At 38.6% G+C, this 144,179-nt stretch overlaps 4 protein-coding genes and 1 long non-coding RNA gene across 11 annotated transcripts; 2 read left to right on the top strand and 3 right to left on the bottom strand.

Annotated features, from left to right (window-relative positions):
* Positions 1-52,604: 52,604 nt before the first annotated feature.
* LOC107800398 (uncharacterized) lies at positions 52,605-58,906 on the top strand. Of its 2 annotated transcripts, none has more exons than XM_075223296.1 (4): positions 52,605-52,821; positions 52,941-53,018; positions 56,548-58,440; positions 58,564-58,906. In XM_075223296.1, exons 3-4 carry the CDS (start codon positions 56,563-56,565, stop codon positions 58,600-58,602), a joined length of 1,917 nt encoding a protein of 638 aa, XP_075079397.1. In that variant the 5' UTR covers positions 52,605-52,821; positions 52,941-53,018; positions 56,548-56,562; the 3' UTR covers positions 58,603-58,906. The 2 variants fall into 2 exon arrangements, with proteins under 2 accessions (XP_075079397.1, XP_075079396.1); XM_075223295.1 differs by having other exon boundaries at positions 52,608-52,812.
* A 379-nt stretch (positions 58,907-59,285) lies between these two features.
* Positions 59,286-65,412, bottom strand: LOC107800408 (uncharacterized). 2 transcript variants are annotated; one of them, XM_016623588.2, is made up of 4 exons: positions 64,832-65,412; positions 60,197-60,607; positions 59,997-60,109; positions 59,286-59,851 (listed from the first exon to the last, which is right to left on the bottom strand). In XM_016623588.2, exons 2-4 carry the CDS (start codon positions 60,605-60,607, stop codon positions 59,434-59,436), a joined length of 942 nt encoding a protein of 313 aa, XP_016479074.1. In that variant the 5' UTR covers positions 64,832-65,412; the 3' UTR covers positions 59,286-59,433. The 2 variants fall into 2 exon arrangements, with proteins under 2 accessions (XP_016479074.1, XP_016479059.1); XM_016623573.2 differs by lacking the exon at positions 64,832-65,412 and adding an exon at positions 62,679-63,727.
* A 13,656-nt stretch (positions 65,413-79,068) lies between these two features.
* Positions 79,069-81,893, top strand: LOC142164906 (uncharacterized). Its single transcript, XR_012695992.1, has 3 exons — positions 79,069-79,121; positions 81,578-81,643; positions 81,763-81,893. It is a non-coding gene; the product is annotated as an uncharacterized LOC142164906 (long non-coding RNA).
* A 1,675-nt stretch (positions 81,894-83,568) lies between these two features.
* Positions 83,569-99,306, bottom strand: LOC107826998 (uncharacterized). 5 transcript variants are annotated; one of them, XM_075223298.1, is made up of 9 exons: positions 94,922-99,306; positions 94,708-94,839; positions 93,885-94,621; positions 86,942-93,810; positions 86,654-86,853; positions 85,421-86,568; positions 84,382-84,792; positions 84,207-84,296; positions 83,569-84,128 (listed from the first exon to the last, which is right to left on the bottom strand). In XM_075223298.1, the coding sequence occupies exons 1-4, from the start codon at positions 95,082-95,084 to the stop codon at positions 92,878-92,880; spliced, it is 1,965 nt and encodes a 654-aa protein (XP_075079399.1). In that variant the 5' UTR covers positions 95,085-99,306; the 3' UTR covers positions 83,569-84,128; positions 84,207-84,296; positions 84,382-84,792; positions 85,421-86,568; positions 86,654-86,853; positions 86,942-92,877. The 5 variants fall into 5 exon arrangements, with proteins under 5 accessions (XP_075079399.1, XP_075079402.1, XP_075079400.1 ...); XM_075223301.1 differs by having other exon boundaries at positions 84,207-84,275; positions 84,382-84,480; positions 84,663-84,792; positions 86,654-93,810; XM_075223299.1 differs by having other exon boundaries at positions 84,382-84,480; positions 84,663-84,792; positions 86,654-93,810.
* A 193-nt stretch (positions 99,307-99,499) lies between these two features.
* Positions 99,500-102,269, bottom strand: LOC142164764 (uncharacterized). The gene is made up of 2 exons (XM_075223302.1): positions 101,435-102,269; positions 99,500-101,362 (listed from the first exon to the last, which is right to left on the bottom strand). The coding sequence occupies exons 1-2, from the start codon at positions 101,544-101,546 to the stop codon at positions 100,923-100,925; spliced, it is 552 nt and encodes a 183-aa protein (XP_075079403.1). The 5' UTR covers positions 101,547-102,269; the 3' UTR covers positions 99,500-100,922.
* Positions 102,270-144,179: the final 41,910 nt, after the last annotated feature.

Consider the following 144,179-nt stretch of genomic DNA (forward strand, 5'->3'; position numbering starts at 1 on the left):
ATTAGGAAGAAGTATTAGCCATATTGTCTCTCTTGATCGAAGTAAACAAGAACGGTGAGGGAAAAGAGATATGGGTCACCTCAAGTTCTGTCGAAAGCAAAAGTATGAAAGGCAAGAGGAAGGGGAAATTTGCAAAGTTTCTTTCTCAGGTAAATTGAAAAACACAACAGTCAAATAAGGGATTCCCCCTATTTATAGGAACATAAATGTCCTGAGCGGGAAACCCAAGAGCCGCCAATCAAAAAACTGAAAGGGCACAGGAAACGGTATGGCGCCTAGGAAACACGCGCTATAATGATGCATAATGAGTATTCATGATACCCCGAATCGATGAAACAATCCAGTTCTGAATTGACGTGACGGTCCGATGATACCACTGAAGCGTCACATCGCCACCTCGCCTTAAGGACCTCGTCCAATGCATAATGTTCAGATTTCTCCTAACTTTTGAATTAACAGAATCCGCCCATAGAGCTTGCTAAGAGGCAACCCCGACGGACGGAGGGACTAACTGTATGGGTTAAAATCTGAACATAAGATGGTTGTTCCTAAAAGGAATGATAAGGGGTCGACCGAGCCGTAGTCGTACCCACGGGGCATGATAGCAAGGAGCACCTCGGCCACTGCCGAGATCTAGCCATCAGAAAGCTTGCATCGCAGAAGAAATGTATTGTTTGGGCAAGTAATGAAGGGGTACAGTCATGAGAAAGTATTTCGGTTAAAGACCATTGGATAAAAGGGAAAATTGTTAAAATATATATATGGGTTCCTCCCATCCAAAAAGGGAGGGGGGGAGTCAAAGAGAAGAACAAGAGAAGATCTCCAGCAATGGACCAACGACCCAGCTGCTGGTTAACACCCCTCATAGTAGTTGTTAGCTAACACCCATCATGGCCACCCTCGTTGAGTCTATGAAGATAGATCTCATAGTTATCCACAACTTTCTCTCCTTTCCTTCCCGGCTCTCACAAGTGCAAAACAATGAACCAAAGATGTAAGCTTATTATTTATATTCGATGTTTGTTAATCTTTTTAAGGAATGTTATACAAGCTTGGTCTCCTTCGATTTCTTTATCTAATATGTTCAGATCTAGAATTAATTATATTTGGCTAAGATTTATCTTCCTTTTTCTCTATTAATTGGTTTAGATAAAAGGTTCAATACTTTTTTTGGTAAAACAACTACCTTACATGTTAAATATTACTACAAAATAATAAGGACACTTTTAGAATGTTTATATCTTAACATTATAAATAAAAGTTCAAGGTCAATTAACCGTGATTATATAATAAAATCGATGGAATAATTATCTATTAATAAAATATTTGGCCTAATCCTAAGCATATAAAAAGTTGTGAGAATAAAACTATTTGTCTTTTTCAAAAATTGCAATGATACAAAACTAAACATTGAATATTAAGTGGTTATTAATCTTGTGATATAAAACTAACAGTTGATATACGAAGTCCACCCATCTAACTAATGCGATTTATGTTGATTCACTATGGGAAGTAAAACTCTCCCTATCAGGAATTTCTCCATTTTTGAGACTCGAATATGAAATTTCTCATTAAGTATACTAGACTATTAGGATCGTATTAGTATGATGATAATATGAGTTGAGCTTAAATGAAAAAGTAAGACTTATTAAAAGTAATATATATATATATATATATATATATATATATATATATATATATATATATATATATATATGTTTACCTTAAAAATTAGATAACAATTAAACTTATAATGTGGTTTTAAGGATACGTGATTTCACCTAATACCAATCGATAGACGTAAAAATAAGTGATGGAAATTGATAATAATATAAAGCAAACAGTGTTTGGATAGAGCCCTCGAACTTGAATACTCTCGAGCTAGTTATGCGACAACAGTTAAAATGCAACAAGCTGATAAACAAGAGAATGTGAGTTAAAGAGAGAATATTATATTGCTTTAATCTGAATGAATGTAAGGTGTCTACAAGATGATTAGGACCCCTTTTATATAGTAGAGGAATCCTATTTAAGATATAATTCTAACTATAGAAGTAAATCCCATGATTAACTAGATAACCGTCCTTGATTTGATCTGTTCCGAGATTTACGCCATGATCTCTGGCTAATCACGGATATCTCGCCTTTTCGTTACTACGCCTTGCTCGAAGTCTGTCACATTTGGTCTTGGTCGTTGTTGGCCTCGATCTCGGTAGGCATCTCAATCCTCAGACTCGATGCCTCGTCTTCGTGCTCTAGTCTGATTCATTACGAGGCTACCTCTCGATGCAGTTCCCTTGTCTCGATCAAATAGCATAATCGGGCAGGCCCGGGTTTTAACGTATACAGATAGTCCCCTCGTTTCTTGGAATATAATAAGAAGAAACAAATTGAGCCTTCGATTTTGTACCTCAATCCATCATGACATCATCCTTGTGATGTAAGCGATCAAAATATCCCGTTGGTACAGTTCCCGAATCATTAATGAGTGTCAATTGGCGGTCGGCCACTATTTGAACCATCACCGTGAATCCTTAAATAGGTCTTATTCTCACTTCCTCAAACTTTACTTTGGATTTTTCTAGTACTAATCTTCAAAATCTCTTTGTTTTTTTCATGTTTGTCTGCAAATCTTCAAAACTTTCCACATCTTCTAAGCCTTCCCGTTCTGTTCCATTACTAAACCTTCCTCAAAATACTAAACCTTATCCTCTTCTCTTTTCTTTACACAAAAATGGTGAAGACATCAAAAATTGTTCCTTAAAAAGAAAAAACCTCTTCGTCGCGGCCGGCCGGCGATAAAACGCCGGTGGACCACCAATGTCGAGATACATATGCTCGATAACTAAAAGTGACCTCGAGTAAGTTAAGAAAGGCTGCAATTGGGACAAGAAAGAAGTGGTGGTCCCGACCCCTGAGGAAGATATCACTACCCACGTGAATGGGTTCCTAAGTCTTTACACTTACCCTTTCACGTTGGGCCCTGTCGACCTCGTCATCCTCGACTTCTGCCGCCAGTACCAAATAACCCTAGGTCAGATCCACCCTTCCTTATGGCGGATCGTTCTTCTGTTCTGATTTTTTGCGAATAAAAAGGAAGGGATGTCTTTCACCCTTGATCATCTCATTAGACTATACAGGCCTCGTCTTTTCCGAGGTAGACTAATAAAGCTCTAGCGTCAAGCTACCAAGGTGTTGTTCTCGAGCATAGATGAGGACAAAGAGAGGGTGAATGGGTCGATTTGTCAAAGTGAATACTTCCGACCTAATTCTACCCGAGAAGATACCATTTCCCGAGAAGTAGAACACGAATCATAAGTTCAATCTTTCCTCTAGCTTTTTATTTACTATTTTGTTTCCTTTACTTCCTTTTACTGAAGTCATTTTCTGTGATATAGTGGTTGCTTAGATGCCTGGCGCGATTCCTAACCTCGAGAGCTAGGTTCGGACCCTAGCTTGGACCTCATCGTATGCCAAACGCTCATGGCGCGATTTAGAAAGGGGTCGATGGGAGGCCAAAAACCATGGTAAGCCCTTTCCTTTATATATTAGATGGCCTTAAAAAGTTTCCCTCTTAAACTTACCTAGCTTCCTTTCATGCATGCCTCGGTAAAGATGCTGCCATGAGGCCCCCATCTGGGAGGAGGAGGTTTCACCCCCGGTTCCAAAGCCGTCAAAGGAAAAGAAAATGAAAAGGGTCTCGCCTTCCGATACTCCGAAGCCTAAGAAGAGCAAGGCTCGAAAGTCGAAAAAAGACACCACCGCCCTGCCTGCTGATGTAGCTCAGCAATTAAGGGAGGAAGAAGAAGAGAAAGAAGACGCCAACTTCGAGCTAGTAGCTCAAAAAATGGGAGAGCCGAAGCTCCAAAGGTAGCTGAGCCAGTGATGGTCGAGGAGGCTCGGCTTTGGACTGAGGAGATCTTAGAAGATGGTCCGAGCAAAGTCCCCGAGATATCGGAGGCTGGTGATGCCTCCCGCCGTGATGGACAATCGACAGATGTGCCTTAAGGGACCGGTTCTGAGGCCCTCTGAAAAGGAGAGAACGCCCCAAATGTCTTGCTTGGGGCAATTTATATTGGTGATTTGCTGCCCCTCCCCACATTTTCTAAGGGGTAAATTCATGAGGCCTAGGCTATGGAGACCCCCGATATGGGAACGACCCATGAAGGGGAGAACCTTTTCCGTGGCTGCTTCACCAGGGTCGAAGATGTTACCGACCTGGGCGACGTATCGAATATCTTCGATGAGGCTCAACAACTTTTGAGTCAGGTAAGCTTTAGTTTCCCTCATTAATATTGCGCTTGTGTTTATTTTTTCTTGCATAACTTCTTTTCTTTCTTCGTATGCCTTGACACTTCATCAAGAAGCATTTTCCAAATCTCGGGTAGAGCTGAGCCGGTGCGAGGCCGATATCAAAAATCTCACGGAGGATAGAGATGCCCTCAAACTTCTCAGTGGGAAAAAATAATAGGAGATCAAGGACCTTCGAGCTGAATTGGCAACATCTCATAAAGAGCAGACAGACCTGACCGAGCAGGTAATGTAAATCTTTGGAAGCTTGACATATCAATTCGGTATAGGCGACTAACACTTTGTTCCTGTAGTTTCAACAAAAGGCCGAGAAGATCGAGCAACTTCGCGAGGAGGCCAAAATGAAAGAGGCAGAGACTTTAGAGTGGAAGCAAAACATGGACCACCTTGCCTTGGAAAAAGATACTGCTCAAGCCCAGCTGTCTTCGACGGAGCGTCAACTTCAAAGCATGAAGGAGGAAAGCTTGTCCCGAGCGAAGAAAATTGAGGAGCTCGAGGCTCTGTTGGCTGCTGAGCTTGCAAAGGCCACATCTGAGGCAGAAAGAGTAAAGGTTGAAGTTGAGGCGATTGTGGTTGTCTATCGAGTTGATGCTGAAGCTGCTCAAGTTCGAGCAAAGGAGGTGGCTGACACCGCCCTGAGTCAATCATATTGGGTTGTTGAACATGCCAAATACCAGTCTCAAAGAGAGACTCTCGAGGAGATTCATGCTCGTGGCTTCGACCTTATTATCGATATCGAGAACACGAAAGTACTCGAGGCCGAAGCTAAAGCGTTGCTCTCCTCTGATGATGATGATTCGGGGAGCTCGAGTGGATCCGAGAGTGAAGGGGATGAAGATGAGGCTCCCGAGGAAGATTAGGCATTTAGGATTTTTTCTTTTTCGGATTTTTTATGTAAGACCTAGAGTGGTGTTTATAAATATCTTTGCATATATGAAACATTTCCTTTCTTATCTCGACTTTTGCCCTGTGAAAACTTTGATACACTTTGTACTTTGCGAGCATTTTGACTCACTTAGTGCCTTACGAAAATTTGTTTGTGGATCTGAAACTTAGGCAACTTGATCAAAGTCAGACTAATATAGTCTTTATTATTGAGCGAGTGCTTGCTCAAACTCGAAGTAGAAAACCCCTTAGGTTTTAGTTGAGTGAGGGTGGATTTTCGAACGTAAAAATATAATGGACCTTAGGCTCTTGAGTTGGGCCGATATGGCCTCAAAAGAGTGGCTTTTTTCCCTTTTCGGCTTAAAAATTTTATAAACATTTGTTATTCCTTAGCATAAGCTTGCTCGAGAGTTTGAGAAATTTTGTACCTCTTAAGGTTTTTGAGGGTTGATGTTATCGAAACCCTTTGTAATTTTGCCGAGGGTAGCCCTTTTAACCGGTTTTGTGAAAAATATTAGAAGGCCTATTTTTGTTACGGAATTCGGACGTCTCCAAACCGTGTTAGTTTGGGCGTAGCCTTTAACTTTGAGATTTGCCCTTTGGGTTTGTTTCTCATTTATACTTCGAACTTTGTTTGAAGCGTTAGTCCCCGAGTGGGGTGGCCTTGGCCTAAAAAATTGAGGATTGCCTTTTTATGGTCTTATAATTTCGAAGTTTAATAATTCGAGTATGTCGATTTTCGGACGGCAGTCCCGGAGTACGGGGTTGATTGCTCGAGCTTTAGTTGCGAATGGTGCTTGAGCCGCAATAGATCATAAGTATGAAATTGTAAAGTAGATCATTAGGGCTCGGGCATTCTGCTTGGACATGGTTCGTCTGACCGTTTGGCCCTTTATAAAATTTAGCTATCGAGACCCCGTTGACACGAAGCATTTTCTTTGAAGGCATAACATCCGAGGGTGATGCCCCCCATTATTCGAGGTTGATTGTAAAGGAGCCCCGAATACTGTTGAATTGCTCTAAGTTAGCATGAACAATGGTTGCCTTGTTAAAAATCTTGCCGAAAAAATCCATCTAGGATAAAAACTGGCCGAAGGGAAAAAGAGTGCAACGCGTGCTTTCAGACCTAAGGACTTCAATTTTGGAAAGAACTTCGACGTCTTCGACCAAACACCTGCAAATAAATTAGTATAAAATACAAATGAAAAAGGAGAAGATCATACCTTAGTAATAATATCGTTTGAGGAGTGATATGTTCCAATTATTTGGCAATTGTTCGTCGTTCATCGTGCCAAGTTTGTAAGACCCTTTTTCCGATGATGGAAAGGACCTGATACGGTCCCTCCAATTTGGACCGAGGTTTTTCTCATTTAGGTCTCGAGTATTAATGGTAACTTTTCTCAGAACTAAGTCACCAATTTTGAAGTGTCGAAGATTGGCTCTTCGATTGTAATATCTTTCGAATTGCTATTTCTGGGCGGCCATTTAAACGAGGGAGGCCTCCCATTTTTCATCTAACAATTTAAGGCTTGTATTCATAGCCTCATCATTTGATTCTTTTGTTGTGTATGGAAACCAGACACTTGGCTCCCCGATTTCGACCGGGGTCAAAGCTTCGGCGTCATATACTAAGGAGAATGGCATTGCCCCCGCACTGGATTTTGTCGTTGTCCGATATGCCCAAAGGACTTCGGGCAAAATTTCTCTCCATCTCCCTTTAGCGTCATTCAACATTTTTTTTAGATTCTTAATGATGGTCTTGTTTGTTGATTCGGCCTGTCCGTTCCCACTAAGATAATATAGCATCGACAAGATCCTTTTTATCTTGTGATCTTCAAAGAATTTTGTTATTTCGCTGCCGACGAATTGTTTTCCATTATTGCATACGATCTCGGCGGGTATCCCGAATCGGCATATGATGTGATCTAGATGAAGTCTATGACTTCTTTTTCTCTGACCTTCTCGAAGGCATGTGCTTCAACCCATTTATAGAAATAGTCAGTCATAAATAAAATGAATTTAGCTTTACCTGGGGCTGATGGCAGAGGGCCGACGATATCCATTCCCTATTTCATGAACGGATATAGGGATATGATTAAATGAAGTTGTTCCCTGGGCTGGTGGATCATCGGTGCATGTCTTTGGTATTTGTCGCATTTTCGAACGAACTCCTTAGTATCTTTTTCGATATTTACCCAATCGTACCCTACTCGGATGACTTTGTGAACTAGTGATTCGGCACTGGAATGGTTCCCACAAGTACCCTCGTGAATTTAAGACATAGTCGGTGTCTCCCGGACCCAAACATACTGCCAATGGCCCATTGAACATCCTTGTATACAACGTTCCATCTTCGACCAATGTGAGTCGTGCAACTTTCGTTCGCAAAGTCCTCGATTCCTTAGGGTCGGATGGAAGCTTCCCGTTCTTTAGATACTCGATGTATTTGTTCCTCCAATCCCAAGTTAGGCTTGTGGAGTTTATTTCGGCGTGGCCTTCTTTGACCACTGACTTTGAAAGTTGTACGACAGTCCCCGAGCTAATTTCATCGTCTTCGACTGATGACCCTAAATTTGCAAGGGCATCGGCCTCACTATTCTGCTCTCGAGGTACATGTTGTAGGGTCCATTATTTGAATCGGTGTAGGGTTATCTGCAGTTTGTCCAAGTACCTCTGCATTCGATCCTCTCGAACCTCGAAGGTCTTGTTGACTTGGTTAACTACAAGTAGGGAATCACACTTGGCCTCGATGACCTCTGCTCCGAGGCTTTTAGCCAGCTCAAGACCTGCAATCATGGCCTCATACTCGGTCTCATTGTTAGTCAACTTAGGGGTTTTGATAGATTGTCTAATTATATTGCATGTGGGCGGCTTCAAAATGATGCCTAGACCGAACCCCTTCACATTTGAGGCACATTTACAAAAAGGGTCCACACCCGAATACGTACCCGCTTTTATCAAAAGTTCCCTTTCGACCTCGGGTACGAGGTTTGGCGTGAAGTCGGCCACGAAGTTTGCTAAGATTTGAGACTTGATTATCGTTCGGGGTTGATACTCGATATCATACCCACTAATTTTGACAGCCCATTTAGCCAATCGGCTCGAGAGTTCAGGCTTGTGCAGAACATTATGAAGAGGATAAGTGGTCACCACACAAATAGGGTGGCACTGAAAATATGGTTTTAATTTCCTAGAGGCGCTTATTAGAGCAAACACTCATTTTTCTAAGTGTGGGTGTGAGCACGTGATTTTTGCCCTATAAGAATTACTCCCATAAATTCAAAACAAAATAAGTTTTTCATTGTTTGCAATTTTGTGGATTTTTGGGGCATTTTCTATCAATTGTTTGTACTTATTTGTGCGTGTTTATTTTTATTTAAATTAATGAAAAATACAAAAATATAGGTTGCATTTGCATTTAGGATTTGACTTTGCATTTTTTAGTAATTAATGGTTTCATAGAAATGGGACAAATCACAAAAAATAGTTTAATTTGCTTTTTAATTTTAATTTTGATTTTTGAGAAGTTTTTCTTTTAATTTTGCTTATTTAATTAATTATGATAATTAGTATTTAGGTTTAATTAGTGCTTGTGATAGGTTAATTAGGTTTTAGGATTTAATTTAGATTTTAATTTAATTTTGGAAAAAAAGGAAGAAGAAAAGAATTTTTGGAAAATTGATTTGAAATAAGAAAAAGGAAAGAATGAAGAATTTTGGGCTAAGTAATTGATCCTTCCCCAGGCCCAATGCAAAACCCGTCCAAACCTGCCCCAATCCGGCCCAAACCCACCCCATTACCCGGTCCCCCACCTCTCAACCCAAAACGACACCGTTCATGTTAGCTTCAATCCAAGCCATCGATGTTCTTCGATCCAACGGACCCCAACGCGCCCACTCTCCGTATATAACTGTCCGAAATGGACCCTACCCCCTCAGTCTCTTCGTCTACAACCAAATCCTAGAGACACCGCCCTAGTTTCCACCGCTGGTTGCCGGCGGCGCCGTTCCCAAACCACCCCATCTTTACACCACATAACCACCATGACCCCCTTGTTCCAAATCCCTACTCCGTTTCCCTCGAATCTTGCTAGAACATCTCGAATTTTAAATCCGAGTTTGAGCCCTAAAAGTTCAAAACCAATTCCTGTCGAATCTGGTGGCATGCATCGACTCAAGCCTTTGTTTTTCATGACTAAAAGGTTAATTCACTACAAAACTGATGATGTTCGTTTGTTCTTAACAGAGAACAAGTGATTAGCATCAGTTTCGTGTGAATCTGGCATCAAGTGTAACTTCGAGTTCGATTAGTGAGTTTCTATCTATCTTTGTGTCCATTCGTGGTTTTTATTCACTTTTCATCCCTCTTCTTTTCTTCTCCTTTTCTATGCTTGAAAACTTATTAATGTTTTCTTGTCGAGGTTTTATCAATGTTATAGTTAAGTTTCTGAGTATCTCCCTTTTTATGTTAGCCTCATTAGTATAATTAGGTTATTCTGATTTAATAATTTAGCTGATTCCTTGCATGTTTGTGTTAGTTAATCAGTTAGTTGGTTTATGTTTTGGAAATCGTTTGTGTTTTCTTTTGTTACTGATTTGGTTGAGTTTATTTAGCTATTTGGGCTCTAGGTCTGACCCATTTGCAAAAGAAGGCCATCCCGTTAACCTAGTTAAACCGTTGGGTCAACTTGACCCATAACCCATTTGAGTTCCTGGGGGGAGAGTAATTAACATAGTTTCGAGGGTCAAATTAGGATATCTAGATGAGGGAATCTGTAGTAGCTGAATAGGAAGCTTCCAGGAAAGGGGGGTTTGAGACTATTTTGAAATTCTGAATTTTACATTAGGGGTATGTGAGCTAAAATCAAAATTGAAAAAGGGGCAAAATGCAAAGACTGATATCTTTAAGCTGCCCTAATGCCTTGCCTATAAAGGCACCAAGACTTGTTATTCAAGGCGGAGAGGAAGAGATAAAAAAATCCTGCAAAAACTGAAACGGCTGGAAGACTTGAAAAACTCTGAATTAACATTCAAATTCTTGACATTTCTCTGTTTAAAATAGCTCAAATCCTGCCTAGTCTAGGGTTCCTGATCATCTATGTTAGCTAGAGTTCTTGAAGAATTTCAAATCCCTACACCTAGCTGAAAAAGGTTTGATTCTGGGGATTTAAGAGCCTGGTTTGAAGCTGTTTGGTTTTCTGGGTTACTGTTCCATTGGATCTAGTTGTTGATCTGCTACTGCTGTTTTACTAAATCCTCATTTCTCCTTGTCTCCTTTTGTTTCCTAGGTATTTCATTTGAACCATGAATGGAATTGATGTCTGTTTTGGGCTATTGTATGAAGATGTGAATTCCAGTTGACGAAAGGGATTTTTCTGTGGCTCTATCAGTTTCTCTCCTTTAAGTTTGTTGCATTGTGTTTCCTGCCTCCTTCTAAACAAGTTTTCTTATGTGTAGCTAATCATGTAATCAGTAATACACTTGTATCTTAAGATTAAATGTGGGTTCTATCTTGAATGTATCCAATTCAGCAATGTATTACATGTTAGGTATGTGCATTAACCGAAGGCTTTGGTGCTTTAGCTTGATTGTAAGTTGGTTGGGATTTGAGTATGGCCATGAGTTGTATGTTTGTTAGTTCAGATCATTTATGTTTGGGATTGTTGAAATCTGGGCTGGGTATAGTTTTCCATACATCATGTGTTTAAATTCACTTAAGCATAGCTTGAAACTTGGTCTATTGATTTCAGGGAGCTCATAACTTAGTGATGTCCATATTCATGCATAGGCTCCTTAACGTTTGAAAGGTTGTAAACAAAATTTGAGTTTAAAATCGGATTTGAGAACCTTTGAGTTTGGTTTTAATGTTTGCACTTGGTTTTCTTAGAAAGTTCAAGGCCATGTAGTCTTGTCAAAATGATGGGCAACTTGTACAAAGGCTTTATTAACGTAATTGGGAATTTTAATGCATGTTTTGACCTCCGAACGTGATTCGTATATGCGCCATGAGTGTCAATATTTGTTTCAAAGCCAGAAATTGTATGGATGAGGAACTGTTACCTCAAATGTAATAGCATTAAAGTGGCTATCAACATGGAGCCATATGCACCAAGCTTTTTCTTTTGCGTTAAGCTCTCAATTTGGGCTTCATGGAAAGCCCAACCATGCCCCCCCACGCTTGTCTTGGCAGTTGGTTATTGGGCCTTGAGCCAGGCCTAAGCTTTGAAAAAAAATTGAAAAATAAATTGGGCCTCGCTTAATGCTAGCCCTGTGATTAATAATTTGAGTTTGAGCATTAACTTAGGACTAATTATAATTTCTTTAAGTCTTATTTAGTTATTTTAATTATTGGAGGTGTGCCATGTTAAACAGAAATAGTTTATGGCCCTCTTGTTTTAATTTAGAAACCTTTGGGTTATTCAAGGTGTGCCATGCCGAACAAAATCTCAATTGCATGACCCTCATTTAATTAATCTTGTGTTGATCCTTAGAATTCGAGGCGAACCATTTAGCAAATTTCTATGGCCTTCGCAAAGTTGCAAACGCATAGTTGCTTTAGGTGTGTTACTTTAATAAATTACCTTCCTAAACTCGGGTGTGCATTTCATGTGACCCAAATCCAAATCTTAATAACGTTAAACAAAATGTGTCTCGGACTGCAGGTGCATTCATGTGGCGAGGTCCAAAGACGCGTTTTAGATGACGTTGAAATCTTCCTTAAAATAATAAAAAGCGATTTTAAAGTTAAAATGCACATAGGTTCAAAATGTATTAAAATCAGATAATAGGCCAGTGATAACAGTTAAGCGACCATGCTAGAACCACGGAATCCGGGGATGCCTAACACCTTCCCCCTGGTTAACAGAATTCCTTACCCAGATTTTTGTGTTCGCGGATTGTAATATAGAGTCAATATTTTCCTCGGTTCGGGATTTGAACTGGTGACTTGAGACACAAAAAATTTATCCCAAGTGACGACTCTGAATTTTTGATAAATAATCCCGTTTTGATTGTCACTTTAATTGGAAAAACTCAATTATATACACCCTTCCCGGGGTGTTAGGAAAGAGGAGGTGTGACAGCTCGGCGACTCTGCTGGGGAACAAAACCCAGAATCTCTGGTTCAGGGTTCAGAATTAAAGCTTAGATGAATTGTTATAGTTGGCTTCATTTATTATCTGATTTTGTTACATGTTTGGGCCTAATGTGCTAAATGTTGCTTTACCGCTTTGATATTCTGTGAACTGTATATAAACTGCTACGAAACTCTTCCTCTCTCTGAGTCTTCTAAATCATGGAGAAGTGTGCACTTCGTGTGACTTCTCTTCTGTTAGAGTCATATCCCAAATTTTAGAACGAGGTTTGGACAAGTTGCAAGCCGGTGAAGCTTCTGTATTCTCGGTACGCTGCCCCTCGGCTCGAGTTGTCCGCTCGGGTAAGCCAGGTCTAGAACAATAAACCCAGGTTTCAAACCTAGTATAACAAGACCTCATGTCGGATCCCTAGTAGGAACGTTTGCTTGCATCACGTGCATTTGACTTTGGGGACTCAATACAGGGGTTGGGTCTGTCTAGGACAGGTGTACCAAAAAAATAAAAAGACCATCCTGATGCATCTTACTTGCTACTTGTGCATTTATTTGATTTGGATTTGCATGCTGACCGGCTTTTGAATAATGGGAGAAAGTTGGAAAAAAAAGAATAGCAATGTGAGGGTTAAGTGAGTTAAATCACGTGTTTTGGAAAAACCAATGTCCAAATGGTACTGAAACTCTGCCGAAATGTTTGAGAAAAATGAAAAAAAAGGGTTTTGTTTTGAAAAATAGTTGGTTTTATTTTATTTTATTTGCCCGAACTACGCCAGTTTGATTCTCACAGGGTGTGAGATACGTATGCAACCCCCATCGGGTCCAACTTCCCTTTTGCAAAAATAGCCCAAAAGAACAAAAATTTTAATTTTATTGCAAATAAGTAAGGTGATGTCATTCTTGTCTAAAATAGCCGAATGTCCCCAAAAGGGCGCCAGAAGGCCGTTTTTGCAAGAAAAGCCACCTTTGGTCATTTTTCAAGGTTTTTGCCAGTTAGCGAACACAACCTTAAAATCTTTATTTTCGGAGTGTTGAAATGCCGTATTGGTAAAGCCGGATATTTTTGTGAAAATTTTGAAAAAAAATGGTCATTTTTCTTGAGTCAAAATGAGTCATAATTTTTTTTAAATTAAAATCACCTTAATAAATGTGCAGGATGAGCACAATTCAAAATGAACCTTTCTCAGTGTAAGCACGTGACTTTTTCCCTATATGAGAATTACTCCCCAAAAATTCAAAATAAAATGATTTTCCTTGGTGTGCAATTTTGAGAATTTTTGTGACATTTTTGTATAATTATTTGTATTTGTCTGTGCATGTTTATTTGTTAAATTAATAAAAATACAAAAATATGTCGCATTTTGCATGTAGGATTTAATTCTACAATTTTTGGTAACTAAGTTTGTTTTACAAAAATTGAAAATTACAAAAATAGGCATCTTTTGCATTTTTAGCATTTAATGTCCAAATATACAATTTTATGCTTAAGTATTACTTAATTGTGCGTTAATTATTATTGGGAGTTAATTTGCGCTTTTATAACTTAATTTAGTTCTTAATAATAATTTAAGGATTTTTAGAATTTAGTTTTAGAAAAATAAAAGAAGAAAAGAGAGCAAAAATACAAAAAAAATTGGAATTGGGCCCCTTCTTCAATTTCAAACCACAGGCCCAAAAAATTGTCCAACCTTCCCCATGACCCGATCCATTTCAACCCGGGTTGACCCAGTCCATAACCCAACACCCCTATTATCTTACATTTCAAAAAAAAAAAGAAAAAAAAAACCTAAAACTAACCTACACTACCCGCCCCCCTCTCTTTCTCTTCTTCTCCAAGACCACAAACTTTCCAAGCTTAGCAGCCATGGCTGCTGCCCGTTTCCCTCCCCCATCGTCCCCTTCATCCTCCGTCGACCACAACACACTCACACGCGCATAGCTTCCCCCGACATCTACTTCATCCCATCATCGTCCCCATCTAGGCAGCCATGAACGACCCCCTCCAGCTTCATTTTCTTCGCGACGCACCCAGCAGCTCTCAACCTCCATCATCGTCGTCGTCGAACCCCAGCCAGCGCGACCATAGTCGCAAGCTCCGACCACAGTCGCGAGAACCAGCGGCGACCAAACGGATGCCATCGCCCCTGCTGCGTCGTCCAGCTGCTCCAGCTTCTGCCTCGTCGACTCAGCATGGACATGGCTGCCTCGTCCAGCTTCTGCCTCATCGACACAGGCAGCCATAACTGCCATTACGTCGCCTCAACATCGAGCTTCTACTGTATCCACTACGTCGACACAGCCATGAACGACCACTGTCGTCATTTGTTCAAGCTTTGGTCCGTCGAGTCTTTTGTACGTCAACTCGAGTTGGTCGTTCAACGAAAGGTTCCGTTTCTCCATTGTTAATGCCTGTTGTTAATTTGTAAATGCTTTACATTGAAATGACAGCCTTGTTGCACCCCCGATTTGTTTGGATTTGTTGATAAATTCATGAAGGTGACAGATTCATGTTTATTATGTTTGAAGTTTGTTAGTTCTTCATCAAGTAATTTAATCTCGAGTGTTTATTTTAGTGTGAATCGTTCATTTTTGTTATGATGTTTGTTTGATTTAAGTTGAAGTTAAATTGTTTATCAAGTTTAGGATTTAAATCTGTTTATTTGTGATATTTAAGTTTAATTCGAATTTGAATAAACTTGTTTCTTATTGTCGTAGGATATGAAAGTATGATTGTTGTTCAAAAATATTGTTCATCATATGATTTCAATTCGCATGTTTTTCGATTCAGTTAATTGTATGTTCGTATTGGTGCCAATTTGTTCTTTATTGTTCATTGCTTAGCTTAAATTTATTAATTGAATTTTGATTAAGAATTTGGTTAGTTGCTTGATTGTGTTTAATTGATTTAGGGTTTGGATATAGCTGATGGGCGTTATGGTAATTTCAAATTGTTTCGGGGGTAAAATGGTAATTGCAATAAGGTCGGAGGGGTAGTTTGGTAATTGAACATTTTGATATAATTGTTTATGTTAAGCATGGGGGACAAAATGTAATGGGGTGTGGGTGATATAATTGTTTATGTTAGGCATAGGGGACAAGATGTAATAAGGTGGGGTTGATATATTTGTTTAATGTAGTGGGGGTTGAGTGGGAAGATAATGGGTTTGGTAGGAGAAAGTGGTTGATTTATTAATTGATTAAAGGGTTTTGGGATGGGATATAATAAGAGAACTTGATCAGATTTGAGAGGACACAGAAAGAGGACGGACAGATAGAGAGAGAGAGAGAAAAAAAAAAGCTGAATATTTAAGAGAAAGAAAATTCCGAAAAATATTAAAACTTTCAAGAAAAAGAAAAGAAAAGAAAAAATACAAATAAAAAGGAGCTGGAAATTAGAAGAGAGAGTAGTACACACCTGAATAATATTCTGATATACGAGTTTAGAAATTAAGGGTTAAACATTAATTAGCCTTTCAAATTTGAAAATTCCCTTGGTTTCTGTCCGTTGTTTGTTGTCGGTGTTTCTGGATTTTATTTTGATTTTCAAATCTGTTCCCGGGTTGTTGTTGCTGGGCTGTTGTTGCTGTGTTGTATTGTTATTACTGCTGCTGATTCTCATCTTCATCTTCTTTTGCTTCCAATATCAGGTACACAACTGACACGCTGGTTATTGTAAACCGAAATATGAAGCATGAATACGAAAATGAAGAGTTGAAATTCTAAATTTAATTTAATTATATTCTGAATTTTATTTGTATGTATAAATTATTTAGCTTGCAAAAAAATCAGAATCATGTAGCTATTTAATATATATAGTGGAACATCCGACGATAGCTTAACAGATGAACTATCTATATATTACCTAAAAATAAATAAATGGTGTAGTAACTCCGCCTAGTCAAAAAATCAAATGAATAGGCCATTTAGGAACTTGGTAGGAATATTGTTTAGTTAAATGATATTGGTTAATTTCAGCATGTAAATGGTTTAGGATTAAAATTAGATTGCTAAGTTTTTTTTTTAATTTGACAAACTGAGAACATGCCTAGTATAATGTAACTAAGTAGTAACATGTGAATAAGACGGCTCAGGTCTAGTTTTATGTCATACACATTGGGCCTGGGCCCGCAGTGGCAACGGACTATCCTGTTTGCATTATTTTCAGATTTTATGAATCATATTCGAAACCCATCTATAACAACTCAAGCATGTAAATAAATTAAGACATTTTCTCTTTTATTTTGTAGAGACAAATTTAATAAGAGAAAAATGTAGGCATTTTAGGACTGTCCTTTAAAAATAAAATGAGATGAGATGAGCCCAATAAAATGCACCAATTGCGGGGCCCTCAATAAATGTTTAATTGAATATTTAGAATTCGGGATGGACTGTTTAGTGAATTCCACGCTCTTACCCAGAAATAATAATACGCTAATCGCTTTAGGCACGATTTTAATAATAATACATTCCTAAACACGGGTGCGCATTTATGCGACCCAAATCCAAATCCCAAAACATTGAATAAAAATACGTTCCGGATCGCGGGTGCATTTTATGTGACGCAATCCAAAGACATGTTTTTAAACGATGTTCACATTCTTTTAAAAAATATAATAATAAAAGCGGTAAAGAGTTAAAAATTTGCACATGAGCTCATAATTATATAAAAATCAGATATTTAAGCCAAATATGACAGTTGAGCGACCGTGCTAGAACCACGGAACTCGGGAATGCCTAACACCTTCTCCCGGGTTAACAGAATTCCTTATCCGGATTTCTGGTGCGCAGACTGTAATATGGAGTCATTCTTTTCCTCGATTCGGGATTAAATTGGTGACTTGGGACACCCTAAATCTCCTAAGTGGCGACTCTGAAATAAACAAACAAATCCCGTTTCGATTGTCCTTTAATTGAAAAAAACTCCTTGTACCCTCGCGGGGGCGGAAAAAGGAGGTGTGACACTCAGTCCGTGAAGAGATCCCGTTGGAGCTACATATGTGGTGGCATGATTTGGGGGACAATAGCAGAAAAGTTGTGACAAAAACGTTAGGTGGTCTTGTTGGGCTCTTGAAGGTTAAGCCGAGAAAGGACATAATTGAGGCCTTGATACCATTTTGGGACCTAGTACATAACGTATTCCAGTTTTTCGATTTCGAGTTAACTCCTACACTGGAAGAGATAACAGGCTACGCTGATTTTGAGGGGAATCTTAGAAATCAATACCCGGTAGTACCGAGAACAGTAACCCCTCACAAATTTTTGGACTTGTTAAGCATTAGTCGGGACATCCGAGATGGAAATTTGGCCAAAGTATTTTGTACCTTCTACTTTTTGTACCGACGTTACGGGAATCCCTGTGGCTTCGAGACGCCAAATACCGGTCTTACTCACGTGGGAAACCAAGACAAGTGGGAAGCTCGGAGAGGATTAGCTTTTATAATGGCGTTCCTGGGTACTTTGATTTGCCCTAGAAAATACGAGAACATAGAGGTGGGACTCGTGGGGATAGCCGACTTTATGATGAAAAAGGCAAATGGGACCATAGTGCCGATGATTTTGGCAGTAATTTACCGAGATCTGACCCTTTGTCGAGAAGGGGGAAAGTTCTTCGAAGGGTGCAATATGCTGTTACAATTATGGATGGAGGAACACCTTTGCCATCGTCCTGGATACTTGAATTGTGGTATGACTGGCCTCGAGTGCATTGAAAAACATGAAAAGTGGGTAGAGAGTTATGAGTTCCCGGATGGTACGGAAGCATGGCATGCTCATTTGAGATCTTTGACTGCAAATAAGATCGAATGGACATTCAGGTGACTCTCGGTCAGTGAAGCAATTTATATGTCGGCTGAGGTATGTTTTCTGTTGTTGATGGGTCTTCGGAGTATCCAGCCTTATGCTCCGCACCGAGTTCTACGTCAGTTAGGCCGATACCATACCATCCCACACGATGAGGATTTGAGTCGGCAGGTTATTGAGTTGGAACAAAAGTCGCTTTTCCAGAAGAAAAAGTGCATCGGATTTGGCATCAGTGCAGATTCTTAGAGCCTAGAACTCAATTACGAGATTTATCCAGAGGCGAGGTGGAGCCTAGTTACACTGCTTGGTATGTTAAAAGATCCCGAGTTCATCATGAGCCCAAAAGGCCCGCAAAGAAACCCATGTCCAACAATTTACCGACGAAGCACAGGTGCAATGGGACTGGTTGACCAAAGAAAATGAGTACCGAGCCACCATAAGCAGGCTGGAAAGGCAAGTCATGGACCTTCAGTTTGAAAATGGTTTGCAAGCCGTGGTAGATGAGGGGGAAAAGAAAAAACTAACTCAAGAAAATGAAGCCCTCAAAGCTCAAATCCGGAAGATGAAAATAGCTGCTAGAAGCCCGGAAAGAAGTCGAGCGAATGAAAGGCTTATAAGCAGTCTGAAAAAGAAAGCCCTTGAGTGTCAAGATGACCTGGAAAAGTCTGAGGCCAGTCTGGCAAAAGTCCGGGCACGATGGGCAAAGAAGGTGGAAGAGCGGGCACAGTTTGTGCAACAAATGAAATGAAAGTATGAAGGGACAATCACCAGCCTGAAGAGAAAAATGACTACCCTCGAGAATGAGGCAGCCAAGCAGGCCAAGGACTTTAAAGCTGATAGGGAACACTGTTATGATTTGATGGCTCGGATGGAGGAAGAAATGCAGCAGTTGCAAAATCAACATCTCCATGACACTCAGGTGTTAGAAGCCCGGAATCAATAGGTCGGGCGTCTGCTTCAGGAAAAGGGTAGAATCGGAGAGTGTGTCAGAGCCATTGCCGACTACATTGTTGTGAAATGCCAAGCATGTGAGGATATGACTCGCACCACTTTCTTCGCGGCATTGATAACGTTTGTCCGACAGATAATGAGTGATTTGGAGAGGCTTCAAAGGGATCTTGCATATAGGCCGGTGGCGAGACCGAATGATGTCCCGCGAGCCCCAGGAGCATTTGAGGCATTAATGTATTCATGATTTTCATTGGAGTCTGTTAGTCTGTTTGCGAGTCTGTAGTTTCTTTTATTGGAGTCTGTTAGTTGGTTCTCGAGTCTGTTGTTTTCACCTTTCAGTCAGAGTCTGTTGGTCTTGTTTTGAGTCAGACTCTGTTAATTTCCCTTTTCGAGTTTGTTAATTTTATAATTTGGTAGAATGAGTGTTTGTAATCAAAACTGTTTTATTTTATGGAAAAGATTTGAAAATCCCAAAATATTTCATTACTTATGTTTACACTTATCTCCAAGAACTACGCTCGGTCTGATTCATGCGGGGTCATGATACGTAGGCAATCTCCATAGGATTCGACCATAACCAAAAGAAAAAAAAAAGAGGAAAAACAAGAAAAGAAAAGAGAGAAAAATAAGAAACCATGGGGAGGGAACAATGGCAGAACAAGAAAAAGACATGAAAGAATAAAAACAAAGAGAGACCAAGCAAGGAAAGGCAAGAATGAAAAACAGAAAAAAAAAGAGAAAAGAGAAGTTGCAAATGGAAATAAGGAAAAGACGGGATGACGCAAGCAGCCGATCAAATGCATAATAGAAATGGTTAACTACTTAGGTGCATTCATTCCTCAAATGTGCGGTTGCTTATCTGTTAAAGCCCTAATCGCTAACAAGTTTGTAATTGATGAAATTATAGTTCAGGCAGGTGGTTAGTTTGATTGGCATTCTGGCAACTCACTCCTACAACACCCGGTCCAAAAGCAAGCTGAACATGGCTAACCAGGAACTTGAGGCAAGTATTGTCGATCCATCAAAAGAGGTGGAAGAATCGGAGGTTAATTTGAAAGATGAGTCGTATAAGCTGAAGCAACAGATGGCTGAAATATACCAAGCAAGGGCAAAAGTGCACCCACCGCCAGTTTACCCCGCCAACCCTGCTTTTATCCCGCCATTGGCTTAGACCCAAGAACCTCCCATAGTGAACTCATCTCCGGCCTTTCCCCTCTACTAACAATGCTACGGCACCACTTCTCATACATCACAAGCTCCACCACCCAAACAAGTCACATACCCTCCTCCACCAGTCACTCCTATTTTTGTGGCACCCCCACCTACTGCATTACACCGATCCTCCAGTGAGCCTCTGTTCTAGACTCACGACAACCAGTATTACCCCCTAGAGCCCACTTTCAAGGTTCCCGAACCCTATTCCTACACTCCTCATTTTGACCTCCCTGCAGAAACCGAAAATCCATCTAAAAATTCCAAACAAGAGGAGATGTTCAGGAAAGTTAAAAGCCTGGAATAGTCATTCAGAGACATGCGGGGGTTAGGAGGTCAAGTAAGTGTGGCTTACAAAGATCTATGTCTATTTCCAGACGTGCAATTGCCGGCAGGGTTTAAGATGCCCAAGTTTGATTTGTGTGATGGGCACGATGATCCAATGGCACATTTGAGAGGTTTCTGTAGCAAAATGAGGGGAGCTGGCAGGAAAGATGAGTTGCTAATGGCATATTTCAGTCAAAGTCTGAGTGGTTCGGCGCTGGAGTGGTACACTCGGCAGGATCACGGACGATGGTACACATGGGATGATCTAGCCCAGGCATTTGCTTGCCACTTCCAGTACAATCTCGAGATTATTTCGGATCTTCTATCTTTGACAAAACTTGAGAAAAAGCACAATGAGAGTTTCAGGTGGAGAGAGCAGGCAGCAAGGGTTGACCCTTCAATGAAAGAAAGTGAAATGGTGAATTATTTTTTGCAGACCTTAGAACCTACTTATTACGGTCATCTGGTATCAGCTATAGGCAAGTCTTTCAATGAAGTGGTAAAGATGGGCGATATGGTAGAATAAAGACTCAAGACAAACAAAATCATGAGCTATTCGGCTATTAAGGCAACCACCCAGGCCATTCAAAGCGGAACTGGGGTAATTGGAAAGAAGAAGAAAAAGGATGTAGGACCGATTGATTCAGGAGCTTGGTTCGGACCTAGGGGTTCAGCTCACCTCTATCATCAGCCTCGTCCCCACTACCAAACCTACCCCCATACCCCGTATAATCCACCCCATCACTACTACCCACTACCAGACCCCCATTTTTCTATCCACCATACCCAAACATACAGCCAACCTCTGGCCCACGCACAATGGCGTGCGCCAGTCCCACAAAATACATACCCAGCTCCACAAAATGCCTATCCTCCCCTAAGAGCCTACCGGAACCCTCCTGAATCAGGTTTCCGGCTCAACCAAGCATTTAAGAATGAGAGGTTGCAAAAGAAGAAAACATTAACTCCATTAGGAGAATCCTATAGTAGTTTGTTCCACAGGTTGAGACAATTGGGTATGCTGAGTCCAATCGAGCCAAAACTGCCAAACCATTCCCAGAGGAATCTTGATCACTCTATGAGTTGCGAATATTGTTCTTGTGCTCCGGGGCACGACACAGAGAAGTGTTGGCAATTGAAAACAGCTATTCAAGAGCTCATTGATACTAATCGGATTGAGGTCCAAGCTCCGGAGGCGCCCAATATCAACCAGAACCCGTTGCCGGCCCATCCTGAGACAAATATGATCAAGATAGTTCATAGGGTAGGGGAGCCCAAGAAGCCTTAACAGACCGTCATGATGATTTGGTCCAGTGAAGTCAGGCCGGTTGAAAAGCCAACAAGTGAGAAATCAGTGATCCGGTTGAGCGGGGCAAACAGTGAACCACCTGCAGTAGCCAAGAAGAGGACCCCAAGTGATGTGGCAATAAAACAAGAAAGAGCAAAAGTGGTGGTGCCAGGGGTGGCGAACAAGCCTATCATAATAGTGAAGGGTGCTCGCACAGATCCTGTAATTATCAAACCTGTCACCCAATTACCAATAGTCAACAACAAGGCTATCCCGTGGAATTATGAACGAGTGACAGTGACTTACAAAGGGAAGGAGGTTAAAGAAGAAGTTTGTGAGACCCATGGTTTGACTCGATCGGGGAGATGCTTTGCCCCCGAAGAGTTGAGAAAAGCTAAGATTTCCAAAGATAACCAAGTGCTGGTGAAGAAAGCTGTGATCGAGGAAGAGCAGAGGAATTTTTGAGAAAGATGAAAGTGCAGGACTATTCCATTGTGGAGCAGTTGAGGAAGACACCGGCTTAGATTTCACTATTGTCATTATTGATCCATTCAAACGAGCACCGTTGGGCTTTGATGAAGATCCTGAATGAGGCCCACGTTCCTGACAAAATCTCAGTAAACCACTTTGAAAAGATAGCTAACCAGATATTTAAGGTAAATGGAGTCACTTTTTCTGATGATGAGTTGCCCGTAGAGGGAACTGAGCACAATAGGGCCCTTTATCTTATGGTAAAGTGCGAAGATTCCGTGGTTACTCGAGTGTTGATCGACAATGGTTCAAGTGCCAACATTTGACCTCTCTCCACCTTAAACAAGTTGAAAGTGGAGGATGAGAGAATTCACAAGAACAATATCTGCGTTCGGGGATTTGATGGCATAGGCAAAGATTCAGTCGGGGACATAATGCTTGAGCTTACAATAGGGCCAGTTGAATTTACCATGAAATTCCAGGTGCTCGATGTGGCTGTTTCTTACAATCTGCTATTAGGTCGACCCTGGATTCATGCTGCCAAAGCGATCCCGTCTACTCTGCATCAAATGGTCAAGTTTGAATGGGATAGACAGGAAATTGTTGTGCACGGCGAAGACAATTTGTGTATTCTCAGTGATGCCATTATTTCGTTCATAGAGTTTGAAGATGACAAGGGGCCATGGGTTTATCAGGTTTTTGACACGGTATCGGTATAGAAAATTCCAGAAGGGAAGTGCGTTCCAACTCCGAGGGTAGCTGCTGCATCAGTCATGGTAGCTGTTGAAATGTTGAAAAACGGTTTTGTACCTGGCAAAGGATTGGGTGAATCTCTACAAGGTATCGTACAGCCGGTGTCCCTCCCTAAAAACTTGGATACATTTGGTTTGGGGTTCAAGCCCACAGTTGCAGACATAAAAAGAGCCAGAAAGTTGAAACAAAGGGCATGGGTCCTCCCAAAGCCCATCCCACGGCTCTCCAGATCATTTGTCAGGCCTGGCACCAAGAAACGCCCAGTAACAACAGTTCTCAGTTCTATGGTTGGTCCTGATAAAGAGTTGATTGAAAGGTTCGAGAAGTTATTCGATGATGTGAACATGGTGGAAGCTGAGAGGGTTCTAGCAAGGCGGATGTGCAATTTGTTGGGTCCAGTGCAAAGACTAACAATTGGAAAGCTACTCCTCTCCCCACCAGGAAAGAGTTTTGGTAGTTTGCTTTGATTTTCTTTCAGTTTATCTGGATTATTCCAGGGTTGTAATTCAGATTCTATATTCCGTCTGTTTGGATGTATAAACCTTGTTATCTTTTAATTTCAATGAAATGCAATTTCCTTTTTTCCTCATTCCTGACTTTTTTATTTTTGTTTTCTTTTCTTCCTTGTACAGTTCTTTTTATGCTGGTTTCAATAACATGTCATGCGTGAGGAATCTTCGGCCCAGTGTTAAAAGCCAATCTAATTCTAAAATAGTAATTCAAGAAATAGAGTGTGATGATGAATCGGAATATGATGAGGATGAGGCCTTTGAAGAGATTAGTAAAGAATTAAGCCATTTTGAAGAAAAACCCAAGCCTAACCTAAGTGATACAGAAGCAATAAATTTGGGGGACTCAGATAATATTAGAGAAACTAAGATAAGTTTCCATCTTGAACCTCAACTCACGGAGGAGATAATTAAAGTGTTACTTGAGTACAAAGACATCTTTGCATGGTGATATGACGACATGCCGGGTTTAAGCACTGACTTGGTGGTTCACAAATTGCCCACTGACCCGACATTCCCTCTTGTCAAGCAGAAGCTGATGAAATTTAAAACTGATATGAGTGTGAAGATCAAAGAAGAGGTCACCAAGCGGTTCAATGCAAAGGTCATTCGGGTCACTCGGTATCCCACTTGGTTAGCTAACGTAGTACCTGTGCCAAAGAAGGATGGCAAGACCAGGGTGTGTGTTGATTATCGTGATCTCAACAAGGCAAGTCCCAAAGACAACTTCCCACTGCCAAATATCCATATTCTGAGTAACAATTATGCCAAGCATGAGCTGTCTTTTGTGGACTGTTATATGGGCTATCATTAGATCTTAATGGATGAGGAAGATGCGGAGAAGACGCTATTCATCACACCATGGGGAACATACTGCTACAGAGTTATGCCTTTCGGTTTGAAAAATGCTGGGGCAACTTACATGAGGGCAATGACAACCATATTCCACGACATGATACACAAGGAGATCGAGATTTATGTGGATGATGTAATCATAAAGTTTAGAAAGCAGTCTGATCATGTCAGAGATTTGAGAAAATTCTTCCAAAGGCTTTGCAGGTACATTCTTAAGCTCAATCCTGCAAAATGCACATTCGGTGTGCCATCTGGAAAATTGTTGGGATTCATAGTCAGCCACCGAGGTATTGAATTGGACCCGTCAAAGATTAAAGCTATACAAGAATTTCCACCTCCAAGGAACAAGACTGAAGTGATGAGTCTATTAGGGAGGTTGAATTACATCAGCAAGTTTATTGCTCAGCTTACGACAACTTGTGAGCCTATCTTCAAACTGTTGAAGACAGATGTTGCGGTCAAGTGGATAGATGAGTGTCAAGAAACATTTGATAAGATAAAGGGATATTTGTCAAACCCACCTGTGTTGGTGCTACCAGAACCGGGGAGACCTTTGATTCTGTATTTGATGGTTTTGGATAATTCGTTTGGTCGCGTGTTAGGTCAGCATGATATCACCAGCAGGAAAGAGCAGGCCATCTATTATCTCAGCAAGAAGTTCACATCTTACGAGGTTAAGTACACTCACCTGGAAAGGACATGTTGCGCCCTAACTTGGGTGGCACAGAAGCTGAAGTATTATTTGTCATCTTACACTACTTACCTCATCTCTTATTTGGATCCATTAAAGTATATCTTTCAGAAGTCTATGCCCACAGGGAGGCTCGCAAAGTGGCAGATTCTGCTCACAGAATTTGACATCGTTTATGTGACCCGAACTGCGATGAAAGCCTAGGCATTGGCCGACCATTTGGCTGAGAACCCGGTGGATGAAGAATATGAGCCTTTGAAGACTTACTTCCCTGATGAAGAGGTAATGCACATTGACGAGTTGGAACAAGTTAGAGAGCCAGGTTGGAAACTTTTCTTTGATGGAGCTGCTAACATGAAAGGCGTTGGGATAAGAGCTGTATTGATTTCTGAAACAGGACATCACTACCCTGTTACGGCTCAGCTTCTTTTCTACTGTACTAACAACATGGCTGAGTACAAGGCATGCATTTTGGGCTTCAGGTTAGCTGCAAACATGGGTGTCCAGGAAGTTTTGGTCTTGGAGGACTCGGAACTTCTGGTGCACCAGATTCAAGGGGAATGAGAAACACGAGATTTGAAACTCATATCGTACCGGCAATGTTTACATGATATTTGTCAACGATTTCGATCAGTAGAGTTCAAACATATTCCAAGGATCCATAACGAAGTTGCCGATGCTTTGGCTACCTTGGCGTCAATGTTACATCATCCGGATAAGGCTTATGTTGACCCGTTGCATATTTAGGTCCATGATCAGGATGCTTACTTTAATGTGGTAGAAGAAGAACTTGATGGAGAGCCTTGGTTTCATGATATCAAGGAATATATCAGGATGGGGGTGTATCCGGTACAAGCCACAGACGATCAAAAGAGAACAATTCAGCGGTTGGCGAGCGGATTTTTCTTCAGCGGAGGGGTTTTGTACAAAAGGACTCCGGATCTTGGATTGTTGAGATGCATAGATGCTAGGCAGGCCACAACTATCATGATCGAAGTACATTCTGGAGTTTGTGGACCGCATATGAGTGGGTACATGCTGGCAAAGAAGATTCTCCGAGCAGGTTATTATTGGCTCACTATGGAGCGAGATTGTATTAGTTTCGTGCGCAAATGTCATCAGTGCCAAGTGCATGGAGATTTGATTCATTCTCCACCATCTGAATTGCACACAATGTCTGCACCATGGCCTTTTGTTGAGTGGGGCATTGATGTCATTGGGCCAATTGAGCCATCAACATCAAATGGGCACAGGTTCATTCTAGTGGTCATCGACTATTTCACCAAGCGGGTAGAGGCTAAAATGTTCAAGTTTGTAACCAAGAAAGCGGTGGTTGATTTTGTGCACTCAAATATCATTTGTCGGTTTGGGATACCAAAGGTGATCATTACAGACAATGGGGATAATCTCAATAGTCATATGATGAATGAGGTATGTCAGCAATTCAAGATTACACATCGCAATTCCACCCCTTACCGCCCCAAGGAAAACGGAGCAGTTGAGGCGGCCAACAAGAATATAAAGAAGATACTTCGGAAAATGGTGGAAGGTTCCAGGCAATGGCATGAGAAGCTACCTTTTGCATTGTTGGGTTATCGCACTACTGTTCGTACTTCAGTAGGGGCAACTCCTTATTTATTAGTATATGGTATTGAAGCAGTAATACCCGCGGAAGTTGAAATCCCATCCCTTTGGATTATCGCTGAGGCTAGAATTGATGATGATGAATGGGTCAAAACCCGCCTGAAGAAATTGAGCTTGATTGATGAGAAAAGATTGGCGGCAGTGTGTCATGGCCAGTTGTACCAACAGAGAATGGCTAGAGCATATAACAAGAAGGTGCGTCCACGGAAGTTTGAAGTGGGTCAGCAAGTATTGAAACGTATCCTTCCATATCAGGCTGAAGCAAAAGGTAAGTTTGCCCCAAATTGGTAGGGGTCGTTCATCGTGACGAGAGTGTTGTCTAATGGTACTTTGTATTTAACAGATGTAGAAGGCAAATGTGTAGAAATGGCCATCAATTCTTATGCGGTCAAAAGATATTATGTATGATTTCTTTGGTTAAATTGTGTTTGTTTGTACTTGGCATGTTTTGAAGATTGGAATGACGAAGACATTTTGTTCTGCTATCTAAATACTTTATCCTTTGTTACCCCTTTGAGCCTTATTTATTTTCTTTCATACCCCTCTTTTGGAATCAGTGACAAAATTCAGAAATGCGTGGGCAAAAGATAAGTAAAAGAAAAGAATGAAAAAAGAAAGAAAAGAATGAAAAAGAAAAAGGAAAAAAAAGTGAAGAGAAAAGAATAAAAAAAACAACAGAAAGAGAAAAGAAAGGAAGAAAAGGAAGAGAAAAGAGAAAATCATAACAACAAAGCAATTTCTATGTCATGAACTACGTTCGACCTGATTCCTTTTAAGGATACGTAGGCAGCCTCACGGTTCGGTCCCATCAAAACAAAAATCCAAAAGTCCCCAAGCAAAGAAACTGGGGCAAAATTTGTGATTGTTGTGAGAAAATCTGATTCCCAAAAGTTGTAATTTTGAACACATATGAATTGTTTTGAGCCTTTGATATCCTATCTTTTTAACCCTATCCAAAAGCCCACGTTACGGTTCAAAGAAAGACCTTCCGATCAGTCTTAGAGAGAAGCCAAGTCGAGCAAGTGGAGGTGATTCATATCAGAGGCAACACTCTGGTCCAACCAAGAAAATGAAAAAATGAGAGAGTCTTATTGGTGAAAACCCTCACGGGCACCGTAAGGCGACTGGAGCTGAGAGAAATAATAATGAAAGAGTCTTATTGGTAAAAACCTTCACGGGCACCTTGAGGCGAAAGTGAGTTGAGAGATGAACAAATGAGAGAGGTCTGTCAGTGAAAACCCTTCAAGGCACCGCAGGTCAAACAAGGTCAGGGTTTTGGCAAAGAAATTGGGTTTTGAAGATCTCAGAACAAAGTATGGAAACTAAAAGTTGATTGGTGGAACAGATTGGGCCGATTAATCCGAAATGTATGTCATAATCATTGGTACCAGCCGTTCCACTCAGATAAGTCTCTTTCCTTTTTTTTTTCTTTTCTATCTTGGATTTTTCTTTATCCTTAACTCTCAGGGTCATTGCATTTCATTTCTTTTGGGTATATTTCTCTAAAATGTTCCCAATGTCAGTTCTGTTTAAGCAAATAAGAAGGAATTTCAAAGCTTACTCCCGACTTCCAAAGTTGCACAAGGCACAAGGTGGCCAAGGCATTGCTGGAGATAGTATGATATGAAATGGGGTATAAAGGTCAGAGGGAGTTCCATCGGTGAAATAGTTTGGCAATTTCGTGGGAAATGTAGAGGTTCAAACATATGGGGCAGAGATGTAACACAACGGTTTGGGTATAGAACACTCGGGTCATCCAATGTCATGGGGTTTGAAAGTTAGTCGGGAAATCAAGCGGTTCTTGGCCAGTTCAGGAGAAGTCAGTAAAAACAAAGCATGACAGCGGGGAGGTCATTTTCAGCAAGAATGCCACAAACTAACTACCACATTTTAAACTGACAAGATTTTTCTTTAATCGAAATAGGGGCAGGAAATTTCGATTGTTTCGGAGAAACCTACCATAAGGAAAGGCAAGCATCAGATAGGTTTGACTGTAAAATTTCCAAGACTCTCTTGGAAAATGGGACCTAGTTTAAAATTCAAAAAAATCATGAGTAGCAAAATCTAGCATAAATATACCCCAAAGAGTATAAGATGGTTTTAAAGTTCGCATGTTGGAGATAGGATTCAATTAAGAGTTTTCAGGACCCTCTTGAATAATGCGACCTAGATTTAAGATTTCCATTAGATAACAAGATTTGACGTAAGTTTTGTTGTAGGGTGGTATAATTCAGTCGTAAAAATTGTCACGCTTAAGATAAGACTTGATTTTGATTTTCAGGACCCTCCTGGATAATGGGATGTGGTTTTAAAGTTTCCTCTAAATAACAAGATTTAACGTAAGTTTTGTTGTAAGGAAGTATAATTCAGCCTTAAAAATTGTCACTCTTAGGATAAAACTTGATTTTTGATTTTCAGGACCCTCCTGGAGAATGAGATGCAACTTTAATACTTTCTTAGATAACAAGATGTAGCGGAAGTAATACCTCAAGAAGATATAACTTAGATTTAAAATTGTCGTTTAATTAAGAGTTTTCAGGGCCCTCCTGGATAATGGGATGTAATTTTAAAACTTGCTTGGATAACAAGACTTAGAATAAGATATACCTTCAGAAGACATAATTTAGCTTTAAAATTGTCGTTTAAATAGGAGTTGTCAGGACCCTCCTGGATAACGGGATCTAACTTTCAAATTCTTGATAATGTTTGGTAACATGATTCAGTTTAACACTCAAATATGTGCCCAGCTACCAAACTGGGGCAGGAAATTTTCTTTGTTTTGTCTATTTTTGCTGAAATCAGGTACCCACTTGGAGAACAGGGAGAATACAATTCAAGTGCAGCAGTCAGGCGCCTACTTGGAGAGCATAGGAATACAGTTCAAATTCAGCAGTCAGGTCGCCCACCTGGAGAGCACGGGAATACAATTCAAGTTCAGCAATCAGGCGCCCACTTGGAGAGCACGGGAATACAATTCAAGTTCAGCAATCAGGCGCCCACCTTGTGAGCACGGGAATACAATTCAAGTTCAGCAGTCAGGCACCCACCTGGAGAGCACCGGAATACAATTCAAGTTCAGCAGTCAGGCACCCACCTGGAGAGCACCGGAATACAATTCAAGTTCAGCAATCAGGCGCCCACCTGGAGAGCACGAGAATACAATTCAAGTTCAGCAATTAGGCGCCCACCTGGAGAGCACGGGAATACAGTTCAAAGTTTAGCAATCAGGCGTCCACCTGGAGAAAAGGGAAAACATCTCAGATTACAATTCAAATCGGTAACAAAGGGACTTCACTGGGAGAATACAAGTCAGCAAGGCTACAAGAATCACAAGATCACGTTTGAAGATATAGATAGGATTTTTGTAATTCATAGATCATAGTTTAGTCTAGCTTCCTTTTATTTTGTCATGGTGTAATAAGGGGTTCAGAAGTAGCAGCAGCAACAACAACAACAGTGAAATCACAGCTTCATGGTAGTCCCAGCTACCAAAACTTCCTGAACTATACTGACCTGATTCATTTATAGCCAGGGATATGTAGGCAACCTCAGAAGCAAAGTGCGGTCAAATCTTTCAAAAAATGCTTCACACGGAGTATTCAAACTGGCAAAAGTCACTCGTATTCGCTCACTTTATCTTTGCACGAAAACTCTTCGTGTTTTCGAGCAAAGAGGGGCAGCTGTGAGCACGTGATTTTTGCCCTATAAGAATTACTCCCATAAATTCCAAAAAAAAATAATTTTTCCATTATTTGCAATTTTGTGGATTTTTTGGGGCATTTTCTGTCAATTGTTTGCATTGGTTTGTGCATGTTTATTTTTATTCAAATTAATAAAAAATACAAAAATATAGGTTGCATTTGCATTTAAGATTTAGCTTTGCATTTTTTAGTAATTAATGGTTTCATAGAAATGGGAAAAATCACAAAAAATAGTTTAATTTGCTTTTTAATTTTAATTTTGATTTTTGAGTAGTTTTTCTTTTAATTTTGCTTATTTAATTAATTGTGATAATTAGTATTTAGGTTTAATTAGTGTTTGTGATAGGTTAATTAGGTTTTAGGATTTAATTTAGATTTTAATTTAATTTTGGAAAAAAAGAAGAAGAAAAGAATTTTTGGAAAATTGATTTGAAATAAGAAAAAGGAAAGAATGAAGAATTTTGGGCTAAGTAATTGATCCTTCCCCAGGCCCAATGCAAAACCCGTCCAAACCTGCCCCAATCCGGCCCAAACCCACCCCATTACCCGGTCCCCCACCTCTCAACCCAAAACGACACCGTTCATGTTAGCTTCAATCCAAGCCATCGATGTTTTTCGATCCAACGGACCCCAACACGCCCACTCTCCGTATAAAACTGTCTGAAACGGACCCTACCCCCTCAGAACCCCCTTAGTCTCTTCGTCTACAACCAAACCCTAGAGATACCGCCCTAGTTTCCACCGCTGGTTGCCGGCGGCGCCATTCCCAAACCACCCCATCTTTACACCACATAACTACCATGACCCCCTTGTTCCAAATCTCCACTTTGTTTCCCTCGAATCTTAACGTCTCGAATTTTAAATCCTAGTTTGAGCCCTAAAAGTTCAAAACCAATTCCTATCGAATCTGGTGGCATGCATCGACTCAAGCCTTTATTTTTCATGACTAAAAGGTTGATTCACTACAAAACTGATGTTGTTCGTTTGTTCTTAATAGAGAACAAGTGATTAGCATCAGTTTCGTGTGAATCAGGGCATCAAGTGTAACTTCGAGTTCGATTGGTGAGTTTCTATCTATCTTTGTGTTCATTCGTGGTTTTTATTCACTTTTCATCCCTCTTCTTTTCTTCTCCTTTTCTCTGGTTGAAAACTTATTAATGTTTTCTTATCGAGTTTTTATCAATGTTATAGTTAAGTTTCTGAGTATCTCCCTTTTTATGTTAGCCTCATTAGTATTAGGTTATTTTGATTTAATAATTTAGCTGATTCCTTGATTGTTTGTGTTAGTTAATCAGTCAGTTAGTTTAGGTTTTGGTAATCGTTTGTGTTTTCTTTTGTTACTGATTGGGTTGAGTTTATTTAGTTGTTTGGGCTCTGGGTTTGACCTATTTGCAAAAGAAGAGCAGCCCGTTAACCTAGTTAAACCGTTGGGCCAACTTGACCCATAACCCATTTGAGTTCCTGGGGGGAGGGGGTAATTAACAGAGTTTCGAGGGTCAAATTAGGATATCTAGGTGAGGGAATCTGTAGAAGCTGAATAAGAAGCTTTCAGGAAAGGGGGTTTGGGACTATTTTGAAATTCTGAATTTTACATTAGGGGTATGTGAGATAAAACCAAAATTGAAAAAGAGGCAAAATGCAAAGACTGATATCTTTAAGCTGCCCTAATGCCTTGCCTATAAAGGCACCAAGACTTGTTATTCAAGGCAGAGAGGAAGAGATAAAAAAATCATGTAAAAACTGAAACGGCTGGAAGACTTGAAAAACTCTGAATTAACATTCAGATTCTTGACATTTCTCTATTTAAAATAGCTCAAATCCTGCCTAGTCTAGAGTTCCTAATCATCTCTGTTAGCTAGAGTTCTTGAAGCATTTCAAATCCCTACACCTAGCTGAAAAAGGTTTGATTCTGGGGATTTAAGAGCCTGGTTTGAAGCTGTTTGGTTTTCTGGGTTACTGTTTCATTGGATCTGGTTGTTGATCTGCTACTGCTGTTTTACTAAATCCTCATTTCTCCTTGTCTCCTTTTGTTTCCTAGGTATTTCATTTGAACCATGAATGGAATTGATGTCTGTTTTGGGCTATTGTATGAAGATGTGAATTCCAGTTGACGAAAGAGATTTTTCTGTGGCTCTATCAGTTTCTCTCCTTTAAGTTTGTTGCATTGTGTTTCCTGCCTCCTTCTAGCCAAATTTTCTTATGTGTAGCTAATCATGTAATCAGTAATACACTTGTATCTTAAGATTAAATGTGGGTTCTATCTTGAATGTATCCAATTCAGCAATGTATTACATGTTAGGTATGTGCATTAACCGAAGGCTTTGGTGCTTTAGCTTGATTGTAAGTTGGTTGGGATTTGAGTGTGGCCATGAGTTGTATTTCTGTTAGTTTAGATCATTTATGTTTGGGATTGTTGAAATCTGGGCTGGGTCTAGTTTTTCATACATTATGTGTTTAAATTCACTTAAGCATAGCTTGAAACTTGGTCTATTAATTTCAGGGAGCTCATAACTTAGTGCTGTCCATATTCATGCATAGGCTCCTTAACGTTTGAAAGGTTGTAAACAAAACTTGAGTTTAAAATCAGATTTGAGAACCTTTGAGTTTGGTTTTAATATTTGCACTTGGTTTTCTTAGAAAGTTCAGGGCCATGTAGTCTTGTCAAAATGATGGGCAACTTGTACAAAGGCTTTATTAACGTAATTGGGAATTTTAATGCATGTTTTGACCTCCGAACGTGATTCACATATGCGCCATGAGTGTCAATATTTGTTTAAAAGCCGAAAATTATATGGATGAGGAACTGTTACCTCAAATGTAATAGCATTAAGGTGGCTATCAGCATGGAGCCATATGCACCAAGCTTCTTCTTTTGCGTTAAGCTCTCAATTTGGGCTTCATGGAAAGCCCAACCATGCCCCCCCACGCTTGTCTTGGCAGTTGGTTATTGGGCCTTGAGCCAGGCCCAAGCTTTGAAAAAAAATTGAAAAATAAATTGGGCCTCGCTTAATGCTAGCCCTGTGATTAATAATTTGAGTTTGAGCATTAACTTAGGACTAATTACAATTTCTTTAAGTCTTATTTAGTTAGTTTAATTATTGGAGGTGTGCCATGTTAAACAGAAATAGTTTATGGCCCTCTTTTTTTAATTTAGAAACCTTTGGGTTATTCGAGATGTGCCATGCCGAACAAAATCTCGATTGCATGGCCCTCATTTAATTAATCTTGTGTTGATCCTTAGAATTCGAGGCGTCATTTAGCAAATTTCCATGGCCTTCGCAAAGTTGCAAATGCGTAGTTGCTTTAGGTGTGTTACTTTAATAACTTACCTTCCTAAACTCGGGTGTGCATTTCATGTGACCCAAATCCAAATCTTAATAACGTTGAACAAAATATGTCTCAGACTGCAGGTGCATTTCATGTGGCGAGGTCCAAAGACGCATTTTAGATGACGTTGAAATCTTTCTTAAAATAATTAAAAGCAGTTTTAAAGTTAAAATGCACATAGGTTCAAAATGTATTAAAATCAGATAATAGGCCAATGATAATAGTTAAGCGACCATGCTAGAACCACGGAATCCGGGGATGCCTAACACCTTCCCCGGGGTTAACAGAATTCCTTACCCGGATATCTGTGTTCGCGGACTGTAATACAGATTCAATCTTTTCCTCGGTTTAGGATTTGAACTGGTGACTTGGGACACTATAAAATTATCCAAAAGTGGCGACTCTGAATTTTTGATGAATAATCCCGTTTCGATTGTCACTTTAATTGGAAAAACTACCTTATATACACCCTTCCCGGGGTGTTAGGAAAAAGGAGGTGTGACAGTGGGTACTGCGTCTCCGCTTTACCTAGAGTTCGACTAACATAGTAAACAGAAAATTGCGTACCTTGCTCTTCTCGAACTAGGATACCACTTACCGCAACCTCCGAGACTACTAGATATAAGTAGAGTCGCTCGTCCGCTTTCGGAGTATGAAGCAGTGGTAGGGTCGAAAGATACCGCTTTAATTCTTCCAATGCCTATTGGCATTCTGGGGTCCAAGCTAAACTGTTCTTCTTTTTGAGCAGTGAGAAAAACTTGTGACTTCAATTTGAAGACCTCGAGATGAACCGGCCTAAGGTGACTATCCGCCCGGTTAATCTTTGTATGGCCTTAACGCTATCCACGACTGTGATGTCTTCGATCACCTTTATTTTATCGGGGTTGATCTCGATTTCCCGATTTGACACCACAAAGCCAAGGAACTTGCCCGAACCAACCCCGAATGCACATTTCTCGGGATTGAGCTTCATGTTATATTTTCTTAATATGTTGAAAGTTTCCTGCAAATGTGTCAAATGGTCATGTGCGCGCAGGGATTTAACAAGCATGTCGTTAATATAGACTTCCATTGATTTACCTATTTGTTCTTCAAACATTCGATTCACTAGGCGTTGGTAAGTAGTACCAGCATTTTTTTAGCCCAAACGACATTACATTATAACAATAGGTGTCATGCTTAGTGATGAAAGAAGTCTTTTCCTGATCCTCCGGGTTTATTTGAATTTGATTGTACCCGAAATAGGCGTCGAGAAAGCTAAGGATCTCGTATCCGGCCATGGCATCGATCATACAATTGATGTTTGGCAGAGGAAAGGAGTCTTTAGGACATGCTTTGTTTAAATCTTTATAATATACGCACATTCTAAGTTTGTTTCCCTTCTTGGGGACTACAACTATGTTTGCTAACCATTCGGGATATTTTACTTCCTGGATGGGGTCCTATTTTGAGAAGTTTAGTTACCTCGTCCTTGATGAATTGTCACGACCCCGGTTCGCCCTCCGTGAACCATCGTGACGGCACCTAGTCTCTACGACTAGGTAAGCCTAATTTGCAGAAGAAAAACCAAAATTTGCGGAAGTAAACAATTTAAAACAGAAATAAAGTAGTAACAATGTTTAAATGTGTCGCTCGGCATACACCATGTTTAAATCTCAATACCAAACATAAATCCAAGACCCGAAAACCATGAATCACAAGCTAAGATCAATACTACATAGCTCTAACTCCGGAATGTCTAATAAGAACAGGAAGGTACAGAAGGGCAAAATACTAAAAGCAAGAATAGAAAGGGACTTCTTGGTCTGCGGACGCGGCAGATGTACCTCGAAGTCTCTAGAGCGGTCGCCTCCCTCAAGATAGTAGGCCTGATCAGCGGTACCTAGATTTGCACATGAAAAACATGCGCAGAAGAGGCATGAGTACACCACAGCGGTACTCAGTAAGTGCCAAGCCTAACCTCGGTTGGGTAGTGACGAGGAAGGTCAGGGCCCTACTGAGGTTAAATAAAATATAAAGATCAACAGTATATGACAGAACAATATAAATAAGTACGGCAGTAAAATAACACAGGATATACAGAACAACAACAATTATACAGAACACGGTAAACATGGAAAGAAAATACAGCTCAACACCAATAGTAACAATCGGGGATCTCCTAGGATACCGTCCTGTAGTCCCGTGTTTACATATCTAGTAAATCTCCCGGGATACCGTCAAGTAAAGGGGCATGTATCCTTTTTTTGTAAAGAAAGAGGGCTACTTCACGAGCCGCTACTAATAATCGAAAAGGTTCACAACGAGTTCAGTCTATAGTGACAAAGGGAACGTTTCCGCCGGAGGGGTTTGTCTCCATGGAAAAAGTATTCACTACTGCTTACAGCGCCTTCATTCACTCGTCTTGCTACTTCGGAACTGTTCAGCGGACACGTGGAGTCGAACGTCTCTCTACAATGTTGCGTAGGTAGACTGATTATTGTAGGTGACTGTCTCTAGTGGTTTAGAAAGAGTTCTGTTGCTACCAACTTCTTTCTTTGTAGTCTAGTAGATCTACATGCTCTAGTGGATCTAAAGTAGGTTTATGTTCAGCAACAGAAAGAGGTGAGGTTCTGCTTTCTTACCTGAGAATATCCCGTAGTCTGTCATATATATGTCCGAAGGATCTCCCAGGATCTCGTCCCGTAGTCCAACTCTCGCCATTTCAAGCCTAAATTAGCTACGAACCTCTAAAACACAATCCGAACACGCTTCTAACCCCAAAATCACCCAACGGAGCTAACAGAACCATCAGATTTTCATTCCGAAGCCATCTTCACACTGTTCCGACGGTCAACTTTCTAACACTTAAGCTCTCATTTAGGGACTAAGTGTCCCAAAACTCCCTGAAACTCAAAACCGAACATCCCGGCAAATCACATTAGCAGAAATAAACTCGGGAAAAGCAGTTAATAGGGGATCAGGGCGTTAATTCTTAAGATGACCGGTCGTGTCGTCACATCCTCCTATACTTAAACATTCGTTCATCCTCAAACGAGCATAAAGACATATCTGACGTAGTGAAAAAGATGAGGGTAACAATTGCGTATATCCTGCTCGATCTCCCAGGTCGCCTCCTAGACCGGCTGACCCCGCTATTGGACCTTCACTGATGCAATGTTCTTCGACCTCAGCTTTCTAACCTGCCTGTCCAATATTGCCACTAGCTCCTCAATATAAGATAGATCCTTGTCCAACTGGACTGAACTGAAATCCAACACGTGCGACGGATCACCGTGATACCTCTGGAGCATCGAAACATGAAATACCGGATGAACTCCTATCAAGCTGGGAGGTAAGGCAAGCTCATAAACAACCTCCCCAATATGCCTCAATATCTTAAAAGGGCCAATAAACCTAGGACTCAACTTCCCTTTCTTTCCGAACCTCATAACTCACTTCATAGGCGAAACCCGAAGTAGAATCCGCTCTCCAACCATATAGGAAACATCACGAACCTTTCGGTCCGCGTAACTCTTCTGTCTGGACTGGGCTGTGCAGAGTCTATCCTGAATCACCTTAACTTTCCCCAAAGCATCCTGAACCAGGTCTGTGCCCAACAATCTGGCCTCACCCGACTCAAACCAACCCACCGGGGATCTACACCGCCTACCATATAAAGCCTCATACGGTGCCATCTAAATGCTGGACTGATAGTTGTTGTTGTAAGCAAACTCCGCCAATGGCAAAAACTGATCCCAAGACCCTCCAAACTCAATCACACACGTACGAAGCATATCCTCAAGAATCTGAATAGTGTGCTGGGACTATCCATCCGTCTGAGGGTGAAATGTTGTACTCAACTCTACCCGAGTACCTAACTCATGCTGAACGGCTCTCCAGAACCGTGATGTGAACTGGGTACCTCTATCTGAAATGATGGAAACCGGAATACCATGCAGACGAACAATCTCCCGGATATAGATCTCCGGTAGCCACTCTGAGGAATAAGTAGTACACACAAGGATAAAGTGAGCGGACTTGGTCAGCCGATCTATAATTACCCAAATAGCATCAAACTTCCTCAACATCCGTGGGAGCCCAACTACAAAGTCCATGGTGATCCGCTCCCACTTCCACTCCGGAATCTCTATCTGCTGAAGCAACCCACCCGGTCTCTGGTGCTCATACTTCACCTGCTGACAGTTGAGACACCGAGCTACGAATCTAATTATATTTTTCTTCATCTGCCTCCACCAATAGTGCGGTCTCAAATCCTGATACATCTTCGCGATACCTGGATGAATGGAATACCACAAGCTATGGGCTTCCTCTAGAATCAACTCTCGAAGCCCATCAACATTGGGTACACAAATCCGGACCTGTATCCTAAATACCCTATCATCACCAATAGTCACATCCCTAGCATCACCGTGCTGGACCTTGTCCTTGAGGACAAGCAAATGAGGGTCATCATACTACCGCTCCCTGATACAATCAAATAAGGAAGACTGAGAAACCACACAAGCTAGAACCCGACTAGGCTCTGAAATATCCAATCTTACAAATTGGCTGGCTAAGGCCTGAACATCCATCGCCAGAGGCCTCTCCGATGCTGGTAAATACAAACTCCCCAAACTCCCTGCCCGGCGACTCAAAGCATCGACCACCACATTGGTCTTGCCCGGGTGATACAAAATAGTGATGTCATAGTCTTTCAGCAACTCTAACTACCTCCTCTGGCGTAAATTTAGATCTTTTTTGCTTGAACAGGTGCTGCAAGCTCCGATGGTTAGTATAATTCTCACAGGGGACACCGTATAAGTAATGTCACCAAATCTTCACGGCATGAACAATGGCAACTAACTCAAGGTCGTGAACATGGTAGTTCTTCTCATGTATCTTCAACTGTCTGGACACATAGGCAATCACCCTACCATCATGCATCAACACAGCTCCGAGGCCAACCTTCGAGGCATCATAATAGACCGTATAAGACCCTGAACCTGTAGGCAGTATCAAAATTGGGGATGTGGTCAAAGCTATCTTGAGCTTCTGAAGTCTCGCCTCACACTCCTCCATCCACTGAAACAGAGCACCCTTCTGGGTCAACCTGGTCATAGGGGCTGCAATCGATGAAAACCCCTCCACAAAACGACGGTAGTAGCCAGCAAAACCAAGGAAACTGCGGATCTCGGTAGCTAAGGATGGTCTGGGTCAACTCTGCACGACCTCTATCTTCTTCAGATACACCTAAATACCCTCACTCGATACCATGTGGCCTAAGAATGCCATTGAATCCAACCAAAACTCACATTTCGAGAATTTAGCATATAACTTCTTCTCTCTCAGAGTCTGAAGCACAGTCCTCATTTGCTGCTCATAATCTTCCCAACTCCGGGAATACACCAGAATATTATCAATAAAGATAGTGACAAACGAGTCAAGATACGGCCGGAACACACTGTGCATCAAATGCATAAAGGTTGCTGGGGTATTGGTCAGCCCAAATGACATAACAAGGAACTCGTAATGACCATACCGAGTACTGAAAGCGGTCTTCGGGATATCTGGCTCCCGAATCTTCAACTGATAGTAACCTGAGCGCAAATGAATCTTAGAAAACACCCATGCGCCCTAAAGCTGGTCAAACAGATCATCAGGACGTGGCAAAGGATAACGGTTCTTCACTGTAACCTTGTTCAACTGGCAATAATCAATATGCATGTGTATAGAACCATCCTTTTTCTTCACAAACAAGATAGGAGCACCCTAAGGTGATACACTGGGCCGAATAAAACCCTTATCAAGCAATTCCTGTAACTGATCCTTCAACTCAGGAGGAGCCATACGATACGGAGGAATAGAAATGGGCTGAGTGCCCGGCAACAGATCGATGCCTAAATCAATATCTCTATCAGGAGGCATGCTTGGAAGATCAGCTGGAAACACATCGGGAAAATCCCATACTACTGGGACTGAATCAGCTGAAGGGGTATCAATACTAACATCTCTCACATAAGCTAAATACGCATCACACCCCTTCTCAACTCTACACTGAGCTTTAAGAAAAGAAATAACTCTACTAGGAGTGTGATCTAAAGTACCCCTCCACTCAACACGCGGTACACCTGGCATAGCCAGCGTCACGGTTTTGGCGTGACAATCAAGAATAGCATGATGGGGCGACAACCAGTCCATGCCCAAGATAATATCGAAGTAAACCGTACTGAGTAACAATAAATCGGCTCTGGTCTCAAAACCACTAAGAGCAACCAAACACGACCGATAAACGCGGTCCACAATGAGACAATCTCCCACATGAGTAGAAACATAAACAAGGGAACTCAAAGAATCCCGAGGTACACCCAAATGCGGAGCAAAATAAGAAGAGACATAAGAATAAGTAGAGCCTGGATCGAATAGAACCGATGCATCTCTGTGACAAACCAATATAATACCTGTGATGACAAAATCGGAGGTAACAACCTCGGTACAGGCAGGAAGGGCATAGTATCTGGCCTGGCCTCCCCCTCTAGGGTGACCTCTACCTCCCCGACCTCCACCTCTAGCTGGCTAAGCAAGTGAGGTAGCAACTGGAGCTGTAACCATAGCTTGAGAACTCTACGGGGCACGCTGTGGCTGAGAAGTCTATGGAGGTGCACCCCTCCAAAGTCTGGGGCAATCCCTCACCATATGACGTGTGTCACCACACTCAAAACAAGCTCTGGGAGGACGTGGCAGTGGGAACTGTGCGGTACGGGTACTCCAAGACCCCTAGACACCTGAAATACTGTGTGAAATCTAAGATGCAAACTGAGCTGGCTGACCCACAAAACCTCTACCATGCCGTACTCTTTCTCCAAAATAAGAACCAGTGGGTCTCTCCAATCGATGAGGTATCCTTACTTCCCTATACTCTCTCTCCTGACCTCGTCTGCCCCTTCTCTCCTGGGCCCACCTAACCTCTACTCGGTGAGAGGTCCTCACCACCCGCTGAACTAGGACCACAAATTGTGTCGCCATGACACCGGGAACTTGAACAATGGGAACTCGCTGCTCTAGAGTGGGGGTGGTAGAATGGTGCACATGCTCATGAACTGTGCCAGAGTTTCCTGAAGAGCTGGAGTAGTAGCAGCAGGCGTGTCAGGTGCCCGGACTCAGGCTGGAACTGCTGGTGGTACCTCGCCGGTCTCTAACGGCTACAGTAGGGGCCGCGGGTGCCTGATCATCTCGGATAGCGCGTCCTCACCATCGGTGATAGAATAGAAGATAAAAGTTTAGAATTGTGATATCAAAAATCTCGCACGACAAGGAATTCAAATGAAGTAGAAATTTTCCTAACGGTTACATAGCCTATTGCAGATAAGTATAGATGTCTCCGTACCGATCAGCGAAACTCTAATAAACCGGCTTGTGGCCCATGACTCCTATAAACCTAGAGCTCTAATACTAACTTATCACGACCCCGGTTCGCCCTCCGTGAACCATCGTGACAACACCTAGTCTCTACGACTAGGTAAGCCTAATTTGCAGAAGAAAAACCAAAATTTGAGAAAGTAAACAATTTAAAACAGAAATAAAGCAATAACATTATTTAAATGTGCCACTCGGCATACACCATGTTTAACTCTCAATATCAAACATAAATCCAAGACCCGGAAACCCATGAATCACAAGCTAAGATCAATACTACATAGCTCTAACTCCGAAATGTCTAATAAGAACAGGAGGGTACAGAAGGGATAAATACTAAAAGCAGGAATAGAAAGAGACTTCTCGGTCTGCAAATGCGGCAGATGTACTTCGAAGTCTCTAGAGCGGTCGCCTCCCTCAAGAATAGTAGACCTGATCAGTGGTACCTGGATCTGCACATAAAAAATATGCACAGAAGGGGCATGAATACACCACAGCGGTACTTAGTAAGTGCCAAGCCTAACCTCGGTTGGGTAGTGATGAGGAAGGTCAGGGCCCTACTGAGGTTAAATAAAATATAAAGATCAACAGTATATGACAGAACAATATAAATAAGTACGGCAGTAAAATAACACAGGATATACAGAACAACAACAATTATACAAAACATGGTAAAAATAGAAAGGAAATACAGCTCAGCACCAATAGTAACATTCGGGGATCTCCCAGGATACCATCCTATAGTCCCATCTTTACATATCTAGTGAATCTCCCAGGATACCGTCCCGTAGTCCGTCATATATATGTCCGAAGGATCTCCCGGGATCCCGTTCCGTAGTCCAACTCATAGTGCACGAGGATCTACCGAAATCCCGTTCCGTAGTCCCAAATGTAAATACCCAGTACTGGGGGAATCTACCGGGTGCATTCCCGTAATTCCATATAACTGTGCAGGGGGATCTACCCGGAATCTAACCCGTAGTCCCAAAGTAAATAGGCAAGGGGGAGATACCAGAATCCCACATCCATAGTCCCAAAATAAATACACAGCAGCAGCAGGAAGGTATACAGAAATGGCAAAATTTTATATTAAGGTAATAAGTGATTCTAGCCTAGCATGCTGCACAGAATTCAAGTAAGGCAGGTCGAATCAATTAAAGCAATTAAGTCACTTTGACATGTTTTCCTAAGCTAACAACATGCTTAATAGTACAAGAAATAGAAACAGAAAAGGAAACATACTAGTAATTACTTAAGAAAACCGGATTTCCAATAATTAGCACAAGTACGCACTCGTCACCTCACGTACAAGGCATTTCAATTACCAAATATACCAATCCTAAGGGGAAGGTCCCCCACACAAGGTTAGACAAGCCATTTACCTCGAACCGGCTCAAAATCAACACAACACCATGTCTTTTCCATGAGTACTCGACTCCAAATGGCCCAAATCTATTCAATTCAATTGCATAATGTAAATAACACTTCAAGTAACTGATTCTACAATTAAATTCTAAGCTAATATGAGAAATTATGTAAAATTACCAAAACGCTCGTCGGGCCCACATATCGGAAACGGGTAAAATTTACATTTTCAGAATTCTCATACCCTCACAAGTCTAACAATACCAAAATTATTCAATTCCGATACCATTTGGTCCTTCAAATTATCATTTTACATTTTTGAAAGATTTCACAAGTTTTCTTCCCAAATTCCATCCCAAATCACGAATTAAATGATGAATTCAATGATGGATTCATGTACTCTAGCCAAATCTGAGTTAGAATCACTTACCCCGATGAATTTCTTGAAAAACCTTCGAAAAATCGCCAAAATCTGAGCTCTCTAGGTCAAAATATGAAATAAAATCTAAAACCTCGTATTTATAGATCACCCCCGGATTTCCACCATTGCGGACCGCACTGCATTTTGTGCGACCGCACAACCCCCACCGTGGATGCACTGGACTTTGTGCGGACCGCACTGGTGGGTTCCGAGGCCTGCAACTCTTCTGGACCTGCAACAGCTATGATTTTTGGCCTAAAACGTCCCGGAACCTACCCGAAACTCACCCGAGTCCCCGGGGCTTCAAACCAATTGTACCAACACATCCCATGACATCGTTCAAACTTTTTCAAAACTTTGGAATGCTCACAACAACATCAAATCGCCAATTTAACATAGGATTCAAGCCTAAGAACTCCAAGAACTCTTAACTTATGCTTTCGATAAAAAAGTCTATCAAATCTCGTCCGAATGACCTGAAATTTTGCAAGCACGTCACATTCAACACTAAGGAGCTACTCCAATTTTTGGAATTCCATTCCAAACCTTAGATCAAAATCTCACTATCGGATCGGAAACTTCAAAAATTCGACTCTCGCCATTTCAAGCCTAAATTAGCTACGAACCTCCAAAATACAATCCGAATACGCTCCTAACCCCAAAATCACCCAAAGAAGCTAATAGAACCATCAGATTTCCATTCCGAGGCTGCCTTCACACTGTTCCGACTACGGTAACTTTCCAACACTTAAGCTCTCATTTAGGGACTAAGTGTCCCAACACTCCCCAAAACTCAAAACCGAATATCCCGACAAATCACATTAGCAGAAATAAACTTGGGGAAAATAGTTAATAGGGGATCGGGACATTAATTCTTAAGACGACCGGTCGGGTTGTCACATAAATGCATGTTTTACCTCAGACTGGGCCTTCTCTTCTGTTTTACCGGTCTGAACTTTGGGTCCAGGCTCAATCGATGTGTCGTGATCTCCGATGGGATCCCTGTAATATCTTGATGGGACCAAGAAAAACAATACATGTTATTTAAAAGGAATTGAACGAGTTTTTTCTTGAGCTCGGGAGTTAACCTCATGCCCAAATATACTTTTTGATCAGGAAATTGTTCGATCAGTATAAGTTGTTCCATCTCCTCGACCGTTGACTTTGTTGCATCAGAATCATCGGGGCTTATGAAGGTTCGAGGTATCGTATAATCTTCATGCTCGAAGATTTCCTGATCCTTCGATGGGGCCGGGCTGGCGCTTGTGGTTGCTATTTTGCTTCTTGTTCTCCTTTTGACTCCGATCCTTTTGTTGACGAAAGTGCCGATATTGATACTACTTCATCGATTGCAAACATCTCTTTGGCGGTGGGTTGTTCCCCGTACACCGTTTTGATTCCTTCCGATGTTGGGAATTTCAATACTTGATGGAGCGTCGAAGGTACTGCCCTCATATTATAAATCCAAGGCCTTCCAAGCAGTGCGTTGTATCTCATATCACCTTCGATTACATGGAACTTTGTTTCCTGGATAGTTCCGACCACGTTTACTGGCAACATGATTTCCCCTTTGGTGGTTTCACTTGCCATGTTGAAACTGTTGAGCACCCGGGATATAGTCACGATTTGATCCTGGAGGCCGAGTTGCTCTACGACCCTCAATCAGATAGTATTTGCCAAGCTAATAGGATCAACTAACACTCATTTAACTTCAATTTTATTCATAAGTATAGATATTACTAGTGCTTCGTTGTGAGGCTGTTCGATCCCTTCTACATCCTCATTGTTGAAAGATAAGGTATCCTCTGGTAAGTAGTCCCAAGTACGCTTCTCCCTTGTGATTGTTACTTTGGTTCGTTTGAATATCGGGCCTTGAGGAACATCGACCCCACTAACGATCATATGTATAACGTGCTGCGGTTCTTCCTGGTCATTTTTCCTGTTTGCATCTGTGTCTCTAAAGTGATTTTTAGCCCTGTCACTCAAGAACTTTTGAAGGTGACCTTCATTGAATAAACGAGCAACCTCCTCCCTTAACTACCTGCAGTCTTCGGTTCTGTGACCATGGGTTCCATGGTATTTGCACATTTGATTAGTGTTCCTTTGAGCTGGATCGGTCTGTAGGGGTCTGGGCCACCTAGTATCCTTGATTCGTCCAATGGCTGATACAATACCCGATGCATCAATGCTGAAGTTGTACTATGATAACCGTGGCGATTCTTTAGGCTCGACATATTTATCGAAACCACTCTTACTCAAGAGCCCTCGGGAGTTTTGACCTCAATCATTCCTTCGATAATTTCGAACGAAGTTACGTCCCGGTCCACTATTTCTACGATCTGCTCTGTATGGTTGGTACCGATTTTGTTTGATCGGGGCTCTCTATCAATGTCTCTTTGAATCCTGCCTTCGGATTTATTTGGATAAACGGAACCGGATGAGGCTCCTAACTGATCATCCTCAACTCTGATCTTTGACTGGTATCGATTATGCATATCGACCCAAGTCACAACTGGATATTCAATCAAATTCTGTTTTATTTGTTGTGATGCTATCAAACTCCGCTTGTTCAAACCTTGAGTGAAGACTTGGATAGCCCAATCATCGGTGACCGGGGGTTAGTTCATGCGTTCCATCTAGAACTGAGATACGAATTCCCTTAGCATTTCATTGTCCTTTTGTCTCATTTTGAAGAGGTCCGACTTCCTAGTCGCGACCTTTATCGCTCCGGCATGTGCCTTTATGAACGAATTGGCAAGCATGGCGAAGGAATCAATGGAATTGGGCGGCAAATTGTGGTAGCATTACCATATCATTGCCCCCTTTGATAAAGTTTCTCCAAAATTTTTCAACATAACAGATTCAATCTCATCATCTTATAAGTCATTTCCTTTTATTACGCATGTATAAGAAGTGACATGCTCATTAGGAACAGTGGTCCCATTGTACTTGGGAATTTCTGGCATGTGGAACTTCTTTGGAATGGGCTTCGGAGCCACACTTGGTGGGAAGGGCTTTGTACGAACTTTTTTGAATCTATACCCTTTAGAATCGGGGGTGCCCCCGTATTTGATCAACCCGTGAGTTGTACGTTTCTACCTTTTTATCATTGGCCTCAATTTTCTTTTATCCTGATTCGATCCGTTTAGTGAGATCCTCGAGCATCTTCATGATGGTGGGTTCAGTTCCTGATCCAGTATCGTTCAATTTCTCCTGTACAGGTTCGACTCTATGAACAACTTCCTGTGATGTATCGAGTTCGATTCTGATTTTGGAGTTGCACTATCACAACCTGCTCAGTTTGTAACATGTCAAATATCATTCGAAGGCTAATCCCGCCTTCTTCACCACTTTGTGCATTCTGATCGACTGCCCGAGCGTCTCTGCGTACACTATTTTCAGGGTAGGCGCCTAAATTTCCATGAATGGCAACACGAGAACTGACGTTGACTAGATCTACGGCTTGTGGTACGTCGGGACTGATTGGAGGTACTCCGTTTCCCGGGGCGACTATGTGCTCGTTCTTGCCATGAAGACCAAGGCCGGTATCTGTGTGAGTGGGTACTGCTTGAGAGTTTGACATGTCGATTCCTGAAATCAAAGACACTTACGAGAACAAGCGTAAAAGAAGTATATGTTATGAGGATTAATACTAGGCAATCACTATTATCCTTGGCCTTACGGTGGGCGCCAAACTGCTTACCCTAAAAATTGGATAACAATTAAACTTATAATGTGGTTTTAAGGATATGTGATTTCACCTAATACCAATTGATAAACGTAAAGATAAGTGATGGAAATTAATAATAATATAAAGCAAACCAGTGTTTGGATAGAGCCCCCGAGCTTGAATACCCTCGAGCTAGTTATGCGAGAACAGTTAAAATGCAACAAGATGATAAACAAGAGAATGTGAATTAAAGAGAGAATATTGTATTGTTTTTATCTGAGTGAATGTAAGGTGTCTACAAGATGATTATGACCCCCTTTATATAGTAGATGAATCCTATTTAAGATACAATTCTAACAATGGAAGTAAATCCCATGATTAACTAGATAACCGCCCTTGGTTTGATCTGTTCTAAGATTTATGCCATGATCTCCGGCCAGTCACGGATATCTCGCCTTTCCGTTACTATGCTTTGCTCGAAGTCTGTCACATTTGGTCTTGGTCGCTGTTGGCCTCGATCTCGGCAGGCACCTCGATCCTCGGACTTGATGCCTCGTCTTCGTGCTCTAGCCTGATTCATTACGAGGCTACCCCTCGATGCAGTTCCCTTGTCTCGATCAAATAGCATAATCGGATAGGCCCGTTTTTAACCATATACAATATAACCGATCCTAACTTGTTTGAGATTGAGATATAATTGTTATTGTTAGGATAGAGAAGTTCCTAACTATCTCACCTTAACTTTAAATGGTAGTGGCTATTATAACCTAGGAAACAAACTATGCTAAATCATGGACCGACATGAACAAGAAGCCAAATCGGGCTCAGGTCAATTTTCTTTTAAGCAAAATAAAAATGTGAACAAAGACGCCTCGATCTTCACCAAATTGGCAAATAGGGCTTCAGTCAATATATTTTGGCTTTCGAGAACAATGGCAACTCAAGTTGACTAGGTCCAATCCACACTACACGATGTACGAGTAGAGAATTGTGGTAGTATAACTTACAAGCCAGCCATTTCGAAATAGATTTGATTTATTTACTTCGTACCTTCAAGAAAAAAGAAGATTAAAATGACATATTTATGAAATGTAAAAAGTATATCTAATGTATATAACATATAAAAAATTATGAAGTTACTGTTTTGTTTGGTTGAAAGAGAAAACTGGAGTCTTCCTTGGTCTGGGAAAGAACTAACAGGCCAAAGAGAAAGATGGTTTCCTCCTCCCCGTTTTATTTTGTTCGGCTTAAGTTCTATTCTCCTCTCTACTTTGCTTACCAAACAAGTAATCAAAAAGAGAAAATTCCTTTAGTTTATCTGTTCTTTCTTTGATTTACAATTTTTTCTGCAAAAACAAAATGAACTACAACGCCATTTAATTTAAATAGGTGAAATGGTATTTCCAAAAGATGGGCCAATGCCATAGCAGATCCTTATTATGGATAATTTGGACTCATATGCATGCAGTTTTCAAAGCCATGTCTTCTCTTGTTGTAACACCAACTACCAAGTACTGTTAGGGCTTGCCATGATCATATTGGATTTTATCATTTCTTTAAAGAAAAAGAAAAAAGTTTAACATAATTGATCTTTTACATATTTGACATATCTCTTTCTGCAGGAAAAAAGTACCAACTGAAGATCATTTCTTCTCCTACAATAACAACTTCCACAACGTAGCCTTTTAGAGAGTTTTGTTTAGGGGAGACTATTTTCTTATATGAGTAGAAATATGTAGGTCAATTGACCAAACCACTTTAAATGATAATCTCTTTTGATATGCCTGATTTATTATCATCAAAGTTCTCTTTATTAGCTCTGCATAACTTTGTTATTTCGATCGCAACAAGTATTTGAATATGTCACACAATTACTTAAATTATTGATTATAATGATGAAAAATGCACTCTTTCCTCTTCTAGTTTAATTAGTTAGATTCCGATTCCAAACAAGACGGAATCCAAAATGAGTTTCTTTTCCTTCAAACCTTTTTTAAGAAAATGAAAATACCATTTATTATACAAACTATTTGACACGATAAATCAGGGAATTGCGTGAAAAGCAGGGATTGTTTAGTGAAGGAAGTTTTTTTGTAAATAAAATAGTTGTTTCTTTACAAACATATTAAATATTTCTTCGCGAAAAATAATTGTTTTGTTTAGAGCAACCAAGCCCAACGTCAAGTAGACAATTCACGTAAGAATGTCACACATGTAAGTGGGATCAAATTTGAAATGAATACGTAATGACTCAACTTGTTCAAAGTTGGTGTGGATCACTAAAGGTTTGACTAAGCATGTTATTCAACATTTTCATATCCAATTTAAAACCTTTTTTTATAATTTTTAAAATAATAAATAGAGGACGTGAAGAATTATTGATCACAAGCACCAGTAAAAATATAGTAGTAGCATTATGCAAATTTCGTTTTGGATTTTGGGTTACTATTGTTAGTCCAAATTGACATAACTTATTATGGCTATATCCATTTTAATTTTTAACCTATAAATGACTATGGGAACACAATTTTGAAACAAGTCGAGTGATATGCAAACTTTCCTGTGTCGTTAATGAGGGAAAACTGCTGTATATTTGTAGATAAAAAATTCCCAGAGATGATTTTGATGAGCAAAATTATCTAAGACCACTAGGATTTCATGGGCCCTCCAGGAAATTACGTCGAATGGACTTTTTTAGAAGCCCCTTTTTATTTTAATATCGTTAAGAAAACTTTTAAAGAAATAGCCTTTGCATTAGAATTTTGAAGAAGAGTGCTTCAAATTCTGGCAGTGTGCTAACAATGAACTTTAAAATTCTAGCAGCAGGGCTATTTTTCTAAAATATTTCTTAATGAGGTCAAAATATAAACGGTGACACTAAACGATCCCATTTCTTTCGGCCCTTTCCCCTCCTTTTTCACATGCATTTATTCCACAACCAAATCACAATTGCGTTTTTCCATCGGACCTACTAATTTGTCTTTGTTTTTGTTTTTACTTTTTAGGTTTTCATCGGCAAAACGACGTACTAGTCCTTGTGTTTGTTGTGACTTCTGTATTTAGTTTTGGTTTGGGCAAATTTCGTTATGTTAATGTTAATTCAAATTATGAATTTCATATCTGAACACTCGAATAAAACAAGAAAGAGGAAGATTTTTTCCATCAATAGCTTTTCTTTCTTTGTGCTTCTTTGGTAGCCCACAGCTTTATTTTTTGTCACCTGTAGGGCTACATTATTGGTATTTTACCCAAGAAAGAGACACTTTGGAGATGAAATTATGCTCACAAGGTAAAAGGAATAGTACTATTTATTTTATCAGTTAATTATGGTTAAGTGATATGTATTCTTACTTTAATCTGTAAATTTCAAAGATAAATGATTTTGTTTGGCGTATACATGCATAATGCATAAAACGGTTCCCATGGAAGAATCGTCATTTAGACAATTGGCTGATAGAACGAATAGAGATTGAATAAATTAACCAGACTAACGAGATATTCTTATTAATTATTACCGGATCAAGTTGTTTACACCTTAATTTTCCTATATTTTGACATAGTACAAATCCCTTTTCCCACGATGAAGGGAATGTTAATAAGGAAATGACTAAAATTCACACAAAGCGAATGGACCCAATTAACTAGATTATCTAGATATAGTCTAATGTAATAAAAAGCATATACTATTCCTATTTTTGGCCATAATTTGAAACACACCGGAATTGCTTCAGAAATCCATCTTGAACGCTGGATAGAAGAGAGAAGAAAAGTCTCCCTACGATGGTACTAAGTTTTCCTTTATTAGTACTTCTCTTAGAACCCACATCTCCTTTTCTTTTACTTGTTGAGCTATGAGAGAAATGATTGATTTTTCGTACATGAAAGTGACAATTCTTTACGACAACAATAACGTATTCAGTATATTCTTACAAGTGAAATCTAAGGAGGGTAGTGTGTACTCCGACCTTATTCCTACTTTGTGGAGGTAGATAAGCTGTTTTCGATAGACCTTCGATTCGATAAATGCAGTTCAAAATTGGTTTAAAAAAGAAAAATAATAGTGATGAAGCCATGTTGAAAATTAATGAAGACAAGAATAATAACAACAATTAACAAAGCAATAAGATAACCTTACCAAAGCATAGAAAACAACATGTAGAGTAATAGAAATAGAAGAATAAGATAATAAGCATGATAATAAGAAAGTCACAATTCTTTCTAATATAAAATACCTCTTTTTTTTTTTTTTTTTTGCTTTGATCAAATAATTAATAATACAGGGTAATTTGTAGAAGAAGAAATGTCAAAAGTTAAAGTAATGGAATAATGTGTCTTGCTCAGTTACGTCTGTCATTTCAATATGGATCTACACTTCTGCTTTGACACTAGTCATGATAAATCAAATGAACTATTGAACGTATGAGATGTTTAACATTTGTAGGGAAATATTTATGACAATATTATCTTGTTTTGTTAAATTAGAATGAAATAGAGGATTATATTTGCCAAAATTCAAAAGGAAAAATAAATATTTGCAGGGAATTCGTTTTCCTTTTTAGGGTTGATCGGATTCTTGGTCTTTCCCTAAATACTAGATAACTCATCAAGTTCCCAAATGAACCAACGATTGCTAAATAAGGAAACCAAATTATTGAAATTTTATTTCCTATTGGAGATTGGAATATTATAGCAGCAAAATAAATCTACGAGAGTACTATGTGCAAATTGTGCATTATAAATGTTGAAAAAGAAGAAGTATACAACATACTTTGCACATGTATCGACTTTAGCAGAATGATTTTTGTTCTGTTATTATAAATTTTCCCTTTCTTGTGTCGAGTAAATTATTACTCCCTCCGGTCCAAAATAAGTGATTTTTTGACCTTTTTTTGTGGTCCAAAATAAGTGATTTTTTCAGATTTCAAGAATGAATTAATTATTTTTTTCCTATATTATCCTTGGAGTAAATAGTGTTAGGAGTATGTGTTAGGACTTAGGAGTATTTATGTGTATGGTCAATTTTATTGCTAATTAATGTTAAAAGGTAAATTTCTTAATTTATGTGAAAACAGCTAAAAAATCACTTATTTAGGACCGGAGGGAGTATTTAGTCAAAGAGGTAATCAATTTTAATAAGATCGAATAGATCCAGCTAACCAGGTTAATTAATGCTCTAATTATTATAAAAACCATAGTACTTATATACACCTCAACTCTCCCTAATTATTGCCACAAATCAAAATTCAATGTATTAGGTATCATAAATTGAAATCCACCTTATTACTTCCTTAATCCCAATTTAAACAGACCTAAATAAAAAAAAGTGTTAGAAAGTAAAGTAATATAGCTAATCATCTACTCATTCCGTCTCAAATTATCTGTTATATTTCTCTTTTACACGATCCTTAAACAACATTAATTAGAAGGGAGTTTTGATTATTTTACCCTTATATATGTCTTAAGATATAATCTATTTTTATTGAATATTTATTCTATTTATGTGACATTTTTATCTTCAAGAACAATTACTACTAAGGGTAAACTGAGAAAAAAACAATTAATTTTATTTTAAATTTCTAAAATAACAAATAATTTAAGACAACTACTTTTAAAAATCACGACAGATAATTTGAGATGGCCGGAGTAACCTCTCACTCTTTAAAGTGGGCAAAAAGATATTTTTTTGCCAAAAAATTAATCCCTATAATTATTACAAAGAATCATGTAGAGAATGAGGTGTCCAAAAACCTAGAATAATACATGTATGATTATTGATTATAGACCAATTATTTAAAAAGACAAGTTGAGGGGTCAGAAAGTAAATAAAAATTCTATTTCCCAAGATTCACACACTTAAATGCATGACAATGATGCATGTGAATGACTATGACTTTTGCGGGCCCTAACCTTTTTAAATAAATGCCATCACATGATCCAAAAACCAGTAACCAAAAGGCTAAGTCAAAAATATCAGTAAACCAAGGAACGTATTGATTCTTTTTAGCTAACTTCAAGTTGTTTATTTGAATTTAAAAACAATATTTGGTACAGTATTTGCTATAGTTTAAGTGTTAAAAAAACAATTTATTGGAGTTTCTCCATTGATGCAAGGTAAGTTAAGTTCTCAAGGAGAATCCAGAAATTAGTATATGTAAGTGAGGTTAGTCCTTTATTCTGTATTAGCTCATCTCTATTGTTTTTCTGTCTCTTTTTTCTCTCTCTCTTAGCTCATATTTCTTGTTTTTTTATAAAGATTTGTGATTCTTGGGTGTTTTACAGCTATGTATACATAGTGTTTCTGCTCATTCAATTAGCCAAGAAAGTCACTTGCAGTTCAAGATCATCCCTTTATCAGAGGTATTCCAGATTTCTCACTGTTTTTTTAAAATGTATTATCATTGGTTACCCTGTCTTGATTTCTTTTTTTTTTTTTGATTTCTTGGGGTGTTTGCTAATTTTGTTGAGAGATATTTGTTGCTGAATTGGTATGATTTATTTTGCCTGAGAATTGTTTATAATTACAAGGAACTTCCAAGCTTTAATCTTTTTAGTTGTTTTCAACCCAAGAAGAAAGAAGAGGGTGGGGGTGGGTTTGGGGTGGGGGTAGGGAGGACATTCTTTATATTCAGTTTGGGTGTTTCTTTGGGTAGGTATGCTACATGTAAAAATGGAGAGTATGGGGTGGTAAATTATATTAAGGCAAAACACTTGGATTGATAACAATATTGGTTGAGATAGCAAAACAGAGGGCAAGTAAAATTAAGTTTCCATGAGTTCAATAGGATCCTCAAGAATCAAAATTTTAAAGTTAGGCTAGTGGAAGTTCATCTTTTTTTTTTTTTTTTAATAACTTTTAGAATAAGCAAAACATAACGGTTGTGATTTTGCTTTTATTGAGCCCAGGGTCTTCTTGAAACAGTCTCTCTACCTTCACACGGTAGTATAAGGTCTGCATACATACTTCACTGTTGTTAGAATAAGCAAAACGCCAGAAATAGGGCTAACCGTATTGGTAAATATCAAAGTAAATAGAATTTTTCTGGATACACCTCTATGAATCTACAGTGTTATTTTCACCTCGGAATCTTGTAGCGAGGCTTTTCTATTTGATTATTCAGAAATGTATCTCATTTTTTCCAATTTTTCTTTCATTATCAGTTTGCCTAAGAGGTTTAGAGCTATTTAGAGTCAAAGTGTGAAACGGATGTCGATGGGCTTTATTAGACGAACATGAATTACAACAAAATGATTTGTCTCGCTCAGAGAAAGGAAGAGAAAATTTATTCAAAATGTACTTAAGAACTCTAGAATGTGGATGACCCACTCTTTGATGCCAAGTTGTCATGGAATCTGCAGTGGAGGACATGTGAACTTGTGGAGTTGAAATGGGCCATTCATACAATCCATTTTTATTCCGGCCGCACACCAGTGGTACCCGCGTTTTCAGATCCTTCACGAGAAAACGAAAAGGAAAGAATTCAACAGAGGTTAGATTGCCTTGACAAAATTTAGAAACAGAGATGAGGTTACGTTTAATAGCTGGGGCATATAAAGTTTGAGTAAGCTTAAAAACATTATTTGATACCTTTTACTGAGTGGAACCAGTATGAGTTATGGGAATTTTGTTACCGTTACCCATAGAGATGTCCTCATTGCCATGATATTCTTGAAAATTATGCGGCGCAGTGGTGATGTGGTGAGTGGCACCGGAATCTACAATCCACGGATTGGCTGTAGTGGTGAAGCCAGATATGTAGTTGGCTTTGGCCTCAAAATGATTGTGAGATTTGGATCGGCAGACACTCGCGACATGGCCAATCTTGTTGCATAACTGACAACAAATAACACTGGTGTTAGCATTATTCGGGGGCTGCCATTGTGGTGGAGCATTGGAGCGCGTATTCTGACGCCATTGTTGATTGTTGTTGTTCTGGCGACGATTGTTGTTGTTGTTGTTATTATTGTTGTGTTTGTTGCGAGTGACAACTGCAGCAGTGATCGGACTGGAATTTTTCTGAAGACTCTTCATGGCGAATGAAGAGTTCATGATCAAGCAACTTTTCATACAGTTCTTCATAGGTGACAGTGGTGTCACGCGAGCGAATAGCAGCTGAGATTTCACGAAACTCAGGACCAAGACTGCTAAGGATTTTGACAATGAGCTCGGAGTTTGACACAGGGGCACCAGCAGTGGCTAGTTCATCTGAAAGAGACCGAATAGCTTGAAGATATTTGGTAATGGAGCGAGAGTCTTTGGTGATCCGGGCAAGTTGATCACGCAGGCTAAAGATTCCGGTTTGGGACCTATTTGCATAAGCAGTGTGCAAGGCATCCCAAGCCGTCTTAGATGAGTCTGCCGCAACAACCGTGGAGGCAATGGTGGGGTCAACAGAAGCCATAAGGGCATTTTGAATGAGTTGGTCTTGACGGAACCAAGGTGCGTAGGCCGGGTTGGGGATATGTTTGTGCCAAGGGTGTTAGTACGGTTAGGAGTCGGGCTAGATCCATCAAGGTGACCATAAAGGTTATGGCCGTGCATAAGCATGGAAAACTGAGCTTTCCAAGTGGCGAAATTGTGGCTGCCACTAAGTTTGATAGGTAATTGGGAGGCGGGATTGAATTGAACTATGGTATTGGTGCCAGCGGTGTTGTCCGCATTAACAACTCTGAGATTGTTTCCATTGTTTGCCATTGAAAAAAGAATTTGGTGTAGAGAAAAAAAATTGATCGTACTCGTTAGAGTTATATAGGCTCTGATACCATATAAGAGACTTAAGAGCTGATGGAAAAACTGTCTTCTGTATTGAATAGCAAGCTGAGTATATATACAAGTTTACCTAAGACTACTCCTTGTATTAGGAGACTTATTCAACATAAAGGCTATCAAAATAAACTAACTGATAGATACTCTCAATGAGAGAATAAACTTTAGATCTACTTGTGTAACTAAAAGGATAAACATAAAAGATAAAGACTACTAGATGAGAATTCGTAACAATCTGGTAAGAGGAACTGGTGTTCCAATAAGTGTATCCAAAGATGACATGGTTTGGTGTAAATTTGGTAGACAAGGAGATTGCACTAATTAGGTTGGGTGAGAGGGAGTCAAAGGTGACCATAAATGAGTTTAGTTGGTTGTAGTTGAAATTAAAGATAGCGGCAAAAACTCATGAACTAGTAGTTCAGAACTAAGTGACAATTTCTTCTGTTTTTGCCCCATCTGTTTGGATCTTTGTCTAAATGAAGTGGTTAAGAATCAAAGGAATAATCCCTGTATGACAATATAAAACCTTCAACTTTTTCAGCTTCTTGATCCTACCAATGTACTTAAATTTTGGTGCCAGCTGCAAGCACAAACTGTTGAATATCTGCGTCTTTAACAATAGACTTATGGTGTTTACTTTGAGATCTTAGCTAATATAAATGAATCCTGTATGCGTATAGAAAAAAAAAGTATTTTTACAATTAGATGATACAATTTAGTTACAATAGCACTTATATTGGATATTGTGTTTGTCTGGAGAATTTTTATGAATATTTGTAATCTGGTCAATGGATTTAAATAACCGTCATCAACTAACTTGGGATTTAGGGGTAGTTAGATTGATTGATTGATTGATTGATTGTTGCTTCTCCTAGAAAAGAGAGAGAAGTAAGCTGATTAATACAAACTTGGATTGACTCAGTTAGTTATTGGAAGGAGTAAAATCAATCTGTAGTGACTCATTCATCAACTGATACAAGGAGTAACATCAGTTTGGGAAAATGCAGCAGCTGGTTGAATTATGTATTTTTGTTGTTATTATTGAGGATTATGCCATTTGTTATATTGTCCATATTGTTGAATATAGCAGTAAGTTTTACAGTTTGATGGTTATATCTGCAGAAATAAGGTGTTTGTATGTTGCTGAAGAATTTCATGGAGGATAAGCAACTGAATTTGAGTCAACCCTTTCTGTCAGTAAGACGAGTCTCTCCAACAGCGGTTTCTGGGAGAGATGAGACGAAGAAAACTGAATATTCTCTCCCCACTGTAACTCATCCTCCTCGTTACAAATCAGAACTGAAGTCAGGTCCAGTGAGGAACCCAGGAGTTGTACCTTTCCTCTGGGAACAAAGCCCTGGAAAACCCAAGTACGAAAGCAAACGGCAAATTCGTTCTTCTGAAAAACCACCTATTGCCCCGAGACTTCCCCCAGGGAGGAAGCTGAAAGATAACCAGGATTCTGATAATGCTCACGAGAGTCAAAACATTAGGAAGAGCCAAATAGGAAATACTCAACATTCCACACCGAGCTGCATGAATTTGGAAGAAAAGGCGAAGAAGATTGATAGTATTGACTGCTCAAAAGAAATTAAACAGGATAAGGAAAAAAGTGAATCAGAGGATGGTGATGAAGCATACATGGATGCCCCTGATAAGCTTTCGAGAACTGAATCATTCTTTCTGAATTGTAGCCTAAGTGGCTTAAGTGGATTAGACGAGCCAGCAGCAAAACCATTTAGTATCTCGTTAACAGATCCACAAACTAGAGATTTCATGATTGATCGGTTTCTGCCAGCAGCCAAGGCGATGGCTTCAGAAAAGACTTTAGAAATGCCTCACTGTGCGCCCAGGAAGCAACCAGCTGTTCAGGAGCAACCAAGACAACTGAAGAAGGTAGTAAATGGGGATAAGCGACCTCAACTGCGTTATGGACCTAGTTTTGCCCGTCATTATTCCCAGTTTCATGATAACGGCGAAGAAGAAGAAAGTGATGATGACAGTTATGATGATGGAAATGTACCTTATAAAGTTTGTGGATTATTGCCTCGTTTTTGCTTGAAAAGTTCGTTTTGTCTTCTGAATCCTGTACCTGGTATGAGCGTACGAACTCGAGTGCCCGCATCTCCTGCCAGTAGAACACGAACTGGATCATCATCTACTGCTTCTTGTAGCGGATCTGAGAATGAGGATAAGAATGATGTGAAAAGCTGGGACATTTCTGCCTATGCTAATGATCGTTCTCAGAACTATGAGAATAAAGCAATCCCTGGCTCTAATGAAGAAGGAAATAATCCAGAGCCAGTTTGCTTGGGGTTGCAGAAGAATACCAGTAATAGCTTTCCTTATCGGAATGATGCAAGGGAAGCGGATTTAGAAACTCCTCTGGCAGAGAAAACTCTGCATGTAGATATTGTACATAAGGTGGAATCTCCAATTATGAAATCATGTTCTCCTACGATGGAAAGACCGTTTCACTTACATGATCAGGACCGTGAGATTCTTAAAAAGACAACAGAACAAAAGCCCGTGGTAGATTCTTCGCTTAGCTATTTCACTAAGCCTGTGGAGGGTATAACTTCACAGCAAAATACTCAGAAGGAAGTTTTCAATCCACCATCATCAGCAGAAAAATTGAATGGAGGGGAAATGATGGCACTGATGGTTTCTGGACAAGCTCAAGACCATTACCAGGACGAAGTCACCTCAGCGAAACCAAAGAATGATGTTAAACGCAGTACAAGAAAGCAAAATGTTAAAAAGGAAAAGTTAGAGAACTCAAGCATGGCACACTCGGTGCTTCCTGCTCCCCCTCCTTTGCCAAAATCTCCATCAGATTCATGGCTTTGCCGTACTTTGCCTTCACTGTCCACAAAAAATGCATCTTCAAGATTATATGTTGGGACAGGAATAAGTCATGAAAAACAATCTTGTAAGACACTATCTACTGATCCCAAGTGGGAAACAATTGTTATAACAACAAAGGGACATCAACAGTATCCGCGGTATTCTGAGGTAAACACTCCCTCTCTTTCTGTGCTCAAGTTTGTGCACTTATCTCTTCAAGCCCCCCCACCCCACCCCCCACCCCCACCCCACCCCTTCCTTCTGTTTTAACATTTATCTCCAATCTACCAGGAACGAATGGCTTTGACACCTATACCAGAAGCTCAATAGAAGTAGAGGATTTTCTGAAGCCTGATTTTTTCCCATGCTTTCCTGTGTAAATGAAATAGTTTCTCGGGTAAATCAATCAGTACAGCGGGCTGCAAGATGATTGATAATATTCGGTTTTGGTCTGATTCTACACTTCCCTTGTCCAGTTATAATGGGTTTGCACTGTAAGTTTTATGCCCAATGCATAATATACTGTAATTACAGCACGGAATAAAAAGTCTTTGTACAGGTAAACATGAGAGTCAATCAACATGAATCCCATATATGATTGATTTATAATAAGAAGGTTTCTGGTTTACATGTATAAGTTCTATCTTCTCTGCTCTTTAAGGTTGACATCCTGCAAACTCTGGTTGTTGATCATACTTGTCCAAGTCAATGCAATGTATTACAGAAAATCATTTTTATGCTGTTTGGCTCCGTTAGCACACTGGTTGAACACTCAACAGTGGTATTTTTCATGATATAGGACCTCAGTTACAGTGAATCAAACTATTAAACTTCAAATTATCCACCTGATGACGATGACAACAACCACAAATCCACTATAATCCCACATGTGGGGTCTGGGGAGGGTAGTGTGTACGCATACCTTACCCCTACCTTGTGGAGGTAGAGAGGTTGTTTCCAATTGACCCCCGGCTCAAGGAACAGTGAAATCCACCCAATGACACCATATCCAATTAAACTCCAAAAGCTTTAAACATAAATATTAAAGTTTCAACCACAACATCCAAATACAATTCAAACTACTGAAGCTACAATGAAGTATTAACATCCGAATTACATCAAACTAGTAACAGATGTTCCGAAAATCACAGGGACATGAAACTAGACATCATTATCACCGGGGACAGCATCATTTACCGGCTCATTGTTATCAAAGTCGATCTGTCGAGAAACTGGCAAACGAATATTATTATTCTTGACAGACTTCACCATCCACTTAACCTGAGCCTTGAGCTGTTTAATATCTTTGTCAATGCGCTTGTAATCATCATTCTTCTCTTGCAGAGACCTTTGACTTAACTCCAACAGCCTCTGTGTTATCTCTAATTGTCTTTGCATTGTCTCCAACTTCCTCCGTGTTGCCTCCAACTCATCCTCCGGCTTATCCTGATTCACAGAGGACTGCGAAGAAGAAGAAGCACCAGAAAATCTAAGCGACTGACGGTTAAATGAACGCTGCCCATCTTGATCGTTGATCGACCGACTCCGAGTGTACTCCAAAGCTTTGTTTATACTCATTCTGCAGGAAAAGCAATTACTATTATACGCAGTCTAACCCTACAATTCTGCAAGAGACTATTTTCACGGCTCGAACCTGTGACATCCTGCGATTACTATTATTATATAAACTTCTAAAGAAAACGAAATTAGAGGAATGCTTGGACCTTACATATGTTTGCTCAGCCTGTGATTCAACCCAAACCCTTTTTCCATCCTTCTTTTTCTTTGCGTGGGTCTCAGGAAAGACCTCATCACTAGACCCATATCTCTTGTACACCTTTTCATGCAAAAGAAAGAATAGGAGTTCATTGGAAGTTCCAACAAATATAACTGAAAACCAATATAAATATATCAAGAAAGTTACCAATCTCCTCCTGGTCCTCATAGTGACTAAACCCTCAGTGTGCAACGAGCTGTCCTTTTTAGATGCTCGGGCAGCCTTTGCCTGGGAGGTCTTCCACTGAATGACCTTACTATCACTAAAATTTTGAAAATGCGCATTGACACTTGGCTCGAACTCTTCATGAGCAGTCCGCAAATGATATTTTTCTTTGAACCCCTCTTTATAAAGATGAAATTTAACAATCTCTGGTTTCAACAACTTTCTACGCTTGCAATTTCCACAAGGACACCTAATCGTGCCTTCATCACCAAATTGAGAAAGCGGTTTGGCATAGTCAATAAACTTAGCTACCCCTTGTATAAATTCTACATCCAATCCTCCACGATTAGGATAATTTCTATTATACATCCATCTATGCTGTTCAGGTTCCATCTACACAATCATGAAAAAAAGGATAAGATAATTCACTTCTTAAAGTTTTCAATAAAGCAATCTTTTAGATATTTATTCTCAATAATTGCTACTTGCCTGTGACTAAAGAATTAAAGTTTCAAAGCATATATCCTAAATTTGTTATTCTCAATGCTTTGTTCTTCGGCATTACAAGTTTATTAAATATTAAAATGTCTGTCATGCGACTTTATAATTAGAGCAACTGTAAAATTTTGGTGTATTACAGAGAAAACCAATGCCAACTATAGAGTAGAAAATTTTCATCACCTAAATGGAATTGGAAACGCAACAAGAATCACAAAGACAGCAGAAAACTATAAATATCAATTTAAAAAACTAGCACAAATCAATTTTCTATATTTTAGTCATTTACTTTCGATAAAAAAACTAAGTCCTATAAGGTACCTGGGACTGCCACTAAGCTCAAAGAAGTGGATAAAAGTGAGTGTCATCAATTAGTGGATAAGATTACCAACAGGATAAATGTTGTATACCCAAAACTTTTATCATACGCTGGTAGGTTACAGGAGATTAATGCAGTACTCTTCTCTATTTACAACTCTTGGGAGTTCTATGTTTATACTACCTCAAAGTGTTCTGAAGGAAACTGATAGGAGGTGTAGAGATTACCTCTGGGGAAGCTCTGTAGAGAAGAGAAAGGTGCCTCTAGTAGCCTGGAATAAAGTATGTATACCAAAAAGTATGGACTCAATATTAAAGGGTGCAATAAGTGGAACATTGCTTCTGTGGGCAAATTATTATGGCAATTGGCAGAGAAGGAAGACCTGTTATAGGTCAAATAGGTACACGAGTTTATATGAAAGCAAATACTAACATATGGACTCATGTACTTTCTCGTGATTGTAGTTGGTATTGGAGGAAACTGAATTCTCTATAAGTAGAAAAGATGGAGTGGTATCATAATGGGTAAATATGCTGACTGCCTCTGGGAAATGCTCAATCGCTAGCAGTTATATTGCTATGTTGGGAAACTTGACTAGACTACCTGCAACAGAGTTAATATGGAGCTCTCTATTATGCAGGTAAAACACATAATGATTCTATGGTTGGCTGCTCAGGGTTGACTGCTTACAAAAGATAGACTTTTGAAATTACATGTTATAGTACAAGACACAAACTGCTGCTTATGTAATGAAATGGTTGCTGAAATCCAAGATCATCTGTTTCAGGACGGTCGATGGACAACAGAATTGAGGACTTCTATACTTCAATGGACTGATATGACAATTCCAAGGGGAACTGTAATACAGGTGTTGGAGAAGATCAAAAGAAAGCACTGGAAGTTTTAAAAAAAGGTAGTAGCTGCAGCAATTTTGAGGGCCTTGATATATTACACTTGAAAAGCCAGGAACGGGAAAGTGTTTAAAGGAATCAATGTAAATACTAATTTTGTGATGACACGGTTACAAAAGGAATTTACAGATAGGATAGACATACAAAGGAATTCTAGGAAAGCTAGAGGTTGCAATTCTTTGCTCCAAAAGTATTGTAATTAGCGATTAGTAAGAGGACTAAGAGTACGTTGCACTCTTCCTAGAAGGTGGTAATGGTTCTAGGTGCTCTTTAGATTGTATTAATTTGTTTGTTAAATGATAATATTTCACAGTAACAACAACAAAAAAAACAAGTCCTTGTTCCACATGTGTAAACAGTAAGAACAATAAATTAAATTACCTATATAAACTAAATCCTAAAAACTAAACATCTGAATTAATAATAAACAAGATTACCACATATAAACTAAACCCAAAATACCAAAAATCTACATAAACAAACAAACTAAAACAGATATCACCACTAAATTACCTAAATAATAAACCAAAAAAAACGCTGATACATCTGAAACTAAACATCTAAATAAATATCTAGACAGATCTCAGAATTAAACATCTACATAAACAATAAACAAAATTACCACATGTAAACTAAATCCAAAAACTACACATCTATATAAACAAATAAAAAACAGATGTAAAAAAAATCGAAGAAAAAAACTGCTGAATACAGATCTGGACAGGGAAAATCTTACCTGAGTGAAGGAGGAGGCTGCCGGTGGAGTTGAAAGTCGAGGAAGAGAGAAATGACCGAAGAAAAAAGAAAAAGAAAAATGAGAAAGAACGAGGGTTTCGTCCGTTTTATAACATTTATTTTCCGAGGGAAACCGTGAGTCAGTCCCGCCAAAACTCACTTTTATTACTCTTCGTACTTTGCCTTGGTCGGAGCGCCTTATTTCCGACCGAAGCCGTCGGTCGGTTGAAATTATTTAATTTCATAGTATTATAAATATTCGTGTTTTCCGTCTAATCTCACTGAACTGCTGAGACCTTTCAATTTTAGGAAGGCTAGAATGGTTAGGAATCACAACAAAAATGGTCCCGAACAATGAATTCAGGCTCAATGAAAACTCTCAGAAATTATAAAGACTATGAATTTTTGTCTGTCAATCATGTAACGTGATTGCTTATTATTGGAAAGTATTCACGAGGAAAATTATTACTTTTATTTGCAAAGTGACTGATAGGCAAACAATGTTTCCTTTTCTTCCTCAAAAGTTAGAAAAAAATACTAAAATTATGTGATATGATCCTAACCAACCGTTATAATTCTGGTATTCTAGGTAGGAAATTGAGTCCTCAATAAAAATACAGTCTACAGATATAATAGAGTAGTAAGAATGGCTATGTTCTTGGTTTCTTCTTTGGATGGTGATGACTGATGATAGCTGCAGTGAAGTTTACTCTAAAGGCCTGTTCTTGCTCCGCCTTATCATTTTCTCAGTTTTAGTAGTGTCAATAGTGGTATTTGCATGTGGTGATCATCCCGAAAAAGACTCGACTCCATCTGAGAAGAAAAATAAAATCAAGCTAAAGCCAACTAGTACTCATGTTTCTGATTGCGGAAGTACTGGTAGCAAAATCGTGTGTATTTTGGTGGTGCTGGTGGTTGTGACGGTGGAAGCGGCGGCTATCAGAGGCAGCGCCAGCCCTTTGGATATGCGCAGTGAATCCTGAACCATAAATTTTGAATGCAGTATTATAGGCTGAAAGTGCTTTGTTGAGTTTCCTTATTATTTTCTTTCGTTTGTCCGCTTTACGTTTACCTTTTATTTTAAAACCAATCATCACTCCTTAATTAATTATGTTAGTATTCTGTATTCAAAATCAGAAAAACAGAAGACGTGAGTTTAAAAAAATAAAAATAAAAAATTCTGAGCCCACAAGTTTCTTGGGTGTCCTTAAAGTTTTAATCTCCTCACAGATAGGGAGTTTTTCCAATTAAAGTGACATTAATGGATTTATGAGATTATTTATTTATTTCAGAGTCGCTATTTGGAATAATTTATGGTATCCCAAGTCACCGGTTTATTGTAAATCCCAAATCGAGTAAATTGACTCTTATTTATGGTCTACGAACACAAAAGACCAAGTAAGGAATTCTATTAACCCGAGAGAAGGTGTGAGGCACTCCCGAGTTTCGTGGTTTTAGCACGATCGCTCAACTATTAATAATTGGCCTAATTATCTAATTTATTACATGTTTTAATCATATTGTGCATTTTTAACCTTTTAATTATTTTAATCGCTTTTTAGGATTTATGGAATTATTTCTTGAACAAGTTATGATGACGTACACTCATCGTTTTGGTACGCATTGCAAACCGCGCCACATGAAATGCACCCGCGATTTACGACATGTTTATTTTTATTGTTATTTGAAGTTACGGCCGAGTCACGTGAAACGCACACTCGAATTGCTATTTACATATCATGATTACGAAAACCGTACCCATGGTCACGATGATTTTATTAATCGCGCCTAAAGCAAACTAGGAGGTTCAAGATTAATGAGTAAACGTAGAAATTCACGCCGAAAATTACGTATATTTACCAAGGTGTTTTGAACTTGAAGAATGGGAAACATGGAAAGGAACTAATTAGTCTGATCAGCTTCTCTTCTTGATAGAGACTTATCCCCACCAATAAGATTTGACCAGCTATATAACACTAAGCTTCGTTCTGAATCATTTACATTTCAGCAGAGCAAACACTTGACCAAAATCTTAGAGGGGTTCAAGCAGATAGCATGAAGGCTGAAGCAAAATACTACAATAAAGCATTTCATTTCTCAAAAATAATTTCTGAACCATGGAAAACTAGAAGAACACCAGTAACAAGGTAATACCTGGATTTTTAAGCTGTCAAATATAAAACCTTTTAAGGCATATGTTTGCGACTGGACTGACGAAGTACTCAAGAGCAAATGAGCCTTGATTTACCAAATGAAGTACACAGATCCTTTTATATATGAAAACCTCTCTAATACAAAGGCGGAAGTTCGACAAGAACTCATCGGGAACAAAGGACTCATCGGCACCTCAAACTACCCGGAAGGCTTCGAACCTCAAGTGACTCGAACACCAACTTCAAGCGAGGAACTCAAACTCACCGGTGACCTCTGTTTTGAGGTTGAAAGGGAGGCTTTTTGCATTCAAGCTGGCGGCATTTTTAGGAGTTATTTCGGACAATTTTTAGCTAGTTTCAATGGTGGTTTGTCGATGTTGCTCGACCATGGTTGTCACCAGACTGTTGGCGATGAAATGGGATGAGGAAGCTGGAGATTGAGGTCGTTTCTTCTGCTTTTTCCTTACTTTGTTCAGAGATGACGATCTCTGTTGGTGGGGATGACTGCCGTTCTTCTTTTTTCAAATGCTGTTATGCAGCTTCTCTTCTTTTTGGGTTCTAGGGATTTTAGGTCTTAGTTCCTCTTTAGGAATTAAAGAATGAGATATATAAAAGATGTGGGTCTGTGGAGGAGGAAATCTATGGTCGTCCAACGGGACGGGACGGGACGATATTTAAGCGGGATGGTAGCGGGACGGGACGAAACGGGATGGGACAAACGGGACGAAACGTCCGTCCCATCCCGTCCCGTTAACAAATGGGACGGGACGGAACGGGACGGGACGGGTTCGTGGGCCTTAAGTGTATTTGTTTTTATTTAAAAAAGGCGTATACATACGGAGACACCTAAAGTTGGCACGATCTTTCACTTAGACACTTAAACTAGGCCTCTTTCCAATTAGACACGTTTTTAGGCAATTTTCATACCAATTAGACACGTTTTTTGCTGGTGGCATATAGCGTGACTTCAAGCCTATGTAGGCGCGTGAAGGATTCCAATAAGTGATTTTTCCTTTCCCAATTAGACACATAACGGTAACATGGATTGTCAATTATTATTTAAACCCTAATCCCTTTCCCAATTCTTAAATAACCTATTTGTTCGCTTCTCTTCTTCTCAAATTTATTCAGGCAATTCTCCTTCTATTCTTGTCAATTCTTTTCTTTTCTTCTCTTCTTTCTCTCGTTTCTGTTCTCTTCTTGGTATCAATTAATTTCTTCTCTTCTCTTCTTCCTCTCATTTCTGTTGTTGCCGTGTTTATTAATGTCGAACTTCTCGGAATCGACGAACTCATTAATGTCACCATGCGCTGCTGCTCGAATCTGTAAGTGTGGTGTTTCTCCAAAGTTGAACACTTCTTGGACCCAATTAAACCCTGGTCGTAGGTTTTTTGCTTGCAAAATCGGAAAGGTAAATTGTTTGTTCATAATTTGTAAATTCTGTTTTATGAATTATTTTCTTTGATAAAAATTGATTAAAAGTATTTAGTGATATTTGTAGAAAAAAGGTGGATGTAATTATTTCTGTTGGTATGACGATGAGATGCCTACTCAAGTGAAGAATATAATTTGGGGTTTATTAAATAGAGTCAAAGCTTTTGAAGAGGAGAAAGTTCGAGCAAAAAGAAGACGGATCCTTTTGACGATTATTATTGTATTGTTGGTCGTTTTATGGAAACTGTATGACTGATGTACTTTGGTTGTTTTAGGTGTTGTTGATTAATATGTAATGTTGGTGATGTTGCTTTAAACTTCTGTTTTGAAACTGTTGTTGTAAATATTTAGCTGTTGTTGCTATAAACTTTTATACAATTGAATTTTGTTATAAACTTCTGAATTTTGAAACCGCTGTTGTAATATACAGTTGCTGAATTTTGAAAGTGCTGTAATACACAACTTATGTACAAGGCATAGAACCATAAGATGCAGTTTCAAAACGCAGAACATATAGACTGAAGTTGCTGCTCTATAGACTAATTATTTAGAACATAGAGTAACTATTCTGCTAAAACTACCATAATTCATATTATTGTTCTCGTTGGATCAAACATGGAATAAAGTCAGCAATCCTTAACACGCAAACCGATTTTAATTTACAGATCAACAATTAAAGCAAAAAATACATATATACCGAATTTCTTACTTGTTTGTCCTAATTTGAGTCTCTTCTTTCTGCGTTCGACCAAGATATTCTGTTATACTTTTGCCACTAAATAATGTATGGGAACCTCATCTCAGTACATCGAAGAAATACTAGTTACATAAAACAATCAACTTTATCAACTATGCCTCAATCTCAACCTAGTAGGGTACTAGGGTTCAATTATATGAAAATACTTTGCGTCAATTGCGCTCTATTCAGGTTCATTTCATTCCAATACTAAATAATTTGACTACCACCGACAAATTAGGATTCCAATACTATGAATTCTCAAAATTATACATTTATCCCTACACTTGCTGTAAGTGCAACAACAAAAACTAAGCCTTAATCTCAATCAATTGGTATCACCCATATGGATCCTCTCATTTTGTTATGTTCTAAGCCAAATATGCACTGATTTTGTAAGTTTTTAGGTCCTTTAAGACAACTTCCCTCCATGGGGTTTATGATTAGTACGTCCAATTTTATCACGTTCAGCCATCATATTATTACACCTACCATCCGTGCACATGGAGGTCTACTCACCAATTTTGACCTTTCATTTTCTCCTCTATGCGTTACTTGCACCATCTGTTGGATGTGATTATTTCTAACTTAATCAAATCTTATAGAGTTATATATTCATTTTAACATCCACATTTTTACGTTCTTCATTTTTGTCACTAAGCTACATTTGCATTTCATCATTAGCTACTCTGGGACGTGCTTGTTTGATGACCATTTCACTAGTCTGATTGGACATGATTACCTAGAAACAACAAATAAATACCTAATGATCTCATTTTCAAAGTTCTTTATTCCACAACATAATTTTCTTACTTTGTATATTTCTTCCTTTTATGACAGTAGATGGATGTAAAACCTAAAATTAAGATAGGAAAAATGAAAATGAAAGAGTGTTACGGAAGTGTCATGTGAGAAAAAGGATGTCTAACAAAGTGGAAGACAAGTTCTGTAGAAGGGTTTTAAGACCAACAATTTTATATGAGAACGAATGGGCCTTTAAGTACCAACATATCCACAATCATTAAAGTTTAGTTCTTTCAAAAACTAGATCCCAAAATATAATAGGTTGCTGCTACATAACATATAGACAAAATAAGTTCCTAAGATACTACTTCTTGCTGAAGTTTGCCTTCATCTGCTGCAACTGGGAAGTTGTGACAACATCTTGACCCTTCCACCTCAAGCCTCTAGCCTTAAAACCAAAGTCAATTCCTGTTGGAGCTGCACTCTTATAAGTTGAACCACTTGCCATAACTCGTTGGCTTGATGTTCCGGGCTGCAGTTTGCCAAATAATAAACCTCAATCAGTAAGTTATTTCTAAGTCATATTATAGATGAAATATGTATGAATATGTACATTTAGTATTTGAGTTCCACTTGCAGCTGTGTAGATGCCAAAACCAACATTTTTGGACCTTTTTTGTGCTCCTTTTTCAACATCTTCTTTACTTGCACCCCTTCCTCTCTTTTGGCTGGTAGTTGCTTTACCCTTTGGAGGAAGTTGACTACCTAATCCTCTTCTAGTAGGTCTGCTTGAATCTGTTGAACTTGGTGTTGGTTGACTTGAGCTTCTAGCTTCATTAACCCTTCTAACCCTTGTTGTATCAAAACACACAGAGTTTGTAGGTTGGCTTGAGCTTCCAGCTGCATCAGGTTGGTTAGCACCTTGTGAGCTTTGGCTACCTTGCTGTGAAAGCATCCAATTTTCAGCCTACATAACATTGAGCAACATATTACATAACAGTGATGGAAATAAATTACTGGATTCATATGAACAACAGGAAACATGTGATAGCAATGGGAAATATTTGACAAGAAACGTTTACCTTACAATATCTTTTGTTATGTCCTTGTTGATGGCACTTGGAACATGTCATTTTCACTCCACACTTGGACAACTTTCCATATTTCTTTTTTGGTTCATCTTTGCCTTTTTTTTCTGTTCCTCTGAGGTCTACCAGACATGGGTTTAGGTTTGGGAGGCTCTATCTTAGGATTGTTGGTTTCAGGCCACATCTTCATATTTGTCATAAGCTGGATGAAATACTTGTATGCTTTTAAGAAGGTATCCCTCTTATACCAATGCTCCACTGCCTGTTCAAGTTCTTCGTTTATGTGATAGTATGCAAGAACATCATATTGACATGGAATACCCCTCAACTGCCAAGCTCTACAAGTGCAAACCTTATCAGTCAGATTAACTACATGCTTATGCAATCCTTCTCCAATCTCAAATCCAACATCAACATTCCAAAGGACAGTTCATTTTCAAGCAAGCTCTTTACTATCCTCTAATAATAGCCTTGCCATAGGTGATATATCAGATATCTAAGTATCAGCAAATTTCAACATATCCACTTGCTTAGTCATTATTTTCCTTCTAATCTCTTCCAACATAGTTATAATTGATTTATGCCTAGAAGTTAAAATCCATGAACTAAAGGTCTCACACATATTATTTTCAACAACATCACACTTGGAATGCACTTCAAAATAAGCTCTAACCCATGACTTTTTTGGATAATATAACAAATTCCTACAAATATCCTTACCAAGTTTGTTCATTTTCTCAAGATCCTATTTAAATTTAACTTCATAACTAGATTTAGAGTACCCCCAAAATTGTTTTCTCCTTTCCTCTCCTTTCCATTTCTTATGCCAATTAGACCAGATATGCCTGGCACACATCCTAAATTCAGCATTAGGTAAAACTTCATTCAAAGCTGCAGCAAATCCCTACACAATAATTAATTCAAATTACAGCAGCATATTACTACACACAACAGAATACTTAACAGCAGAATTACTTAACAGCAGCAGAATACTAATGAACAGCTAATTACTACAACATCTAGTTACTTAACAACAGAACAAAATACTTACATTTTGCATATCTGCCATCACAGTCAATCCTTCTCCAGTTCCCAATTGCAAATCATCTTTCAAGTAGTTGATGAAAAAACTCCAGCTATGTTTTGTCTCCCGGTCCACAACTGCCCATGCTATAGGAAACATTTGCTGATTTCCATTCTTGCCAACATCAACTAGAAGCTCACCTTTACAAGCACCCTTTAAGAAACAACCATCAAAACCTATGATTCTCCTACATCCTTCTAACCAACCTTTCTTCAATGCATTAAAGCACACATAAAAGTAAACAAAGAGATTTTTTCCTGGCTCAGTTTCACTGTCCATCCTTACCCAACATGAGCTACCAGGATTGGTCTGTTTTATCATATCAGCATAATCACATAACCTTGCAAACTCTATATTCCAATCACCTATGGACTCTCTGAGAACACACAGCTTAGCCCTATAACAAATTGTCTTGCCAACATACAATCCTAGCTTGTCCCTACACAACTCCTGTATTTCCCATATCCTTATGTGGGGCTGCTTAGTTATTTCATCTATGAATTTCTTTGCAACAAACTTTGAAGTGCATAACTTATTCTTGTTTGAAGTATCACATTTGTGTACTGGGTAGTAGTTCTTTACTTTAAAATCACCTGAATCTATATCAATACAAGCATAACACACCCATTTGCATCTCTTTGATTTACACTTAGCCCTCACCTTATGTGGTTCATTTGGTCTCAATTTAATCTGCACCTTGTACTCAATTGCACAATTTGCTAATGCTTTCCGAACAATCATCCCAAGTTCAAATATAGCAACTTCACAATCAGGATCATACCTGATTTTTGTACTCCTCCTTCTTGCTGGTATATCAACACCAGGAATAGCTTCAAGATCTAACTCTTATTTGCTATCTTCACTATCAACCTCTGAACTATCAATAAATTGCTCATCACCACCTAATTTACCTACATATCTTGAAGTCTTGTTTCTTCCAATATCCTCAAATCCTCTGTCAATGCCTGCTTCTCCTAGTGGTATCTCATCTATTGCAATTGGTTTTTTCCTCTGCTTGCCCTGCCTCTTGCTCCTCCTTTCAGCCCTTGGAGATCTCAATTCATCATCAACATCTGAATCATCTTCTTCAGGAAGAACATCTTCTTCTGATTTACTACTCTCAACATCTGATTGCACTCCATCTTCATTAACATTATGGTCTGGTGGTTCATCTCCATCAACAACATTTACAGTTGGTTCAGAAGAATTGTGAGTTGGTTCAGCATCATTCAAAGTTGGTTCAATAGGAGGCTCAATAGGTGGTTCAACAGCATTGTGAGTTGGTTCAGTAGGCAGCTCAATAGGTTCTTCAGTATTTGTATTACTCCCAGGTGTTGCCCTAGCTTTAAATTGGTCATTACCACCCCCACCTACTTCTGCCCCACATAAAAGACCAACATTTTCTTCGACTACTTTAGGATGACTCTTCCCATGATGCAAATAAACATCCAAAATATCACCATGTTTTAAATCTTTCACAAATTCATATAACTGAAAATCAGAAAAGACTTTGATAAAATCACCATATTTTTCCTTTTGACAATAAAACCCTTCGACAACTACATACCCAAGGTCTTTAGCATAAGCAGACAACTCGACAACACTAAAATGGTCTTTATCGATAGCAACATCAAAAGCATCTAATTCCCCTTTATATATTGGGACAAGTTGCTCGATAAATGTACCCCCGTAGTGAAAGCGAGTTAAAATATAGTCATCCTCCATAATATTCCCTTACATAAGATGACAAGGAACCAACACAAAGGAAAACCCCAAAAAAACCCTAGCTTTATCAATAACTTACAAATAAAAAGCCCTAGCTGTAGCAATAGAAAATAAGGAGAGATTGGACCTTGAAGCGTTGTAAATACGGTGAGAAATCAGTGGAAATACTAGATTCCAACACCATTGACCAAAAGAAGAAGAAGCTTAACCGTGGTAGGACCTTTCTTCGGTTTCATCAATGGTAAAAGGAACAATGGTAATATGTTTAGATCATTTGTTTAGGGGTAGTTATTTGTATTTTTGTGGAAATAACACTATATAGCTGAGGTGGACAGTGAGGTGGACAAAAAAAATGAGGTGAAACGATTTATAATGGTTACTTTTGCCACGTAGACGAAGATTGCAGAACACGTGCTTGGTTAATTAATAAGCCAGCAAAAAACGTGTCTAATTGGTACGAGAATTACCTAAGAAACGTGTCTAATTGGAAAGAGGCCTAGTTTAAGTGTCTAAGTGAAAAATCGTGCCAACTTTAGGTGTCTCCGTATGTATTACGCCAAAAAAAAATCTAGTTTTTTGAAAATTACTATGTTTTTAAAGTTTGCAACGGCTAGATTTTTGACTTATTTAATAAACTTAAATGTTACTATGTTAAAATGAAAATTAGAAAACTAAGTAAAGAATTATAAAATATTAAAACAAAAGACTTGTAATGAAATATTCTAGTAATTGTAAATTTATAATAGAGTTATAATTTATTTAATATAATTTCAAAGTATTAACTATTAAGTAACTAAGACAATTCATAAATAAAATTCAACGCTTAAAGCCTTTTATTTTATTAATAGAACTTTCAAATCTCAAATACAAATATAATTCTTTTGAAGAGCACCTAATCTAAGCAGCCACATTCTAGGAAGGGTTCTGTTTGAACTAGGTCTCTTAGTAGCCAATTACAAATTATCATACTAATATTTGTAAGCTCCTATATAGCTTTTTTGTAACTTATCAATAATATCTCTCGGTCATTCTGCTGGAATTGGTAATGTTGATTGATGTTCCATGAGCTCCATGCCGTCATCGCTCCCAGTGGTTAGTAGCTCATTGTATTCTTCTTCTTCCCTAGTGGTTAATTTTTCAAAACCAAGATTTCTTCTTTCTGCATTAATCCAATCTCTAAATAATACGAAAATCTCTAGACTGTCCTCCGCTAATGAATGTCTATGATCTCCAATTTGAAATCTTTCCGCGCTAAAAGCACTCTCCGATGCTAGTGATGATGCTTGAATAGCCAGGATATCTCGGGCCATAATTGAAAGTGTTGGAAAAGCCTTGCCACACTCCCTCCACCGTGACAAAAGTTGTTCCTTGCCTTATTCGTCTTTAATATTTTCCAATCCTTGATTAAGATAAGAATCAAGTTCATCATCAATAGAGGAATCAAAACCTGTTATATCATCCATATCTTCCCATAAAACTTCTGCTCTAGACTTAGAAGTAGAAGGAGCAGTTTCACAATCAGTTGTATCCATAGATTTATATTTATCAAACATTGATCTAGCATAAGAATATATGCTAGCTTGACAGTTTTCGAGAGATGGTTGTTAATTTTCTTGAATTTCTAAATTCTCATAAATTTTACGAACAAGTCCCTTTGCACCTCTTAGTTTTAAAGATGGGTTAAGTAGAGTAAAAATTAAATAAACTTCGGGAATAGGGAAAAAATACTTTTTAAATTTTAAAATCATTTCTTTAATGGCCGGTGCATAAGTTGGATTTGTTTTATACTTACCAAATACAACAGAAATTCCACAAATATACCATAATATTTGTGTAACAGTAGGATAATATATACCGGAAAATTGTTTTGTAGCATAATAAAATTTTTCTAAAAATTTAGTAAGCTCTCTGATCTCATCCCAATCAGAATCAACAATTTGATCAACAGGGTGAGCATTATGCATATTAAATACTTTATGGATAGGCATCCGATAATCATAAGCAACTTTAAGCATTTCATAAGTAGAATTTCACCTAGTATAAACATCTTTTGGAACTTTTCTAAATGGAAGGTTAGAACTAGCACATTGTTGAGCAAATTCACGAATTCTACTTTGTTTATGAGCACGAAAAATATAGCCACAAGCATGTTGTATTTTACTACAAGCATCAGAAAATAAATTAAGACCATCTTTTACAACCAAGTTAAAAATATGGCATGCACATCTAACATGAAAAATTATTGGATTAATTGGACAAAGTCTAGATTTTAAGCTATTTGTTGCGGTTGTGTTAGAAGAAGCATTATCCAAAGTGTAATTTAATAAACTTAGGGGTTATATTAAAAGTTTGGGGGGGGGGGGGTTAGGGGGTGTTTTGGGGGGGTGGAGGGGGTAGGGGCTGTTTGGACCGTTGGCAACGACTATTTTTGCAATTTAAGCCGTTGCCCAATGGCTAGTTTTTTTAAAACAAAAACTGACGGGACGGGACGAAACGGGACGAAATGGGACGGGACAAACGGGACGAAATAGTCGTCCCGTCCCATCCCGTGTCCCGTTTAATATTGGCCCATCCCATTTAACTTGAAGCGGGACGGGACCGTCCCGTCCCGTCTCGTTGGACAACTGGAAATCTGATGGGTTATTAGCTATTGGGCTCAGATTTGGCCCAATTTGGGCCATGATTTGGATATTTGGACAAAGCAAGACTTTACGAGAAATAGTCCAAATTAAAATTTCTTTCCTTTTTTTAATTTTGATTTTTTCTTTTATTGATTAATAGTTGAAAAATAAAAATACTACTCCTAAACAAGATAAAATACTAATCACTCAAAATTTATTTAACAAACTAATATATTTTTTTGGAAAACTTTTTCTTTATTTGTAAATGAAGATAAAGCTTATATTAAAAATATGACTCTTTTTTTATTGTTTTCAATTTTTTTAAATAAAATATATAAAAGGAGAAATAAGAGCTAAAATATGTAGATTAAACTTAAAATATATTTACCTACTAAAAGTGATGAAAAACTCAAATATAGTCAAAAATTAGGTGCTTACAGCTGCCCTTCTTTGCTAGGAAACACGAAGAGTTTTCTGGCAAAGATAAAGTGAGCCATGTGACTAATTTTTGACCATATCGTTATTCAAAAGATGAAGAAAATAAAAGAAAAAGGCGCAACCGAGTCCTGGTTTTGGGCAGCCTACATATCCCAAGTTATAAGGGAATCAGGTCGCGTGTAGTTCAAGAAGAATGATGGAGTGATGAGTTCGAGAGTCGAGTGAGGTTCCGTCGAGGTTCTGGTCCGCGGTACTGTTATTACATCAAAATAAAATTAAAAAGACTAACTAAGTCTATCAGCTACGAGTTATAAGATTCTATGAGTCTTTTGAAGCTTGATCTTGAGTCTTGGTTAGTTCTTCATGCGGACTCTGATCTGAATCTTGATGCTTGTTAGCTGCAGGTGTTGGTTCATTCATTTTTCAACTTCTCGGATCAGGGCGGGACATGCAAAGCTTGTGACTTCAATCACGTCTTGAGTAGTCTACCTTTTCTCCACTTCTGCACTTTGAGTTCACTTATTCTTTTTTTCTTCTTTTTTCTTTTATTCTGGATTGAGACTCCTTCTTTTGGTCGTCTCGAACCCTGTGCCTCGAGGTAAAACCTGCTCAGACACCAAAACAAACAAACGAACAAAATTTTTCTGCCCCAGTTTTCACTAAGAAAATTTTGTGAGTTATTGTAACAAAATTCTAAACTACTTCTTTATTGAAAGCAATAAAAGTCAGGATTGTGTATCCTTAGGAAAAAGAGATTAGGTAGTGGAGACCCTATATCTAAAATGAAACTAACTAGGGATTGGAGACCCTATTGTTGGAAAATCATCAACTAGCGAGTGGTGACCCTACGTTGGCATCAACTAAGGAGTGATGACCCTATGTTGGCATCAGGTTATGCTGGCATCAACTAGGGAGTAGAGACCATGGCATCAACTAGGGAGTGGTGACCTTATGTTGACATCAGGTTATGCTGGCATCAACTAAGGAGTGAAAACCCTATGTTGGCATCAACTAGGGAGTGGTGACCCTATGTTGGAAAAATGAGACTAGGGAATTGCGTACCCTATGCTAAAACGAACCAAGAAGGAATTTTTTTGGAAGAAAATCATTTATTTTAAAATAAATTGCTCCAACGCTTATTTTCTGAGGGCATGAACAAATGACCTTAATACCAAGCACTTTTTTTCCTAATAGAAAATTTATTAGACTAGGTTTCTTATCTTAGGAGAAAAATTCATTAGACTAAGACTTCGATCCTAGGAAGAGATTCATCAGACTAGGTTTCATTTTTGGTTATCTTAGGAGAAAGATTCATCAGACTAAGATTTCTATCCTAGAAGAAAATTCATCAGACTAGGTTTTCTTATCTTAGTAGAAAGATTCATCAGACTAAGATTGTTTATCCTAGGAGAAAAATTCATCAGACTAGGTTTTCTTTCTTTTTTTTCTATCTCAGGAGAAAAATTCATCAGACTAAGACTTCGATCCTAGGAGAAAGTTCATCAGACTAGGTTTCTTATCTTAGGAGAAAGATTCATCAGACTAAGATTTCTATCCTAGGAGAAAGATTCATCAGACTAGATTTTTTTATCTTAGGAGAATGATTTATCAAACTAAGACTTTATATTCTAGAAGAAAATTCATCAAACTAGGTTTTCTTATCTTAGGAGAAAAGTTCATCAGACTAAGACCTCGATCCTAGGAAAAAGTTCATCAGACTAGGTTTCTTATCTTAGGAGAAAATTCATCCGATTAAGACTTTGATCCTAGGAGAAAATTCATCAGACTAGGTCTTTTTTTTCTTTTGTTATCTTAGGAGAAAGATTCATCAGACTAAGACTTCGATTCTAGGAGAAAGTTCATCAGACTAGGGCTTTTTATCTTAGGAGAAAGATTCATCAGACTAAGATTTATATCCTAGAAGAAAGATTCATCAGACTAGATTTTCTAATTTATTATCTTAGGAGAAAGATTCATCAGACTAAGATTTTTATTCTAGGAAAAAAATTTATTAGACTAGGGTTCCTTAACTTAGGAGAAGGATTCATCAGACTAAAACGTTTATCCTAGGAGAAAGATTCATCAGGCTAGGTTTTCTTTATCATAAGAGAAAGATTCATCAGACTAAGATTTTTATTGAGAAGAAAATCCATTAGACTAGGATGTATTACCCTAGGAGGAAAAAATGTGAAGAGCAATGACAAAACTTTATACACATTATTAAGACAAATAAAGGCAAAGATTTGAGAAACTTCCCTTTGTCGGCTCTTTTCTTCTCTTTTTTTTCTTTCCTATATTTTTCTCTTTCTTTTTCTCTTTTCTTTTTCTCTTTTCTTGTTTTTTTGAACCACTTTCCTTGCACTGCTTTGTTCCTGTTTCAAACAAAGAAAATTTTGTCAGTTTTGAAAGTGGTGATCAATTTGTAGCCTTGAGTCTTGGACAACTTGGCTTTTGCTCAATCAGCTTGTATCGGCTTCAAGAGACTTTTACTCTGCATCAACCCTGATTGTTTCACACCCAGTACCATTTGTATTTGTGGCTCCGTCAGCCTTATCTCAAAAAGAGATTTCTTTTCTTGGATAACCTTTTCTGACATCTTGAATGGCTTCTTGCTTTTTGAGCAATTTGTTTGTCAGAGATAGTAGGAACTGGCTATGCGCCTTTTGCATGATGTGCACACTTCATAGTCTCTATTCAATACTACAAAGGATTCCTGATTCACCTCGAGGTTATCTTTGCTTGCTTTAGCCAAATAGGCTGGCAGGAGTCTTTTGGGGAGGATCCTTTGCATGAATTCTCAAGGCATGTAGCCTGTAATAACTGAGTGTACTGGCCAAATTTGCTTTGTGCAACTGAAAAGCTGGTAGCAGATTTCGAAATCTTTTCTTGCTTGTTTTGACAAGGACTGACTCAAAGTGAAGGACACAGTAATGCAAAGAAACAATATTAGCAAGAAATGCCCCTGTTGGGGAGGACAAAAGGAAGATTTTTTTTTGCCGATAACTAGACTTAATGATCATGACATGCATTTTGGACTTAACGGCCTAATCTATCAAACTGATCTAATCTTCCCTTTTACCATTCTTATGACCTTTGAAGTCGGGCTTGTTCGTGTCAATTTTTCGCATCAACTTCACGACTCACTATCGACTAGCGGTGCCCCGAGGGATTTTCACCAACAAGTCTCTCTCATTTATTCATCTCTGCTTACCATCGCCTTACAGTGCCCGTAATGATTTTCACTAGTAAGACTCTCTCATTTTTCTTTTATTTTTCTTTTGCTTTTTCTTTTGCTTTCTTGTGTGAGAACCATGACTACGTCCTCTATATGACGACGCGAGGCTTGCTCTCTTCTCAACTCTTTAAGATCTAGAAGGCTTCTATATATAAACACAAGAATTTTTGCTTTTCCTATCTAATGAGGGACAAAGTTCCTTTGTAGTAAAAGAGACTAAATCAAAATTTTATTTCCCTCCATTTCTTTTCACACCATTTTCCATTCACACCTCTTTTGTGTTAATTAATAAAACCCAACAAATTAGAAACATAATTAAGAACAAATAGAATCTCACTTGTGTGTAAAAAAGGGTTCAACCATCTATTTTAGACTACCAGATGATTATCCTAATGGTCTAGTAAATTTACCTAGCCCCTGGATTTAATGATAGTTGCAGGAACGATCTGTTTATATTAAAGAGTAGAAGTAGTTTCTCTTAGGGGTGGGCATAAAATCCGAAAAACCGAATTCCGAACCGAACCAAATTAATTTGGTATTTTGGTTTCGGTTTTTTCGGTTTTTCGGTCTAATTCGGTTATGAATTTTCGGTATTTCGGTATTTCGGTTCGGTTTTCGGTTTTATAATTCTACAATTTTGGTAAACCGAAATACCGAAAATTCATACTACTAAGCCCAATTATAGGCCCATGCGGCCAACCCATGCATCCCCACAGTCCACTAACACCAAGGCCCAGCTCCCTCAAGCCTCTCAATTCCCAACCCAAGCCCGGTAGAATTACCCAAGTCAGATTAACCAAGCCTGAGCCCAGAAGCCACTACACAGTACACATTACATTACTCATTAGGATTTAGGGCTTCGTTAATGCTTAGACCTTAGTTGCTTACTGCCTTCAGAGTTCAGACTCAGAGTTCAGACTTCACGCTTCGACTGGAGAAGTGGAGATATCATCGAGAAGAAGAAGACGAGAATCGAGTCATCGACTGGACGACTGAGACTCTGCGAGTCTAGGATATCACTTTATCACTTATCAGTCTGCGAGTAGACGATTCTCGTCTGCTTACTGCTTAGAATCAATTCGATTCCTCACTCCTCACAAATTCCGGGCAAACAAAGTGTCGAAGTCTCGAAGACGCTGCTGTCCTGTTCCAGTGTTCCGAGCTCGATTCAATTTCAATTTCAAAGGTATGTTTCGCTTTCTTTTGGTTGTACTGCTAATTGAATGAACTGCTGTTCCGAGCTTTTCGCTTTAGTAGGAAAATATCATCTGTATCACATTCATGCTGTTTAATTCATTTGTAGATTTTTGTTTCAAAATAACTGTTACTGGGATTGTTACTGATAGCTAGGTAGTTAAATTTGTAGATTTAGTTGTAGGGTAGCAACTAGCAAGGTAGTTAATTTGTTGATTGTTACTGATAGCTAGGTAGTTAATTTGTTGATTGTTCATTTATATTTATATTTGTTTTATTTTGTATAGATGGAAGATACAAGTAAAGTAAGTGATGTTGGTTCCAGTGAAAGTTTACCTATTACGGTAGATAGTAACACCAACACCATTGATACTCAAGATTCCAAGAAAAGGAAAGCAATGCAACCTAGTTATGACGTTTGGAACCATTTTGATAAATTTGAGGTTAATGGGGTTGGGAAAGCACGGTGTCGATATTGTAAACAAGCTTATGCTGCTAATTCATCTAAGAATGGAACAACAGGATTGAAGAATCATTTGCTTAGATGCAAAGAATACCCACCTAAAATTGCAGAAGATAATAGTCAAACAAAGCTAAATTTTCAATTTTGCCAAAATGATGAAGGATCAATTTGGAAATTTGATCAAAAAGTGGTTAGGAGGGCCTTAATTGAGATGATAGTTACTGATGAACTACCATTTAACTTTGTAGAAAATGAAGGCTTTAAGAAGTTTATGAGAAAAACTCAACCACTATTTCGTATTCCTTCTCGTAGAACAATAACAAGGAATTGTTATGAAGTTTACGGTGAATTGAGGCAAACTCTAAGAAGTTCTTTTAGAGAAGCACAACCAAAAATTTGCCTAACAACAGACACTTGGACTTCATTACAAAGAATAAATTATATGTGTTTGACAGCCCACTTCATTGATAGGGATTGGAAGTTGCATAAAAGAATACTTAATTTTTGCCCTATCACTAGTCATAAGGGTGAAGAGATGGCTAAAGCTATTAGGGATTGTTTGCTTGAATGGAAATTAGACAAGGTTTTCACTATTACTGTGGACAATGCTTCTTCAAATGATGTCACTGTCAAAGAATTGTCTAAACAGTTAGATATGTGGAAAACTAATATGATGAGTGGTAAACATCTTCATGTGAGATGCATGGCTCATATACTAAATCTAATTGTGCAAGATGGTTTGAAAGAACTTGATGCTTCTGTGACACGTGTTAGAAATATTGTGAGGTATGTGAGATCTTCGCCTGCAAGGACCTTAAAGTTTAAACAGTATTGTGCACATGTAAAGGTAGAATGTACCAAAACGTTGTGTTTGGATGTTCCTACTAGGTGGAATTCCACCTATTTGATGTTGGATACAGCTCAACACTTTGAAAAAGCCTTTGACAAGTTGCATCTTTTTGATGATGGATTTTCTGCATATCAATGTTCTCATCTTTGTGAAGATGGTGGTAATGCAGGTCCTCTTGAATCTGATGATTGGGTGAATGTGAGGAATGTTATAGAGTTTCTTGCACGATTTCACGAGCTAACTAAAAAAGTTTCAGGTTCACGTTATGTCACTTGTAATTCTCATTTTGAGGATGTATCTGAACTTTATTGTCATTTGAAAATGTGTTTAGCTAGTGAGGATGAACATTTGAGAAAAATGGCTCATCAAATGCAATAAAAGTTCAAGAAGTATTGGGGTGAGCCTGAAAAGATGAATAAAATGATTTTTATTGCTTCCGTCTTGGATCCACGTAACAAATTTGAATATGTTGAGGGAGCACTTGAAGAACTTTTTGGGGAGGAAAAAGGGAAGAAAATAAATGGTGAGGTGTATGCTTATATGAATTCTTTTTTTGGAGAGTATCTAAAAAAGTATTCAACCGAATCTTGTCCTCAATCTCCATCTAGTTCTACTTCATCTAACAACACATCTAATACACCTAGTGGGAGTGTTATAAGTGCATCAAAAATAAGGACTAAGCTTAGCTTGAAGAAACAAAAGGAAGACAATGGAAATGGGGGTGCTAAATCGGAGTTGGATAAATACATTAGTGAAGAACAAGAGCCTTATAGTGAAGAATTTGATATCTTAAGTTGGTGGAAAACACATGCTCCCAGATTTCCTATTCTTTCGGAGTTGGCTCGTGATGTGTTGGCAATTCCAATTTCTAGTGTGGCGTCAGAATGCGCGTTTAGCACTGGTGGCCGTATTCTTGATTCATTTAGGAGTTCATTGACTCCTAAATGTGTGCAAGCTCTTATTTGTCTTCAAGATTGGCTTAGAAGAAGAGAAGAATCCTATTAATGTTGAAGAAGACTTGAAGTATCTTGAGGAAATCGAGCTTGGTAAGCTTTAATATTTGTGTGTATTTTAATTCAAAATAATATATCATGCTTTTTCTTTTGTATGACATATTTGGTTGTATTATCTTTAGATATGGAAAATAATGGAAGCACTACTAGCATTGTTTGATGTATAGTTGCAACTTGCATCTTGAGTGGTAAGTTTAATACTCTATTTGTTTGGTGATAACTGATAATGATATACTTAATATTGTGTAGTTCTGTTTTATTATCATCAAACTATAATATTCTAACTTATGATTTATATTTTTTTTAGGTTCAAGTGCAATCATGCCCCGTGCTACTGCTCAACGCCCCGTGCTACTGCTCAAGAGTCATGACTGTTTGTTGAGGGATGCCCTCTCTGTTTTTGTTGCACTATGTTTAAATGTTTAAGTGTTAAGGCTGTGCAGACTTGCAGTTGGACTGTGTTGGACTTGTTAAGACTGTTTTTGTTGGACTGTGTTTAAGTTGTTGGAATTGTTGGACTGTGTTAAATGTTTAACTCATTAACTGTGTAATCAGTACTGTGAAATTGGCAGTTGTGCAACTGCAGATATTATTCTGCAATTGCAGATGTTTTTTTTGCAACTGCAGATGTTATTCTTGTGCAGTAATATAGTTGTGCAACTGCAGATGACCAGATGTTATTCTTGTTTCACAGTTTCAGGCTTTCAGGTTTCACTTTCAGCCATGTGCACTGCTTTGTATATATCAGACTGAACAACTGCACAGGTTTCAGAGTTATTGTATATATCAGACTGAACATTGTGCAGTTGTGCTTGACTGTTTGTGCACGTTCACGTTGTGGACTTGTGGTTGTGCACTTGTGCAGTTGTTTTACAGTTTTAGAGTGAAAATTATAGTGTCAAATTAGAGTGAAAATTACATTGTTGGTGTTTCAGGCTTTCAACCATGTGCACGTTCTTGTGCTGTGCATGTCCAAAGTCCAATTGTCCACTTATATATTGAAAAACAGTGCATAGTCCACTGTTTGTTACTTGTCACAGTTTCTGGCTTTCAGGTTTCAGCCATGTGCAGTTGTGCTTGACTGCTTGTGCACGTTCACGTTGTGCACTTGTGCAGTTGTTTTACAGTTTTAGAGTGAAAATTATAGTGTCAAATTAGAGTGAAAATTACAGTGTTGGTGTTTCAGGCTTTCAGCCATGTGTACGTTCTTGTGCTGTGCATGTCCAAAGTCCAATTGTCCACTTATATATTGAAAAATAGTGCATAGTCCACTGTTTGTTACTTGTTAGCACAACACTTAAAACTTAGCAGTTAGCAATTAGCATTGATTGTTAAAAACCGAAACCGTACCGATACCGTGCCGAACCAAAATAAGAAATACCGAACCGTACCGAAATAATTTGGTACGGTATTTTGTATACACAATTGATAAACCGAATACCGAAATACCGAACCGAAATTCTAAAAACCGAACCGAAATACCGAACGCCCACCCCTAGTTTCTCTAGTGATTTCCCTCGCATTATCTAGGAAGTGTTGGGTATTTCTGCTTCTAAAGGGTGTGAATGAGAGATACACCTTTTAGATTGTACCTTTTTATTTTACCCTTTTATTGTCTATAAATTTAGAGGTTTGATTTTTACATAGAGAAAAATTTGAAAACTTCCCCTTTCTTGTGTACATTGTTGCACTGGTTTTTCAAAACAAACATATAAGTATTAAGTGTGATTTATTCCGTTTGTTGAGTTCGCTGAAGTTCTACAATTTCGATTGCCAGTATGACATAATAGTTTTTCCGTTCTATTCTGGGAGGAAGTAATCCATCTTGGGTAACAGTGACAGAATTAAATTCCTTTAGGACACACAAACAACTTGTGGGCTCAGAAATTATTTTATAATTTGCTTTATTGAACTATAACATTTCTTTACTTCTCTAATTTTCACACAAGCAACATGTATTATTGAACCATAATACATGTAGAGGACAATTCATCAGTCCTTCGGAAATATCAAAGCCTTTCACTTCCTCTCTAAACTTTCTGATTTATGCAGGAAATAATTCCTCAGCCTAGGAAATTTGGAAGCTTTTCTCTTCTTTAGACTCACATAACAATGAGTGATATCTCAAGGACGAGTCAAATTTCAATTAGGATCATCATATGAATGAGTAAGAGAAATCCGCCATCCATGTAACATTCTAACCAAATCAAACAAGTCAAAGTTCCAAACATCACAAGTACAATACACTAAATTCTCGCCATCTTAGTCGGTGTCAGACACTGGATCAGATCGACGACTGTGCATAAATTTATGCATTAGTTTCTGCAGCCGATCAAGTTCTAAAAAATCTGCTTCAAACATTTCTGTCACCTCTTTTAGTTCTCTCTGCAATGAATCCATCTCTTCTTGTTTCCGCATTGCCTGTAACTTCCTCCGTGTTGCCTCCAATTCACCCTGATTCACAGAGGACTGTGAAGAATAAGAAGCAACAGGCGATCCTGGCGATTGACGATTGAATGAACACTCTGATCCAACGCCGTAGGCTCTCTCCTTATGTACGCCACCAACAACCTTAAGAGAAATGTCCACATTATCAGATGGGTTGCTTGGCCCATCTTGATCGTCAATCGACTGACTCTGAATGTCCTCCTCCAAATTTTGTTTATACTCATTCTGTGAGAAAAGTAATCATAATTATACAAAATGAACTTTGTTAAAGAACACGAAATAAGAAGTATGTTTGGATCTTACATATGTTTGCTTAGCCTGCAGTTTAACACAATCCTTTTTTTCATCCTCCTTTTTCATGGTGTTGGTCTCCTGGAAGACTTCATTGTAAGTCTTTTGATGCAAAAGAAAGAATAGGTGTTTATTAGAAATTCCTGAATATAGTTAAAAACTAAGATAAATATATCAAATAAGTTACCAATCTCCTCCGGGGAGTCCTCGTAGTAGCTAAACCATCGTTCTGCAACGAGCCGCCCTTTTCAGATGCTTGAACACCCTTTGCCTTAGTACTCTTCTTCTGAAAGGCCTCCTCATTAGTAAATTTTGAAAATTCATATCCATATTAGGCGCAATCTCTCCGTGGGCAGTCCAAAAATAATTTTTTTTTTTTGAACCCATTTTCATTAAGATAAAGTTTAATATCCTCCGGCTTCAACAACTTTTTGCACTTACACTTCTTACAAGGACACCTAATCGTACCTTCATCACAAAATTGAGAGAGCGACATTGCATAATCAATAAATCCAGCAACCCCTTGTACAAATTCTTCCCTCAACCCTCCACGATTGGGATAATTCCTTTTATACATCCATCTACGTCGTTGTTCCATCTGCACGTACAATCAACAAATAAATAATTCACTTTTTAAATTCTTCAATATAACAATCTTTTAGATATTCTCAATTAAATGTACAAGTTAACTTATAAGGAGCATAACCTTTCGATTTTCTCTAATTAAGTGTCACACTCCTACCTTTTTTGTCATGTTTCAGGGTTTTCTGGCTATGTTAAGCTAGGCTTTCTCAACAATTGCTAATTGTCTATGACTAAAAAATTAAAGTTTCAATGCATATCTTTTTAAATTTGATGCTAAATATGTTTTTAGACACTACAATTTTTTTCACTTGAATATATTACGCGCTTCTAAACTAATTAGCCAACGTCAACTATACAGCATAAAATTTTCATTAACTAAATGGAATTGAAAATCGCAACAATTATCACAAAGATAGCACAAAACTATAAATATCATTTCAAACAACTATCACAAATCATTTTTACAGATTTTTATCAATTACTTTCACACATAAAACCTAAATCCTAATAAACTAAATACAGATCTGCAAAAAGCAAAAATAGTAAATAAACTACAAGAAAAACATAGAAAAAGAAACACTGAGTAAGATCTGAAAAAGGAAAAACAGTAAATACAAAAAAAATAAAAATAGAAAACTTACCTCAGTGACTTTATGCACTAGTTTCTCAAATTGAGCAAATTTTAAACGACCTGCTTCGTGCCTTTCTGTCAGCTTTTGTAGTTGTCTCCGTAATGAATCCATCTCTACCTGTTCCCGCATTGCCTCTAACTGCTTCTCCGCTGCCTCCAACTCATCCTCATTCACTAAAGATTGTGAAAGAAGAAGAAGAAGCACCAGACTATATTGGTAAAAAACTGAATTTACATTGTAGGTGACGTGACATGACACGTGGACTGGTCAAACGGTCAAAACACAATAAATAGCCAAGAGGCACGGGCGATAACAGATAAGGGAAAAAGAAAGCAACATAGGTGCGGACCGTTACTAAAATAGGTACGAGTCTCGTACCTATCCAAGTCATTTTAAGACCAAAGATCGGAAGAAGTTGAAGATACGAATCTGACGACGTAAAAGAGTCTAAATACAGCATTGAATATCAAATACGTTAGAATATTTAATTTAAAAAGAAATGATTGTGTAACGTTTCTTTTAATGTCATTTATTGCTCATAATTGCCTCATTAAGACAAATGCATTACATCTTCTCCTAGAATTAGCTATAAAAGGAGAAGAACTCACCATATATAAGGATACTATTGGAATCTTACTGAAATACAAAACTATTTACTGTTTTACCATCATTCACAAAAATATTTTATTTTCGTCTCCTAATTATCAGTAACCCGAATTTCTTTTTAGCTTTGATCAAAGACTCAGATTTTTGGTTAAACAAATTGGTTCCGTTACCGGGAATCTGATAATATTTTCTTTTAAGCTATATCTTGTCCATTGTTATCACCATGTCAAACAACAACACTGACAATAACAGTAATAACACATTGGGAAACCATGAAAATTAAATCCATCAAAATCAAGGTGACGTGGTTCCCTCCCCTCCAGATTCACCACGTCAATCTCGTGAAAGCACTCCTGTTACTGAATCCCGTGCTGATCAACAAGAACAACCTGAACACTTTGAAGGAGGTACAAATGAAGCTTTACAAAAGCTAATTGATGCTCAGGTCGGCAAAGCTCTTCAGGCTTTAGTTAGTCGATTGCCTGCTGCACCACCCACACCAATTCCTAATAATAATACATTGGAGAATCCCCGTTCTGGTCTTGTTAATTCTGGAAATGGAGCAACCACCAGTGAACCACAGGAACGGGGACCAGGTAATTCAAATAATTCATATTTGCAAAATTTAGTACTAACCTTGCAGAAACAGATTAAGGAACAAAATGAGCGTATTGAGCAAATCCCTGGAGTTCCGCCTGTAATAAAAGGAGTAGACATGGACAAATACTCACAACAACCTTGGAAGCCAAGTGCTGCTCCCCTTCCAATTCCGAAAAAGTTCAAAATGCCTGACATCCCGAAATATGATGGTACTACAGACCCACGTGACCACGTGACTGCATTTACAACAGGCGTGAAAGGCAACGACTTAACAAAACAAGAAATTGAATCAATACTGGTCAAGAAATTTGGAGAAACACTCACCAAGGGTGCATTAACCTGGTATTCTCTTTTATCTGAAAATTCTATAAATTCTTTTGCTGAGCTTGCAGATTCTTTTATTAAAGCACATTCGGGAGCACAAAAGGTTGAAAAAAGAATGGAAGATATTTTCAAAATCAAACAAGGGGATTCGGAGTTGCTTAGAGATTTTGTTGATAGATTCCAGCGTGAAAGAATGACTCTACCCCGTGTGCCTGACAACTGGGCTGCAATAGCCTTTGCAAGTAATTTAAACGACAAAAGTTCTGAAGCCACGAGACGACTCAAAGAAAGCCTTCGAGAATTTCCTGCAACCACGTGGAATGATGTTTACAACAGGTATAGTACAAAGCTGCGAATTGAAGAAGATACCGTACCTAAGTCTTATCATGAAGAAAGGGGTGGTCCCCAAAGATCAGAAACCGAAAAAAGATCAGATAAAAACAGGTACGATCCATATATGGGACCTGCCGGAAAAGACCCACGGTCAAAACAAGATAGCCGGCAATATGATCAAAAATCGAGGAACAGGGACTCTGGTTCTTCTTCAAAATTCAGGAATGATCGGAAAGACAAGAATCACGAGATGATGACAGAAGTTTAAAGGCACGATTCGGCGGATATAATTTTAATGTCTCTACCTCCGAGCTCGTGGCTGTTTTAAGAAGCATGGGAGATAAGGTACGATGGCCAAAAGAGATGCGGTCAAATCCAAATAGACGCAATCCAGATCATTGGTGCGAATTACACAATGATCACAGGCACAAAACTTCAGAATGTAGATTCTTGCAGAGTGAAGTAGATCATCTATTGAAGCAAGGGTACCTCACTGAGTTATTTAGTGAAAAAGGAAAACAAGCCTATATGAAAAACAGGCAAGAGACACCAAAGCCTCCTTCACCAAAGAGGACAGTGAATGTGATAAGTGGGGGAGAAGATATTCACGGCATAACCTACACAGCCTCCAACAAGGTTTCTAAGGTAACAATTACACACGGGAAACAGGTGAGGCAGGTCTTAGAAAATGAAAGTATTTCGTTCGATGACGCCGATACCGAAGGAGTGATAACTCCACATAATGACGCTCTGGTAATATCTTTACTTGTACATGATACTAATGTAAAACGAGTTTTGATTGATCCAGGGAGTTCCGTAAATATTATACTACTAAGGGTATTACGTGAAATGCAAGCTGAAGACAAAGTGATACCCAAGGCGCACACCTTGTCAGGCTTCGACAATTCAAGAGTGGTAACAAAAGGAGAGGTAATTCTAACAACTTTTGCTACAGGTGTTGTTAAAGAAACTAAATTTCAGGTAGTTGATATGGAAATGGCCTACAATATGATCATGGGGAGACCATGGATACACGATATGGATGCTGTCCCATCAACTCTACATCAAGTTATTAAATTCCCATCACCATGGGGAATTTGCCAAATTCGTGGGGATCAGCAGATGGCTAGAAGTGTCAACGCTGTAACAAGTACGAGCACCGTAAATAAAGAAAAATAGCAATTACAGGAAACAGTTGAAGGTAAAAAAGATCAAACTTCAGCTGAACAAGAAAAGACAGATTTGGACTCAAGGCCTGACACAATTCAGGAACCTGAAGAAAATGAAAGCATCAAAACAACAATTGAAGAACTCGAGGCAGTGATATTATTTGAGCAATGGCCTGAACGGAAGGTTTATGTCGGAGCCAATTTAAGCTCAGACATGCGAGGTATGATAATTGAATTTTTAAAAGCTAACATAGACTGCTTTGCTTGGTCCCACGCTGATATGACAGGGATACCACCGGATGTGATGACTCACAAACTCAATGAAGACCCTTCTTTCACACCAATAAAGCAAAAGAAAAGAAAGCAAGGTGCTTTCAAGAACTAGGTGATTCAGGATGAGGTCCAAAAATTATTAAAAATCAGATCGATCCATGAGGTAAAGTACCCTAATTGGCTAGCTAACACGGTGGTCGTACCCAAGAAAAATGGTAAGTGGCGCGTTTGTGTGGATTATACCGATCTAAACAAAGCCTGTCCAAAAGATTCTTTTCCTTTACCGCATATAGACCAACTAATTGATGCAACCGCAGGTCATGAACTTTTAAGCTTTTTAGATGCATACTCGGGATATAATCAAATTAAAATGGATCCTGGTGATGAAGAAAAAACTTCTTTCATCACAGACAGGGGGACTTACTGTTATAAAGTAATGCCCTTTGGTCTCAAAAATGCTGGGGCAACCTATCAAAGGTTGGTCACCAAAATATTCCAAGAACATTAAGGGAAAACAATAGAGGTATATATAGACGATATGCTCGTCAAAACCCAGCAGTCTCATGATCATATTTCTTATCTATCTGTTACATTTGAAATTTTGCAAAAATTTAATATGAAACTCAACCCAGAAAAATGTGCATTTGGAGTTGCATCAGGTAAGTTTTTGGGTTTTCTTGTTTCTAACCGTGGTATTGAAGTAAATCCTTCTCAGATCAAAGCAATAGAATAAATCGCTGATATCCTTACTAATAAAAAGGTAGTCCAAAGATTAACGGGAAGAATTGCAGCTTTAGGGAGATTTATTTCCAAATCCTCAGAAAAGTGTTTTGAGTTTTTCTCTGCACTCAAAACGCAAGATCATTTTGAATGGAATGAAGATTGTCAACAAGCCCTTAGAAATTTGAAAGCTTATTTGTCAAAACCACCGTTATTGGCAAAACCAAAGGTGGGGAAAAGCTTCTCATCTATCTGGCTGTATCTGAAGTCGCGGTGAGTGATGTTTTAGTCCGTGAGGACCAAGGTAAACAATCTCCTATTTATTATGTAAGTAAGTCCTTATTGGATGCTGAGACACGATACCCACAGCTAGAAAAGTTAGCATTAGCTTTGATCATGGTATCTAGAAAATTAAGACCTTATTTTCAATGTCATCCCATTATTGTAGTTACTGCTTTTCCGCTTTGAAATATTTTGCATATACACGAACTTTCAGGAAGATTAGCAAAATGGGCTATAGAACTAAGTGAATACGAAATCATTTATCAACCCAGAACCGCTATAAAATCTCAAGTACTAGCTGATTTCGTGGCTGATTTTAGTCAGAGGATGCATTTAGAGGCAGAAAAAGAATTACTAGTTTTTAATGGTGCAAACCCGGGGACTTGGGTTTTATTCACTGATGGTTCATCTAATGTAAAAGGGGCAGGCCTAGGGATAGTCCTCGTACCACCTATGGGTGAGACTATTAGACAGGCTATAAAATGTCACTCTATAACTAACAATGAAGCAGAGTATGAGGCTGTAATTGCAGGTCTAGAATTGGCACGAGAACTCGGCATAACACAGATTATAATCAAGAGTGATTCTCAACTCGTGGTCAATCAAATGCTGGGGACTTATACAGCCAGGGAGACGCGAATGCAAGAATACCTCGCAAAGGTACGGGAGTTAATAAAGCAATTCCAAACTTGGAAAGTAGTGCAGATCCCAAGAGATGAGAATGTAGAGGCAGATGCTTTAGCTAATCTCGCATCTGCAGCAGACGTAGCAAACAATACAAATGCTTCAGTCATACATTTATTTCATTCCATTCTCAAACCTGATAAAAACGAGGTAAATTTTAATCATTTAACATGGGATTGGAGAAACGAAATTGTTGCCTTTTTACAGCACGATACCGTGCCTAATGACAAAGGAAAGGCTCACGCGCTTCGCAAAAAAGCTGCTCGATATTGTTTATATCAAGGAAATCTTTATCGAAAGATGTTCGGTGGACCACTAGCAAGGTGTCTCGGACCTTCTCAAACAGAATATGTGATGAGAGAAGTGCACGAAGGACATTGGGGAAATCACACAGGGGGAGATCACTGGTAAGAACATTAATTCGCGTAGGATATTATTGGCCTAAGATGGAAGAAGAGGCAACCAGTTTCGTGTCCAAATGTGATAAATGTCAAAGATACGACAATAATATGCACATACCAGTTGAGTTACTACATCCTGTTATAGCCCCGTGGCCCTTTATGAAATAGGGAATGGATATTGTAGGTCCACTTCCACAAGCAAAAGGTCAGGTAAAGTTTCTACTTGTACTTACAGATTATTTCTAAATGGGTAGAAGCAGGGGCATTTAAACAGGTACGAGAGAAGGAAGTTAAAGACTTCATATGACGAAATATAATATGCCGCTTTGGAGCACCAAAGGAGATCGTGTGTGACAATGGACCACAATTCATTGGAGCTCAAATCACACAATTTCTTCGAAGTTGGCAGATTAAAAGGATAACGTCTACGCCATACCATCTAGTGGGTAATGGACAAGCAGAATCCACTAACAAAATCATTATCAACAACTTGAAGAAGAGGTTACAAGATTCAAAAGGTAATTGGCCTAAGGTGTTACCTAGAGTATTATGGGCTTATCGTACAACAACGAAAACAAGCACTGGAGAAACACCATTTTCAATGGTTTATGGTGCGGAAGCCTTAATTTCAGTTGAAATAGGAGAGCCAAGCACACGGTACGATCGGGAAACGGAGGAATCTAATGATGAAGAGATGCGGGTCAACCTTGATTTGCTTGAAGGAAGAAGAGAAGCTGCATTGATAAGAATGGCAGCACAAAAGCAAGTAATTGAACGATATTACAATAGGAAAACACGCCTCAGATTTTTCAAAATTGGGGACTTCGTGCTTAAAAAGGTGTTCCAATCTGCAAAGGCTGCTAATTCAGGAAAGCTAAGTCCAACGTGGGAAGGACCTTACAAAGTCCATGACATTGCGGGAAAAGGAGCATACGAGTTGGAGACAATGGACGGCAAAGTTTTACCTTCACATTGGAATGCCGTCCATTTAAAAAGATATTACTTCTGAGAAAGTACCCACGGTCAGGTATCACCATGTTAAAATTTCTCTCTTGAATTATTAATGTTTTACTAACAATTTTAGATGCTAGGCAAAAAACCCTAACTCGTGCCAAATGATGAGTCACAACCTGCAAGGCAAAATGGAGTATTCTTAATTTCCCAGCCCAGGGTTACAATTAATCTGATGGAAATACACACGAGTTAGGCAGTCTTCATCTATAATCGCACCTCCGAGTCCCGTATCTCTTTCTGTTTCAGGAAAAGGGCCAAAGTACAAGAAATAAACAAGTGCTCGAGGCTTCATACTTCACCGCTCAAACACTTGGGGGACTACATATTATACACAGATATGTGTAGAGAAACAGATACGAATATCGAACAAAAGTCGGCCACAAAGAAACAAGTGTTGAGAAAAAGTTACGAAATCTTCAGCATTCATGAGAACAACAGAGTCATCTCTCAAACTCATAAACAAAGTCACCTCTCAAACCCTTCTTAATATATAAAGATAAGGTCATGACTATGTACTAAAACAGGTTATGAAGAAAAACCTTGTTTATTCTATGTTATGTACAAATCTGTTACAAGAAAAACAGTTACGAGAAAGTTGTAGATGTATTGTAATACATGTAATAGTCAAACACTTGTTAAAGTTCATGAATAAAAACTTGCCAAAGTTGTTTCATACAAAACGTGTGTATTCCTATTTCTTTCATCGTATTATAACACCATTATGAAGTTGAGACGTCTTCTTCATTAAGTGTCGATAAAATAAAAGGGCCTCTTTTATAAGCCTCATGTTGATAATCCATGAGAAGAATCATAAAGCATTTTAAAAGGATAAAAATGCTAAGCTATTCTATAAGCCCTAGATAAATGGGCAAGAATAAAATATACAGAAGTACCAATAAAAACTTATTAATATAAAAGACTAAGTACAAACTTAGTTAGCAAAATATTTGTTTTTTACAAATGCCCCATTATGATAACTGGTGACTTCGTCAAAAGATCCCTTAAAATTGCCAAGGGATAACACCACCAATTAATAAAAACAAAAACAGCAATTTCATTTTCAGCTAGTCATTGAAGGGGTTGGAACATCAGAAGTTGCAATTTCATTTTCAGGAGCAATTTTAATTGGGCTTGGAATGTTGAAATCACCGAGGGAAGCAAGAGTCACAGGAGCTTCAGCTTCTATGGACTGTGTCATAGAAGTTTCACCCTTGGGAGCAGGAATTGCAACCCCAATTGCTGCAGTAGCCACTTCTTCATTTAAAAGTTCTTCCGTTCCAGGAGTTTCAAGTGCAGGAGAAGGAGTATCAACATGTTGTTGACTTTTCTCGATAGTGTCTAAGACTTTGGCTATTTCAGATTGCAAATCGAAGCTTTCCTGAGCAGCTTCCATCAAAGCATCACGGCGAGATTTCAGGAAAGCCCAACTTACCTCTATGTTGAAGTTCTCCTCCAGAAGTCCATACTCCCTTTCCCACATAGCAAGATCATTCTTCAATATTTGATGTTCAGCTAAATGGGAATCAAGGGAAGCTTCGAGGGAGGCATGAGAACTCTTCAAAGCTCGAATCTCGTCAGAGGAGGTCTGTAAGTCAGCTTGAGCTTGAGTCAAGCTTTGCACTAATTCTCCTGCATACTCTTCTTTCTTGGCTAAAAGTGCCTTAAGCTCCCTGACTTCTTCACTAGCCTTTGATAATTGTTCTGACATTGAGCACTCCAAAAGCTCTTTATCTCTTTTAAATTGGCTTGAAGAAGCCTTGGCAGTTGCTAGTTCAGAAGTCAAACCACGCTTTTGCTGCTCCAGGAGATTTCTACTTTCTTGCAACTCCTCTATGGTCCCCTGAGCATTCACAAACTGTTCTTTCCAATTAGCTGCTTCAAGCTGGGCTCCCCTGGCTATTTCCTCGGCCTCATGGATGGATTTTTCAGACTCACAGGTTTTTCTTTCCAGAAGGGAAATTCTTCCCATCAATTCGGTACCAATGAGGTTAGCCTACAGAGACAACTCATAGAAATGAGGACTTGTAGATCAAAAACAAAAAAAACTTGTTGGTAAAGGAAAAATACCTTCAAAGTAGAATGAACTATGTCATTCATCAGAGTCAGGCAACTGTGGCTCTCCATCTTCTTCTTCTCAATATCACCGATTAGAGGCTCGAGCCAAACATCAGCTCTACCAGTCTTTCTCAAAAGGCTATGGTTGACAGGAACTTCAAGAGTAACACTTCTCATAGCCATGGTTCTACTGCTAGAACCCGCCTCTGTATGCTGAACGAAGGGAGGAGGAGCCATGGAAGGAGGAGTAGTAGAAAAGGAAAACACAACAGCAGGAGCCATAAGAGTCAAAGAAGGGATGGAAGGAGAAGATGAAGAAACCAACACAGGAACGGAAGCATGTGCAGTTGAAACTGGCAAAGGAATGGAGGAAATAGGAACGAATAAGGAGAGAGGAGCTTCATCAAAAACAGGGCCGAGCTCGCCACTCACAAAACCACTATCAAAAAGACGCTGAGTTAATTCATTAGTATCTTTTGGCACGGTGTCCTCGTCAGAATAAATCAAAATAGGCTCGGTAGACGAAGTTTGAGCAGGGGTATCCTCAATTTCATCACTATTAATGACTCGTCTCCTAACTCTGGGCCTGGCAATTAAAGAGGTATCTTCCTCTTCCTCATTCTCAGAACTTTCTCCTATAGCTTTCCTTTTGGGAAGCGAAGCTCGAGCCTTGTTCAAATCAAGTGCAGCATTAGCAGACATGCGAATGGCCATAGCTACTTCAACTGCCATTCCTCTAACACCAAATCCTGATCAAAAGAAGGATACATAATCAACATTGAGAAAAAGGTGCTTGACATGTAAAAAGAAAAAAAACGGGTAAAAAGGGACATACCATGTGTTTTCACCTTCCAGCCATGTAAAGAAGAAATTGATTTCCAAGTTTTTTGATCTTTAGGAGCAATCTTCAAAATTGAATCTACCCAACCACGGAAGTCAGGAATAAGTTCCACATCTCCCATGGTTGCTACAAAAAACCAAAAAGAGACGAAGTGAGAAAAAGAATCAGAATTCTCAAAAATAGGTGCGGTAAATAAAAGGAAACTTACGTGCAAAATTCCACTTCTCAGGGAAGAGAATAATTGTTTCACCAAGCAAGTCCACCGTACGTCCAGCAACGTAACGGGTGTACCATCCACGATCCTTGTCATCTTCAGGGTTTACCAAAACCTTTTTGCTTCTTGCAGTTAAGGTAAAAACCTCATGGCGCATTAAATTGGGATGGTATAAATGAATAAGGTGAGAAAGGGTGAAGTGACATTGGCTTTGGCAGATATGTATCTCAGACAAGCCACTGCTCTCCACACTAGGGGACCGACTTGGGCCAAACAGATTTTAAAGAAACGACAAAAGTTAATAATGACTGGGTCAACCGGAGGACTAAAACCCAAAGTAAATGGGTAAGTATAAACAAAAGAGTAACTATTTCTAAAGGAAGAAATCCTTTGATTTGGGGAAGGAATTGACATTCGTAGACTATTGCTCCAGTTACAATCCCTTCTGATGGTAGGGATTGTAAGCTCGGTTACTAATGAAGGATAAGTGTCAGCTTTTTCTAAATTTGCAATTTGCCTTTGAAGAGACGTTCTATCACTCCCAAAAGACAAATCACTGGGAACAATTCATCGACTAAAGGTTCTTGAGAAGAATCAAGGATTTCTTTACCTTTAGAAGAAGGGGTCTTCGGAATAGAACTCCCGATACTAGGAGAAGAAGAAGCAGGACCAGATAAACCATCACGAGCGGACCCTAGGCCCAAGCTTCGAAGCCTACCTCCTCTGCCTCTCCTATGTCTTGTGGGGGCATTGGGGAAGTGATCGAGAATTGGAACTTTTCTAGGGTTAGGGTTTGGAGATGACATTGTTGAAGAAGGATGTACTAAAAGGGAGAGAAAATACAAGTAAGTAAGAAATTGCTTGTTGAAGATCTATGAAGAAGAAAGTAAACGAAAGAGGGTTAAAAATGCTTATAATGACAACCGTCAAACTTAGAAGTGCAATGAAGGAAAGCCTATAATAAAGGCAACTATCATTTCGTGAATAGTGTGGATGAAGAAGTCTCGAAAAAAGGGGGTAGAATTGCAGAATCAATCAGAAGGTGACACTTATGTAAAGCATTAAATGGAAGGGACAATTGAAGCGTCAGTATTTGTCATAATATTAATTACGGCAAAAATTCCCTTTTTATGAAGATCCACTTCCCAATTATTTACTTGATAAATAAATGGAAAGTGGGGGGACTATCTGTATTGGAAAAAATTAAATTTACATAGTAGGTGACGTGGCATGACACGTGGACTGGTCAAACGGTCAAAACACAATAAATAGCCAAGAGGCACGGGCGACAACAGATAAGGGAAAAAGAAAGCAACATAGGTGCGGACCGTTACTAAAATAGGTACGAGTCTCGTACCTATCCAAGTCATTTAAAGACCAAAGATCGGAAGAAGTTGAAGATACGAATCTGATGACGTAAAAGAGTCTAAATACAGCATTGAATATCAAATACGTTAGAATATTTAATTTAAAAAGAAATGATTGTGTAACGTTTCTTTTAATGTCATTTATTGCTCATAATTGACTCATTAAGACAAAGGCATTACATCTTCTCCTAGAATTAGCTATAAAAGGAGAAGAACTCACTATCTGTAAGGATACAAAATACTATTGGAATCTTACTGAAATTCAAAACTATTTACTGCTTTACCATCATTCACAAAAATATTTTATTTTCGTCTCCTGATTATCAGTAACCCGAATTTCTTTTTAGCTTTGATCAAAGACTCAGATTTTTGGTTAAACACAGACAATCTTGGCGATTGACGAGTGAATGAACACTCTGATCCAACGTCGTAGGCTCTCTCCTTATGTACGTCACCAACCACCTTAATACTAATGTCCACATTATCAGATGGTTTGCTTGGCCCATCTTGATCACCGATCGACTCATTCTGTATGTACGTATACAAAAAAAAACTTTTTCACAGAAAACGAAATAAGAAATATATTTGGATTTTACATTTGTTTGCTCAGCTTGAGGTTCAACCCAAACCTTTTTTCCATCTTTCTTTTTCTTTGTGTGGGTTGTTATTATTATGCCTGTAATTGTAAATAATGATTCTGGAAATTAGAACGTTAGCTTATAAACGTAAATATAAATAAAACAGAAATTAATTCGAGCCCACTGAATTCACAGTGTTTCTTTAAGGAATTTAATCCCCTTCTAGTATCCAAGGTTATGGATATTTCCTTCCAGGATAGAACGAATTACACACTGGTGTAGCGGTACTTCAAACCCTAGTGTTTCAGCGAATACAAAGTTCGGCAGCAAATCACACTAACTAATGCTTTGTTTGTAGTTTAAAACAATGCAGAACAAGGGAGGAAAACTCAAAAGTCGAATGGAAATTCTGAGAGGAAGGAATGCAAATTATAGCCAACGTTGAGTTTTCGGTGAAGAGAAGATCAATAGCTCTCAATTCTGTTTCGGTGTCTTTTCTCCAACTGCTGCTGTCCATATTTATAGCAGTCAGTTGTGAGACACGCCCCCTCTCCATGGTAGAGCATGCACTAGCTTGTTATGGAGCAAGCCATGGTGGAGCATGCACTAGCTTGTTATGGAGCAAGCACTTAGCCATGGTGGGAGGAGCACTAGGCGGCTGCTATTGCAACTGGTGGTACAATACACGGATTGGAACATATCCGTTACAAACACGGATAATATTACGTTAATATCTACTATTAACAAATAAATTTAGTCCAAAAAATTAATCAATCAATCGATCATTTGGCCAAATCCAAATCTGAAGCCGAAGCCGTAGCCGAAGCCGAGCCGAGCCGAGCGAGCGACGACGACGACGGCGCGAGGTTTGCCTTCTTCCTAACTCTTTAAGAGCTATATGAAGTGCATTTATATATAAACCCACTAAACTCCTTTTCCTCTACCAATGAATGACAATGTCTCATTAAAAGGAGAGAGAAACTTAAAATTTTACTCAAAATTTTCATTTCCCTCCATTTCCCATTCACCCTCTTTTTAATACCTTTATATATTAAAAAGAAATTCAACAATCCCCCACATGAATGGGGAATGGCTATATCACGGAAGTATGCATGAAAAACCTGTGTGATTTGCAAGCAAGGATTAATTGCATCTGGATAAGTAGGTTTCCCTTTGAACTTTCGTAGTGAACTTATGTCGGATATACTTGGTCAATCGATAGATTTGATATCTTTGAATCGTCGAACTTTAGTGTATACCTAGACAACCATAAGTCACACAATCAATCCCTTAACCATCTTTGGTTCTCATTGTTGTGTTCGTTTCAGCCATGAACACTGCCTGGTTTCATAAGTGCGTAGAGTATTGGCCTTGCAAAATTCTTCTTGAAACGGCTAACACTTCACACTTACATAGGTGATTCCTAAACGTGTCATCCCGTAGATACACTATTTGATATACCCTGTATCAAATTTAGAAATCATTAAAAAGCCTTAATGCTTTATCCTTGGTACCGAACATTGTCTCATCACGAGAATGGACTAAAATTTTTGTTGACAATGTTGAACCGTCATTAATGACTTTGTTTGATCTCCTTGAACCTATATCTTGGGATCTCCAGTCTTCTAGGTAGAGTTACTGCCACAATGACTTGTTCTCGGCCATAGTCTCATTCCCCTCGATGATTTCTCAACTACCTCTTTAGTTAGGCCTTTTGTAAGTGGACCCGACACATTATCACTTGACCTTACATAGTCAATCGTGATAATTCCTCTAGAGAGTAGTTGCCTAACGGTTTTATGTCTTTGTCGTATATGACGAGATTTACCGTTATACATAACGCCCCCAGCCCTTCCAATTGCTGCTTGGCTATCACAATGTATGCATATTGGTGCCAATGGTTTGGGCCAAAATGGAATGTCTTCCAAGAAATTCCGGAGCCATTCAGCTTCTTCACCGGCTTTATCTAAGGCTATGAACTCAGCCTCCATTGTAGAGCGGGCAATACATGTTTGTTTGGATGACTTCCAAGATACAGCTCCTCCACCAATAGTGAATACATATCCACTTGTGGACTTCGAATCAGTTGAACCGGTGATCCAATTTGCATCACAATATCCTTCAATCACCGCAAGATATTTACTGTAGTGCAAATCAATGTTTTGGGTATGTTCTAAATATCCCAAAACTTGTTTCATTGCCATTCAGTAAGATTGACCTGGATTGCTCGTGTATCGACTCAGTTTACTTATAGCACAAGCTATATCTGGTCGTGTACAATTCATGATGTACATTAAGCATCCCAACACACGAGCATAATCCAATTGTGATATGCTTTGGCCTTTGTTCTTTGCTAATGCAAGATTCACGTCAATTGGAGTCTTTGCAACTTTAAAGCCTAAGTGCTTGAATTTTTCAAGTACTGTCTTAATATAATGAGATTGTGACAATGCCAGACCTTGAGGAGTCTTTTGGATCTTAATCCCCAGAATTAAATCTGCAACTCCCAAGTCCTTCATATCAAACTTGCTAGTTAGCATACGCTTAGTAGCATTTATGTTGGCAATGTTATTACTCATTATCAACATATCATCTACATATAGGCAAACAATGACTATGTGATTTGGAACATTTTTAATGTACACACATTTATCACATTCATTTATCTTAAAACCATTTGACAACATTGTTTGGTCAAATTTCGCATGCCATTGTTTGGGTGCTTGTTTTAGTCCGTAAAGGGACTTAACAAGTCTACATACCTTCTTTTCTTTACTTGGAACTACAAACCCTTCATGTTGTTCCATGTAAATTTCTTCCTCCAAATCTCTATTTAAGAAGGCTGTTTTTACGTCCATTTGATGAATTTCAAGATCATAAACTGCATCTAAAGCTACTAGCATTCGTATGGACGTAATTCTCGTCACTGGAAAATATGTATCAAAGTAGTCAAGACCTTCTCGTTGTCTATACCCTTTGACAATAAGTCTTGCTTTAAATTTATCAATAGTGCCATCATCTTTCATTTTTCTTTTAAAAATCCATCTACACCCCAAAGGTTTATTTCCAGGAGGAAGATCAACCAATTCCCATGTATGGTTGTTCAATATGGATTCTATTTCACTATTGACTGCCTCTTTTCAGAACAATGATTCCGAAGAAGACATAGCTTCTTTAAATGTTCGAGGCTCATTTTCCAATAAGAAAGTCACAAAATCTGGTCCAAATGAAGTAGACGTTCTTTGACGTTTACTACGTCTTGGATCCTCCTGATAAAATGTACTTTCTTTTGTTTCTTCCCGAGGTCGTTTAGATCCTTCACCAAACAATTCACATTCCTTTTTATATCGATATATATTTTCAAAGAACTCAGCATTATCTGATTCTATAACCGTATTATTATGAATGTCAGGATTTTCTGATTTATGAACCAGAAATCGATATGCTTTACTGTTGGTCGCATATCCTATGAAAACACAATCAACTGTTTTCGGTCCTAATTTTACCCTTTTGGGTTTAGGAACTTGTACTTTTGCCAAACACCCCCACACTTTAAAATAATTCAAGTTGAGATTCCTTCCTTTCCATTTTTCATATGGAATGGATTGTGTTTTGCCACGGGGTACTCGATTTAGTATTCGGCTAGCCGTAAGAACAACTTCCCCTCCCACAAGTTCTGTGGCAATCCAGAACTTATCAACAATGCGTTCATCATCTCCTTTAATGAACGATTCTTTCTTTCCGCAATCTCATTGGATTGGGGAGTGTAAGGGACTGTTGTTTGATGAATAATTCCATATTCTAAACATATTTGTTCAAAAGAAGATTCATATTCACCACCCCTATCACTTCTTATCATTTTGATTTTCTTGTTAAGTTGCGTTTCAACTTCATTTTTGTATTGCTTGAATGCGTCTATTGTTTCATCTTTACTATTAAGTAAGTAAACATAGCAATATCGAGTACTATCATCAACAAAAGTTATGAAATACTTCTTTCCACCGCGAGATGGTATTGACTTCATATCACAAATGTCTGTGTGAATTAAGTCTAAAGGATTTGAATTCCTACCAGGTTGCATTCAGAAAGCATGACACACAAGTCATCAACATCATCATGCTTTTCTACCATGTTTGCTTGACCCCTTTTCTTGTCTTTTTTCCGAGCACGACACTCCGTAGATTTGTGTCCGGTTTTCCCACAATTGTAGCAGTTTCCACTGAACCGCTTCTTGCTTGGGTTGTATTTCGGACCAGAAGCCTTCTTTCTCTTTTTGTTATCTTCAACAATATTTGCTCCCATTATTGTTGAATTTTCATGGCCTCTCTTTTCAGCAGCTTTATTGTCCTCTTCGATTCTCAATCGAACAATGAGATCTTCAAGGGACATCTCCTTTCGTTTGTGTTTCAAATAATTTTTGAAGTCCTTCCACAATGGAGGCAACTTCTCAATTATTGCTGCTACTTGGAATGCTTCATTGATGACAAGACCTTCAATGAAAATTCCGTTAATAAAATTACTAAAAAAATTACTTTCAACATCAGTATTCTTTTGAAATATACCTTCAGAAAGTAGATCATGAATAATTACTTGCAATTCCTGGACTTGGGTAATAACAGACTTGCTATCTACCATTTTGTAGTCCAAAAATTTTGCAGTGACGAATTTCTTCATCCCGGCATCTTCAGTTTTGTATTTCTTTTCAAGCGCATTCCACAATTCTTTTGATGTCTCCACGCCACTGTATACATTATACAGATTATCATCCAGCCGCTAAGAATATAATTTTTGCACAAAAAATTAGAATGCTTCCACGCCTCAATCACGAGAAAGCTTTCATTCTCTGGAGTTTCATCTGGCAGATCAGGAACATTTTCCTTGATGAACTTCTGTAGACATAACGTAGTCAGGTAGAAGAACATCTTCTGCTGCCAGCGCTTGAAATCAATCCCGGAAAATTTTCCGGGTTTTTCTGCCGGTGCTAAAGCCGATGTTCGGCTTGTCGATGCGTTGGCAGTCACCATCGGAATAGCTTGATTTCCGTTGTCATTCGCCATTTTTTTCTGGAAAAAATGACACGAACAAACGTTTAAAACTGGAGTAAAAAAATCACGTAGATTTTAATCTCCAACAAATTGCCACGAAGGCTTTAAAACTGGAGTAAAAATCACGTAGATTTTAATCTCCAACAAACCGCGAGGCTTGCCTTCTTCCTAACTCTTTAAGAGCTACATGAAGTGCATTTGTATATAAACCCACCAAACTCCTTTTCCTCTACCAATGAGGGACAATGTCTCATTAAAAGGAGAGGGAAACTTAAAATTTTACTCAAAATTTTCATTTCCCTCCATTTCTCATTCACCCTCTTTTTAATACCTTTCTATATTAAAAAGAAACTCAACAATCCCCCACATGAATGGGGAAGGGCTATATCACGGAAGTATTCATGAAAAACTTGTGTGATTTGCAAGCAATGATAGGAGTTTAATAGAAATTCATGAATATAGTTGAAAACTAAGATAAATACATCAAATATATATGTTACCAATCTCTTCCGCTGAGTCCTCACTGTAACTAAACCCTCATTGTGCAACGAGCTGTCCTTTTCAGATGCTCGAACACCCTTTACCTTGGCACTCTTCTTCTGGAAGGCCTCCTCATCAGTAAAATTTTGATAATTCACATCCATACTAGGCTCGATCTCTCCATGAGCAGTCCAGAGATAATAGTTATCTTCGAACCCCTTTTTATAAAGATGAAGTTAACATTCTCCGGCTTTAAAAACTTCATGCACTTGCAATTCACACAAGGACACCTAATAGTGCCCTCATGACGAAACGGAGAAAGGGGCATTGTATACTCAATAAATCCATCAACCCCATTCTTCCCTCAACCCTCTACCATTAGGATAATTTCTATTATACATCCATCTACAATGTTCAGGTTCCATCTATACAATCAAGAAAAAAATAAGTAAAATATTTCACTTCTTAAATTTTTCAATATAAGAATCTTTTAGATATTCTCAACAAGTTTAAGTTACACGGAGAAAAACCCTTCTATTTTCTCTAATTTAGTGTCTCCCTCCCACCTTTAAAAAAATAATAATTCATGTTTCAGGTTTTTCTGGCTATGTTACTTGCTAAGCTTTTCTTATCAAACTTTTTTGTTTTCAATAAAGCAATCTTTTAGGTATTCTCGACAATTGCTACTTGTCTGTGATTAAAGAATTAAAGTTTCAATGCATATCTTATATTTGATTCTAAATGCTACTATTGTTTTTTCGACACTAAAAGTTATTAACAATTAAAATAGAATGTCGTGATGACTTTATAATTTAGAGTCAACTACATATTTTTTGTGTGTTGAAGAACATCCACTATAATTTTTTCACTTGAAAGCTTTTAAACACTTCAAAACTAGCCAATGCCAACTATACAACAGAAAATTTTCCTCATCAACTAAATGGAATTGAAAGCTCAACAATTTATCACAAAGATATCACCAAACTATAAATATCAATTCAAAAAACTACTTCCTCGGGTCCATATTAATTGTCGTAGTTATTAAATATATTAGTCCAAAGTAGTTGTCGTTTTAGAAAATTAAGGTATAATTTTTTTCTTTCTATTTTTCCCTTAGTATTAAATGTTCTTGAAAGTAAAAATATTCACTACACAACATAAAACACCTAAAAGTGAAGATTACAGGGTATAGTAGTAAAAATATCCGCTTGTTAATAGTTTCTTAACGACTTGTTTGGATGGTTGTTACGCATCGTTTCATAATGTATCGTATCATACTGTATTGTATTGTACTGTATCATTTGATAAATACAATGTTTGGATAGATTGTGTCGTTTGCCATCGTTTCATGATATCACGCACCAACAATATGAAGAATAAACTTGTAATATTATAAAGAAAAATTATGATACAAGGTAAAATTACTATATAAAAAAGTAGGATAAATGATAAAATAAAATAATTTAATAATAATAAAGGGTGAGATTGAGAGAAAAAGACAAAGTAACGACGCGACCACACCAAATCGGTCGTTACATAAAGTGGCACATTTCGTCGTTATGTAACGACGGATTTAACGATACGATACAATAAAATTTAAGTAACAATCAAAACAAACATTGTATTTAAAGTAACAATACGATACGATACAATGTGTAACAATCGTGCAAACAAGCTGCAAGGGACGTGTAAAAGAAAAACTGACAACTAAATGGGCCGGAGGGAGTAACCTAAATCATTTTAACTGTTTTTTTTTATCAATTACTTTCACGTAAAAAACTAAATTCCAATTTCACATGCTTAAACAGTAAATTTAGAATGAACAATAAACTAAATACAGATCTGAAAAAGGAAAAACAGTAAATAATCTACAAGAAAAACGAACAAATTAAAGAAACGCTGAATACATATTTGAAAAAAAAAAAGAAAAAAAAAAAGAGAGAACGAAAAAAGAACGCTGAAGCCTGAATAAGATCTGAAAAAGAAAAAAAGTAAATAAAAAGAGAAAGAAAGAAAACTTCAAGGTATTAGGCTGCCGGAGGGGGGGGGGGTGACAGTAGAGGTAGAAGAAGAGAGAAATGGGAGACGCCAGAAATGAGAAATTAATGAGAGTTCTGTCCGCTTTATATCATTTCAATTTCCGACTGAAACTGTCGGTCATTCCATCGGTCGGAAAATCATTTTAAATCATTTCCATGTTTTGTGTTGGTTGGATCGCTTTTGATTTCCGACTGAACTCGTCGGAGATATATACACGTTATATGTATAATGTTGATATTTTTCTACAGCAAAATTCCATGAATAGTTTGCATTTTACTAGTAGCAGAGGAAGAGGAAGAGGAAGAGGAAGAGAGAAATGAAAAGAAAAGAAAAAAAAGAAGGTTATGCACTTTTTATAACATTTCAATTTCTGACCGAAACCGTGGGGTCATTCCATCGGTCGGAAAATCATTTAAAAAGATTTCCTTGTTTTGTCTTGGTTAGATCGCTTTTTGCGACCGAATTACGCGTATATATGTACGTATATATATATATATATATATATATATATATATATATATATATATATTTCTTTAGTAATTCCATGAATAATTTGCATTTTTCTAGTAGTGCTAAGAACAGCTGTGACATTCCAATTTTAGGAGACTAGAATGGTTAGGACTCACAACAAAAATTCTCCGGAACAGGGGTGGATGCAGCCTTCCGGCTACAGGTTCAACTGAATCGATAACTTTCGATACAAAATATGAGTTTATATTTAAAAACCTACAAAAATCTCAATAAGTATTAAATTTGAGCCCATAACTTTAATAGTACAATGAATTCAATACTAAAAATTTTGAAAGCTAAACCTATTAAATTTAAATCATGAATTCGCCTATCACATAACAATGAATTCAGGCTTACTGAAAGATCTCAGAAATTTCGTCCAGTTCTTAACACTTTCTATTCTTGAGATTCCTGACAATTTTCATGTTAAATAATTATGACGACTGTGGATTCTTTTAGAAGGAATGGTCAAAGATTGCCACAAAAATCAGTCAATAATAAAAGTAGTAGGGTTGCTTATTATCGGAAATTATTCTCTCCAACGAGGGAAATTATTACTTTAAATTGTGGAGAGTTTGATGATCAATAAACAATCGTCCTTTTTGCCAAATTAGAAAAACTAGTAAAACTTATACTCTGTAACATTATCCTAACCACAGTTATAATTATTTCTATTCTAGCTAGCTAGGAAGTCATGAGCCCTCTATAAATGCATTCATGTTCTACATACAGATATAATAACAGAGTAAGAATATAATGGCTAGGTTCTTAGTTTCTTCTGTGGTTGGTAATGATAGTTTTAGTAAAGCTTGTGCTAGGATTAGCTACTCTGAAGGCATGTTCTTGCTCGGCGTTATAATTTGCTCGGTTTTAGTGGTGTCAATGGTGGTATTTGCATGCACTGATAATCCTGAAAAGGACTTGCCTAAGAAGAAGAAGATAACCAAGTCTAAGCCCTCTGGTCGTTGTGTTAGTGGTGCAGCTACTGGTAGCAACATCATGATTTTTGGTGGTGCTGGAGGTGTTGGCAGTTGCTGTGGAGGTGGTGGCTGTGGTGGAGGCGGCGGTGGTGACCCTTAACAAGGAATTGTGGAGGTCGAACATTAAGGTTGTAGGTTAGGAGGTAGTTGTGAATATTTCTTCGGCGCATCAGAGTGAGACTTGCCAGTTAGGTTTTAGTTTTAGGATGTTAGTGGTTTCTACTGATGCCGGTCTTTACCTACTGGTTATTGTGTACTTTCCATCTATTTCGTGTTTTTATTTTATATTGCTGTTATTTTATTATGATTCTATTGATAGTACAAATATATCGTCTCTTGTCGTCTTCTTGAGCTGAGGGTCTCCTGGAAACAGCCTCTCTACCCCTCAGGGTAGAGGTAAGGTCTGCGTACATACTACCCTCCCCAGACCCCAATAGTGGAATTACACTGGGCCGTTATTGTTGTTGGCAGTTATTGTGGAGGTGGTGGGTGTGGCGGAGATGGCGGCTGTGGCGGTGGTGGTTGCTGAGTGGTTGTAAACTATCTTATTCTGCTATGAACTATTATATGAGCTGAAGTGCTTTGTTAAGTTCCTTTTTTAGTTTTTTTTTCCTTCCATTTTTCCCTTTTATTTTATAACCAACATGAACCATCACTTCTAAATTAATTGGAAAGATACTTAAAAACAAGTAGAATCTCACTTGAGTGGGCAAAAGGGTTCAGCCGCCTGTATAACTGTATGATAATACTGTTTAACCAAAAATCTGAGTCTTTGGTCAAAGCTAAATAGAAATTCGGGTTACTGATAATCAGGTGACGAAAATAAAATGTTTTTGAGAATGATGGTAAAACAGTAAATAGTTTTGTATTTCAATAAGATCTCAATAGTATTTCGTGTCTTTACAGATGTTGAGTCCTTCTCCTTTTATAGTTGATTCTAGGAGAAGATGTAATGCCTTTGTCTTAATGAGGCAATTATGAGCAATAAATGACATTAAAAGAAACGTTACACAATCATTTTTATTTAATTCAAATATTCTAACGTATTTGATATTTAATGCTGTATTTAGACTCTTTTACGTCATCAGATTCGTATCTTCAACTTCTTCCGATTTTTGGTCTTTAAATGACTCGAATAGGTACGAGACTCGTACCTATTTTAGTAACGGCCCACACCTATGTTGCTTTCTTTTTCCCTTATCTGTTGTCGCCCGTGCCTCTTGGCTATTTATTGTGTTTTGACCATTTGACCAGTCCACGTATCATGCCACGTCACCTACAATGTAAATTCAGTTTTTTTCCAATACAGATAGTCCCCCCACTTTTCATTTATTTATCAATTAAATAATTGGGAAGTGGATCTTCATAAAAAGGGAATTTTTGCCGTAATTAATATTATGACAATACTGACGCTTCAATTGTCCCTTCTATTTAATGTTTTACATACGTGTCACTTTCTGATTGGTTCTGCAATTCTACACCCTTTTTTCGAAACTTCTTCATTCACACTATTCACGAAATGATAGTTGCCTTTATTATAGGCTTTCCATCATTGCACTTCTAAGTTTGACGGTTGTCATTATAAGCATTTTTAACCCTCTTTCTTTTACCTTCTTCTTCATAGATCTTCAACAAGGAATTTCTTACTTACTTGTATTTTCTCTCCCCTTTAGTACATTCTTCTTCAACAATGTCATCTCCAAACCCTAACCCTAGAAAAGTTCCAATTCTCGATCACTTCCCCAATGCCCCCGTAAGACATAGGAGAGGCAGAGGAGGTAGGCTTCGGAGCTTGGGCCTAGGGTCCGCTCGTGGTGGTTTATCTGGTCCTGCTTCTTCTTCTTCTAGTATCGGGAGTTCTATTCCGAAGACCCCTTCTTCTAAAGGTAAAGAAATCCTTGATTCTTCTCAAGAACCTTTAGTCGATGAAATTGTTCCCAGTGATTTGTCTTTTGGGAGTGATAGAACGTCTCTTCAAAAGCAAATTGTAAATTTAGAAAAAGCTGACACTTATCCTTCATTAGTGACCGAGCTTACAATTCCTATCATCAGAAGGGATTGTAACTGGATAGTCTTCGAATGTCAATTCCTTCCCCAAATCAAAGAATTTCTTCCTTTAGAAGTGGTTACTCTTTTGTTTATACTTACCCCATTACTTTGGGTTTTAATCCTCCGGTTGACCCAGTCATTATTGACTTTTGCCGTTTCTTTAAAATCTGTTTGGCCCAAGTCGGTCCCCTAGTGTGGAGAGCAGTGGCTTGTCTGAGATACTTATCTGCCAAAGCCAATGTCAACTTCACCTTTTCTCACCTTATTCATTTATACCATCCCAATTTAATGCGCCATGGGGTTTTTACCTTAACTGCAAGAAGCAAAAAGGTTTTGGTAAGCCCTGAAGATGGCAGAGATCGTGGATGGTATACCCGTTACGTTGTTGTACGTACGGTGGACTTGCTTGGTGAAACAAATATTCCCTTTCCTGAGAAGTGGAATTTTGCACGTAAGTTTCCTTTTATTTACCGCACCTATTTTTGAGAATTCTAATTCTTTTTCTAACTTCGTCTCTTTTTGTTTTTTTGTAGCAACCATGGGAGATGTGGAACTTATTCTTGACTTCCGTGGTTGGGTAGATTCAATTTTGAAGATTGCTCATAAGGATCAAAGAACTTGGAAATCAATTTCTTCTTTACATGGCTGGAAGGTGAAAACACATGGTATGTCCCTTTTTACACGTTTTTTTCTTTTTACATGTTAAGCACCTTTTTCTCAATGTTGATTATGTATCCTTCTTTTAATCAGGATTTGGTGTTAGAGGAATGGCAGCTGATGTAGCTATGGCCATTCGCATGTCTGCTAATGCTGCACTTGATTTGAACAAGGCTCGTGCTTCGCTTCCCAAAAGGAAAGCTATAGGAGAAAGTTGTGAGAATGAGGAAGAGGAAGATACCTCTTTAATTGCCAGGCCAAGAGTTAGGAGACGAGTCATTAATAGTGATGAAATTGAAGATACCCCTGCTCAAACCTCATCCACCGAGCCTGTTTTGATTCATTCTGACGAGGACACCGTGCCAAAAGATACTAATGAATCAACTCAGCGTCTTTTTGATAGTGGTTTTGAGAGTGGCGAGCTCAGCCCTGTTTTTGATGAAGCTCCTCTCTCCTCATTCGTTCCTATTTCCTCCATTCTTTTGCCAACCGACAATATTTCTTTACCAGCTTTGAGGGCTTCCGTTCCTTTGCCAGTTTCAACTGCACCTGCTTCCATTCCTGTGTTGGTTTCTACATCTTCTCCTTCCATCCCTACTTTGACTCCTATGACTCATGCTGCTGTGTTTACCTTTTCTACTACTCCTCCTTCCATTGCTCTTCCTCCCTTTGTTCAGCATACAGAGGCGGGTTCTAGCAGTGGAACCGTGGCTATGAGAAGTGTTACTCTTGAAGTTCCTGCCAACCATAGCCTTTTGAGAAAGACTGGTAGAGCTGATGTTTGGCTCGAGCCTCTAATCGAAGATATTGAGAAGAAGAAGATGGAGAGCCACAGCTGCCTGACTCTGATGAATGACATAGTTCATTCTACTTTGAATGTATTTTTCCTTTACCAACAAGTTTTTTGTTTTTAATCTACAAATCCTCATTTCTATGAGTTGTCTCTGTAGGCTAGCCTTATTGGTACAGAATTGATGGGAAGAATTTCCCTTCTGGAAAGAAAAACCCGTGAGTCTGAAAAATCTATCCATGAGGCCGAGGAAATAGCCAGGGGAGCGCAACTTGAAGCAGCTAATTGGAAAGAACAGTTTGAGAATGCTCAGTGGACCATAGAGGAGTTGCAAGAAAGTAGAAATCTCCTGGAGCAGCAAAAGCGTGGTTTGACTTCTAAACTAGCAACTGCCAAGGCTTCTTCAAGCCAATTTAAAAGAGATAAAGAGCTTTTGGAGTGCTCATTGTCAGAACAATTATCAAAGGCTAGTGAAGAAGTCAAGGAGCTTAAGACACTTTTAGCCAAGAAAGAAGAGTATGCAGGAGAATTAGTGCAAAGCTTGACTCAAGCTCAAGCTGACTTACAGACCTCCTCTGACGAGATTCGAGCTTTGAAGAGTTCTCATGCCTCCCTTGAAGCTTCCCTTGATTCCCATTTAGCCGAACACCAAAAATTGAAGAACGATCTTGCTATGTAGGAAATGGAGTATGGACTTCTGGAGGAGAACTTCAACATAGAGGTAAGTTGGGCTTTCCTGAAATCTCGCCGTGATGCTTTGATGGAAGCTGCTCAGGAAAGCTTTGATTTGCAATCTGAATTAGCCAAAGTCTTAGACACTATCGAGAAAAGTCAACAACCTGTTGATACTCCTTCTCCTGCACTTGACGCTCCTGGAACGGAAGAGCTTTTAAATGAAGAAGTGGCTACTGCGGCAATTGGAGTTGCAATTCCGGCTCCCGAGGGTGAAACTTCTATGACACAGTCCATGGAAGCTGAAGCTCCCATGACTCTTGCTTCCCTCGGTGATTTTAACATTCCAAGCCCAATTGAAATTGCTCCTATTACTGCTCCCTCAGAAGTTTTTACCGTGCCTGTGATTGCCCCTGAAAATGAAATTGCAACTTCTGATGTTCCAACCCCTTCAGTGACTAGTTGAATGTATTTCAAACTTTACTGCTGTTTTTGTTTTTGTTAATTGGTGGTGTTATCCCTTGGCAACTTTAAGGGATCTTTTGACGAAGTCCCCAGTTATCATAATGGGTCATTTGTAAAAAATAAATATTTTGCTGACTAAGTTTGTACTTAGTCTTTTATATTAAGAAGTTTTATCGGTACTTCTGTATATTTTATTCTTGCCTATTTATCTAGGACTTATAGAATAGCTTAGCATTTTTATCCTTTTAAAATGCTTTATGATTCTTCTCATGGATTATCAACATGAGGCTTATAAAAGAGGGCCCTTTCATTTTATCGACACTTAATGAAGAAGACATCTCAACTTCATAATGGTGTTATAATACGATGAAAGAAATAGGAATACACATGTTTTGTATGAAACAACTTTGGCAAGTTTTTATTCATGAACTTTAACAAGTGTTTGACTATTACATGTATTACAATACATCTACAACTTTCTCGTAACTGTTTTTCTTGTAACAGATTTGTACATAACATAGAATAAACAAGGTTTTTCTTCATAACCTGTTTCAGTACATAGTCATGACCCTATCTTTATATATTAAGAAGGGTTTGAGAGGTGACTTTGTTTATGAGTTTGAGAGATGACTCTGTTGTTCTCATGAATGCTGAAGACTTCGTAACTTTTTCTCAACACTTGTCTCTTTGTCGCCGACTTTTGTTCGATATTCGTATCTATTTTTCTACACATATCTGTGTATAATATGTAGTCCCCCAAGTGTTTGAGCGGTGAAGTATGAAGCCTCGAGCACTTGTTTATTTCTTTTACTTTGGCCCTTTTCCTGAAACAGAAAAATATACGTGACTCGGAGGTGCGATTATAGATGAAGACTGCCTAACTCGTGTGTATTTCCATCAGATTAATTGTAACCCTGGGCTGAGAAATTAAGAATACTCCATTTTGCCTTGCAGGTTGTGACTCATCATTTGGCACGAGTTAGGGTTTTTGCCTAGCATCTAAAATCGTTAGTAAAACATTAATAATTCAAGAGAGAAATTTTAACATAGTGATACCTGACCGTGGGTACTTTCTCAGAAGTAATATCTCTTTAAATGGACGACATTCCAATGTGAGGGTAAAACTTTGCCGTCCATTGTCTCCAACTCGTATGCTCCTTTTCCCGCAATGTCACGAACTTTGTATGGTCCTTCCCACGTTGGATTTAGCTTTCCTGAATTAGCAGCCTTTGCAGATTGGAACACCTTTTTAAGCACGAAGTCCCCAATTTTGAAAAATCTGAGGCGTGCTTTCCTATTGTAATATCGTTCAATTACTTGCTTTTGTGCTGCCATTCTTATCAATGCAGCTTCTCTTCTTCCTTCAAGCAAATCAAGGTTGACCCGCATCTTTTCATCATTAGATTCCTCCGTTTCCCGATTGTACCGTGTGCTTGGTTCACCTATTTCAACTGGAATTAAGGCTTCCGCACCATAAACCATTCAAAATGGTGTTTCTCCAGTGCTTGTTTTTGTCGTTGTACGATAAGCCCATAATACTCCAGGTAACACCTCAGGCCAATTACCTTTTGAATCCTGTAACCTCTTCTTCAAGTTGTTGATAATGACTTTGTTAGTGGATTCTGCTTGTCCATTACCCACTGGATGGTATGGCGTAGACGTTATCCTTTTAATCTGCCAACTTCGAAGAAATTCTGTGATTTGAGCTCCTATGAATTGTGTCCATTGTCACACACGATCTCCTTTGGTGCTCCAAAGCGGCATATTATATTTCGCCATATGAAGTCTTTAACTTCCTTCTCTCGTACCTGTTTAAATGCTCCTGCTTCTACCCATTTAGTGAAATAATCTGTGAGTACAAGTAGAAACTTTACCTGACCTTTTGCTTGTGGAAGTGGACTTACGATATCCATTCCCCATTTCATAAAAGGCCACGGGGCTATAACAGGGTGTAGTAACTCAGCTGGTCTGTGCATATTATTGCCGTATCTTTGACATTTATCACATTTGGACACGAAACTGGTTGCCTCTTCTTCCATCTAAGGCCAATAACATCCTGCGCGAATTAATGTTCTTACCAGTGACCTCCCCCTGTGTGATTTCCACAATGTCCTTCGTGCACTTCTCTCATCACTTATTCTGTTTGAGAGGGTCCGAGACACCTTGCTAGTGGTCCACCGAACATCTTTCGATAAAGATTTCCTTGATATAAACAATATCGAGCAGCTTTTTTGCGAAGCGCGTGAGCCTTTCCCTTGTCATTAGGCACGATACCGTGCTGTAAAAAGGCAACAATTTCGTTTCTCCAATCCCATGTTAAATGATTAAAATTTACCTCGTTTTTATCAGGTTCAAGAACGGAATGAAATAAATGTATGACTGAAGCATTTGTATCGTTTGCTATGTCTGCCGCAGATGCGAGATTAGCTAAAACATCTACCTCTACATTCTCATCTCTTGGGATCTGCACTACTTTCCAAGTTTGGAATTGCTTTATTAACTCCCGTACCTTTGCGAGGTATTCTTGCATTCGCGTCTCCCTGGCTGTATAAGTCCCCAGCATTTGATTGACCACGAGTTGAGAATCACTCTTGATTATAATCTGTGTTATGTCGAGTTCTCGTGCCAATTCTAGACCTGCAATTACAGCCTCATACTCTGCTTCATTGTTAGTTATAGAGTGACATTTTATAGCCTGTCTAATAGTCTCACCCGTAGGTGGTACGAGGACTATCCCTAGGCCTACCCCTTTTACATTAGATGAACCATCAGTGAATAAAACCCAAGTCCCCGGGTTTGCACCATTAAAAACTTGTAATTCTTTTTCTGCTTCTAAATGCATCCCCTGACTAAAATCAGCCACGAAATCAGCTAGTACTTGAGATTTTATAGCGGTCCTGGGTTGATAAATGATTTCGTATTCACTTAGTTCTATAGCCCATTTTGCTAATCTTCCTGAAAGTTCGTGTTTATGCAAAATATTTCGAAGCGGAAAAGCAGTAACTACAATAATGGGATGACATTGAAAATAAGGTCTTAATTTTCTAGATGCCATGATCAAAGCTAATGCTAACTTTTCTAGCTGTGGGTATCGTGTCTCAGCATCTAATAAGGACTTACTTACATAATAAATAGGAGATTGTTTACCTTGGTCCTCTCGGACTAAAACAGCACTGACCACAACTTCAGATACAACCAGATAGATGAGAAGTTTTTCCCCCACCTCTGGTTTTGCCAATAACGGTGGTTTTGACAAATAAGCTTTCAAATTTCTAAGGGCTTGTTGACAATCTTCATTCCATTCAAAATGATTTTGCTTTTTGAGTGCAGAGAAAAACTTAAAACACTTTTTTGAGGATTTGGAAATAAATCTCCCCAAAGCTGCAATTCTTCCCGTTAATCTTTGGACTTCCTTTTTATTAGTAAGGATATCAGGGATTTCTTCTATTGCTTTGATATGAGAAGGATTTACCTCAATACCATGGTTAGAAACAAGAAAACCCAAAAACTTACCTGATGCAACTCAAAATGCACATTTTTCTGGGTTGAGTTTCATATTAAATTTTCGCAAAATATCAAATGTAACAGATAGATGAGAAATATGATCATGACACTGCTGGGTTTTGACGAGCATATCGTCTATATATACCTCCATTGTCTTCCCTAAATGTTCTTGGAATATTTTGGTGACCAACCTTTGATAGGTTGCCCCAGCATTTTTGAGACCAAAGGGCATTACTTTATAACAGTAAGTCCCCCTGTCTGTGATGAAAGAAGTTTTTTCTTCATCACTAGGATCCATTTTAATTTGATTATATCCTGAATATGCATCTAAAAAGCTTAAAAGTTCATGACTTGCGGTTGCATCAATTAGTTGGTCTATATGCGGTAAAGGAAAAGAATCTTTTGGACAGGCTTTGTTTAGATCGGTATAATCCACACAAACGCGCCACTTACCATTTTTCTTGGGTACGACTACCGTGTTAGCTAACCAATTAGGATACTTTACCTCGCGGATCGACCCGATTTTTAATAATTTTTGGACCTCATCCTGAATCACCTGGTTCTTGAAAGCACCTTGCTTTCTTTTCTTTTGCTTTATTGGTGTGAAAGAGGGGTCCTCATTGAGTTTGTGAGTCATCACATCCGGTGGTATCCCTGTCATATCAGCGGGACCAAGCAAAGCAGTCTACGTTAGCTTTTAAAAATTCAATTATCATACCTCACATGTCTGAGCTTAAATTGGCTCCGACATAAACCTTCCATTCAGGCCATTGCTCAAATAATATCACTGCCTCGAGCTCTTCAATTGTTGTTTTGATGTTTTCATTTTCTTCAGGTTCCTGAATTGTATCAGGCCTCGAGTCCAAATCTGTCTTTTCTTTTTCAGCTGAAGTTTGATCTTTTACACCTTCAACTGCTTCCTGTAATTGCTATTTTTCTTTATTTACGGTGCTCGTTCCTGTTACAGCGTTGATACTTCTAGCTGTCTGCTGATCCCCACGAATTTGGCAAATTCCCCATGGTGATGGAATTTAATAACTTGATGTAGAGTTGATGGGATAGCATCCATATCATGTATCCATGGTCTCCCCATGATCATATTGTAGGCCATTTCCATATCAACTACCTGAAATTTAGTTTCTTTAACAACACCTGTAGCAAAAGTTGTTAGAATTACCTCTCCTTTTGTTACCACACTTGAATTGTCGAAGCCTGACAAGGTGTGCGCCTTGGGTATCACTTTGTCTTTCAGCTTGCATTTCACGTAATACCCTTAGTAGTATAATATTTACGGAACTCCCTGGATCAATCAAAACTCGTCTTACATTAGTATCATGTACAAGTAAAGATATTACCAGAGCGTCATTATGTGGAGTTATCGCTCCTTCGGTATCTGCATCATCGAACGAAATACTTTCATTTTCTAAAACCTGCCGCACCCGTTTCCCGTGTGTAATTGTTACCTTAGAAACCTTGTTGGAGGCTGTGTAGGTTATGCCGTGAATATCTTCTCCCCCACTTATCACATTCACTGTTCTCTTGGGTGAAAGAGGCTTTGGTGGCTCTTGCCTATTTTTCATATAAGCTTGTTTTCCTTTTTCACTAAATAACTCAGTGAGGTATCCTTGCTTCAATAGATGATCCACTTCACTCTGCAAGAATCTACATTCTGAAGTTTTGTGCCCGTGATCATTGTGGAATTCGCACCAATGATCTGGATTGCGTCTATTTGGATTTGACCGCATCTCTTTTGGCCATCATACCTTATCTCCCATGCTTCTCAAAACAGCCACGAGCTCAGAGGTAGAGACATTAAAATTATATCCGCCGAATCGTGCCTTTAAACTTCTGTCATCATCTCGTGACTCTTGTCTGTTCCGATCATTCCTGAATTTCGAAGAAGAACCAGAATCCCTGTTCCTCGATTTTTGATCATATTGCTGGCTATCTTATTTTGACCGTGGGTCTTTTCCTGCAGGTCCTATATATAGATCGTACCTGTTTTTACCTGATCTTTTTTCGGTTTCTGATCTTCTGGAACCACCCCTTTCTTCATGATGAAACTTAGGTACGGTATCTTCTTCAATTCGCAGCTTCGTACTATACCGGTTGTAAACATCATTCCACGTGGTTGCAGGAAATTCTCGAAGGCTTTCTTTGAGTCGTCTTGTGGCTTCAGAACTTTTGTCATTTAAATTACCCGCAAAGGCTATTGCAGCCCAGTTGTCAGGCACACGGGGTAGAGTCATTCTTTCACGCTGGAATCTATCAACAAAATCTCTAAGCAACTCCAAATCCCCTTGTTTGATTTTGAAAATATCTTCCATTCTTTTCTCAACCTTTTGTGCTCCCGAATGTGCTTTAATAACAGAATCTGCAAGCTCAGCAAAAGAATTTATAGAATTTTCAGATAAAAGAGAATACCAGGTTAATGCACCCTTGGTGAGTGTTTCTCCAAATTTCTTGACCAGTACTGATTCAATTTCTTATTTGGTCAAGTCGTTGCCTTTCACGCCTGTTGTAAATGCAGTTACGTGGTCACGTGGGTCTGTAGTACCATCATATTTCGGGATGTCAAGCATTTTGAACTTTTTCGGAATTGGAAGGGGAGCAGTACTTGGCTTCCAAGGTTGTTGTGAGTATTTGTCCATGTCTACTCCTTTTATTACAGGCGGAACTCCAGGGATTTGCTCAATACGCTCATTTTGTTCCTTAATCTGTTTTTGCAAGGTTAGTACTAAATTTTGCAAATAGGAATTATTTGAATTACCTGGTCCCCCTTCCTGTGGTTCACTGGTAGTTCCTCCATTTCCAAAATTAACAAGACCAGAACGGGGATACTCCAATGTATTATTATTAGGAGTTGGTGTGGGTGGTGCAGCGAGCAATCGACTAACTAGAGCCTGAAGAGCTTTGCCGACCTGTGCATCAATTAGCTTTTGTAAAGCTTCATTTGTACCTCCTTCAAAGTGTTCAGATTATTCTTGTTGATCAGCACAGGATTCAGTAACAGGAGTGCCTTCACGAGATTGACGTGGTGAATCTGGAGGGGAGGAAACCACGTCACCTTGATTTTGATGGATTTGATTTTCATAGTTTCCCAATGTGTTATTACTGTTATTGTCGGTGTTGTTGTTTGACATGGTGATAACAATGGACAAGATATAGCTTAAAAGAAAAGATTATCAGATTTCCGGTAACGGAACCAATTTGTTTAACAAAAAATCTGAGTCTTTGGTCAAAGCTAAAAAGAAAGTCGGGTTACTGATAATCAGGAGATGAAAATAAAATGTTTTTGAGAATGATGGTAAAGCAGTAAATAGTTTTGTATTTCAGTAAGATCTCAATAGTATTTCGTGTCTCTACAGATGTTGAGTCATTCTCCTTTTATAGTTGATTCTAGGAGAAGATGTAATGCCTTTGTCTTAATGAGGCAATTATGAGCAATAAATGACATTAAAAGAAACGTTACACAATCATTTCTATTTAATTCAAATATTCTAACATATTTGATATTTAATGCTGTATTTAGACTCTTTTACGTCATCAGATTCGTATCTTCAACTTCTTCCGATCTTCGGTCTTTAAATGACTCGAATAGGTACGAGACTCGTACCTATTTTAGTAACGGTCCACACCTATGTTGCTTTCTTTTTCTCTTATCTGTTGTTGCCCGTGCCTCTTGGCTATTTATTGTGTTTTGACCATTTGACCAGTCCACGTGTTATGCCACGTCACCTACAATGTAAATTCAGTTTTTTTCTAATACAAATACCAGATGACTATCCTAATGTTCTAGTAATTTTATTAGAGCCTGAATTTATGATGGTTACAGGAAAGATTCCTTAATTAGTTAGTTGAAGAGTTGAAGCAGCTACTCTTCCACATGGATTACACTGACATCTACTCTAATTTAACTTGCATAATCTAAGGTTTATGATTGATGCAGGAATCAATTGCTTAGGAAATATCAAAAACTTTTCTCTTCTTTAGGCTCCATGATTTTGGCCAACATGGACAAAGGCAGCCTCATGCATAAAATATCCCGTATTCACGCAGGATCCGGGAAAGGGCTGCACCCTAAGGGGTGGGATATACACAGCCTACCTAATGCAAGCATTAGTAGCTGCTTCCACGGCTTGAACTCGTGACCTATAGATCACACGGAGACATCTTTAATTTGCTATTGTTCCAAGGCTCCACTTCCGACATCTCAAGGACAAGGAAATAATCCTCACATGACCTCTCTAAACTTTGTTATTGTTGCAGGATATAATTCCGTGGCTTAGGAAATTTGGATGCTTTTTTCATCTTTAAGACTCCATAGTGTTGAGTAACATCTCAAGGACAAGTGAAATTGCCATGAGGACAAAGAATGAGTGGAAGAAAATTATTCTATAACCAATTTGTAACTTCAAATTATAGATTTCTCAGTATGGGTTTAATCAGACATTTGTAGGATACAAGAAATGAAACAGCAATATAATTGGGAAGAGTTCCATAAAGCAACAAGCAACAAAATGAAGTGGAACAATTTTTGACACTAATAAAACTGTGTATGAGGCCTACAAGGCTAGTACTTAACAAGATCTCACACCAATGCACAATATTTGACTCGCAAGGTGAGATCCTGAGTACTAATCTCTGAATATTGGCATTAGTATTTCCTTGTATTTGCTATCTCACCTTAGTTTTCAGATGGATTTTATCAATATATGGCTGACTAAATTTTGAATTCCTCCTAAAACTTTGGTATGTATATAAGAACCCAAGAATCTACAACTAGACATCTTTCCCTTTCAATCATCAATGGATATATGGTACTCGTACGTTATATATATATATGTATGTATAATATTGTTTGTTACATCACCATAAAAACTAGTAGTCTTAAGGACGTTGATATTGCCTAAGTTGGCAAGATTACAACAAACTTCAGTAGTTAGTTTTTTGACAAAATAAACAAAGCCAACCCTATCTGCTCCAGCTTAATTATAATATAAGAAGGTGGCCGATCCAGTAGTAGATGATCCTTTGGATTGTTGAGAGATTTCTTTACCGGTCTATGGGCTACTTGGTTTCCGTTTCTGAAGTTATGTTAGATTGTTGGCTGCTTCAGCTGGTGCTTAACCATCTTCAAAGATAGACAATCATATAATGAGATTCACATCCTTAATGTAAAGCTTTTATTACCTCCGTTGAATCTGTTTCTATGACCAGTGGAGTAAACCCTTTGGTCATGGCTATGTTGAGACCTTCTTTCAGTGCTACAAGTTCTGATTGGAGTGATGATGAGGGTGGACATCGATGTTAAAAACCCATTATCCAATGGCCATTGCTATCTCTGAAGGTTCCTCCCAACCCTGCTAAGTTATCTCTTTCTCTGGAAGCAACATCAATATTAAGCTTAAAAAAGCCTTTATGAGGTTTATGCGATGCAAATGATTGCATGTGTCTGAACAGTAGGATGGTCCCTTTGGGTTAAAAGCTTATATTCGACCACTAATATAATAGAACCTTTAAGGAAATATTTGAAGGATGTGTTCTCAATGTTGTTTTTGTTACGGTTGATCCAAATGTTCCAAAGGACAAAGGAAAATAATTCTATCCAAGAAAGGTGGGTGGATAGGTTGGCGGTATTGAGGTCTCTTATAGTAGTGAGCCATTGAGGAGTGTTGTGTTGATGAGGGGTCTTATAACCACATAATTCCCATATATCATGAAAGCTTCACATTCAATAAAGATGTGCTCAATTGATTCTATGTTGATTTTACGAATAGGACAAATAGGGTCTATATTAATACCAATATATTGAAGGTAGGAGCATGCGAGAAGTTTATTATGGAGACATTTCCATAGGAAAAACTTTATTTTATTTGGGCATTGAAGATCCCAAATTTAGCTAAAGTCAGTAGTATTAGGATCGCATAGACTAACTAGTTTATAGCAACTTTTAGACGTAAATTTTTCATCGGCCGTTAGAGCCCATGTCGTAGTGTCTTTATTACAAAACTTAGGATAAATAGATAAAATGCTATTTCTAAGAGGTTGTGGTAGTACAAAAGTGATTTTCTTGAGATCCCATTTGTTGTTATCCCAAATGTCTCTAATAGTGAGGTTGTTAACCGAATTTGAGATAGGACCTTCAATGGCTAGTCTAAGGTTTGGAGATTTTGGAATCCAATTTGATTGCCATATGTCCAGGTTGGATTGATTGCTGGGCATCCAAATATTCCCTTGTTACAAATTTCCCAACCCTTCACTATACCTTTCCAAATGAAGAAGGAGTTTTTAGGAATTGTATTTGAACCGTAAATGGAGGAGAGGATTTTGACCCGGGGGTATGACTGTTGTGAATAAGTCTCCAAGAAAGGTTTTCCAGGTTTACAAGATTTTTATCTCTGGCCCCATGAATGCAAGGCCCCCATATCTTTTCTCACTCGTAATGGTCTTCCAATTGACGAGATGAATTCTTTTTTTTTTTGGTATTGGTTGATCCCCAGGTAAAGTTTCTTTGGATCTTATCAATATATGTGAATTTTAATGGATAGAAAGTTGTATTGCATAATATGATTGGGCATACTATTTAAAGCAGAGTTTGCTAGTGTAGTTCTGCCCGCTATATTGAGGAAATTTGTCTTCCAATAGGCTAACCTCCTAGTTATGTTATCTAGAATAAATTGATAGTCAGACGATTTAGGTTTTGTATTGGTTATTGGGAATCCCAGGTATTTTCCAAAACTTTTGCTGATTTTAATGCCAAAGAGTTTGGATAGAGACTTGGAAGTGGCTATGGGGCAATTTTTGAAAACAATAATTTTTGATTTGGTGTTATTAATTTTCTGCCCTGATAAGAGTAGAAATTATTAAGGCAGGAAAGAATGGTGGTTGGGGAGTTTTTGTCAATGTTGAACATTAAAGTAAGATCGTCTTCATAGAATAAATGGAATAAAGAGTAATTATTTTTTCCCATCCTAAATGGAGTCCAAGTTTTAATGTCTACATTGTGAGATATTTGGGTGAAGAGCATTTTCATGTGGAGAATAAATATATATGGTGACAAGGGATCGCCTTGCCTAATTCCTCTACTAGGATTGAAAAAATTACTTCTACTGCCATTTACTAAGATAGAAATTATGGTAATACAGTTCATGATAAGTTTGGATATCTTTGAAGGGAATTTGAAGTAACAAAGGGTTCTGTAGATAAAGGGCCATTCCAAGCGGTCAAAAGCGTTTTCAATACCATATTTGCTTTTGAACTAGTTTGAATGATAGTAGCATTGTCACTAGCTCGTCTTCCCTTTAAGAAGCTAGCTTGGTAAGGATTGATAATGTTAGCTAAGAGGGGTTTCAATCTGTTTGCAATGATCTTGGTAACCACTTTGTAAATGGTATTACATAACCCAATAGGCCGTAAATTTTTAAGGTTGTTAACATTGAAATTTTTTGGAATGAGACAGAGGTAGGTATCGTTGGTACCTAAAGGGAGGGTGCCTGATTCAAACACATTGATGCAAAGATTTGTTACGAAGGGTTTAATAATGGGCCAATATTTCTGGAAGAAAAAAGAGTGTAAACCATCGGGGCCGGGGGATTTAAATGGCTTAAAAGAAAAAATTGCATCTCTAATTTCATAGGGGGGTATAGATTTATCTAGCGATGATAGGTCAATACATTTGTGAGTAAGGGGATCAGATTTGATTGACTTCCAATTCGAATTGTCATGATTTGTAGTGAAAACTAGTTGAAAATATGAATAAGTGTGCTCCATTATTTGTAATGGATCATCAATCCCATTTCCATCCAAATTTTTGAAAAAAATAATTTTATTAATCCTTCTTTTATTGGTAGTACTTAGATGAAAGAATTTTGAGTTGGAACCTCCTTCGTTGAGCCAATGAGTTCTAGATCTAAGTTTTCAATATTCTTCTTCCATCCTAAGGCAATTGTTGTACTCACTTCTAAGGGTGGCTTCAAGATCAATCAAAAAGGAGCTATAACCATAGGCATTTGAATTCTGAATTCCATTTAGCCTAGCTAATAATCTATTTTTCTTTTTGAATAGATCACCAAAAGTATCATTTTTTCATTTAGTAATCTTATCCTTGAAAGTAATGGGAGCATTTGTAAAATCATTTTTAAACCAATTATTTTTGACTATGGTACCAAACTCTGGGTGACCCATCCAAAAAGATTCTAATCTGAATGGCTTAGGGAGTAAGTTATTATGCTTAGGAATTAATTCAAGAAGTAGTGGATTATAATCCGAGTGGGCTTTTTGGGAGGTGAATAACGGAGGCTTCAGGAAATAATTTTATCCAGGAATGATTAGTGAGAATTTTATGTAGCTTTTTCATAATAAGGTCATGTCTATGTTTTCTATTGTTTGACCAAGTGAATTTACAACCTTTAAAACCCAAATCTAATATATTGCAATAGTTAATCTTAGTCCAGAGCTTAGCTGCATGTCTCCTGCTAATGGGGTTCCCACCTTATTTTTCGATGGCTTTCAAAACGTCATTAAAGTCCCACCTAATATCCATGCTCCTTTATAGTTATCAAATATATTACTAATATTATCCCACATTTGATTCCTAGAAGTGATATTAGTACTAGCACATATGGAAGAGAAAAGCTAAGGATGACGAATATGAGGTACCTCAATTAGGGCATGAATTTCGTTGTTTCTCTTCACAAATTTGTTGACATTCACCAAGTTTGTATCCCATAAGACTGTCCTACCACCAGATTGGCCCTCAGCTGGGATCTCAATCATATCCGTAAAACCAAAGTCATTCATTAGGCTACTATGACTAGTCATTCTAGTTTCAAGAAGGGTGATCATGCATGGGTGATGAGTATTAATCATGTCACGAAAATTTCTTCTAAAATCTTCATTTTTAGCACACCTAATATTCCAGATTATTATAGGTTAAGCACGATTCATGGGTTGGGTATGTGGTTGGTGGTGACCGTTCATAGGGAAAATATTGGTTCCTCCTTAGACTGGGTACTAAGATCATTACTTCCCCACCGTGAGATCCTGGGGTGGGCGGATGTCCATGTACATTTGAAGAGTGAATTTGGGCAGGCTAGTATAAGCCTCTTCTCCCGCATCTCCTCGAATAGAAATAATTTGACTTCGTCTAGATTTGAGGATTTCACCATTAATTCTCCTATTAGGTTGATGGATTCTACCATTCCTTCTTCAATTGGGTTTTCTACATCTTGAGGTATTGGTATTTGTTGTTCCTGATGACCCATACCCCATAGGTTTACTGGATATTGAGCATGTATGGTGTTTAGGTTCGGATCCCATGACATCAACACTGGGTTGAGAGTAATCATCTCCTAGGGAGGGAAGAAGGGAAGGTGCAACCCCAAGTTTTGTGCTAGATATGGATTTTGGTTATAGTGGGGTGGTAGGTTCCACTGGGCATGCATTGTTTGAATTAAGTTGTTGTTCATCCCTTGAGCTAGTGGTTGCATAATATTATTTACTCAAATGTGGTTCATGTAATTGTTCATTGCTAGATGAAGCCCCTCAGATACTAGTTGTGCTAGGAATTGAGGGTTTTGGATTAGGATTATACTCTCTTGGCCGCTGATATTGAGTTGAAGTGAGATAACTCTCCCCATTAGTCCTAGTTCTATCCAAGAAGTTGGACCTGGGGTAGTTGTGGTTATGCATAGATCAGTGGGAGGTTTGGTAGTTGGGGAGGAAAGGGAATGACATCTTCCATTGTTTGAGAACATTGGTTTCTTAATATTTGGATTAGTCTAAACCTCCTCCGGAGATTGAGAGGGATTCTTGTCATTGTGGTGATAATGGAGGTCATGTTTTGATGTATTAAGGATGAGGGAGGTAGGAATGATTGTGCTTATTTGCATGTTATCTGGTTAGCGTGTTTAGCTTAATAGGAGATTTTGCATGGGATTTTTTGGCACGTGACCCAAGGCAGGAGATATTTGTTTGAAGGCCTGATTTTGTATGGCGGTGTCACGATCCGAAATTTCTACCCTCGGGAGTCGTGATAACGCCTACTAGTGAAAGCTAGGCAAGCCAAATTATTCTAATTACATAACTTTTTTCAGTTTTAGTCCCTTAACAGTGGAGAACAAACATCATATAAATGGCGAAAATAATAAAGAGAAAAACTGAAATATAATGAGTTTAATATTACCGATACAAATCCTCAAACATAAACTAAAACTACCCAGATATGGTGTCACAATTTTACAGACTATCTAAGAATACTACGAATAAGATCTGAATAAAAATACACGAATCTATCTCTGAATAAGTATCCTTCAGAAGGAAATTATAGAAGGAGACGCCAAGGCCTACGGACTCCTGCAGGACAACCTCGGGTCGCCTGTTGGACTGAAGACAACACCCTGACTGCGATCCAAAAATTGCAGCACCGGGACCTGCACATAGTGCAGAGTGTAGTATCAGCACAATCGACCCCATGTGCTGGTAAGTGCCTTGCCTAAGCTCGGCGAAGTAGGCTAGGACCAGACTACCAAATAAACTCGTGCAGTTAAATCATATACAACAAAAAATAAAAGCAGATATTCACAGTTAAAGATGGGGAGGGGAAAACATTCTACGGTGAGTATCAGATAACAACAAAATACCAAAGAGGAATATAAAGAAACCAGAATTTAATTGCCAACAATAATGAGGAAAACAAGCATAGTATTCACTTTCATTTATTTCTTGTTGTAGGCATGCAACCCGATCCCATTTTATATATCTCGTTGCAGGCATGCAACCTGCTCCCATTTCATATATCTTGTTGCATGCGTGCAACCCGCTCCCATTTCATATATCTTGTTGCAGGCGTGCAACCCGCTCCCATTTCATATATCTCGTTGCAGGCGTGCAACCCGCTCCAATTTTACATATCTCGTTGCAGGCATGCAACCAAATCCCATTTACAAATCAACATCAATCACAAAAGAATCACGGTAAGGAACAAGAGTATAACAACAATATCCCGGCAAGGGAGACAATATCGTAAACAATAACATCCTGTCAAAGGAGATAATATCATAAACAATAACATCCCGGCAAGGGAGACAATGTCATAAACAACAACATCCCGACAAGGGAACCAACAATGATAATCAACATATTAAGCATGAATAAATATCAACGGAGTCACAATAATTACAACACTAGATCCACGGAGATGCTTGACACCGACGTATAGATACTCGTCACCATACCTATATATCGTACTCCACAATTAACACATAACAATTAAGATACAACTCCTAATCTCTCAAGCTAAGGTTAGACCAAACACTTACCTCGATGCCACAAATACAATTCAAGCCTCAACTACCGCTTTACCTCTTGTTTCCACCACCAACTCGCTTGTATCTAGCCACAATTTACTTAACGATATCAATAAATGCTAAATGAATCAATTTTAATGCATGAAAATAGAGTTTTCCAATGATTTCTCCAAAAAGTAAAAAATCGACCCTGGGCCCACATAGTCAAAACCTGGGGTTCGAACCAAAATCCGATTACCCATTCAAACATGAACCCAAATATATAATTTGTTTTGAAATCGGACCTCAAATCGAGGTCCAAATCCCCAAAATTTGAAAAACCTAAGTTCTACCCAAAACACCCAATTTCCCCCATGAAAACCCTTGATTTTGAGTTGAAATCATGTGAAAAGATGTTAAAGATTAATGAAAACGAGTTAGAAATGACTTACAATCGATTTGGAAGAGTACTTGTCTTTGAAAAAATCGCCCAAAGGTGTTTTAGTTTTGAGAGGGTTTGAAAAATGAGAAATTTTCGGCTAAGTTATGATTTTGCAGGTTGCAGATGTCGCAATTGCGACTAGGGTTCGCAATTGCTAACCCCTTCAAAACCTGCTAACTTCGCAAATGTGAAGTATACGTCGCATTTGCGACCATGGGCAATTCCGGTCACCTTCGCAATTGCGAGGGACCTGTCGCATTTGCGACATCGCAATTGCGAGGAAAGGTCGCATTTGCGACCAAGGCCTGCCAGCCCAGTCTTCGCAAATGCGAATGTTCATTTGCAAATGCGAGCCAGGCTTCGCAATTGCGAAGCCTGCAGACCTGCAACACACAACAGTTTTTCCTAAGTTCAAAACACTCTGTGGCCTATCCAAAACTCACCCAAGCCCTCGAGGCTCCAAACCAAACATGCACCAAGTCCAAAAACATCATACGGACTTGCTCGTGCGATCAAATCATCAAAATAACATTAATAACAATGAATTTAGCATCAAAATCAATGAAAAATCTCGTGAACTTTTAAAGTATCAAATTTTACAACTACGGTTCCGAATCACGTCATATGACCTCCATTTCTTACCAAATTTTACAGGCTCAACTTAAATACCATATAAGATCTGTACCGGGATCTGAAACCAAAATACGGGCCCGATACCACCAAATTTCAATACCTTCAAGTTTCCAAAAACTCTTAAAATTTTAGTTAAACAATTTTCTTCAAAAATTCATTTCTCGGGCTTGGGACCTCGGAATTTAATTCCAGGCATACGTCCAAGTCCCATATTTTCCTACGGACCCTCCGGGATCGTCAAATCACGGGCAGGTCCGTTTACCCAAAATATTGACCGAAGTCAACTTAAATTTATTTTAAAAGCAAAATTTATCATTTTTCACAGATTTTCACATAATGGCTTATACACGCCCGGACTACGCACACAAATCGAGGTAAGACAAAAGGAGGTTTTAAGGCCTCGGAACATAGAATATATTTTTAAAACAAGTGATGACCTTTTGGGTCATCACATTCTCCACCTCTAAAACAACTGTTCGTCCTCGAACGGACATAAGAAGGAAGTACCTGAGTCAAAGAAAAGATGGGGATATCGGCTGCGCATATCGGACTCGGACTCCCAGGTCGCTGCCTTAACAGGCTGACCTCTCCACTAAATACGAACAAAAGGAAAACTCTTTGATCTCAACTGACGAACCTGCCGGTCTAGAATAACTACTGGCTCCTCCTCATAGGACAAGTCCTTGTCGAACTGGATAGTGCTGAAATCTAACACATGAGATGGATCGTCGTGATACTTCCGAAGCATGGACACATGAAACACTAGATGCACGACTGATAAGCTAGGCGGCAACGCAAGTCTGTAAGCCACCTCTCCCATTTGATCAAGAATATCAAATGGGCCAATGAACCTAGGGTTAAGCTTGCCCCTCTTCCCAAATCTCATCACGCCCTTCATAGGTGACACCCGAAGCAACACCCGTTCACCGACCATGAATGCTACATTACGAACCTTACGGTCGGCATAACTCTTTTGCCTGGACTGAGCTGTACGAAGCCTATCCTGAATGATCCTGACCTTGTCGAAGGCCTCCTGTACTAGATCCGTACCCAACAACCGAGCCTCTCCAGGCTCAAACCATCCAGCCGACGACCGACACTGCCTACCATATAAAGCCTCATAAGGAACTATCTGGATACTCGACTGGTAGATGTTTTTGTAGGAAAACTCCGCTAAAGGCAAAAACTGATACCACGAGCCTCCAAAGTCAATGACACAAGCTCGGAGCATATCCTCCAAAATCTGAATAGTGAGCTCGGACTGCCTGTTCGTCTGAGGATGAAATGTTGTGCTCACCTCGACCCGTGTGCCCAACTCACGCTGAGCTGCTCTCTAAAAATATGAGGTAAACTACGTACCTCGGTTCGAAATGATAGACACGGGCACACCATGAAGACGAACAATCTCCCGGATATAGATCTCAGCTAACCTCTCGGAAGAATAGGAGACTGCCACAGGAATGAAATGTGCTGACTTGGTCAGCCTATCAACAATAACCCGCACTGCATCGAACTTCCTCTGAGTCTGTGGGAGTCCAACAACGAAGTCCATAGTGATACACTCCCACTTCCACTCAGGAATCTCAATCTTCTAGAATAAACCACCAGGTCTCTAATGCTCATTCTTTACCCGCTGACAATTCAAACACCGAGCCACATACACAACAATATCCTTCTTCATCCTCCTCCACCAATAATGCTGCTGCAATTCCTGATACATCTTAGTGACGCCCGGATGAATAGAGTACCAGGAACTGTGGGACTCCTCTAAAATCAACTCTCGGAGCTCATCCACATTAGGCACACAAACTCGACCCTGTAGCCTCAAAACTCCATCATCTCCTAATGTAACCTGCTTGGCACCACCGTGCTGCACCGTGCTGCACCGTGTCCCTAAGGACACACAAATGACGATCATCATACTGCCGATCTCGGATACGCTCCAATGAAGAAGAACGAGCGACCGTACAAGCTAACACACGGCTGGGCTCAGAAACGTCCAACCTCACAAACTGATTGGCCAAAGCCTAAACATCCAAAGCAAGCGGTCTCTCACCGACCGGAATATAAGCAAGACTATCCATACTGGCTGACTTTCTACTCAAAGCGTCGACCACCATATTGGCCTTTCCCGGATGATATAAGATGGTGATATCATAGTCCTTTAATAGCTCCAACCACCTTCTCTGCCTCAAATTTAGCTCATTCTGCTTGAATAAGTATTGCAAACTCTTGTGATCCGTGAGCACTTCATATGACACCCCATACAGATAGTGCCTCCAAATCTTCAACGTGTGAATAATGACTGCTAACTCCAAATCATGAACCAGATAGTTCTTCTCATGAATCTTCAACTGACGAAAAGCATAAGCAATGACCTTGAAATCCTGCATCAACACCGCACCAACAATATGCATCACAATAAACTGTATATGACCCTGAACCTGTGGGCAAAACTAATACCGGTGCCATAGTCAAAATTGTCTTGAGCTTCTGAAAGCTTGCCTTACACTCGTCCGACTACCTGAACTGGGCATCTTTCTAGGTCAACCTGGTCATCGGGGCTGCAGTAGATAAAAATCCCTCCACAAACCGACGATAATAGCCTGCCAAACCCAAAAAACTCTAGATCTCTATAGCTGATGTGGTTCTAGGCCAGTTCTTGACTGCCTCTATCTTCTTCGGATCCACCTGAATACCCTCTACCGAAACAGTGTGACCCAGGAATGCAACTGAACTCAACCAAAACTCACACTTTGAAAACTTAGCATCAACTGACTATCTCTCAAAGTCTGAAAAACCACTCTCAGATGCTGCTCATGCTCCTCCCAGCTGCGAGAATAGATCAAAATATCATCAATGAAGACTATTACGAACAAATCCAAGTAAGGCTTGAACACTCGGTTCATCAAATCCATAAAAGATACTGGGGCATTTGTCAACCCAAATAACATCACCAAGAACTCATAATGCCCGTACTGAGTGCAGAAAGCTGTCTTAGGGACATCAGATGCCCTAATCCTCAACTGATGGTAGCCAGATCTCAAGTCAATCTTCGAAAAATACCTTGGCACCCTAAAGCTGATCAAAGAAATCATCAATCCTCGGCAATGGATACTTATTCTTGATTGTAACCTTGTTCAACTGCCGATAATCTATACACATCCTCATCGATCCGTCCTTCTTCTTAACAAACAACACCAGCGCACCCAAGGTGAGACACTAGGTCTAATAAAGCCTATATCAAGCAAGTCTTGCAACTGCTCCTTCAATTCTTTCAACTCAAGCGGGGTCATACGATATGGCGGAATAGAAATGGGCTGAGTGCCCAAAGCCAAATCAATGCAGAAGTTAATATCCCTGTCGGGTGGCATACCCGGCAGGTCTAAAGGAAATACCTCAGGAAACTCATGAACTACAGGCACAGAATCCATAGAAGGAACCTCAGCATTAGAATCACGAACATATGCCAAGTAGGCCAAACACCCCTTCTCGACCATACGCCGAGCCTTCTTATATGAGATAACACTACGGGTAGAATGACCATGAGTCCCTCTCCACTTTAAACGAGGTAACCCTAGCAAGGCTAAGGTCACAGTCTTGGCATGACAGTCCAAGATAACGTGGTAAGGTGATAACTAGTCCATCCCCAATATGACATCAAAATAAACCATGTCCAAAAGCAACAAATCTACTCGAATCTCAAGAGCCCCTATCACAACTATGCATGAATGATGGACACAATCTACCATAATAGAATCACCCACCGGTGTAGACACATATACAGGAGCACTCAAAGAATTACTAGGCATGACCAGATAAGGTGCAAAATAAGATGACATATAGGAGTATATAGACCATGGATCAAATAAAACTAAAGCATCTCTACTACAAACTAGAACAGTACCTGTGATAACTGCATCGGAAGCCTCAGCCACAGGCCTGCCTGGAAGAGCATGACATAGGGGTTGGGCCCCACCACTCTGAACTACATCTCTGGGACGACCTCCTGCTGGCTGGCCTCCACCTTTAGCGACCTGAGCTCCACATCTAATACCTTTACCTCCACCTCTAACACCCCAACCTCCACATCTAGCTAGCTGAGCGGGCAGTGGAACACTCGTTGCCTGAATCATGGCACGGGAACCCTAGTGCTGAGAACTACTCGGTGCCCGAGGGAAAAATCTAGCAATATGTCTCGTGTCGCCACAAGTAAAACAAGCCCTCGGCTGCTGGGGCTGACGACCCTAAAAACTCTGAAGCGGAGGTGCACTGATAGGAGCTAGTGGTGCACTATAGGACTACTGATCAGAATACTACATGTGAGAACCACGACCACCTGAGGCACTGTGAGAAGCCTGAAGTGCTGAATGAAACGACCTGGAAGGATGGCCCCTACCAAAAAAATCCCTACCTCCAAACGAGGCACCACTGAACCTACCAGAATGACGAGGTCTCTTGTCAGACCCCTGACTACCTCCCTGCGATAGAACCATCTCAACCCTCTTAGCCACATGAGCCGCCTCCTGAAAAGAAATCTCACTCCCCATCTCCTTAGCCATCTACAATCGAATAGGCTGAATGAGTCCCTCAATGAACCTATTTACTCTCTCTCTCAGTGGGAAGTATAAGAAGAGCATGACGGGCCACGTCAATAAATCTGGTCTCATACTGAGTAACAATCATAGAACCCTGCTGGAGACGCTCAAACTACCTCTGATAGTTCTCCCTCTAAGTGATAGAAAGAAACTTCTCCAGAAATAGCTGAGAAAACTGATCCCAAGTCAAAGCTGGTGACCCGGCTGGTCTAGCCAAACAATAATATCTCCACCAAGTCTTGGCAGATCCAGACAAACGAAAAGCAGCAAAGTCGACCCTATTGGTCTCCACTATCCCCATGTTCCTGAGAACCTTATGACAACTGTCTAAATAATCTTGGGGATCCTCAGAAGATGCACCGTGGAAAGTGGTCGTGAAGAGCTTGGTGAAGCTGTCCAATCTCCACAAGGCATTAGCAGACATAGTTTCTCCATCACCAGTCTGAGCTACCACACCTGGCTGAACTGCTCCAACTGGCTGAGCTACTGAAGTCTGAAACTGGGGAGCCATCTGCTCCGGAGTGCGAGTAGCAGGAGTCTGGGCTCCTTCTCCAGCCTGAGAGATGGCTAGTACTTCAGGAAACAAGCCTGCCCGGGTGACACTCTCCATAAGGCCCACAAGACGGACCAGAGCATCCTGGAGTATTGGGGTAGCAATGAACCCCTCTAGGAACTGAGATGGGCCCACCGGAACTGCCTGGCCCGGAACCTCATCATCAAACTCAACCTGAGGCTCTGCCGCTGGTGCTGCTGCTCTGGGCTGAGCTCGACCCCTACCTCGGCCTCTGCCCCCCGTGAGAGCTATTGCTGGGGCCTCGGGTTGCTGATTAGAGGATGAGGAAGCGCATGTTCTCGCCATCTACGAAAGAACGGAGTAGAAATTCAATTAGCATTGAGAAACCAAACCGCACGACAGGAAAGTTTAGATGTGAAATTTTTCCTAACTCTATAGCCTCTGGGGATAAATACAGACGTCTCCGTACCGATCCCTCATACTCTACTAAGCTTGTCCGTGGCTTGTGAGGCCTAAGTAACCTAGAACTCTAATACCAACTTGTCATGACTCGGATTTCCCACCCTCAGGAGTCGTGATGGCGCCTATTAGTGAAAGTTATGCAAGCCAAATTATTCTAATTACTTAACTTTTTTCAGTTTTAATCCCTTAACAGTGCGGAAATAATAAAGCGGAAGACTAAAATAGAACGAGTTTAATATTACCGATACAAATCCTCAAACATAAACTAAAACTACCCAAATCTGGTGTCACAATTTCACAGACTGTCTAAGAATACTACAAATAAGATCTGTAAAAATACACGAATATGTCTCTGAATAAATAAAAATAGAAGAAAATGATAGAAGGAGACGCCAAGGCATGCGGATGCCTGCAGGACTACCTCGGGTCACCTATTGAACTGAAGAGAGCACCCTCACTCCAATCCAAAAGCTGCAGCACCAGGATCTGCACACAGTGCAGAGTGTAGTATCAGCACAACCGACCCCACGTGCTGGTAAGTGCCTAGCCTAACCTCGGCGAAGTAGTGACTAGGCTAGGACAAGACTACCAAATAAACCTGTGCAGTTAAATCATATACATCGGAAAATAAAAGCAAATATTCACAGTTAAAGATGGGGAGGGGAAAACATGCTACGGGGAGTATCGGATAACAACAAAATACCAAAGAGGAATGTAAAGAAACCAGAATTTAATTGCCAACAATAATGAGGAAAACAAACACAGTATTCACTTTCATTTCTTTCTTGTTGCAGGAGTGCAGCCCGATCCCATTTCATATATCTCGTTGCATGCGTGCAACTCGCTCCCATTTCATATATCTTGTTGCAGGCGTGCAACCCACTCCCATTTCATATATCTTGTTGCAGGCATGCAACCCACTCCCATTTCATATATCTCGTTACAGGCGTGCAACCCGCTCCTATTTCATATATCTTGTTGCAGGCGTGCAACCCGATCCCATTTACAAATCAACATCAATCACAAAAGAATCCCGGCAAGGGAACAAAAGTATAACAACAACATCCCGGCAAGGGAGACAATATCATAAAAAATAACATCCCGGCAAGGAAGACAATATCATAAACAACAATATCCCAGAAAGGGAACTAACAATGATAATCAACATATTAAGCATGAATAAATCTCAACGGAGTCACAACAATAAAAACACTAGACACACGGTCATGCTTAACACCGACGTATCGATACTCGTCACCATGCCTATACATCGTACTCCACAATTAACACATAGCAATTAAGACACAACTCCTAATCCCTCAAGCTAAGGTTAGACCAAACACTTACCTCGATGCCACGAACATAATTCAAGCCTCAACTACCGCTTTACCTCTTGTTTCCACCACCAACTCATTTGTATCTAGCCATAATTTACTTAACGATATCAATAAATGCTAAATGAATCAATTTTAATGCATGAAAATAAATTTATGAAGATTTCCCCAAAAAGCCAAAAATCGACCCCGAGCCCACATGGTCAAAGCCCGAGGTTCGAACCAAACCCCAATTACCCATTCACCCACAAACCCAAATATATAATTTGTTTTGAAATCGGACCTCAAATCGAGGTCCAAATACCCAAAATTTGAAAAACCTAAGTTCTACCCAAAACACCTAATTTCTCCCATGAAAACCCTTGATTTTGAGTTGAAATCATGTGAAAAGATGTTAAAGATTAATGAAAACGAGTTAGAAATGACTTACAATCGAATTGGAAGAGTACTTATCTTTGAAAAAATCGCCCAAAGGTGTTTTAGTTTTGAGAGGGTTTGAAAAATGAGAAATTTTCGGCTAAGTTATGATTTTGCAGGTTGCAGATGTCACAATTGCGTTGCGAACCCTTTCAAAACCCACTAACTTCGCAAATGCGAAGTATACATCGCATTTGCGACCATGGGCAATTCCGGTCACCTTCGCAATTGCGAGGGACCTGTCGCATTTGCGACAGCGCAATTGCGAGGAAAGGTCGCATTTGCAACCAAGGCCTGCCAGCCCAGTCTTCGCAAATGCGAATGTTCATTCGCAAATGCGAGCTCGCAATTGCGAAGCCTACAGACTTGCAACATACATCAATTTTTTCTAAGTTCAAAACACTCTGTGTCCTATCCAAAACTCACCCGAGCCCTCGGGGCTCCAAACCAAACATGCACGCAAGTCCAAAAACATCATGCAGATTTGCTCATGCGATCAAATCATCAAAATAACATTAATAACTATAAATTTAGCATCAAAATCAAAGAAAAATCTCATGAACTTTTAAAGTTTTCAATTTTAGAACTAAGGTTCCGAATCACGTCATATGACCTCCGTTTCTTACCAAATTTTACAGGCTCGACTTAAATACCATATAAGATATGTACTGGGCTCCGACACCAAAATACGGGCCCGGTACCACCAAATTCCAATACCTTCAAGTTTCCAAAAACTCTTAAAATTTCAATTAAATAATTTTCTTCAAAAATTCATTTCTCGGGCTTGGGACCTCTAAATTCGATTCCAGGCATACGCCCAAGTCCCATATTTTCCTACGGATCCTCCGGACCGTCAAATCACGGGTCCGGGTCCGTTTACCTAAAATATTGACCGAAGTCAACTTAAATTTATTTTAAAAGCAAAATTTATCATTTTTCACAGATTTTCACATAATGGCTTTTTGGATACACGCCTGGACTGTGCACGCAAATCGATGTGAGACAAAAGGAGGTTTTAAAGCCTCGGAACATAGAATTTATTTCTAAAATAAGTGATGACCTTTTGGGTCATCACAGGCCGGGTGTGCCAAGGCATGCAAATTTAATTGTATGGTTAATTGGTTGGTTGCTAAAGCTAATTTGGGTATTAAGGTCATTATTAGGGATATTAGGATAGTTGGCATAGGTATTAGAGTTGTTAAGGGGCTAATAAGATTATGCACGCTAGAATTAGGAATTTTGTCACACTACTAGAAATTCGGAAATTAGCGATCAAAATTGGACGGTACAAAAAAGCGACCAAAGTTGGTCAGTAAAGGAGGGAAAAATAGTTTATATTTATTTTAAATAAATTACCGACCAAAGTTAGTCGGTAAAGTGGTCAACAAGTTGACCGAGCTGGTCAGACTTGTTTAGCCAAAGAAAATTTCACATGACCGACCAACCTTGATCGGTAATGTGGGACCCAGTTAAAAAAATTTAATAGTTATATTATTATTTAAAATATTTTATAAAATATAAAGAAATCTTATTTAAAATTACCGACCAAAGTTGGTCGGTTAATACTGGGGGAAACATTTACCGACCAACTTTGGTCGCTATACTTTAATTTCTGGAAAATAACCGACCAACATTTAAAATTTAAATAAGATTTAAAATTCAACATTGGTCAAAACTTAAAATCACTTTTATATTTACTATCTAAATAATATAAATATAATCCGTTAACACTTTTGTAATACAAGGGATGAATACACTAAAATATACTCTAACATGTTATATATGTAGTTAAAATAGTACAACGAAGCGTGTTATATATATATATATAGATATAGGTCAGACGTTTTATTTTTAATATTCAGGTCAGACGTTTTGTTTTTAATATTCAACGATGCATCTAAGTAAGTTATAAGTCGATGAATCAATTTCCAAACAGATATATTTGATGATAAATTATATATACTAAATTATATATACTAATTAGGATCTTCACAAGTCTATCAAGTCTATCGGGCGAGCCTCCCTTCTCAGTTCCTTGGCATGCAAGCTCAGATCAGAACTCTCCTATCTACTGGAGCTTTTCCGTTGCCCCGGTCTCGTGAGTCATCGCCAGAGGCTCGACTTGAACGTGAGCATTCATTCCTGCCTCCCCGTGATCATTCCTCCCATCCTCCCCGTGATCGTTCCTCTCGTTCTCCCTGTGGTCGTTCTTCCCATCCTCCACAAGACCCTCCTCGACACCGTCTTTTAGATGAAAGTTCATCAGACAGTGATGATGATATTGTACAAAACACTCCTTGACTTTTATATACTTTGAACTAGACAAATAGAACCAATTTTGAACTAGTTGTTATAAGTTTTAGCTTGGTTTTGGATTTTTTAGTTCTATTGAACTTTAACTTATTAGTTTTAATGTATTTATTGAATTATATTATTGTTGTTGTCGTTGTTGTCATTTAGGAATTTTGGTATGCTGGCAGGTAGTGTAGCTGCCAAAACATGCATTTTATGCCAAAATTAAAACTCAGAAAGCCGACCAAAGTTGGTCGGTTCCTAATATAAAAAAAAAATTCTGCTGATTAGCGACCAAGTTTGGTCGCTAAATTTTAAAAAAAAATTAAAATTAAAAATTACCGACCAAAGTTGGTCGGTTAATGAGCAAGGATTACCCAGATTTCAACTTTACCGACCAACTTTGGCCGGTATTGTTAAATTTTATTTTTTTTTAAAAATATATATTTTACTTTACCGACCAACTTTGGTCGCTAATTTTTAAATTTTAATAATTAATAAAATAAAATAATTTAAATATACCGACCAACTTTGGTCGGTAAAATTAAATTATTAAAATATGTTACTGACCAAAGTTGGTCGGTATGTGCTTTAAATTGCACAGTTGATCCTTTTACCTTTGCGACCAACATTGGTCGGTAATTAGCGACCAACCTTGATCGGTATACTAAAATGACCACCAAAATAGCGATCAAGCGTGTTTGGACGAGTTTTGGTCGGTAATTTACCAAAATCGACCAATGTTGATCACTTTTTTGGGTCGTTAATTACCGAATTTCTAGTAGTGTCATCTAGTGAGTTTAGGGATTCATGAACTATGTTTTTCTTTTGTGACCGTTTCATGCATGAGTGATTAGGGGTATTATAGTTATTATTACTAGTAGTTTTCTGAAAAACCATTTGCTGGTTATCCATGTGAATATTTGCAAAGCGGCTTTTCATTTCAATGTGGTTTTCATCCCGTTGGTTTACAGGAAAATTTTGATCGAGAGTATTTGGAAAAGAATTAGTTTGCCCAGTACTAGATTCTTTTGGAATATATTTTAGTTTTTGAGTAATGATATACTTACTTGTGACGACATTAAATAATTTGACATCAATACCTGTATTTTGGCTCTTGCTAATTGCTTCTTGACCTTTTGATGCATTGTTTTTTTTATTTTTTGTGAATGGCACAGTATGCCAGTATGACGACCCGACCAGTCGTCTTATGAACTAACGCCCCGATTTCCCTAGTAACTGCTTTCCCCGTGTTTATTTTTGCTATTTTGATTTGTCGGGATGTTCGATTTTGAGTTTCGGAGAGTTTTGGGATACTTAGTCCCTAAATGAGAGCTTAAGTGCTGGAAAGTTGACCGTAGTCTGAGCAGTGTGAAGACGACCTCAGAATGGAATTCCGATGGTGATTTCGGGCTTAGGGGCGTGATCGGATAGTGTTTTGGAGGTCCCTAGCTAATTTAGGCTTGAAATGCCGAAATGTCGAATTTTGAAGTTTCCGGTTCGATAGTGAGATTTTGATCCGAGGGTCGGAGTGGAATTCTGGAAGTTGGAGTAGCTCCATAGTGTTGAATGTGACGTGTGTGCAAAATTTCAGATCATTCGGACGAGGTTTGATAGACTTTTTGATCGAAAGCGTATTTTTAGAGTTTTGGAGTTCTTAGGCTTGAATTTATGGTTGATTCGTCATTTCGATGTTGTTTTAGGTGTTTTAAGGATTGGTATAAGTTTAGACAGGGTATTGGACTTGTTTGTACTTTTGGTTGAGGTTCCGGAGGCCTCGGGATGAATTCGGGTGGTTAACGGGAAGTTGAAAAGTTGGAAATTGCAGTTGAAGTCTTTGGGCTGCTGTCATAACCGCATCTGCGGTTGGTAGGCCGCAGATGTGACTACTGCAGATGCGGAGTTGAGCCGTAGAAGCGGCTAAGAGGAATTTGAGTAGGGACTGCAGAAGCGATAGGATTACCGCACCTGCGGGACTGCAGATGCGACATCTGGGTCGCAGATGCGGAGATGGAACTTTAAGTGAGAACCGCAGATGCGATATGTGGACCATAGATGCGGGATTGCTGGGCAGAACATATAAATAATTGCCTTCGCGAATTTGAGCTATTCTTTCACCATTTTCATCCGGGAAGTGAGCTTTTGGGGAGGTTTTGAGAGGGAATTCAAGGGAACTTTGAGGAGGTAAGATTCTTGGAACCTAAACTCGTTATTGAGGTGATTTTTATCATTATAAACATGAAAATTTAAGGAAAATCAGTGGTATATTTGGGGGTTAGGGCTTGACTAATTAGAGACATTTGAGCGATGATTTGACGAACCATTTGAGGTCCGATTTTGGTACTTTTGGTATGACTGAACTAGTGAGAGTGTGAGGATTTTGGAAATGTAAATTTTACCTGATTCCAAGACGTGGGCCCGAGGGGCGTTTTGGTCATTTTACCTAATTTCGCATATTAGCTTAGAATATAATTGTAGAATCAATTACTTGAAGTGTTATTTACATTATGCAATTGAATTGAATAGATTTGGGTCATTTGGAGTCGAGTACTCGTGGCAAGAACGTGGTTTCGAGTTGATTTTGGGTCGGTTCGAGGTAAGTGGCTTGCCTAACCTTGTGTGGAGGACCTTCCCCTTAGGATTTGGTATTACTGTTAATTGAAATACCTTGTACGTGAGGTGACGAGTGCGTACTTGTGCTAATTGTTGAAAATCTGGTTTTCATTTAGTAATTACTAGTATGTTTCTTTTCCTGTTTATATTACCTACATTTAAAGCATGTTGTTAGCTTAGAAAAGCATGTCTAAGTGTTTTAATTGCCTTATTTGCTCAAACTGATTTACCTGAATTCCGTGCATCATGCTAGGCTAGAATTACTTGTTTGCCTTGATATGAAATTGACATTTCTGAATATTTTTCTGATGTTGCTGTGTAATTACATTTGGGACTACGGATGTGGGATTCTGGTAGCTCCCCCTTGTCTGTTTATTTGGGACTACGGATGTGGGATTTCGGTAGATCCCCCTTGTCTGTTTATTTGGGACTACAGATGTGGGATTCCGGTAGATCCCCCTGCACAGTTATATGGAACTTCGGGACTGCACCCGGTAAATTTCCCCAGTACTGGGTATTTATATTTGGGACTACGGATCGGGATTCCGATAGATCCCCGTGCACTGATAGTTGGACTACAGGACGGGATCCCGGGAGATCCACTGGATAGATGTAATTGGGACTATAGGACGGTATCCTGGAAGGTAACCTAGTTGTTATCTCTGTGCTGAGTTGTACTTCCTTTCCGTGATTATTTTGTCTCTATTCTAGTTGTTGTTGTTCTTTCTATTCTATGTTATTTGTTGTTGTTGCACTTAATTATACTGTCTTATTCTACATTATTAGACCTTATATTTTATTTAACCTCAGTAGGGCCCTGACCTTCCTCATCACTACCCGACCGAGGTTAGGCTTGGCACTTACTGAGTACCGTTGTGGTGTACTCATGCCCCTTCTGCGCATGTTTTTCATGTGCAGATCCAGGTACCTTGACTCAGTCCTATCACCCTTGAGACGAGGCGACTGTTCCAGAGACTTTGAGGTATATCTACCGCGTCCGCAGACCGAGGAGTCCCTTTCTATTCTCCCTATTGTATTAGCCCTTCTGTATTTCTTTTCCTTGTTAGATATTCTAGAGTTAGACACTGGTAGACATTCCAAGGCTTGTGGATTCATGGGTTTCCCGGTTTTGGGAAAATGTATCGGTTTTAAGAGTTAATATTGTGTATGCTGAGCAGCACTTTTAAACGTTGTTTATTTACTCTATTTCTGTTTTAAATTATTTTCTTCCGCAAATTTGGTTTATCTTCCGCAATTTAGGTTTACGTAGTCGTAGAGACTAGGTGCCATCACGATGGTTCACGGAGGGCGAACTAGTGTCGTGACAGCCAACCGCCTTCTTGAGTTGTTGAAAATATTGGGTTGTTGTCCTTGGAAAGTTCTATTTGTAACGGGGTTGATTCTTTGTCAGTTTCATTTTTGTAGGAACAGTTCTTTGTTAGGTGACCCAATCGACCACACTATTTGCATAGGAAATGATCTGCTTTGTATTGAATTTGTTGTTTGTGGGTGCCAATATAAATAAATTTCTCAACTGGTTTCTCCATTGGTATTTCTATACATAGTCATATCTTCCTCGCAAGGAAGATGATGTGCATACGTCCACGTTTAATAATCTTCCTATGGCACCTCCTATTTTTTGAAGCATTAGGCCATCGTAAAATTCAGTTGGGAGTTGAGGAAGCCTTACCCATACAACTGAAGAGGTTTGAATTGCCTCCATTGCAACAAAATTTGGTTGCCACCTTTGTACTGAGAGAAAATTTCCATAGATAAAGTATGGACTTTTTTGAAGAATTAAGTTCATACTATCTTCTTTTTGTAGTTTGACAATAAAGTAGTCGTTTCCCAGGTCTATGAGAGGAAAATTTTCATTTGTTTTCCATAGTTCTTGAATTTTCTGTTTCAATAGTTGATGAAGAATTCTTTTTTCTTGAAATTTTATTATTAGAGAGAATCTCCACGGGCGGGTGATATATTCTCTGTTTATCTTCCAATGATATAGGAATAGTAATGGGACAGTTAATGTTTTCTTTAACGGATGGGGTATTCATCTCATAGTCTTGGATGTCCATTGGTAGGATAGAGGGAGGCAAGGGGTCTGTAGTAATATTAATGACATTTTCTTGTTCCAAGAGTTTGTCTTTGAAAGAAGGGGGGCGGATTTGTTATGGCAGTTGGGTTGATCGATGTATTTTCGTCTTTCTAATGAAAAGGTTTAATGATATCCGGTGGCCTTTTGGGGGAATTTGTAAAGGGTCTTGCTCAGCAGATGTGGTAGTCATTGGGAATGGGGTTGTTGAAGATTAAAGGGCTTCAAGTTAGAGAGAAGGCAGACGTTCTCTTTCTAAGCGTCCCATGTCTATAATCTTCGAAAGCACAAGAATACAACAATTTGGCATGGTACTCGTACGTTAACAACATTGTAGAATGAGTTTAACTTCTTATTTTACACAACTAGTTTACCTAAAAATTAACTACAAAGTATCCATCCATAAAAAATAGTATTTTTTTGTAATAAATGTGGAATATTAAGATAACACTCCAAACATTACATCCTAAAGAGCATCTAATGTCATGGCCACCTTCTAAGAAGAGTGCCACTGCCATTAGATCTCAACACAAACAATCCAACTAGTTACAAAGCTTCTGAATTACTTAGCAATTGACTCTTGCGAGCTCTCTTAGATTTATGCAATATACCTAATCTGTTTGTAATCTATCTTCTTATCAGAGCAAATACAAAATCTATAAAAACAAAAAATAGAGTTAATAACTTGGGAAATAAGACAATTTTAGCGCAACAATTTTGTTTTACATTGTCAATGTATATATAAGTTAATAAATTAGTTACATGCAGAAAATTAGACTCTCTCTTAGCCTCCAAGTCTTTCCACGGCATTTAAAAAGGCAAGATGGAGATCAGGAGTCCAGCGAACCCGAGGAATTTTGGATCGAACATATTTCCTAAATCTTGATCTTCCTTTTTGCTCTTTCCCGAGTCGGCTTCATCTATATATATTAAAAGTACGAAGGCCCTAGCCAAATGTCGTTCGCTTGTCTTACCCTTTAAAAATGGATTTCACATTGGATAAAATTGTAATCGTATTTTAATTATTTTTCTAATATGTAGGACTTTAAAATCAACTAAATTGTTGTGTATTAAATCCTTCCTTATTTGAACTATGCAAAAATTCCTAATATTTAAGAATTTAAAATTAATTAAGATTTTACTTCTATAAACTTTTTCCTTATAGAAATTATATGACTGTCACGATTCTAAGTTTTTAAAATATCAGGAATAATAATGAAAGTTTTCTTCAAAACAGTTGTCTTAGAATTAAACACTTGAGAATTGTGAAGTATATTTTTAGGAATATCTTGTATTATTTTTTAATATTTAGATATTAGTTTTTAATCAACTTTAAGAAATGTTGTCCATCAAGTATAAAATTAATTTTGGAAAGAATCACTCCAGCAAATATGAAACCAATTGCGATAGCTTTATTAACATTAGTGTATTACTATATGTTATAATCTTTTATAAACTTTATTTTAGACGTATTAAATTATATTTTATAACTTTTTGTAGCGCGGGCAATTATTTTAGACATATAAATTTTAATATGGTCTAATTGTCATTTTTTATAGGTATCACGTACCACTTGTCACATTTTGCGAGCAAATAATTAAAAAATTGAAAAGACTTGAATATAATCGATGAGCATGTCTAAAGAATATTTTCAATTCTAAGCCACTAAATTTTATTAAAATCTAAAATTTAAGGAGCCTAGAGGTGAAGAAAAGAAAAAGAAATAATATTCATTAAACATGCCTTAAATCATTAGAAGCATAAAAGTAAAATAAATAAGAAGGGAAAACTAAACTTTAAGAGGGAGATAAAAGTACTAATTAATAAGAGAGAGAAAATTTTATCATAATCTATTTACTATTCGAACAATCTTAACTAAATCCAAAAAAGCATATAGTTTAGAACACTTTACTAAGGATAATCATACGTACTATATGGTATATATAATACTTAATATTTGAAATAGTATTTTTTTTACTCCAAGAACAACGTCTATAAAGAGATATTAGGTCAGATACAAGATATAACATATCATATTATCTTTATAAAAATATATATAAATACAAAAGTTATATAATTAACCTACATGAATTTTTAATCTTTGTAAGTTCAGAAGATACCCAATAACTCCACATTCAACTATTTTGCCAATGTAACATTTATATTTCAATTTAAATAAATATTGTATTTAACTCGACTCAATTGCTATTGCACATAATTTATTCTTGTTCTCAATTTTATTTACTTTTTTTAATAGACGCAAAAAACATGTGCAACGCACGTACACTAAAGTTAGTTACCACTAAAAGTGGATACTTTATAATCTTCATGACTAACATTATTAAAGGAAGGGGAAATTTGAATTGAAACACAAGAGTCACTGCATGTTTACATATTACTGTTAGCTCTGCTCCTACTGCTTCTGTTTCCTATCAAAATATCATTTCTCTTGTTCCTGTCATTTGTCATACTCGTAGCTTTTATACAACTAGTCTTAGGGTACATATTTTGCGCATGTAACTAACTCTCAATACTATATTATAATTAATGTTGCTCTAACTTTTTATTCATTTCATTTTCAATACTCTTCTTATGGAAATAAATTTATGTACGTTAAAAGTTTTGCAATTACTTATACGATGAATTTGTAAAAGAATTGAATCTGATTCTTTAACAAATTAGTTGATTCTAAGAGTTATTTTGTTAAATCAGTTAAAACATTAATTACGTTTTCTCAAAACTAGAGGAAATAATTTTTCTAGGAAATACACAAAGATGACTGTCACAACCTCAAATACCCGATTGTGATGGTGTCTATCACATTACTAGGCAAGCCAACCTAAACCATTAACTACAACAAATTCCTTTTATAAAATCATTTTTCTAACACAGGTTTAAAGCCTCAATTTTTCATAAGAAGTGCATAAAACAACCAAAAGGTGCGAAAATCAATACAATGTTAAACCAACACAGCCCAAACATCTGGTGTCACAAGTCTAGAGCCTCTAACATATACAAATCTGACTGTCTGATACAAAACAAGTCTAAAATACGAAAAAACAAGGATAGAGGAAGAAAGTAGAGCTGCGGACACCATGCAGCTACCTTGCAGTTTCCAGCAAACTCTGATAATGCTGAGGGCCCTCACTCTGCCGCTCGGGCACCTGGATCTGCACACACGGTGCAGGGAGTAACGTGAATACGCCAACTCAGTAAGTAACTAAAGTAAACAAGGTCCGAAAGTAGTGACGAGCAGTTAACATCATATAAAGGAGTAAACAATAGGATAATAGATCAAACTCTACAGTTTTAAACCAGTTTCGTCATAAAATCTCTAGATTCATTTGGAATATTTGAAATCATTTACTTAGCAATTCATCAACATAGGCTTATTTTAAAAAGATGAGTGAAAGCAGTGAAAATATCATAA

Source organism: Nicotiana tabacum, chromosome 10 (assembly GCF_000715075.1).
Source record: "Nicotiana tabacum cultivar K326 chromosome 10, ASM71507v2, whole genome shotgun sequence".
NCBI classification, from domain to species: Eukaryota; Viridiplantae; Streptophyta; class Magnoliopsida; order Solanales; family Solanaceae; genus Nicotiana; species Nicotiana tabacum.

What these genes read in the sequence shown, in the direction of transcription:
- LOC142164764 (XM_075223302.1), bottom strand. Translation starts at nt 101,546, where the DNA reads ATGAAGAAATTCGTCACTGCAAAATTTTTGGACTACAAAATGGTAGAT. An exon ending in TCATGATCTACTTTCTGAAG is followed by an intron (nt 101,363 to 101,434) that starts GTATATTTCAAA and finishes TTTTCATTGAAG; the next exon opens with GTCTTGTCATCAATGAAGCA.
- LOC107826998 (XM_075223298.1), bottom strand. Translation starts at nt 95,084, where the DNA reads ATGCGCCATGAGGTTTTTACCTTAACTGCAAGAAGCAAAAAGGTTTTG. An exon ending in TGAGAAGTGGAATTTTGCAC is followed by an intron (nt 94,840 to 94,921) that starts GTAAGTTTCCTT and finishes GGTTTTTTGTAG; the next exon opens with CAACCATGGGAGATGTGGAA. An exon ending in TAGTTCATTCTACTTTGAAG is followed by an intron (nt 93,811 to 93,884) that starts GTATTTTTCCTT and finishes TTGTCTCTGTAG; the next exon opens with GCTAACCTCATTGGTACCGA.
- LOC107800408 (XM_016623588.2), bottom strand. Translation starts at nt 60,607, where the DNA reads ATGGAACCTGAACAGCATAGATGGATGTATAATAGAAATTATCCTAAT. An exon ending in TGAGGACCAGGAGGAGATTG is followed by an intron (nt 60,110 to 60,196) that starts GTAACTTTCTTG and finishes TTGCATGAAAAG; the next exon opens with GTGTACAAGAGATATGGGTC. An exon ending in GCTGAGCAAACATATGTAAG is followed by an intron (nt 59,852 to 59,996) that starts GTCCAAGCATTC and finishes CTTTTCCTGCAG; the next exon opens with AATGAGTATAAACAAAGCTT.
- LOC107800398 (XM_075223296.1), top strand. Translation starts at nt 56,563, where the DNA reads ATGTTGCTGAAGAATTTCATGGAGGATAAGCAACTGAATTTGAGTCAA. An exon ending in AGTATCCGCGGTATTCTGAG is followed by an intron (nt 58,441 to 58,563) that starts GTAAACACTCCC and finishes CCAATCTACCAG; the next exon opens with GAACGAATGGCTTTGACACC.